Below are 144,179 nucleotides of genomic sequence, written 5' to 3'. Positions count from 1 at the left end.
TTGCAATTTATGGCGTGTGGGCTATTTGCACTCATGTGTGTTATATCGGTTTATTTCTGGTTAGGCACAATTGTTGCATTTGATACCCTGTTAAGAAGTTGGCATTGTTGGAGTAATGTAATTGTGAAAAGATAGATATTTTCCATAGCTTTTAAAAATCCTATGTATAGTCAAAAAGAGGTCTCATTTGTCAGTAAATATTGTGGTTTGTAATCTTATAGGGAACGTTGAATATCTATATAAGAACATTTCTCAGCAAGAGGTATAACATGGTATGTTGTGGATGTATCGCGGGTTGCACATTGTTGCTAATTGACTATATTTATATTGTCATTTGATTTTCTGAGCCTACTATTATAGAGTGCAGGAGTATTTTAGGTGTTCATATGTGTAAATAACATCCACAGGGAATGTAATTCGGTTTCATTTCAGCTGATAGTGTAAATACAAGTTGCAACCAGATGACCGATAATGAAAGGAAAAATGTATTTAGAAATATTTATTGGAATATTTACATAGATTCACTGGCTACTTCACAACATGGTCACCGACATAGTTGAGGCATTTTTGAAACAGTGCAGCTTCACTTCATATAGCAATGAAGATGCTACTATTGTGGGGTAGATTTTTATTTCGATGGTGGGGAATTTAGAACAACGGTCATGTAGTCTGTACATTTCTGTATTTGATTAGTAATCTGTGCTTTTCTGTTATGAAATTTATGCACATGTTAATTAGTGTATGAGTGAAGGGTGCTGTTTATGGGGTACTACATGTACTAAGAAACGTCTCATATGTTTTTCTTATGGCATATTGATTTGTATTTACAGGTAATAAAATCATTCCCAGTTAATCGTCAGAGTTGAACTACCGGGTGTACACCATGGTCTTTGTCAGAAGTACCTTTTCCCACAGATGACAATTGTTTGAGGTAGGTATGTTGTGTGTTATTAGTATTAGTAGTTCCTGTAACTTGTGCAATGTATTGCATTTTATGATGTGAGGGGTATTTGCACTCATTAGTGTTATATATGTATATTTCTGGGTAGGCACAATGACTGCTTGACTGACTACTTCACAACATAATCACCGACATTGTTGAGGCATTTCTGAAACTGTGCAGCTTCAGTTGCATGCATATCTCATAGGAGTCAGCCGCCAATATCCAGCACTACAATGTCCCTTAAGTTGGCACCTCAGCTTAATTGTGGAAATGTATTGCTGCAAAAAATAATTCATGCGATGGAACAGATGACGACCACTTGGGGCAAGTTTGCAGCTGTTGGGTTGGTGGTGGAAGACCTCCCATCTAAAATGATTCAGTATATTTCATGTGGTGTTGGCTGTATGGTTTCTTACAGTATCAAGTGTGTAAGATAAAAATTTACATTGCTTTTAATTGAGCCTCTGCATAGTTAACTAGTGGACACATTAGCTGCTTCAATTCAATCACTACAATATGAAGTGTGACATGTTACAATGTAGATGCATCCTGAGTTGCATATTGCTGGTAATGAACTAGTTTTAACCCAGAATTTGAGTTCAGGGTTCTTATTCTTTGTGTATATATCTGTTCAATTTTGCCTGTAGTTAACCTTTCTGACTATGGCATGATAAACTTTCTATCATTAAAAATACCTGCAAACTATTTACAAAGTCTCTCTTACTTTATACTCACAGGTTCATTTTTTTGTTAGTAGTTGCCCATAAGAAACTGACAGTTCTAAATTGGAAGTAGTTTATAACTGTTGATACGTTACAATAACATTTTATTGTTAAAGTCTGTGGTGTGAGGTACTTCCAACCTACTGGAAACAGATTACTTGTTGGTACCATATATGTTACTAAAAGGTGTGTGTTGTATTGTGAAAAAGCTTTCTTGCTCCTATAGTTAACACTTTGTGTTTTAATCAACTTTATTGCCAGACATCCAGCTATTAAGCACTACCAGATACATGGAAGAGAAGGTTTCTTTGTTCTTGTTATATAGTGGATTTATTATGTCAGTTGGTCAGTTATACAACTATGTTAGTGCACTGAGGGTAATGTACTCTGAATTTTGAGGAAGTACATACTACACAGTGCACACATTAAATGGGGCAGCTGAGTACATTTTGAAACAGATTTCAAATATGTCTTCAGTATTCCCAACAGTTCTGCCAAATTTCACTGTTTTTGTGACTTTAGATGTTGGTTTATGAACATAGTACAGACAATCAAGACTATATGTTATGTTATCAATTTTAAAATGTTTTCTGTGTTTCTTTATGTTTTCATTGAGATATGATGATTCCTCAGTTGGGAGAGTCATGATACTCAGTACCAATTTGTCTTGCTTTAGTGTGAATTCATATACAATTAGTTGCTAAGCAATAAGTTTAAAAACACAGAAATGAGGCTGTGAGAAAGAATTGTCATTCCAGTTTCTGTAGTGTGTATTGATGTGCACTGTTGTAACAAAAATTATATGCGGTAATGTGCAAAAATCAACTCCATTAGAACAGGCATTGGAGGAGCACTGGTAGCAACTGACTGCTGTCTCATCCTCAGTTTATAAGAACCACTAAAGATTAAATAAAGGTGAAAGTGGTGAGCAAACTGCTCCAATTGCAACTATCAAGTTGTTCTCAATAAAGTAGCTCCCTTTTTGCCTCTCAGTGGCTGATTGCAACTCATTTGCCAACAGTGCTGAACAGATGTGGGCAATCACAAATCCAGTTTGTGGCCATGGCCCACAATGCTAAACTTCGGTGACCTGGCAATAACTGGTGTTACCAGTGTGGGGAGGCCATTGGCACACTGTGGTGTGCAGTTGTATTCTATAATGCATGTAGCCAGGAGTGAATTCCTTGGGTTTGCAAGTTAGTGGACTGTTGTGTAATGCAGTTTTGCTCTGCAATCAGTACCCTTTATTTTATTATGTTAGCACTGCAGAATAATAAACCACGTAAAGAAATTACAATTGATGGTGATTTTGATGGCACAAGTATTGTGGTTTGTTTTTTATATTGATAAATATTACGGCCTTAAGGTTTGCAGCTGAATAATGGGCATTCCTACAAGTACAATGTCAGTACGAATTATTATGTACACTCTGTGTGTGTACTGAGGAAAGGCTAAGCACAAGTTACTTGTGAAACTAGTGCATTAGATCTTGTGCACCAGCAAAATTATATGTGTAATGCCAAAGGCCAATTGTTGGCACCAGATTTGGTGAACCTTACTCCATGAATTTTAAATACAGAGCTTGAAAGTCCTATCAATGCACAAGTTTTTCAAGGAATAGAAAACTGTGAGATACATAAGCCACTTATGATCATTTTAAAATATACTGCCTGCTTCAATGGGAATTATTGTATGAGTGTTGTGGAAAATGAGCAGCACTAAAGGAAAGTGACTTTGATATTCCTTTGTAAGTAATGAGATCATAACATCCTTCTCTTACACTAATGTTGAAAAAGGCATGGTAGGAATATGAGACTGACTGATAGTAAGTTAAGTTTAATACACAGTTGTTTTTTGAGATTGATGCAGCAAGAAGAATTGATATGAGAACTAAATAAGTTTACTATTTAAATTCTGTAATGAGGATGCTAATCTTTTGGGGTGATTGTTGTTTTAGTCGAGTGTATGTGTATGTTTCTGTATTTGCATTGTAATTTGTGGCTTTCTGTCATGAATGTAAAGCAAATGTTAATGAGTGTGTGAGTGAATGGTGCTGCTTTTGGGACATTACATGTAATAAGTAACTTATCATACGTTCTGCTAATTACACATTGATTTCTTTTTACAGTTAATGACATCATTTCCAGTGGATCATCAGAGTTGTAGAACTAGGTGGACACAATGGCCTATGTCAGAAGTACCTTTTCCCATAGACATCAATTGCTTGAGGAGGTATGTTGTGTGATATTAGTATTAGTAGTTCCTGTAACTTGCACAATGCATTGCATTTTATGGCGTTAGGTAGTATTTGCACTCATCAACATTATATCTCTTTATTTCTGGTTAGGCACAATTGTTGTCTTTGATAATCCTTTTGTGAGGTTAGCATTGTTGGAGTAATGTAGATGTGAAATGATAGGAATTTTCCATAGCTTTTAAAATTACTATGTGTAGTCAAAATTTGGTCCCATCTGTCTGTAAATGTGTTGTGCATATCCAAGAATAAATCATTTAAGTTTGTAATCTATTAGAGAACAGTGAGTATCTATATAATAACATTTCTTGGCAAGAAGTGTCACATGATATATTATGTATGTATCATGGGTTGCACATTGTTGCTAATGGACTATATTTATACTGTCATTTGATTTTATGAGCCTACTGTTACAGACTGCAGCAATAGTTTAGGTGTTCCTATGTGTAAATTACATCCATAGGGAATGTAATTCACATTTATTTCAGCTGACAGTGTAAATTCAAGTTTCAACCAGAAAGCAAGATATCATGATCGATGAAGAAAGGAAAAATGTATTTAGAAATATTTGTTGGAACATTTACATTGCTTGACTGACTACTTCACAACATAATCACCGACATTGTTGAGGCATTTCTGAAACAGTGCAGCTTCAGTTGCATGCACATCTCATAGGATTCAGCCGCCAATATCCAGCACCACAAAGTCCCTTAAGCTGGCACCTCAGCTTAATTGTGGAAATGTATTGCTGCAAAAAAAGAATTCTTGAGGTGGAAAAGATGACAGTCACTTGGGCCAAGTTCACAGCTGTAATGCTGCTGGTAGGAAATCACCCATCGAAAGTGATTCAGTAAATTCCATGTCGTGTTGGCTGTCCAGATTCTTCCAGTATCATGTGTTTAAGATAAGAATTTTCATATCTTTTAATCGAGCCTTTGCACAGTTAACTAGTGGACTGATTAACTGCTTCATTTCAACCACTACATTATGAAGTATGGCATGTTAGAATGTAGATGCTTCCTGAGTTGCATATTGTTGGTAATGAACTAGTTTTAAACCAAAATTTGATTTTAGTTCCTATAGTTAGTGAGGACAAGATTAGTATATGATTCAATGTGTATGAATTATTTCCATAGGGGATGAAATTCACTTTCACTTCAGCTGAAATTTGAAATACTTTTTTATAATGTCTGCACAGAGTCTGAGCCTTCTTATTCTTTGTGTATGTATCTGTGAAATTTTGCCTGTAGTTGACCATTCTGACTATGACAAGAAAAACTTTCTATCATTACAAATACCTGCAAACTATTTGCATAGTCTCGCTTACTTTATACTCACAGGTTCATTTTTTTGTTGGTAGTTGTGTATAAGAAACTGACAGTTCTAAATTGGAAGGAGGTTATAACTGTTGATATGTTACAAAAACATTTTATTGTGAAAGTGTGTGGTGTGATGTACTTTTGAGCTACTGGAAATAGCTTTGTTGTTGGTATCGTAAATGGTACCAAAAGGTCTGTCATGTATTGAGAAAGCTTTCACGTTCTTTTAGTTATTAAGTTAACACTTTGTGATTTACTCATCTTTATTGCCAGACATTTAGCCTATGGTATAATTATGCATTACTGCATATATGGACTAGTAGGTTTCTTTGTTCTTGTTATATCGTGGATTAACTTTGTCCGTTGTTCAGTTATACAACTATGTGAATGCACTGAGGGTAATGTACTCTGAATTTTGAGGAAGTACATACTAAACAGTGCAGATATTAAATGGGGCAGCTGAGTACATTTTGAAACAGATTTCAAATATGTTTTCAGTATTCCCAACATTTCTGCCACATTGAAATGGTTTTTGTGACTTTAGATGTTAGTTTAGTAACATACTGTAGACAATCAACACTGAATGTTATGTTATCAATTACAAAATGTTTTCTGTGCTTCTTTATGTTTTTGTTGACATCTTTTATGATGATTCCTCAGTTGGGGGAGTCGTGATACTCAGTAATAATTTGTCTTGCTTTAGTGTGGATTGATATACAATTAGTTGCTAAGCAATATGGCTAAAAACACTGAGACATGACTGTGTGAAAGAAATTGTCATTCCAGTTTATATAGCTTATATTGATGTGCATTGTTGTAACAAAAATTATATGTAGTAATGTGTAAAAAAAAAACCAGATTGAAGCAGGCATTGGATTACCACTGGTAGCAATTGAATTTTTTTTGATTCTATTTTTTATTACATCCTGCTGTTACGTCCTCAGTTTATATGCATCACTAAAGGTTAAACGAATGTTAATGTGGTGAGCAAACTGCTCCAATTGCAACTATCACGTTATGAGACTGCAGCCTTTATTTGTCGATGAAGTAGCTCCCTTCTTGTCTCTCAATGATTGATTGCAACCCATTTGCCAACAGTGCTGAACAGATGTGGACAATCACCAACCCATCTAGTGGCCAAGAACCACAATGCTAAACATGACTTGGCAAGAACTGGTGTTCCCATTATGGGAAGGCCATTGGCACACTGTGGTACTCTGTTGTATTCTATAATGCGTCTAGCCAGGAGTGAATTCCTTGGGTTTGCAAGTTACTGGACTGTGTTGTAAGGCAGTTTCACTCTGCAATCAGGAATGAGTACCCTTAATGCTATAATGTTAGGACTGCAGAATAGTAAACCATGTAACGAAAATACTATTGATGGTGATTTCAATGGCAGCAAGTGTTTTTGTGTGCTTTTTATATTGATAAATGTTACTGCCTTAAGGAATGCAGCTGAGTAATTGGCATTCCTGCAAGTACAATGTCAGTGCTGAATCTTATGTACACTCTGCATGTGTACTGTGCAAAGGCAAGGCATAAGTTACATGTGAAACCTGTGCATCACATCTTGTGCACATCTCACATACATCATCAGCAAAATTGTAAGTGTAATGTCAAAAGCCAATTGTTGGCACCATATTTGATGAGCCTTACCCCATGAATTTTAAATACAGAGCTTGGAACACTAATAATTCACAAGTTTTTTTAAGAGATAGAGAACTGTGAGATTCATAAACCACTTATGATCACTTTATATTGTATTGACTGCTTCAATCAAAACAATTGATTGAGAGTTGTGGAAAATGGGCAGCACTAAAAGAAGGTGGCTTTGTTATCCCTTTGTAAGTCCTGAAATCATAACACCCCTCTCTGACAATGATATTGAATAAGTCTTAGTAGGTAATGGGGACTTACTGTTATTTAAGTTAAGTTTGATACACAGTTGTTGTTTCAGAGTGATGTGACAAAAACAAATGGTATGAAAATTAAATAAGTTTTCTATTTAAATATAGCAATGAAGATGCTACTATTGTGGGGTAGATTTTTATTTCGATGGTGGGGAATTTAGAACAATGGTTATGTAGTCTGTACATTTCTGTATTTGATTAGTAATCTGTGCTTTTCTGTTATGAAATTTATGCACATGTTAATTAGTGTGTGAATGAAGGGTGCTGTTTATGGGGTAGTACATGTACTAAGAATCTTCCCATACATTTTTTTAATGGCACATTGATTTGTATTTACAGGTAATAAAACCATTCCCAGTTAATCGTCAGAGTTGAAGTACCGGGTGTACACCATGGTCTTTGTCAGAAGTACCTTTTGCCCACGGATGACAATTGTTTGAGGTAGGTATGTTGTGTGTTATTAGTATTAGTAGTTCCTGTAACTTGTGCAATGTATTGCATTTTATGATGTGAGGGGTATTTGCACTCATTAGTGTTATATATGTATATTTCTGGGTAGGCACAATGACTGCTTGACTGACTACTTCACAACATAATCACCGACATTGTTGAGGCATTTCTGAAACTGTGCAGCTTCAGTTGCATGCATACCTCGTAGGAGTCAGCCGCCAATATCCAGCACCACAATGTCCCTTAAGTTGGCACCTCAGCGTAATTGTGGAAATGTATTGCTGCAAAAAAAGAATTCTTCAGGTGGAAATGATGACAGTCACTTGGGCCAAGTTCACAGCTGTAATGCTGCTGGTTGGAAATCTCCCATCGAAAGTGATTCAGTAAATTCTGTGTCGTGTTGGCTGTCCAGATTCTTCCACTATCATGTGTTTAATATAAGAATTTTCATAACTTTCAATCGAGCCTTTGCACAGTTAACTAGTGGACTGATTAACTGCTTCATTTCAGCCACTACATTATGAAGTATGGCATGTTAGAATGTAGATGCATCCTGAGTTGCATATTGTTGGTAATGAACTAGTTTTAAACCAAAATTTGAGTTTAGTTCCTATAGTTAGTGAGGACAAGATTAGTATATGATTCAATGTGTATGAATTATTTCCATAGGGGATGAAATTCAATTTCACTTCAGCTGAAATTTGAAATACTTTTCTATAATGTCTACACAGAGTCTGAGCCTTCTTATTCTTTGTGTATGTAACTGTGAAATTTTGCCTGTAGTAGACCATTCTGACTATGACATGAAAAACTTTCTATCATTACAAATACCTGCAAACTATTTGCAAAGTCTCGCTTACGTTATACTCACAGGTTCATTTTTTTGTTGGTAGTTGTGTATAAGAAACTGACAGTTCTAAATTGGAAGGATGTTATAAATGTTGATATGTTACAAAAACATTTTATTGTGAAAGTGTGTGGTGTGAGGTACTTTTGAGCTACTGGAAATAGCTCTGTTGTTGGTATCGTAAATGGTACCAAAAGGTCTGTCATGTATTGTGAAAGCTTTCACGTTCTTTTAGTTATTAAGTTAACACTTTGTGTTTTACCCATCTTTATTGCCAGACATGTGGCCTATGGTATAATTATGCACTACTGCATATATGGACTAGTAGGTTTCTTTGTTCTTGTTATATCGTGGATTAACTTTGTCCATTGTTCAGTTATACAACTATGTGAATGCACTGAGGGTAATGTACTCTGAATTTTGAGGAAGTACATACTAAACAGTGCAGATATTAAATGGGGCAGCTGAGTACATTTTGAAACACACTTCAAATATGTTATCAGTATTCCCAACATTTCTGCCACATTGAAATGGTTTTTGTGACTTTAGATGTTAGTTTATTAACATACTGTAGACAATCAACACTGTATGTTATGTTATCAATTACAAAATGTTTTCTGTGCTTCTTTATGTTTTTGTTGACATCTTTTATGATGATTCCTCAGCTGGGGGAGTCGTGATACTCTGTACCAATTTGTCTTTCTTTAGTGTGGATTGATATACAATTAGTTGCTAAGCAATAAGGCTAAAAACACAGAAACATGACTGTGAGAAAGAAATTGTCATTCCAGTTTATATAGCTTTTATTGATGTGCACTGTTGTGACAAAAATTATATGTAGTAATGTGTAAAAACAAACTGGATTGAAACAGGCATTGGAGTACCACTGGTAGCAATTGAATTTTTTTTAATTTTATTTTTTATTACATCCAGCTGTTACATCCTCAGTTTATATGCATCACTAAAGGTTAAACGAATGTTAATTTGGTGAGCAAACTGCTCCAATTGCAAATATTACGTTATGAGACTGCAGCCTTTAGTTGTCGATGTAGTAGCTCCCTTCTTGTCTCTCAATGATTGATTGCAACCCATTTGCCAACAGTGCTGAACAGATGTGGACAATCACCAACCCATCTAGTGGCCAAGAACCACAATGCTAAACATTGGTGACTTGGCAAGAACTGGTGTTCCCATTACGGGAAGGCAATTGGCACACTGTGGTACTCTGTTGTATTCTATAATGCGTCTAGCCAGGAGTGAATTCCTTGGGTTTGCAAGTTACTGGACTGTGTTGTAAGGCAGTTTCACTCTGCAATCAGGAATGAGTACCCTTAATGCTATAATGTTAGGCCTGCAGAATAGTAAACCATGTAACGAAAATACTATTGATGGTGATTTCAATGGCAGCAAGTGTTTTTGTGTGTTTTTTATATTGATAAGTGTTACTGCCTTAAGGAATGTAGCTGAGTAATTGGCATTCCTGCAAGTACAATGTCTGTGCTGAATCTTATGTACACTCTGCATGTGTACTGTGCAAAGGCAAGGCATAAGTTACATGTGAAACCTGTGCATCAGATCTTGTGCACATCTCACGTACATCATCAGCAAAATTGTAAGTGTAATGTCAAAAGCTGATTGTTGGCACCATATTTGGTGAGCCTTACCCCATGAATTTTAAATACAGAGCTTGGAACGCTAATAATTCACAAGTTTTTTTAAGCGATAGAGAACTGTGCGATTCATAAACCACTTATGATCACTTTATATTGTATTGACTGCTTCAATCAAAACAATTGATTGAGAGTTGTGTCAAATGGGCAGCACTAAAAGAAGGTGGCTTTGTTATCCCTTTGTAAGTCCTGAAATCATAACACCCTTCTCTTACAATAATATTGAATAAGTCATAGTAGGTAATGGGGACTTACTATTATTTAAGTTAAGTTTGATACACAGTTGTTGTTTCAGAGTAATGTGACAAAAACAAATGGTATGAAAATTAAATAAGTTTTCTATTTAAATATAGCAATGAAGATGCTACTATTGTGGGGTAGATTTTTATTTCGATGGTGGGGAATTCAGAACAACGGTCATGTAGTCTGTACATTTCTGTATTTGATTAGTAATCTGTGCTTTTCTGTTATGAAATTTATGCACATGTTAATTAGTGTATGAGTGAAGGGTGCTGTTTATGGGGTAGTACATGTACTAAGAAACTTCTCATATGTTTTTCTTATGGCATATTGATTTGTATTTACAGGTAATAAAATCATTCCCAGTTAATCGTCAGAGTTGAAGTACCGGGTGTACACCATGGTCTTTGTCAGACGTACCTTTTCCCACGGATGACAATTGTTTGCGGTAGGTATGTTGTGTGTTATTAGTATTAGTATTTCCTGTAACTTGTGCGATGTATTGCATTTTATGATGTGAGGGGTATTTCCACTCATTAGTGTTGTAAATGTATATTTCTGGGTAGGCACAATGACTGCTTGACTGACTACTTCACAACATAATCACCGACATTGTTGAGGCATTTCTGAAACTGTGCAGCTTCAGTTGCATGCATATCTCATAGGAGTCAGCCGCCAATATCCAGCACCACAATGTCCCTTAAGTTGGCACCTCAGCTTAATTGTGGAAATGTATTGCTGCAAAAAAAGAATTCTTGAGGTGGAAAAGATGACAGTCACTTGGGCCAAGTTCACAGCTGTAATGCTGCTGGTTGGAAATCTCCCATCGAAAGTGATTCAGTAAATTCTGTGTCGTGTTGGCTGTCCAGATTCTTCCACTATCATGTGTTTAAGATAAGAATTTTCATAACTTTCAATCGAGCCTTTGCACAGTTAACTAGTGGACTGATTAACTGCTTCATTTCAACCACTACATTATGAAGTATGGCATGTTAGAATGTAGATGCATCCTGAGTTGCATATTGTTGGTAATGAACTAGTTTTAAACCAAAATTTGAGTTTAGTTCCTATAGTTAGTGAGGACAAGATTAGTATATGATTCAATGTGTATGAATTATTTCCATAGGGGATGAAATTCACTTTCACTTCAGCTGAAATTTGAAATACTTTTTTATAATGTCTACACAGAGTCTGAGCCTTCTTATTCTTTGTGTATGTAACTGTGAAATTTTGCCTGTAGTTGACCATTCTGACTATGACATGAAAAACTTTCTATCATTACAAATACCTGCAAACTATTTGCAAAGTCTCGCTTATGTTATACTCACAGGTTCATTTTTTTGTTGGTAGTTGTGTATAAGAAACTGACAGTTCTAAATTGGAAGGATGTTATAAATGTTGATATGTTACAAAAACATTTTATTGTGAAAGTGTGTGGTGCGAGGTACTTTTGAGCTACTGGAAATAGCTTTGTTGTTGGTATCGTAAATGGTACCAAAAGGTCTGTCATGTATTGAGAAAGCTTTCACGTTCTTTTAGTTATTAATTTAACACTTTGTGTTTTACTCATCTTTATTGCCAGACATTTAGCCTATGGTATAATTATGCACTACTGCATATATGGACTAGTAGGTTTCTTTGTTCTTGTTATATCGTGGATGAACATTGTCCGTTGTTCAGTTATACAACTATGTGAGTGCACTGAGGGTAATGTACTCTGAATTTTGAGGAAGTACATACTAAACAGTGCAGATATTAAATGGGGCAGCTGAGTACATTTTGAAACACATTTCAAATATGTTTTCAGTATTCCCAACATTTCTGCCACATTGAAATGGTTTTTGTGACTTTAGATGTTAGTTTATTAACATACTGTAGACAATCAACACTGTACGTTATGTTATCAATTACGAAATGTTTTCTGTGCTTCTTTATGTTTTTGTTGACATCTTTTAGGATGATTCCTCAGTTGGGGGAGTCGTGATACTTAGTACCAATTTGTCTTGCTTTAGTGTGGATTGATATACAATTAGTTGCTAAGCAATAAGGCTAAAAACACAGAAACATGACTGTGAGAAAGAAATTGTCATTCCAGTTTATATAGCTTTTATTGATGTGCACTGTTGTAACAAAAATTATATGTAGTAATGTGTAAAAACAAACTGGATTGAAACAGGCATTGGAGTACCACTGGTAGCAATTGAATTTTTTTAAATTTTATTTTTTATTACATCCTGCTGTTACATCCTCAGTTTATATGCATCACTAAAGGTTAAACGAATGTTAATGTGGTGAGCTAACTGCTCCAATTGCAACTATCACGTTATGAGACTGCAGCCTTTAGTTGTCGATGAAGTAGCTCCCTTCTTGTCTCTCAATGATTGATTGCAACCCATTTGCAAACAGTGCCGAACAGATGTGGACAATCACCAACCCATCTAGTGGCCAAGAACCACAATGCTAAACATTGGTGACTTGGCAAGAACTGGTGTTCCCATTGCGTGAAGGCCATTGGCACACTGTGGTACTCTGTTGTATTCTATAATGCGTCTAGCCAGGAGTGAATTCCTTGGGTTTGCAAGTTACTGGACTGTGTTGTAAGGAAGTTTCACTCTGCAATCAGCAATGAGTACCCTTAATGCAATTATGTTAGGACTGCAGAATAGTAAACCATGTAACGAAAATACTATTGATGGTGATTTCAAAGGCAGCAAGTGTTTTTGTGTGTTTTTTATATTGATAAATGTTACTGCCTTAAGGAATGTAGCTGAGTAATTGGCATTCCTGCAAGTACAATGTCAGTGCTGAATCTTATGTACACTCTGCGTGTGTACCGTGCAAAGGCAAGGCATAAGTTACATGTGAAACCTGTGCATCATATCTTGTGCACATCTCACGTACATCATCAGCAAAATTGTAAGTGTAATGTCAAAAGCCAATTGTTGGCACCAGATTTGCTGAACCTTACCCCATGATTTTAAGTACAGAGCTTGGAACGCTAATAATTCACAAGTTTTTTTAAGAGATAGAGAACTATGAGATTCATAAACCACTTATGATCACTTAATATTGTATTGACTGCTTCAATCAAAATAATTGATTGAGAGTTGTGGAAAATGGGCAGCACTAAACGAAGGTGGCTTTGTTATCCCTTTGTAAGTCCTGAAATCATAACACCCTTCTCTTACAATAATGTTGAATAAGTCATAGTAGGTAATGGGGACTTACTGTTATTTAAGTTAAGTTTGATACACAGTTGTTGTTTCAGAGTGATGTGACAAAAACAAATGGTATGAAAATTAAATAAGTTTTCTATTTAAATATAGCAATGAAGATGCTACTATTGTGGGGTAGATTTTTATTTCGATGGTGGGTAATTTTTGAACAATGGTCATGTAGTCTGTACATTTCTGTATTTGATTAGTAATCTGTGCTTTTCTGTTATGAAATTCATGCACATGTTAATTAGTGTGTGAATGAAGGGTGCTGTTTATGGGGTAGTACATGTACTAAGAATCTTCTCATACATTTTTTTAATGGCACATTGATTTGTATTTACAGGTAATAAAACCATTCCCAGTTAATCGTCAGAGTTGAAGTACCGGGTGTACACCATGGTCTTTGTCAGAAGTACCTTTTGCCCACGGATGACAATTGTTTGAGGTAGGTATGTTGTGTGTTATTAGTATTAGTAGTTCCTGTAACTTGTGCAATGTATTGCATTTTATGATGTGAGGGGTATTTGCACTCATTAGTGTTATATATGTATATTTCTGGGTAGGCACAATGTCTGCTTGACTGACTACTTCACAACATAATCACCGACATTGTTGAGGCATTTCTGAAACTGTGCAGCTTCAGTTGCATGCATACCTCGTAGGAGTCAGCCGCCAATATCCAGCACCACAATGTCCCTTAAGTTGGCACCTCAGCGTAATTGTGGAAATGTATTGCTGCAAAAAAAGAATTCTTCAGGTGGAAATGATGACAGTCACTTGGGCCAAGTTCACAGCTGTAATGCTGCTGGTTGGAAATCTCCCATCGAAAGTGATTCAGTAAATTCTGTGTCGTGTTGGCTGTCCAGATTCTTCCAGTATCATGTGTTTAAGATAAGAATTTTCATAACTTTTAATCGAGCCTTTGCACAGTTAACTAGTGGACTGATTAACTGCTTCATTTCAACCACTACATTATGAAGTATGGCATGTTAGAACGTAGATGCATCCTGAGTTGCATATTGTTGGTAATGAACTAGTTTTAAACCAAAATTTGAGTTAAGTTCCTATAGTTAGTGAGGACAAGATTAGTATATGATTCAATGTGTATGAATTATTTCCATAGGGGATGAAATTCACTTTCACTTCACCTGAAATTTGAAATACTTTTTTATAATGTCTACACAGAGTCTGAGTCTTCTTATTCTTTGTGTATGTATCTGTGAAATTTTGCCTGTAGTTGACCATTCTGACTATGACATGAAAAACTTTCTATCATTACAAATACCTGCAAACTATTTGTAAAGTCTTGCTTACGTTATACTCACAGGTTCATTTTTTTGTTGGTAGTTGTGTATAAGAAACTGACAGTTCTAAACTGGAAGGATGTTATAAATGTTGATATGTTACAAAAACATTTTATTGTGAAAGTGTGTGGTGTGAGGTACTTTTGAGCTACTGGAAATAGCTTTGTTGTTGGTATCGTAAATGGTACCAAAAGGTCTGTCATGTATTGTTATAGCTTTCACGTTCTTTTAGTTATTAAGTTAACACTTTGTGATTTACTCATCTTTATTGCCAGACATTTGGCCTATGGTATAATTATGCACTACTGCATATGTGGACTAGTAGGTTTCTTTGTTCTTGTTATATCGTGGATGAACATTGTCCGTTGTTCAGTTATACAACTATGTGAGTGCACTGAGGGTAATGTACTCTGAATTTTGAGGAAGTACATACTAAACAGTGCAGATATTAAATGGGGCAGCTGAGTACATTTTGAAACAGATTTCAAATATGTTTTCAGTATTCCCAACATTTCTGCCACATTGAAATGGTTTTTGTGACTTTAGATGTTAGTTTATTAACATACTGTAGACAATCAACACTGTATGTTATGTTATCAATTACAAAATGTTTTCTGTGCTTCTTTATGTTTTTGTTGACATCTTTTATGATGATTCTTCAGTTGGGAGAGTCGTGATACTTAGTACCAATTTGTCTTGCTTTAGTGTGGATTGATATACAATTAGTTGCTAAGCAATAAGGCTAAAAACACAGAAACATGACTGTGAGAAAGAAATTGTCATTCCAGTTTATATAGCTTTTATTGATGTGCACTATTGTAACAAAAATTATATGTAGTAATGTGTAAAAACAAACTGGATTGAAACAGGCATTGGAGTACCACTGGTAGCAATTGAATTTTTTTTAATTTTATTTTTTATTACATCCTGCTGTTACATCCTCAGTTTATATGCATCACTAAAGGTTAAACGAATGTTAATGTGGTGAGCTAACTGCTCCAATTGCAACTATCACGTTATGAGACTGCAGCCTTTAGTTGTCGATGAAGTAGCTCCCTTCTTGTCTCTCAATGATTGATTGCAACCCATTTGCAAACAGTGCTGAACAGATGTGGACAAGCACCAACCCATCTATTGGCCAAGAACCACAATGCTAAACATTGGTGACTTGGCAAGAACTGGTGTTCCCATTACGGGAAGGCCATTGGCACACTGTGGTACTCTGTTGTATTCTATAATGCGTCTAGCCAGGAGTGAATTCCTTGGGTTTGCAAGTTACTGGACTGTGTTGTAAGGCAGTTTCACTCTGCAATCAGGAATGAGTAATCTTAATGCTACTATGTTAGGACTGCAGAATAGCAAACCATGTAACGAAAATACTATTGATGGGGATTTCAATGGCAGCAAGTGTTTTTGTGTGTTTTTTATATTGATAAATGTTACTGCCTTAAGGAATGCAGCTGAGTAATTGGCATTCCTGCAAGTACAATGTCAGTGCTGAATCTTATGTGCACTCTGCGTGTGTACTGTGCAAAGGCAAGGCATAAGTTACATGTGAAACCTGTGCATCAGATCTTGTGCACATCTCACGTACATCATCAGCAAAATTGTAAGTGTAATGTCAAAAGCCAATTGTTGGCACCAGATTTGCTGAAACTTACCCCATGAATTTTAAATACAGAGCTTGGAAACGCTAATAATTCACAAGTTTTTTTTAAGAGATAGAGAACTGTGAGATTCATAAACCACTTATGATCACTTAATATTGTATTGACTGCTTCAATCAAAATAATTGATTGAGAGTTGTGGAAAATGGGCAGCACTAAAACAAGGTGGCTTTGTCATCCCTTTGTAAGTCCTGAAATCATAACACCCTTCTCTTACAATAATATTGAATAAGTCATAGTAGGTAATGGGGACTTACCGTTATTTAAGTTAAGTTTAATAAACAGTTGTTGTTGCAGAGTTATGTGACAAAAACAAATGGTATGAGAATTAAAAAAGTTTTCTATTTAAATATAGCATTGAAGATGCTACTATTGTGGGGTAGATTTTTATTTCGATGATGGGTAATTTTAGAACAACGGTCATGTAGTCTGTACATTTCTGTATTTGATTAGTAATCTGTGCTTTTCTGTTATGAAATTCATGCACATGTTAATTAGCGTGTGAATGAAGGGTGCCGTTTATGGGGTAGTACATGTACTAAGAATCTTCTCATACATTTTTTTAATGGCACATCGATTTGTATTTACAGGTAATAAAATCATTCCCAGTTAATCGTCAGAGTTGAAGTACCGGGTGTACACCATGGTCTTTGTCAGAAGTACCTTTTCCCACGGATGACAATTGTTTGAGGTAGGTATGTTGTGTGTTATTAGTATTAGTAGTTCCTGTAACTTGTGCAATGTATTGCATTTTATGATGTGAGGGGTATTTGCACTCATTAGTGTTATATATGTATATATCTGGGTAGGCACAATGACTGCTTGACTGACTACTTCACAACATAATCACCGACATTGTTGAGGCATTTCTGAAACTGTGCAGCTTCAGTTGCATGCATATCTCATAGGAGTCAGCCGCCAATATCCAGCACTACAATGTCACTTAAGTTGGCACCTCAGCTTAATTGTGGAAATGTATTGCTGCAAAAAATAATTCATGCGATGGAACAGATGACGACCACTTGGGGCAAGTTTGCAGCTGTTGGGTTGGTGGTGGAAGACCTCCCATCTAAAATGATTCAGTATATTTCATGTGGTGTTGGCTGTATGGTTTCTTACAGTATCAAGTGTGTAAGATAAAAATTTACATAGCTTTTAATTGAGCCTCTGCATAGTTAACTAGTGGACACATTAGCTGCTTCAATTCAATCACTACAATATGAAGTGTGACATGTTACAATGTAGATGCATCCTGAGTTGCATATTGCTGGTAATGAACTAGTTTTAACCCAGAATTTGAGTTCAGGGTTCTTATTCTTTGTGTATATATCTGTTCAATTTTGCCTGTAGTTAACCTTTCTGACTATGGCATGATAAACTTTCTATCATTAAAAATACCTGCAAACTATTTACAAAGTCTCTCTTACTTTATACTCACAGGTTCATTTTTTTGTTGGTAGTTGCCCATAAGAAACTGATAGTTCTAAATTGGAAGTAGTTTATAACTGTTGATACGTTACAATAACATTTTATTGTTAAAGTCTGTGGTGTGAGGTACTTCCAACCTACTGGAAACAGATTACTTGTTGGTACCATATATGTTACTAAAAGGTGTGTGTTGTATTGTGAAAAAGCTTTCTTGCTCCTATAGTTAACACTTTGTGTTTTAATCAACTTTATTGCCAGACATCCAGCTATTAAGCACTACCAGATACATGGAAGAGAAGGTTTCTTTGTTCTTGTTATATAGTGGATTTATTATGTCAGTTGGTCAGTTATACAACTATGTTAGTGCACTGAGGGTAATGTACTCTGAATTTTGAGGAAGTACATACTACACAGTGCACACATTAAATGGGGCAGCTGAGTACATTTTGAAACAGATTTCAAATATGTCTTCAGTATTCCCAACAGTTCTGCCAAATTTCACTGTTTTTGTGACTTTAGATGTTGGTTTATGAACATAGTACAGACAATCAAGACTATATGTTATGTTATCAATTTTAAAATGTTTTCTGTGTTTCTTTATGTTTTCATTGAGATATGATGATTCCTCAGTTGGGAGAGTCATGATACTCAGTACCAATTTGTCTTGCTTTAGTGTGAATTCATATACAATTAGTTGCTAAGCAATAAGTTTAAAAACACAGAAATGAGGCTGTGAGAAAGAATTGTCATTCCAGTTTCTGTAGTGTATATTGATGTGCACTGTTGTAACAAAAATTATATGCGGTAATGTGCAAAAATCAACTCCATTAGAACAGGCATTGGAGGAGCACTGGTAGCAACTGACTGCTGTCTCATCCTCAGTTTATAAGAACCACTAAAGATTAAATGAAGGTGAAAGTGGTGAGCAAACTGCTCCAATTGCAACTATCAAGTTGTTCTCAATAAAGTAGCTCCCTTTTTGCCTCTCAGTGGCTGATTGCAACTCATTTGCCAACAGTGCTGAACAGATGTGGGCAATCACAAATCCAGTTTGTGGCCATGGCCCACAATGCTAAACTTCGGTGACCTGGCAATAACTGGTGTTACCAGTGTGGGGAGGCCATTGGCACACTGTGGTGTGCAGTTGTATTCTATAATGCATGTAGCCAGGAGTGAATTCCTTGGGTTTGCAAGTTAGTGGACTGTTGTGTAATGCAGTTTTGCTCTGCAATCAGTACCCTTTATTTTATTATGTTAGCACTGCAGAATAATAAACCACGTAAAGAAATTACAATTGATGGTGATTTTGATGGCACAAGTATTGTGGTTTGTTTTTTATATTGATAAATATTACGGCCTTAAGGTTTGCAGCTGAATAATGGGCATTCCTACAAGTACAATGTCAGTACGAATTATTATGTACACTCTGTGTGTGTACTGAGGAAAGGCTAAGCACAAGTTACTTGTGAAACTAGTGCATTAGATCTTGTGCACCAGCAAAATTATATGTGTAATGCCAAAGGCCAATTGTTGGCACCAGATTTGGTGAACCTTACTCCATGAATTTTAAATACAGAGCTTGAAAGTCCTATCAATGCACAAGTTTTTCAAGGAATAGAAAACTGTGAGATACATAAGCCACTTATGATCATTTTAAAATATACTGCCTGCTTCAATGGGAATTATTGTATGAGTGTTGTGGAAAATGAGCAGCACTAAAGGAAAGTGACTTTGATATTCCTTTGTAAGTAATGAGATCATAACATCCTTCTCTTACACTAATGTTGAAAAAGGCATGGTAGGAATATGAGACTGACTGATAGTAAGTTAAGTTTAATACACAGTTGTTTTTTGAGATTGATGCAGCAAGAAGAATTGATATGAGAACTAAATAAGTTTACTATTTAAATTCTGTAATGAGGATGCTAATCTTTTGGGGTGATTGTTGTTTTAGTCGAGTGTATGTGTATGTTTCTGTATTTGCATTGTAATTTGTGGCTTTCTGTCATGAATGTAAAGCAAATGTTAATGAGTGTGTGAGTGAATGGTGCTGCTTTTGGGACATTACATGTAATAAGTAACTTATCATACGTTCTGCTAATTACACATTGATTTCTTTTTACAGTTAATGACATCATTTCCAGTGGATCATCAGAGTTGTAGAACTAGGTGGACACAATGGCCTATGTCAGAAGTACCTTTTCCCATAGACATCAATTGCTTGAGGAGGTATGTTGTGTGATATTAGTATTAGTAGTTCCTGTAACTTGCACAATGCATTGCATTTTATGGCGTTAGGTAGTATTTGCACTCATCAACATTATATCTCTTTATTTCTGGTTAGGCACAATTGTTGTCTTTGATAATCCTTTTGTGAGGTTAGCATTGTTGGAGTAATGTAGATGTGAAATGATAGGAATTTTCCATAGCTTTTAAAATTACTATGTGTAGTCAAAATTTGGTCCCATCTGTCTGTAAATGTGTTGTGCATATCCAAGAATAAATCATTTAAGTTTGTAATCTATTAGAGAACAGTGAGTATCTATATAATAACATTTCTTGGCAAGAAGTGTCACATGATATATTATGTATGTATCATGGGTTGCACATTGTTGCTAATGGACTATATTTATACTGTCATTTGATTTTATGAGCCTACTGTTACAGACTGCAGCAATAGTTTAGGTGTTCCTATGTGTAAATTACATCCATAGGGAATGTAATTCACATTTATTTCAGCTGACAGTGTAAATTCAAGTTTCAACCAGAAAGCAAGATATCATGATCGATGAAGAAAGGAAAAATGTATTTAGAAATATTTGTTGGAACATTTACATTGCTTGACTGACTACTTCACAACATAATCACCGACATTGTTGAGGCATTTCTGAAACAGTGCAGCTTCAGTTGCATGCACATCTCATAGGATTCAGCCGCCAATATCCAGCACCACAAAGTCCCTTAAGCTGGCACCTCAGCTTAATTGTGGAAATGTATTGCTGCAAAAAAAGAATTCTTGAGGTGGAAAAGATGACAGTCACTTGGGCCAAGTTCACAGCTGTAATGCTGCTGGTAGGAAATCTCCCATTGAAAGTGATTCAGTAAATTCCGTGTCGTGTTGGCTGTCCAGATTCTTCCAGTATCATGTGTTTAAGATAAGAATTTTCATATCTTTTAATCGAGCCTTTGCACAGTTAACTAGTGGACTGATTAACTGCTTCATTTCAACCACTACATTATGAAGTATGGCATGTTAGAATGTAGATGCTTCCTGAGTTGCATATTGTTGGTAATGAACTAGTTTTAAACCAAAATTTGATTTTAGTTCCTATAGTTAGTGAGGACAAGATTAGTATATGATTCAATGTGTATGAATTATTTCCATAGGGGATGAAATTCACTTTCTCTTCAGCTGAAATTTGAAATACTTTTTTATAATGTCTGCACAGAGTCTGAGCCTTCTTATTCTTTGTGTATGTATCTGTGAAATTTTGCCTGTAGTTGACCATTCTGACTATGACAAGAAAAACTTTCTATCATTACAAATACCTGCAAACTATTTGCATAGTCTCGCTTACTTTATACTCACAGGTTCATTTTTTTGTTGGTAGTTGTGTATAAGAAACTGACAGTTCTAAATTGGAAGGAGGTTATAACTGTTGATATGTTACAAAAACATTTTATTGTGAAAGTGTGTGGTGTGATGTACTTTTGAGCTACTGGAAATAGCTTTGTTGTTGGTATCGTAAATGGTACCAAAAGGTCTGTCATGTTTTGAGAAAGCTTTCACGTTCTTTTAGTTATTAAGTTAACACTTTGTGATTTACTCATCTTTATTGCCAGACATTTAGCCTATGGTATAATTATGCACTACAGCATATATGGACTAGTAGGTTTCTTTGTTCTTGTTATATCATGGATTAACTTTGTCCGTTGTTCAGTTATACAACTATGTGAATGCACTGAGGGTAATGTACTCTGAATTTTGAGGAAGTACATACTAAACAGTGCAGATATTAAATGGGGCAGCTGAGTACATTTTGAAACACATTTCAAATATGTTTTCAGTATTCCCAACATTTCTGCCACATTGAAATGGTTTTTGTGACTTTAGATGTTAGTTTAGTAACATACTGTAGACAATCAACACTGAATGTTATGTTATCAATTACGAAATGTTTTCTGTGCTTCTTTATGTTTTTGTTGACATCTTTTATGATGATTCCTCAGTTGGGGGAGTCGTGATACTCAGTAATAATTTGTCTTGCTTTAGTGTGGATTGATATACAATTAGTTGCTAAGCAATATGGCTAAAAACACAGAAACATGACTGTCTGAAAGAAATTGTCATTCCAGTTTATATAGCTTATATTGATGTGCACTGTTGTAACAAAAATTATATGTAGTAATGTGTAAAAACAAACTGGATTGAAACAGGCATTGGATTACCACTGGTAGCAATTGAATTTTTTTTAAATTATATTTTTTATTACATCCTGCTGTTACGTCCTCAGTTTATATGCATCACTAAAGGTTAAACGAATGTTAATGTGGTGAGCAAACTGCTCCAATTGCAACTATCACGTTATGAGACTGCAGCCTTTAGTTGTCGATGAAGTAGCTCCCTTCTTGGCTCTCAATGATTGATTGCAACCCATTTGCCAACAGTGCTGAACAGATGTGGACAATCACCAACCCATCTAGTGGCCAAGAACCACAATGCTAAACATTGGTGACTTGGCAAGAACTGGTGTTCCCATTATGGGAAGGCCATTGGCACACTGTGGTACTCTGTTGTATTCTATAATGCGTCTAGCCAGGAGTGAATTCCTTGGGTTTGCAAGTTACTGGACTGTGTTGTAAGGCAGTTTCACTCTGCAATCAGGAATGAGTACCCTTAATGCTATAATGTTAGGACTGCAGAATAGTAATCCATGTAACGAAAATACTATTGATGGTGATTTCAATGGCAGCAAGTGTTTTTGTGTGTGTTTTTATATTGATAAATGTTACTGCCTTAAGGAATGCAGCTGAGTAATTGGCATTCCTGCAAGTACAATGTCAGTGCTGAATCTTATGTACACTCTGCATGTGTACTGTGCAAAGGCAAGGCATAAGTTACATGTGAAACCTGTGCATCACATCTTGTGCACATCTCACGTACATCATCAGCAAAATTGTAAGTGTAATGTCAAAAGCCAATTGTTGGCACCATATTTGATGAGCCTTACCCCATGAATTTTAAATACAGAGCTTGGAACACTAATAATTCACAAGTTTTTGTAAGAGATAGAGAACTGTGAGATTCATAAACCACTTATGATCACTTAATATTGTATTGACTGCTTCAATCAAAACAATTGATTGAGAGTTGTGGAAAATGGGCAGCACTAAAAGAAGGTGGCTTTGTTATCCCTTTGTAAGTCCTGAAATCATAACACCCCTCTCTGACAATGATATTGAATAAGTCTTAGTAGGTAATGGGGACTTACTGTTATTTAAGTTAAGTTAGATACACAGTTGTTGTTTCAGAGTGATGTGACAAAAACAAATGGTATGAAAAATAAATAAGTTTTCTATTTAAATATAGCAATGAAGATGCTACTATTGTGGGGTAGATTTTTATTTCGATGGTGGATAATTTTAGAACAATGGTCATGTAGTCTGTACATTTCTGTATTTGATTAGTAATCTGTGCTTTTCTGTTATGAAATTCATGCTCATGTTAATTAGTGTGTGAATGAAGGGTGCTGTTTATGGGGTAGTACATGTACTAAGAATCTTCTCATACATTTTTTTAAAGGCACATTGATTTGTATTTACAGGTAATAAAATCATTCCCAGTTAATCGTCAGAGTTGAAATACCTGGTGTACACCATGGTCTTTGTCAGAAGTACCTTTTCCCAAGGATGACAATTGTTTGAGGTAGGTATGTTGTGTGTTATTAGTATTAGTAGTTCCTGTAACTTGTGCAATGTATTGCATTTTATGATGTGAGGGGTATTTGCACTCATTAGTGTTATATATGTATATTTCTGGGTAGGCACAATGACTGCTTGACTGACTACTTCACAACATAATCACCGACATTGTTGAGGCATATCTGAAACTGTGCAGCTTCAGTTGCATGCATATCTCATAGGAGTCAGCCGCCAATATCCAGCACCACAATGTCCCTTAAGTTGGCACCTCAGCTTAATTGTGGAAATGTATTGCTGCAAAAAAAGAATTCTTGAGGTGGAAAAGATGACAGTCACTTGGGCCAAGTTCACAGCTGTAATGCTGCTGGTTGGAAATCTCCCATCGAAAGTGATTCAGTAAATTCTGTGTCGTGTTGGCTGTCCAGATTCTTCCACTATCATGTGTTTAAGATAAGAATTTTCATAACTTTTAATCGAGCCTTTGCACAGTTAACTAGTGGACTGATTAACTGCTTCATTTCAACCACTACATTATGAAGTATGGCATGTTAGAATGTAGATGCATCCTGAGTAGCATATTGTTGGTAATGAACTAGTTTTAAACCAAAATTTGAGTTTAGTTCCTATAGTTAGTGAGGACAAGATTAGTATATGATTCAATGTGTATGAATTATTTCCATAGGGGATGAAATTCACTTTCACTTCAGCTGAAATTTGAAATACTTTTTTATAATGTCTACACAGAGTCTGAGCCTTCTTATTCTTTGTGTATGTATCTGTGAAATTTTGCCTGTAGTTGACCATTCTGACTATGACATGAAAAACTTTCTATCATTACAAATACCTGCAAACTATTTGCAAAGTCTCGCTTACGTTATACTCACAGGTTCATTTTTTTGTTGGTAGTTGTGTATAAGAAACTGACAGTTCTAAATTGGAAGAATGTTATAAATGTTGATATGTTACAAAAACATTTTATTGTGAAAGTGTGTGGTGTGAGGTACTTTTGAGCTACTGGAAATAGCTTTGTTGTTGGTATCGTAAATGGTACCAAAAGGTCTGTCATGTATTGAGAAAGCTTTCACGTTCTTTTAGTTATTAAGTTAACACTTTGTGATTTACTCATCTTTATTGCCAGACATTTAGCCTATGGTATAATTATGCACTACTGCATATATGGACTATTAGGTTTCTTTGTTCTTGTTATATCGTGGATTAACTTTGTCCATTGTTCAGTTATACAACTATGTGAATGCACTGAGGGTAATGTACTCTGAATTTTGAGGAAGTACATACTAAACAGTGCAGATATTAAATGGGGCAGCTGAGTACATTTTGAAACACATTTCAAATATGTTATCAGTATTCCCAACATTTCTGCCACATTGAAATGGTTTTTGTGACTTTAGATGTTAGTTTATTAACATACTGTAGACAATCAACACTGTATGTTATGTTATCAATTACAAAATGTTTTCTGTGCTTCTTTATGTTTTTGTTGACATCTTTTATGATGATTCCTCAGCTGGGGGAGTCGTGATACTCAGTACCAATTTGTCTTTCTTTAGTGTGGATTGATATACAATTAGTTGCTAAGCAATAAGGCTAAAAACACAGAAACATGACTGTGAGAAAGAAATTGTCATTCCAGTTTATATAGCTTTTATTGATGTGCACTGTTGTGACAAAAATTATATGTAGTAATGTGTAAAAACAAACTGGATTGAAACAGGCATTGGAGTACCACTGGTAGCAAATGAATTTTTTTTTAATTTTATTTTTTATTACATCCAGCTGTTACATCCTCAGTTTATATGCATCACTAAAGGTTAAACGAATGTTAATGTGGTGAGCAAACTGCTCCAATTGCAACTATCACTTTATGAGACTGCAGCCTTTAGTTGTCGATGAAGTAGCTCCCTTCTTGTCTCTCAATGATTGATTGCAACCAATTTGCCAACAGTGATGAACAGATGTGGACAATCACCAACCCTTCTTGGGGCCAAGAACCACAATGCTAAACATGACTTGGCAAGATTTGGTGTTCCCTTTATGGGAAGGCCATTGGCACACTGTGGTACTCTGTTGTATTCTATAATGCGTCTAGCCAGGAGTGAATTCCTTGGGTTTGCAAGTTACTGGGCTGTGTTGTAAGGCAGTTTCACTCTGCAATCAGGAATGAGTACCCTTAATGCTATTATGTTAGGACTGCAGAATAGTAAACCATGTAACGAAAATACTATTGATGGTGATTTCAATGGCAGCAAGTGTTTTTGTGTGTTTTTTATATTGATAAATGTTACTGCCTTATGGAATGCAGCTGAGTAATTGGCATTCCTGCAAGTACAATGTCAGTGCTGAATCTTATGTACACTCTGCGTGTGTACTGTGCAAAGGCAAGGCATACGTTACACGTGAAACCTGTGCATCATATCTTGTGCACATCTCGCGTACATCATCAGCAAAATTGTAAGTGTAATGTCAAAAGCCAATTGTTGGCACCAGATTTGCTGAACCTTACCCCATGAATTTTAAGTACAGAGCTTGGAACGCTAATAATTCACAAGTTTTTTTAAGAGATAGAGAACTGTGAGATTCATAAACCACTTATGATCACTTTATATTGTATTGACTGCTTCAATCAAAATAATTGATTGAGAGTTGTGGAAAATGGGCAGCACTAAACGAAGGTGGCTTTGTTATCCCTTTGTAAGTCCTGAAATCATAACACCCTTCTCTTACAATAATGTTGAATAAGTCATAGTAGGTAATGGGGACTTACTGTTATTTAAGTTAAGTTTGATACACAGTTGTTGTTTCAGAGTGATGTGGCAAATGCAAATGGTATGAAAATTAAATAAGTTTTCTATTTAAATATAGCAATGAAGATGCTACTATTGTGGGGTAGATTTTTATTTCGATGGTGGGGAATTTTAGAACAACGGTCATGTAGTCTGTACATTTCTGTATTTGATTAGTAATCTGTGCTTTTCTGTTATGAAATTTATGCACATGTTAAATAGTGTATGAGTGAAGGGTGCTGTTTATGGGGTAGTACATGTACTAAGAAACTTCTCATATGTTTTTCTTATAGCATATTGATTTGTATTTACAGGTAATAAAATTATCCCAGTTAACCGTCAGAGTTGAAGTACCGGGTGTACACCATGGATTTTGTCAGAAGTACCTTTTCCCAAGGATGACAATTGTTTGAGGTAGGTATGTTGTGTGTTATTAGTATTAGTAGTTCCTGTAACTTGTGCAATGTATTGCATTTTATGATGTGAGGGGTATTTGCACTCATTAGTGTTATATATGTATATTTCTGGGTAGGCACAATGACAGCTTGACTGACTACTTCACAACATAATCACCGACATTGTTGAGGCATTTCTGAAACTGTGCAGCTTCAGTTGCATGCATATCTCATAGGAGTCAGCCGCCAATATCCAGCACCACAATGTCCCTTAAGTTGGCACCTCAGCTTAATTGTGGAAATGTATTGCTGCAAAAAAAGAATTCTTGAGGTGGAAAAGATGACAGTCACTTGGGCCAAGTTCACAGCTGTAATGCTGCTGGTTGGAAATCTCCCATCGAAAGTGATTCAGTAAATTCTGTGTCGTGTTGGCTGTCCAGATTCTTCCACTATCATGTGTTTAAGATAAGAATTTTCATAACTTTTAATCGAGCCTTTGCACAGTTAACTAGTTGACTGATTAACTGCTTCATTTCAACCACTACATTATGAAGTATGGCATGTTAGAATGTAGATGCATCCTGAGTTGCATATTGTTGGTAATGAACTAGTTTTAAACCAAAATTTGAGTTTAGTTCCTATAGTTAGTGAGGACAAGATTAGTATATGATTCAATGTGTATGAATTATTTCCATAGGGGATGAAATTCACTTTCACTTCAGCTGAAATTTGAAATACTTTTTTATAATGTCTACACAGAGTCTGAGCCTTCTTATTCTTTGTGTATGTAACTGTGAAATTTTGCCTGTAGTTGACCATTCTGACTATGACATGAAAAACTTTCTATCATTACAAATACCTGCAAACTATTTGCAAAGTCTCGCTTACGTTATACTCACAGGTTCATTTTTTTGTTGGTAGTTGTGTATAAGAAACTGACAGTTCTAAATTGGAAGGATGTTATAAATGTTGATATGTTACAAAAACATTTTATTGTGAAAGTGTGTGGTGTGAGGTACTTTTGAGCTACTGGAAATAGCTCTGTTGTTGGTATCGTAAATGGTACCAAAAGGTCTGTCATGTATTGTGAAAGCTTTCACGTTCTTTTAGTTATTAAGTTAACACTTTGTGTTTTACTCATCTTTATTGCCAGACATTTAGCCTATGGTATAATTATGCACTACTGCATATATGGACTAGTAGGTTTCTTTGTTCTTGTTATATCGTGGATTAACTTTGTCCGTTGTTCAGTTATACAACTATGTGAATGCACTGAGGGTAATGTACTCTGAATTTTGAGGAAGTACATACTAAACAGTGCAGATATTAAATGGGGCAGCTGAGTACATTTTGAAACACATTTCAAATATGTTTTCAGTATTCCCAACATTTCTGCCACATTTAAATGGTTTTTGTGACTTTAGATGTTAGTTTATTAACATACTGTTGACAATCAACACTGTACGTTATGTTATCAATTACAAAATGTTTTCTGTGATTCTTTATGTTTTTGTTGACATCTTTTATGATGATTCCTCAGCTGGGGGAGTCGTGATACTTAGTACCAATTTGTCTTGCTTTAGTGTGGATTGATATACAATTAGTTGCTAAGCAATAAGGCTAAAAACACAGAAACATGACTGTGAGAAAGAAATTGTCATTCCAGTTTATATAGCTTTTATTGATGTGCACTGTTGTGACAAAAATTATATGTAGAAATGTGTAAAAACAAACTGGATTGAAACAGGCATTGGAGTACCACTGGTAGCAATTGAATTTTTTTTAATTTTATTTTTTATTACATCCAGCTGTTACATCCTCAGTTTATATGCATCACTAAAGGTTAAACGAATGTTAATGTGGTGAGCAAACTGCTCCAATTGCAACTATCACGTTATGAGACTGCAGCCTTTAGTTGTCGATGAAGTAGCTCCCTTCTTGGCTCTCAATGATTGATTGCAACCAATTTGCCAACAGTGATGAACACATGTGGACAATCACCAACCCTTCTTGTGGCCAAGAACCACAATGCTAAACATGACTTGGCAAGATTTGGTGTTCCCATTATGGGAAGGCCTTTGGCACACTGTGGTACTCTGTTGTATTCTATAATGCGTCTAGCCAGGAGTGAATTCCTTGGGTTTGCAAGTTACTGGACTGTGTTGTAAGACAGTTTCACTCTGCAATCAGGAATGAGTAACCTTAATGCTACTATGTTAGGACTGCAGAATAGCAAACCATGTAACGAAAATACTATTGATGGGGATTTCAATGGCAGCAAGTGTTTTTGTGTGTTTTTTATATTGATAAATGTTACTGCCTTATGGAATGCAGCTGAGTAATTGGCATTCCTGCAAGTACAATGTCTGTGCTGAATCTTATGTACACTCTGCGTGTGTACTGTGCAAAGGCAAGGCATAAGTTACATGTGAAACCTGTGCAACAGATCTTGTGCACATCTCACGTACATCATCAGCACAACTGTAAGTGTAATGTCAAAAGCCATTTGATGGCACCAGATTTGGTGAACCTTACCCCATGAATTTTAAATACAGAGCTTGGAAACGCTAATAATTCACAAGTTTTTTTAAGAGATAGAGAACTGTGAGATTCATAAACCACTTATGATCACTTTATATTGTATTGACTGCTTCAATCAAAATAATTGATTGAGAGTTGTGGAAAATGGTCAGCACTAAAAGAAAGTGGCTTTGTTATCCCTTTGTAAGTCCTGAAATTATAACACCTTTCTCTTACAATAATATTGAATAAGTCATAGTAAGTAATGGGCACATACCGTTATTTAAGTTAAGTTTGATACACAGTTGTTGTTTCAGAGTGATGTGACAAAAACAAATGGTATGAAAATTAAATAAGTTTTCTATTTAAATATAGCAATGAAGATGCTACTATTGTGGGGTAGATTTTTATTTCGATGGTGGGGAATTTTAGAACAACGGTCATGTAGTCTGTACATTTCTGTATTTGATTAGTAATTGTGCTTTTCTGTTATGAAATTTATGCACATGTTAAATAGTGTACGAGTGAAGTGTGCTCTTTATGGGGTAGTACATGTACTAAGAAACTTCTCATATGTTTTTCTTATAGCACATTGATTTGTATTTACAGGTAATAAAATCATTCCCAGTTAATCGTCAGAGTTGAAATACCAGGTGTACACCATGGTCTTTGTCAGAAGTACCTTTTCCCAAGGATGACAATTGTTTGAGGTTGGTATGTTGTGTGTTATTAGTATTAGTAGTTCCTGTAACTTGTGCAATGTATTGCATTTTATGATGTGAGGGGTATTTGCACTCATTAGTGCTATATATGTATATTTCTGGGTAGGCACAATGACTGCTTGACTGACTACTTCACAACATAATCACCGACATTGTTGAGGCATTTCTGAAACTGTGCAGCTTCAGTTGCATGCATATCTCATAGGAGTCAGCCGCCAATATCCAGCACCACAATGTCCCTTAAGTTGGCACCTCAGCCTAATTGTGGAAATGTATTGCTGCAAAAAAAGAATTCTTGAGTTGGAAAAGATGATAGTTAGTGAAGCCAAGTACACAGCTGCAATGCTACTGGTTGGAAATCTCCCATCGAAAGTGATTCAGTATATTCCGTGTCGTGTTGGCTGTCCAGATTCTTCCAGTATCATGTGTTTAAGATAAGAATTTTCATATCTTTTAATCGAGCTTTTGCACAGTTAACTAGTGGACTCATTAGCTGCTTCATTTCAACCACTACATAATGAAGTATGGCATGTTAGAACGTAGATGCATCCTGAGTTGCATATTGTTGGTAATGAACTAGTTTTAAACCAAAATTTTAGTTTAGTGCCTATAGTTAGTGAGGACAAGATTAGTATATGATTCAATGTGTATGAATTATTTCCATAGGGGATGAAATTCACTTTCACTTCAGCTGAAATTTGAAATACTTTTTTATAATGTCTACACAGAGTCTGAGCCTTCTTATTCTTTGTGTATGTAACTGTGAAATTTTGCCTGTAGTTGACCATTCTGACTATGACATGAAAAACTTTCTATCATTACAAATACCTGCAAACTATTTGCAAAGTCTCGCTTACGTTATACTCACAGGTTCATTTTTTTGTTGGTAGTTGTGTATAAGAAACTGACAGTTCTAAATTGGAAGGATGTTATAAATGTTGATATGTTACAAAAACATTTTATTGTGAAAGTGTGTGGTGTGAGGTACTTTTGAGCTACTGGAAATAGCTCTGTTGTTGGTATCGTAAATGGTACCAAAAGGTCTGTCATGTATTGTGAAAGCTTTCACGTTCTTTTAGTTATTAAGTTAACACTTTGTGTTTTACCCATCTTTATTGCCAGACATGTGGCCTATGGTATAATTATGCACTACTGCATATATGGACTAGTAGGTTTCTTTGTTCTTGTTATATCGTGGATTAACTTTGTCCATTGTTCAGTTATACAACTATGTGAATGCACTGAGGGTAATGTACTCTGAAATTTGAGGAAGTACATACTAAACAGTGCAGATATTAAATGGGGCAGCTGAGTACATTTTGAAACACACTTCAAATATGTTATCAGTATTCCCAACATTTCTGCCACATTGAAATGGTTTTTGTGACTTTAGATGTTAGTTTATTAACATACTGTAGACAATCAACACTGTATGTTATGTTATCAATTACAAAATGTTTTCTGTGCTTCTTTATGTTTTTGTTGACATCTTTTATGATGATTCCTCAGCTGGGGGAGTCGTGATACTCTGTACCAATTTGTCTTTCTTTAGTGTGGATTGATATACAATTAGTTGCTAAGCAATAAGGCTAAAAACACAGAAACATGACTGTGAGAAAGAAATTGTCATTCCAGTTTATATAGCTTTTATTGATGTGCACTGTTGTGACAAAAATTATATGTAGTAATGTGTAAAAACAAACTGGATTGAAACAGGCATTGGAGTACCACTGGTAGCAATTGAATTTTTTTTAATTTTATTTTTTATTACATCCAGCTGTTACATCCTCAGTTTATATGCATCACTAAAGGTTAAACGAATGTTAATTTGGTGAGCAAACTGCTCCAATTGCAAATATTACGTTATGAGACTGCAGCCTTTAGTTGTCGATGAAGTAGCTCCCTTCTTGTCTCTCAATGATTGATTGCAACCCATTTGCCAACAGTGCTGAACAGATGTGGACAATCACCAACCCATCTTGTGGCCAAGAACCACAATGCTAAACATTGGTGACTTGGCAAGAACTGGTGTTCCCATTACGGGAAGGCAATTGGCACACTGTGGTACTCTGTTGTATTCTATAATGCGTCTAGCCAGGAGTGAATTCCTTGGGTTTGCAAGTTACTGGACTGTGTTGTAAGGCAGTTTCACTCTGCAATCAGGAATGAGTAACCTTAATGCTACTATGTTAGGACTGCAGAATAGCAAACCATGTAACGAAAATACTATTGATGGGGATTTCAATGGCAGCAAGTGTTTTTGTGTGTTTTTTATATTGATAAATGTTACTGCCTTAAGGAATGCAGCTGAGTAATTGGCATTCCTGCAAGTACAATGTCTGTGCTGAATCTTATGTACACTCTGCGTGTGTACTGTGCAAAGGCAAGGCATAAGTTACATGTGAAACCTGTGCATCAGATCTTGTGCACATCTCACGTACATCATCAGCACAATTGTAAGTGTAATGTCAAAAGCCAATTGTTGGCACCAGATTTGGTGAACCTTACCCCATGAATTTTAAATACAGAGCTTGGAAATGCTAATAATTCACAAGTTTTTTTAAGAGATAGAGAACTGTGAGATTCATAAACCACTTATGATCACTTTATATTGTATTGACTGCTTCAATCAAAATAATTGATTGAGAGTTGTGGAAAATGGGCAGCACTAAAAGAAGGTGGCTTTGTTATCCCTTTGTAAGTCCTGAAATTATAACACCCTTCTCTTACAATAATATTGAATAAGTCATAGTAGGTAATGGGCACATACCGTTATTTAAGTTAAGTTTGATACACAGTTGTTGTTTCAGAGTGATGTGACAAAAACAAATGGTATGAAAATTAAATAAGTTTTCTATTTAAATATAGCAATGAAGATGCTACTATTGTGGGGTAGATTTTTATTTCGATGGTGGGGAATTTTAGAACAACGGTCATGTAGTCTGTACATTTCTGTATTTGATTAGTAATTGTGCTTTTCTGTTATGAAATTTATGCACATGTTAAATAGTGTATGAGTGAAGTGTGCTGTTTATGGGGTAGTACATGTACTAAGAAACTTCTCATATGTTTTTCTTATAGCACATTGATTTGTATTTACAGGTAATAAAATCATTCCCAGTTAATCGTCAGAGTTGAAGTACCGGGTGTACACCATGGTCTTTGTCAGAAGTACCTTTTCCCAAGGATGACAATTGTTTGAGGTAGGTATGTTGTGTGTTATTAGTATTAGTAGTTCCTGTAACTTGTGCAATGTATTGCATTTTATGATGTGAGGGTTATTTGCACTCATTAGTGTTATATATGTATATTTCTGGGTAGGCACAATGACTGCTTGACTGACTACTTCACAACATAATCACCGACATTGTTGAGGCATTTCTGAAACTGTGCAGCTTCAGTTGCATGCATATCTCATAGGAGTCAGCCGCCAATATCCAGCACCACAATGTCCCTTAAGTTGGCACCTCAGCTTAACTGTGGAAATGTATTGCTGCAAAAAAAGAATTCTTGAGTTGGAAAAGATGACAGTCACTTGGGCCAAGTTCACAGCTGTAATGCTGCTGGTTGGAAATCTCCCATCAAAAGTGATTCAGTAAATTCTGTGTCGTGTTGGCTGTCCAGATTCTTCCACTATCATGTGTTTAAGATAAGAATTTTCATAACTTTTAATCGAGCCTTTGCACAGTTAACTAGTGGACTGATTAACTGCTTCATTTCAACCACTACATTATGAAGTATGGCATGTTAGAATGTAGATGCATCCTGAGTTGCATATTGTTGGTAATAAACTAGTTTTAAACCAAAATTTGAGTTTAGTTCCTATAGTTAGTGAGGACAAGACCAGTATATGATTCAATGTGTATGAATTATTTCCATAGGGGATGAAATTCACTTTCACTTCAGCTGAAATTTGAAATACTTTTTTATAATGTCTACACAGAGTCTGAGCCTTCTTATTCTTTGTGTATGTATCTGTGAAATTTTGCCTGTAGTTGACCATTCTGACTATGACATGAAAAACTTTCTATCATTACAAATACCTGCAAACTATTTGCAAAGTCTCGCTTACGTTATACTCACAGGTTCATTTTTTTGTTGGTAGTTGTGTATAAGAAACTGACAGTTCTAAACTGGAAGGAGGTTATAAATGTTGATATGTTACGAAAACATTTTATTGTGAAAGTGTGTGGTGCGAGGTACTTTTGAGCTACTGGAAATAGCTTTGTTGTTGGTATCGTAAATGGTACCATAAGGTCTGTCATGTATTGTGATAGCTTTCACGTTCTTTTAGTTATTAAGTTAACACTTTGTGATTTACTCATCTTTATTGCCAGACATTTAGCCTATGGTATAATTATGCACTACTGCATATATGGACTAGTAGGTTTCTTTGTTCTTGTTATATCGTGGATTAACTTTGTCCGTTGTTCAGTTATACAACTATGTGAATGCACTGAGGGTAATGTACTCTGAATTTTGAGGAAGTACATACTAAACAGTGCAGATATTAAATGGGGCAGCTGAGTACATTTTGAAACACATTTCAAATATGTTATCAGTATTCCCAACATTTCTGCCACATTGAAATGGTTTTTGTGACTTTAGATGTTAGTTTATTAACATACTGTAGACAATCAACACTGTATGTTATGTTATCAATTACAAAATGTTTTCTGTGCTTCTTTATGTTTTTGTTGACATCTTTTATGATGATTCCTCAGCTGGGGGAGTCGTGATACTCAGTACCAATTTGTCTTTCTTTAGTGTGGATTGATATACAATTAGTTGCTAAGCAATAAGGCTAAAAACACAGAAACATGACTGTGAGAAAGAAATTGTCATTCCAGTTTATATAGCTTTTATTGATGTGCACTGTTGTGACAAAAATTATATGTAGAAATGTGTAAAAACAAACTGGATTGAAACAGGCATTGGAGTACCACTGGTAGCAATTGAATTTTTTTTAATTTTATTTTTTATTACATCCAGCTGTTACATCCTCAGTTTATATGCATCACTAAAGGTTAAACGAATGTTAATGTGGTGAGCAAACTGCTCCAATTGCAACTATCACGTTATGAGACTGCAGCCTTTAGTTGTCGACGAAGTAGCTCCCATCTTGGCTCTCAATGATTGATTGCAACCAATTTGCCAACAGTGATGAACACATGTGGACAATCACCAACCCTTCTTGTGGCCAAGAACCACAATGCTAAACATGACTTGGCAAGATTTGGTGTTCCCATTATGGGAAGGCCATTGGCACACTGTGGTACTCTGTTGTATTCTATAATGCGTCTAGCCAGGAGTGAATTCCTTGGGTTTGCAAGTTACTGGGCTGTGTTGTAAGGCAGTTTCACTCTGCAATCAGGAATGAGTACCCTTAATGCTATTATGTTAGGACTGCAGAATAGTAAACCATGTAACGAAAATACTATTGATGGTGATTTCAATGGCAGCAAGTGTTTTTGTGTGTTTTTTATACTGATAAATGTTACTGCCTTAAGGAATGCAGCTGAGTAATTGGCATTCCTGCAAGTACAATGTCAGTGCTGAATCTTATGTACACTCTGCGTGTGTACTGTGCAAAGGCAAGGCATACGTTACACGTGAAACCTGTGCGTCATATCTTGTGCACATCTCACGTACATCATCAGCAAAATTGTAAGTGTAATGTCAAAAGCCAATTGTTGGCACCAGATTTGCTGAACCTTACCCCATGAATTTTAAGTACAGAGCTTGGAACGCTAATAATTCACAAGTTTTTTTAAGAGATAGAGAACTGTGAGATTCATAAACCACTTATGATCACTTTATATTGTATTGACTGCTTCAATCAAAATAATTGATTGAGAGTTGTGGAAAATGGGCAGCACTAAACGAAGGTGGCTTTGTTATCCCTTTGTAAGTCCTGAAATCATAACACCCTTCTCTTACAATAATGTTGAATAAGTCATAGTAGGTAATGGGGACTTACTGTTATTTAAGTTAAGTTTGATACACAGTTGTTGTTTCAGAGTGATGTGGCAAAAACAAATGGTATGAAAATTAAATAAGTTTTCTATTTAAATATAGCAATGAAGATGCTACTATTGTGGGGTAGATTTTTATTTCGATGGTGGGGAATTTTAGAACAATGGTCATGTAGTCTGTACATTTCTGTATTTGATTAGTAATCTGTGCTTTTCGGTTATGAAATTCATGCACATGTTAATTAGTGTGTGAATGAAGGGTGCCGTTTATGGGGTAGTACATGTACTAAGAATCTTCTCATACATTTTTTTAATGGCACATTGATTTGTATTTACAGGTAATAAAATCATTCCCAGTTAATCGTCAGAGTTGAAGTACCGGGTGTACACCATGGTCTTTGTCAGAAGTACCTTTTCCCACGGATGACAATTGTTTGAGGTAGGTATGTTGTGTGTTATTAGTATTAGTAGTTCCTGTAACTTGTGCAATGCATTGCATTTTATGATGTGAGGGGTATTTGCACTCATTAGTGCTATATATGTATATTTCTGGGTAGGCACAATGACTGCTTGACTGACTACTTCACAACATAATCACCGACATTGTTGAGGCATTTCTGAAACTGTGCAGCTTCAGTTGCATGCATATCACATAGGAGTCAGCCGCCAATATCCAGCACCACAATGTCCCTTAAGTTGGCACCTCAGCTTAATTGTGGAAATGTATTGCTGCAAAAAAAGAATTCTTGAGGTGGAAAAGATGACAGTCACTTGGGCCAAGATCACAGCTGTAATGCTGCTGGTTGGAAATCTCCCATCGAAAGTGATTCAGTAAATTCTGTGTCGTGTTGGCTGTCCAGATTCTTCCAGTATCATGTGTTTAAGATAAGAATTTTCATAACTTTTAATCGAGCCTTTCCACAATTAACTAGTGGACTGATTAACTGCTTCATTTCAACCACTACATTATGAAGTATGGCATGTTAGAATGTAGATGCATCCTGAGTTGCATATTGTTGGTAATAAACTAATTTTTAACCAAAATTTGAGTTTTGTTCCTATAGTTAGTGAGGACAAGATCAGTATATGATTCAACGTGTATGAATTATTTCCATAGGGGATGAAATTCACTTTCACTTCAGCTGAAATTTGAAATACTTTTTTATAATGTCTACACAGAGTCTGAGCCTTCTTATTCTTTGTGTATGTAACTGTGAAATTTTGCCTGTAGTTGACCATTCTGACTATGACATGAAAAACTTTCTATCATTACAAATACCTGCAAACTATTTGCAAAGTCTCGCTTACGTTATACTCACAGGTTCATTTTTTTGTTGGTAGTTGTGTATAAGAAACTGACAGTTCTAAATTGGAAGGATGTTATAAATGTTGATATGTTACAAAAACATTTTATTGTGAAAGTGTGTGGTGTGAGGTACTTTTGAGCTACTGGAAATAGCTTTGTTGTTGGTATCGTAAATGGTACCAAAAGGTCTGTCATGTATTGAGAAAGCTTTCACGTTCTTTTAGTTATTAAGTTAACACTTTGTGTTTTACTCATCTTTATTGCCAGACATTTAGCCTATGGTATAATTATGCACTACTGCATATATGGACTAGTAGGTTTCTTTGTTCTTGTTATATCGTGGATTAACTTTGTCCGTTGTTCAGTTATACAACTATGTGAATGCACTGAGGGTAATGTACTCTGAATTTTGAGGAAGTACATACTAAACAGTGCAGATATTAAATGGGGCAGCTGAGTACATTTTGAAACACATTTCAAATATGTTATCAGTATTCCCAACATTTCTGCCACATTGAAATGGTTTTTGTGACTTTAGATGTTAGTTTATTAACATACTGTAGACAATCAACACTGTATGTTATGTTATCAATTACAAAATGTTTTCTGTGCTTCTTTATGTTTTTGTTGACATCTTTTATGATGATTCCTCAGCTGGGGGAGTCGTGATACTCAGTACCAATTTGTCTTTCTTTAGTGTGGATTGATATACAATTAGTTGCTAAGCAATAAGGCTAAAAACACAGAATCATGACTGTGAGAAAGAAATTGTCATTCCAGTTTATATAGCTTTTATTGATGTGCACTGTTGTGACAAAAATTATATGTAGTAATGTGTAAAAACAAACTGGATTGAAACAGGCATTGGAGTACCACTGGCAGCAATTGAATTTTTTTTATTTTATTTTTTATTACATCCACCTGTTACATCCTCAGTTTATATGCATCACTAAAGGTTAAACGAATGTTAATGTGGTGAGCAAACTAATCCAATTGCAACTATCACGTTATGAGACTGCAGCCTTTAGTTGTCGATGAAGTAGCTCCCTTCTTGTCTCTCAATGATTGATTGCAACCCATTTGCAAACAGTGCTGAACAGATGTGGACAATCACCAACCCATCTAGTGGCCAAGAACCACAATGCTAAACATTGGTGACTTGGCAAGAACTGGTGTTCCCATTACGGGAAGGCCATTGGCACACTGTGGTACTCTGTTGTATTCTATAATGCGTCTAGCCAGGAGTGAATTCCTTGGGTTTGCAAGTTACTGGACTGTGTTGTAAGGCAGTTTCACTCTGCAATCAGGAATGAGTACCCTTATTGCTATTATGTTAGGACTGCAGAATAGTAAACCATGTAACGAAAATACTATTGATGGTGATTTCAATGGCAGCAAGTGTTTTTGTGTGTTTTTTATATTGATAAATGTTACTGCCTTAAGGAATGCAGCTGAGTAATTGGCATTCCTGCAAGTACAATGTCAGTGCTGAATCTTATGTACACTCTGCGTGTGTACTGTGCAAAGGCAAGGCATACGTTACACGTGAAACCTGTGCATCATATATTGTGCACATCTCACGTACATCATCAGCAAAATTGTAAGTGTAATGTCAAAAGCCAATTGTTGGCACCAGATTTGCTGAACCTTACCCCATGAATTTTAAATACAGATCTTGGAACGCTAATAATTCACAAGTTTTTTTAAGAGATAGAGAACTGTGAGATTCATAAACCACTTATGATCACTTTATATTGTATTGACTGCTTCAATCAAAATAATTGATTGAGAGTTGTGGAAAATGGGCAGCACTAAAAGAAGGTGGCTTTGTTATCCCTTTGTAAGTCCTGAAATCATAACACCCTTCTCTTACAATAATGTTGAATAAGTCATAGTAGGTAATGGGGACTTACTGTTATTTAAGTTAAGTTTGATACACAGTTGTTGTTTCAGAGTGATGTGGCAAAAACAAATGGTATGAAAATTAAATAAGTTTTCTATTTAAATATAGCAATGAAGATGCTACTATTGTGGGGTAGATTTTTATTTCGATGGTGGGTGATTTTAGAACAATGGTCATGTAGTCTGTACATTTCTGTATTTGATTAGTAATCTGTGCTTTTCTGTTATGAAATTCATGCACATGTTAATTAGTGTGTGAATGAAGGGTGCCGTTTATGGGGTAGTACATGTACTAAGAATCTTCTCATACATTTTTTTAATGGCACATTGATTTGTATTTACAGGTAATAAAATCATTCCCAGTTAATCGTCAGAGTTGAAGTACCGGGTGTACACCATGGTCTTTGTCAGAAGTACCTTTTCCCACGGATGACAATTGTTTGAGGTAGGTATGTTGTGTTATTAGTATTAGTAGTTCCTGTAACTTGTGCAATGTATTGCATTTTATGATGTGAGGGGTATTTGCACTCATTAGTGCTATATATGTATATTTCTGGGTAGGCACAATGACTGCTTGACTGACAACTTCACAACATAATCACCGACATTGTTGAGGCATTTCTGAAACTGTGCAGCTTCAGTTGCATGCATATCTCATAGGAGTCAGCCGCCAATATCCAGCACCACAATGTCCCTTAAGTTGGCACCTCAGCTTAATTGTGGAAATGTATTGCTGCAAAAAAAGAATTCTTGAGGTGGAAAAGATGACAGTCACTTGGGCCAAGTTCACAGCTGTAATGCTGCTGGTTGGAAATCTCCCATCGAAAGTGATTCAGTAAATTCTGTGTCGTGTTGGCTGTCCAGATTCTTCCACTATCATGTGTTTAAGATAAGAATTTTCATAACTTTTAATCGAGCCTTTGCACAGTTAACTAGTGGACTGATTAACTGCTTCATTTCAACCACTACATTATGAAGTATGGCATGTTAGAATGTAGATGCATCCTGAGTTGCATATTGCTGGTAATGAACTAGTTTTAAATCATTATTTGTGTTTAGTGTCTATAGTTACTGACAACAAGGTTAGTTTATGAGTCCATGTGTATCATTTACTTCCATAAGGATTGAAATTCACATTCACTTCAGCTGAAAAATGAAATTCTTTTATACAGTGTCTACACAGAATCTGGGTTGTCTTATTATTTGGGCATGTATCTGTGAAGTATTGCCTGTAGTTAACCTTTCTGATGGTCACATGATACACTTTCAATTAATACAAATACCTTCAAACTATTTGCAAGGTCTCTCTTACTTTATATGCACCGCTTCAATTTTATTGTTGGTTGTTGCCCATAAGAAACTCACAGATCTAAATTGGAAGGAGGTTATAACTGTTGATATATTAGACTAACATTTTATTGTGAAAGTCCGTGGTGTGAGATACTTTGAAGATGCTAGAAATAGATTACTTGTTGGCATCATATATGTTACCAAAAGGTGTCTTGCATTGTGAAAAGCTTTAATGTTGTTATATCTCTTGACTTAACACTTTGGGTCTTACTCAACTTATTGCAAGATGTCTAGCTTATGGTGCATTACTGCATATATATGGACTAGGAGGTTTCTTTGTTCTTGGTATATAGTGGATTAATTTTGTCAGTTGGTCAGTTATACAACTCTGTGAATGCACCGAGTGTAATGTAAACCCAATTTTATGGAAGTACATACTATACAGTGCAGACATTAAATGGGGCAGCTGAGTACATTTTGAAGTAAATGTCAAAAATCTTTTCAATATTTCCAACGAATCTGCCACATTGCACTGGTTTTTGTGACTTTAGTTGTTGGTTTATGAACATACTGTAAACACTCTGCATTGTATGTTGTGTTATCAGTTGTGTAGTGTTTCCTGTGCTTCTTATGTTTTTGTTGAGATCTTATATGATGATTTCTCAGTTGGGGGAGTCAGGATACACAGATCTCATTTGTCTTGTTTTAGTGTATAATCATATACAATTAGTTGCTATGGAATAAGTTTAAAAACACAGAAATATGACTGTGAGAAAAAAGTCGTCATTCCATTTCCTATTGCCTTTATTGCTGTTCACTGATGTAACATAAGTGGTATGCTGTGCTTAAAAAAATAATATAAAATAAAATAAAAATAAAAAAAACAGCCCTTGGAAGGCCACTGGTACCAACTGACTTCTGCAGCATCCTGAGTTTATAAGCATCATAACAGATGAAACATAGGTGTAAGTGGTGAGCAAACTGCTTCAAAAGTAGCTATCAAGTTATGAGATCATACCCTTTAGTTCCCAATGAAGTAGCCCCCTTCTTGCATTTTTTTTTTTTATCGATAAAAGAAATGTTACTGCCTTAAAGACTGCATCTGAGTAATTGGCATTCCTACAAGTACAATGTTAATTTTGAATCTCATGTACACTATGTTCTTGCAGTGCGAAAATTCATGCCACAAGTTACATTTGATACTAGTGCATCAGATCTTGTGCATGTCTCAAGTACTTTATCTGCAAAATTACATGTGTGATGCCAAAGGCCAACTGTTGGCAGCAGACTTGAAGCATTTTACCCAATGAATTGTAAATAGAGAGCTTGAAAACCCTAACAACACACAACTTTTGCATGGAATAGAAAACTGTGAGATTGACAAATCACTTATGATCATTTTAAACTGTGTTGCCTGCTTCAGTGGGAAATATTGTTTGAGAGTTATGGAAAATTGGCAGCACTAAAAAAATGTGACTTTGTTATGCCTTTGTAAATCTTGAGATCATAACATCTTTCTCTTTCACTAAAGTTGAATAAGGCATGTTAGGTATATGAAACTAACCATTCGTAAATTTGATATACAGTTGTTATTTGAGACTGATTTAGGAAAAAGAAGTGATATGAGAATTAAATAAGTTAACTATTTAAATCTAGTAGTCAGGATTCTAATCTTTTGTGGTAGATTGTCATTTTGAAGGATGGTAACTTTAGAGCCACTCTTATGTAGTGTGCTCTGTGTATGTAGAAACATACAACATATTTGCATATTTAATTTTTGTTTTTCTGCCAATAAAGTATTGCATAATGTTAATAAGTGCATCATGGAGGGTGCTGGTTATGGGATAGTACATATACTAAGAAAATTCTGTTATGTTCCACTGTGGCAAATTGATCTGTATTTACAGGTAATGACATCATTTCAAGCAGATCATCAGATTTGTAGTACTAGGAGCTCACCATGGTCTTTGTTAGAAGTACCTTTTCCCACAGATGTCAGTTGTTTGAGGTAGGAATGTTGTGTGATAGCAGCATTAGTAGTTCTGCAACGTGTGCAATGCATTGCATTTTATGCCATGAAGGGTATTTTCATTTACCAGTGTTATATCTATATTTTTCTCCTCAGTATATTGTCGTCTTTGACACTGCCCTTCAGAAGTTGGCATTATTGCAGCAATGTAAATCTGAAAAGATAGGAATTTTCCATAGCTTTTAAAATTCCTATGTGTAACTAAGAAGTGGTGTCATTTGTCAGGAAGATGTGTTGTTCATATCGAAGAGTAAATGGTTTCGCTTTGTAATCTTATAGAGAACAGTGAGTAGCTAAGTAAAAACACTTGCAATAAGATGTGCCACATGGTGTGTTTTAAATGTTGCAATTGTTGCACATTGTTTCTAAAGGACTAGTTTAATACTGTCTTTTGATTTTGTGAGCCTACTGTTACAGAGTGCAGGAATATTTTAGGTGTTCCTATGTGTAAATTACTTCCACAGTGAATGTAAGTCACTTTCATTTCAGCTGATAGTGTAAATGTAAGTTGCAACCAGAAAGCAACTTTTGATTACCGATAAAGAAAGGAAAAATATATTTCGATATATTTATCGGAATATTTACATTGATATGCTGGCTACTTCACAACATAGTCACATACATTAATGAGGCATTATTGAAACAGTGCACCTTGAGTTGCATGCACGTCTCATAGGAGTCAGCCACCAACAACCAGCACCACAAAGTCCCTTCAGTTGGCACCTCAGCTTCATTGTGGAAATGTATTGCTGCCAAAAAAGGAATATAGAGCATGGAACAGATGACAGTCACTTGGGTCAAGTTCATAACTGTAGGGCTGGTAGTTCTAGTTCTCCTATTGAAACTGATTCAGTAAATTTCATGTGGCATTGCTTGTACGTTGTCTTACAGTATCATGTGAGTAAGATAAGAATTTTCATAGATATTAATTTTGGCTTGGCACATGTAACTAGTGGACTCATTAACTGCTTCATTTCAATCACTGCAACATGAAATTTGAAATATTGCAATCTAAATTTGTACTTGGTTTCATATTGGTAGTCGTGAACAAGTTTTAATCTATTATTTGTGGTAAGTGCCTAAAGATGTTTACTTTATGAGTCCATGTGTAACAATTACTTCGGTAGGGGATGAAATTAAATTTCAATTCAACTGAAAGTTGAAACACTTCTTTATAGTGTGCACAGATTGTGGGCCTTCTTATTGTTTGGGCAATATCTGTTTACAGGAACGACGTCCTCATAATTCATCGTAACTGTTGTGGTACTAAGTGCGTAAGATATGCATTGTGAAGAGTTATTTTCTGCATATAAGTAATAATTTGAGGTAGGTATATTGTGTGAATCAGGTGGTTTTAACAGATAGTATAACATGTGAAATAACTTGAATTTTATATCATGAATATTATGTGTACAGATCAATGATAGCCAAGCAGAATTCCCAGTGGTCCATATTAAAGCCTTGTACAGTGGTCATGAAAAGCAGTCTTCTTGGACTATAGTGTGATTGAAAAAGTACATTATTTTTATATTGAGGTAAGTGATTTATTGTTCGTAGTTTTGAATCCAATGATTGATGCTCTGGGTTGTGTGTTATACATTTCGGGAGTTCAAGTGTAGCACTGTTAGTAATGCAGGAATGAAAATAATAATAAATCATAAGTGCTGTATTTGAGTGTCTGATTGTCAAGAATAGTACATGCATTACACATTTGCACACAATGTGAATGAGATTGGGCTATTTCATAGATTTCATCATGGCTATGTATAGTAGGAATGTGGACTCTTTGGTCAGGAAGAGGTGTCTTAATATTATCCATTACATATTTCTACTCTGTGCACTCTCCCCAATTCTTATTCAAGTGATGAGGGTAAGGATATATGGTAATACCAGTTAATACACTTCTGTTTTAACAAAGGAAATGCAATGTGACAAAGCTTTGACAGCTATGTTATCTGTTACTCTGGTTTTGATACTACATTTGTTGCTTGATTATGATTACTTTTTATGCTTTCGGTATTGCACTTCTTAAAATAGGAACATAGTTGAAGTAGAGGCTTCTTGTTGCATTCTTAACAAAGCCGAAGAAATTGTTTCCGTTTGTCTTCTTTTCCCTTTGTGGGTGCTGAAACTGATGCAGTGATTTGTTGATTTTTCATTCATGATGAGTAATTAAATGTAGCAGTTGCTGTGCCAAAAGAACCCAAAATTCACAAACCCAATCATCCCGGCCGTCCCATTGTAACTGGTTACCAAGCCCCCACAGAACGCATCTCTGCCTACGTAGATCAACACCTTCAACCCATTACATGCAGTCTCCCATCCTTCATCAAAGACACCAACCACTTTCTCGAACGCTTGGAATCCCTACCCAGTCTGTTACCCCCGGAAACCATCCTTGTAACCATTGATGCCACTTCCTTATACACAAATATTCCGCATGTCCAGGGCCTCGCTGCGATGGAGCACTTCCTTTCACGCCGATCACCTGCTGCCCTACCTAAAACCTCTTTCCTCATTACCTTAGCCAGCTTCATCCTGACCCACAACTTCTTCACTTTTTAAGGCCAGACATACCAACAATTAAAGGGAACAGCCATGGGTACCAGGATGGCTCCCTCGTACGCCAACCTATTCATGGGTCACTTAGAGGAAGCCTTCTTGGTTACCCAGGCCTGCCAACCCAAAGTTTGGTACAGATTTATTGATGACATTTTCATGATCTGGACTCACAGTGAAGAAGAACTCCAGAATTTCCTCTCCAACCTCAACTCCTTTGGTTCCATCAGATTCACCTGGTCCTACTCTAAATCCCATGCCCACTTTCCTTGACGTTGACCTCCACCTGTCCAATGGCCAGCTTCACACGTCCGTCCACATCAAACCCACCAACAAGCAACAGTACCTCCATTATGACAGCTGCCACCCATTCCACATCAAACGGTCCCTTCCCTACAGCCTAGGTCTTCGTGGCAAACGAATCTGCTCCAGTCCGGAATCCTTGAACCATTACACCAACAACCTGAAAACAGCTTTTGCATCCCGTAACTACCCTCCCAACCTGGTACAGAGCCACTTCCTCATCTCCTCAAACCCGGAACCGTCCACAGAAGAACCCCAAAAGTGCCCCACCTATGACAGGATACTTTCCGGGACTGGATCAGATTCTGAATGTGGCTCTCCAGCAGGGATACGACTTCCTCAAATCCTGCCCTGAAAAGAGATCCATCCTTCATGAAATCCTCCCCACTCCACCAAGAGTGTCTTTCCGCCGTCCACCTAACCTTCGTAACCTCTTAGTTCATCCCTATGAAATCCCCAAACCACCTTCCCTACCCTCTGGCTCCTACCCCTGTAACCGCCCCCGGTGTAAAACCTGTCCCATGCACCCTCCCACCACCACCTATTCCAGTCCTGTAACCCGGAAGGTGTACACGATCAAAGGCAGAGCCACATGTGAAAGCACCCACGTGATTTACCAACTGACCTGCCTACACTGTGAAGCGTTCTATGTGGGAATGACCAGCAACAAACTGTCCATTCGCATGAATGGACACAGGCAGAAAGTGTTTGTTGGTAATGAGGATCACCCTGTGGCTAAACATGCCTTGGTGCACGGCCAGCACATCTTGGCACAGTGTTACACCGTCCGGGTTATCTGGATACTTCCCACTAACACCAACCTGTCAGAACTCCGGAGATGGGAACTTGCCCTTCAGCATATCCTCTCTTCTCGCTATCCGCCAGGCCTCAATCTCCGCTAATTTCTAATTTCAATCTGCCGCCGCTCATACCTCACCTGTCTTTCAACATCATCTTTGCCTCTGTACTTCCATCCCGAGGCCCAAACTCTTTGCCTTTACAACTGTCTGCTTGTGTCTGTGTATATGCGGATGGATATGTGTGTGTGTGCGAGTGTATACCTATCCTTTTTTCCCCCAAGGTAAGTCTTTCCACTCCCGGGATTGGAATGACTCCTTACCCTCTCCCTTAAAACCCAAATCCTTTCGTCTTTCCCTCTCCTTCCCTCTTTCCTGACGAGGCAAACGTTGGTTGCGAAAGCTAGAATTTTGTGTGTATGTTTGTGTTTGTTTGTGTGTCTATCGACCTGCCAGCGCTTTTGTTTGGTAAGTCTCATCATCTTTCTTTTTAAATATATTTTTCCCACGTGGAATGTTTCCCTCTATATATTTTGTGTGTGTGTGTGTGTAACAAACAGTAGTGCTCCCTCCAAGTTGACATGGCAATCATCCATTCCACATGTATGGTCAATCTTCTCATCGGCTCATTTCCCAACATGTAACTTAAAGCTTTCACAAAATACAGCAACAATATGCAAAGTCCAAAAGTGACTACTCTGTACTTGTGTGCTGTACCTTCAAAAACAGGATGGTGGTATAGTTTCTGCTTTGCATGGTTAATGGGACCTGCCAAAACCCAGCAGACAGATCCACATTTGTTAATAATTTTACATTGTTGGAACCTAGGATTAGTTTATCGATATTTTATTGTATTTATCCTACTAGCACATAGAACCAAACACACTGACTTGTCCTTATTCTTGACAACTACTACTGAGTTGCAATATTCATGTCTGCATTATTCAACAATTCCCCATTCCAACATATGCTGTAGCTCTATTCTAACTGCATTTCTGCCTGTTAATGTTGTTGGATATGGCCTGATAATAATGGATTAATGTTGTTTCAACCTGAGTGAGTATCCAGAGTCTGTCACCTTCTATGGTGTTCTGAGAATATATCTCTGTTTCTAATTAATAATTGGCATAATTCTGTCTTCAAAATGTCAGAAATACCCTTAGTATTATTTTCTTTATCTCCTCCTAAAAATCCATTTCATCCATTAAACACTGTGCCAAATGCAAACCATACCCACTAAATTATCAATGAGTGGACTTTTAAATTTTATCATTTTTCTCCCCTCAGCAGTGTTAAGTTCCAACACATGATCCTTAAAGTTTACATATGCCTCATATTTAATCAAAAATTCAATCTTGAACACCAGATGTATACTTAAATTTGGGACAATCAAAAATGTATGGCTAAATAATTCTCCACCAATAATTACATTTAGTATCACCACCTTACTCATTGGCTTATTATATTTCCCTGTGGTATTTTTAATTCTCATTCCGTGACTGGAAAGTCGACAGTTTTCTGTTTTTCAATGTGTTCATAAAAACTCTCTGCCACCCCACATGTAGAACTTCCAGTGTCCACCAAAACAGTTTCACAATGCCATTCCACTTCAGTAGTTATTATTGGCTGTACTTTTTCAAAAAACTCATGCTTCAGTTCAGTTCCAGCTGACAGGTGCTCCTCTGTCTCATGTCTGTCTTTAGTCACAGTACAAATGTGATCTTCACTAGAAAGTTCTATATCTTCATCCCCTGCAAATATTACTTCAAAAGCTGTAAATTTTAAACTTCCTACACTCAACCTCCTAGGTTCCTGATATCCCTGTATTTCTCTTCCTCCCATGTCTCTGATATTAACTGCTGGTGAAACTTTGCAAATTACTCCAGTCATCGGCATCATAATCAAACTTCTCCTTCCCCAACCATTCAGTATTTAAATCACTGTCATCTACACACATCAAAACAAGTTTTGCATCACTCCAGTTCTCAGAACTCCTGAAGATAGACGTTGACTATGGATACTGTATCACAGACACAGACCCTTTGACTGTTCAGTGATGTCACTAAACCCACCGAAAGATGTAAACAACAATGCATGAGCAGCGCCTATTAGACGGAGGGGGTCTGCCAGCCGACCAGTTCGAATTATTCCACGAAGAAGGAGGTACACGGGTCGTGTTGTCTGTAGTTCAACCATGCCTAGATGGTCAATACCACAGTTCGATCGCGTCCAAATTGTTACTTCGAGCCAGGAAGGGCTCTCAACAAGAAAAGTGTCCAGGCGTTTTGGAGTGAACCAAAGCGATGTTGTTTGGACATGGAGGAGATACAGAGAAACAGGAACTGTCGATGACATGACTCACTCAGGCCGCCCAAGGGCTACTACTGCAGTAGATGACTGCTACCTATGGATTATGGCTCGGAAGAACCCTGACAGCAGCATCACCATAATGAATAATGCTTTTCGTGCAGCCACAGGACATCGTGTTACCACTCAAACTGTGTGCAATAGGCTGTATGATGTGCAACTTCACTCCCAACGTCCATGGCGAGGCCCATCTTTGCCACCACGACACCATGCAGTGCGGTACAGAAGGGCCCAACAACATGCTGAATGAACCGCTCAGGATTGTCATCACGTTCTCTTCACCGATGAGTGTCGCATATGCCATCAACCAGACAATCTTCAGAGACAAGTTTGGAGGCAGCCTGGTCAGGCTGACAACTTAGACACACTGTCCGGCGAATGCAGCAGGGTGGAGGTTCAATGATGTTTTGGGGTAGCATTATGTGGGGCAGACGTACTCCACTGGTGGTAATGGAAGGCGCCATAATGGCTGTATGATAGGTGATTGCCATCATCCGACTTACAGTGCAACCATATTGGCGAGGCATTCGTCTTCATGGACTAAAATTCGTGGCCCCATCGTGCACATCTTGTGAATGACTTCCCTCAGGATAACAACATCGCTCGATTCGAGTGGCCTGCATGTTCTCCAGACATGAACCCTATCAAATATGCCTGGGATAGATTGAAAAGGACTGTTTATGTATTATCTGACCCACCAGCCACTCTAAGGGATCTACGCCAAAATGCTGTTGGGGAGTGGGACACTCTGGACCAACAGTGCCTTGATGAACCTGTGGATAGTACGCCACAATGAATACAGGCATGCATCAATGCAAGAGGATGTGCTACTGGGTATTAGAGGTACCTGTGGGTACAGCAATATGGACAACCATCTCTGAAGGTCTTACTGTATGGTGGTACAACATGCAGTGAGTAGTTTTCATGGGCAATAAAAATGTCGGAAATGATGTTTAAGTTGATCTCTATTACAATTTTCTGTATAGGTTCCGGAACTCTCGGAACCGAGGTGAAGCAAAACTTTTTTTGATGTGTGTATAACCATTTGTTGTTCAGCATTAGGAATAAGGAACGTTTTAATTTCATCCTCACCACAACCACTAATTAAACCATTACATTCTGGATCATCATTGCATATGCTGCCTTTTCCTGTCATGAACACACATTTTTCCTCCACTAAGTCCAACTCTTTATCCTCATTGAATATTTTTAATTGAGGTTTTATACTCATGATTCCCTTTATTTAATTCCCTAATTTTCCTAGCATAATCATGCTTGCTTAGCCCCCAATCCTCAGGTGCCCACTTCTGAAACCACTAGACCCCTGCTACTCAGTCATCTGTACCAAAATTGCTTTCCCTTTTACTCTCCCAAGCTTTCATAAGTAAATGTGCCTGCTTCACTTCTTCATTCTCACAATTTGCCACAAAAATTATGTCACTGGATTCTGTAGAGCTACTCACAGCATCAATCACATTATCCTCTGCAGCCCTTCTGCACACGGTAACTGCTATCAATAAAAATGGACCTTCCTCCACATCTCCATTCATAATAACGTTAGAAACAGATACTGAAATACTCTTTTCTGATGAAGCAACCATGTGTTGTGAAAACTTGATATTTGTGGGTGTGTTTGTGTGTTTTTTATTGTGTCTATCTACCAGCGCTTACCACATTTGGCAAGTCACAGCATCTCTTTTTTTAATATATTTTTCCCATGTTGACTGTTTTATATATAAAAATAAGTCCACTTATTATGTGTACAAGGCCATGACGATAAAAACTACGAAAATTCGTATCTTGCACATCCGATAATGCAAGACACCATACAGGTAACACCACAAGAAATTTATTTAATCTGTTTGGATCTGATATCTTCGACCACCTGCCATACGGTTCTGAACCTTGTGCAACTGACTGTCATCTCATCCTTTTCATGAACTGTTTTTGGCAGCAATCCACAATGAAGTTGAGTTGCCAACTGAAGCCACTTTGTGGCATTGGATGTCAGCACATCGAATCTATGTCATAAGCCAAACAGCTAATTGTGTAGTGTTATGAAAAAAGCCTCATCAATGATTTTGACAATCTTAGAAAATAGACTGTATTTTCACTATCAGCTAAAATGAATGTCAATTACATTCCCGTTGTTGTTGTTGTTGTGGTCTTCAGTCCTAAGACTGGTTTGATGCAGCTCTCCATGCTACTCTATCCTGTACAACCTTCTTCATCTCCCAGTACCTACTGTAGCCTACATCCTTCTGAACCTGCATAGTGTATTCATCTCGTGGTCTGCCTCTACGATTTTTACCCTCCACACTGCCCTCAAATACTAAATTGGTGATCCCTTGATGCCTCAGAACATGTCCTATCCACTGATCCATTCTTCTAGTCAAGTTGTGCCACAAACTTCTCTTCTCCCCAATTCTATTCAATACCTCCTCGTTACTTGCATGATCTACCTATCTAATTTTTAGCATTCTTCTGTAGCATCACATTTCGAAAAGTTTCTATTCTCTTCTCGTCTAAACTATTTATCGTCCATGTTTCACATCCATACACGGCTACACTCCATACAAATACTTTCAGAAATGACTTCCTGACACTTAAATCAATACTCGATGTTAACAAATTTCTCTTCTTCAGAAACAATTATCTTGCCATTGCCAGTCTACATTTTATATCCTCTCTACTTCGACCATCATCAGTTATTTTGCTCCCCAAATAGCAAAACTCCTTAACTACTTTAAGTGTCTCATTTCCTAATCTAATTCCCTCAGCATCAAATGATTTAATTCAACTACATTCCATTATCCACGTTTTGCTTTTGTTGATGTTCATCTTATACCCTCCTTTCAAGACAGTGTCCATTCCGTTCAACTGCTCTTCCAAGTCCTTTGCTGTCTCTGACAGAATTACAATGTCATCGACGAACCTCAAAGTTTTTATTTCTTCTCCATGGATTTTAATACCTACTCCGAATTTTTCTTTTGTTTCCTTCACTGCTTGCTCAATATACAGATTGAATAGCATCGGGGAGAGGCTACAACCCTGTCTCACTCCCTTCCAAACCACTGCTTCCCTTTCTTGTCCCTGAACTCTTATAACTGCCATCTGGTTTCTTTACAAATTGTAAATAGCCTTTCGCTCCCTGTATTTTACCCCTGCCACCTTCAGAATTTGAAAGAGAGTATTCCAGTCAACATTGTCAAAAGCTTTCTCTAAGTCTACAAATGCTAGAAATGTAGGTTTGCCTTTCCTTAATCTTTCTTCTAAGATAAGTCGTAGGGTCAGGATTGCCTCATGTGTTCCAACATTTCTACAGATTCCAAACTAATCTTCCCCGAGGTCGGCTTCTACCAGTTTTTCCATTTGTCTGTAAAGAATTTGCATTAGTATTTTGCAGCTGTGACTTATTAAACTGATAATTCAGTAATTTTCACATTTATATTCATCTTGAAGTCTGAGGTAATTTCACCTGTCTCATACATCTTGCTCACCAGATGGTAGAGTTTTGTCAGGTCTGGCTCTCCCAAGGCTGTCAGTAATTCTAATGGAACGTTGTCTACTCCCGGGGCCTTTTTTCGACTTAGATCTTTCAGTGCTCTGTCAAACTCCTCACGCAGTATCGTATCTCCCATTTCATCTTCATCTACATCCTCTTCCATTTCCATAATATTTTCCTCAAGAACATCGTCCCTGTATAGACCCTCCATATCCTCCTTCCACCTTTCTGCTTTCCCTTCTTTGCGTATGACTGGGTTTCCATCTGAGCTGTTGATATTCATGCAAGTGGTTCTCTTTTCTCCAAAGGTCTCTTTAATTTTCCTGTAGGCAGTATCTATCTTACCACTCGTGACATAAGCCTCTACATCCTTACATTTGTCCTCTTGCCATGCCTGCTTAGCCATTTTGCACTTTCTGTCAATCTCATTTTTGAGACGTTTGTATTCCTTTTCGCCTGCTTCATTTACTGCATTTTTGTATTTTCTCCTTTCATCAATTAAATTCAGTATCTCTTCTGTTACCCAAGGATTTATACTAGCTACCCATTCTTCTTCTACTGTATTTCTTTCCCCCATTCCTGTCAATTGTTCCCTTATGCTCTCCCTGAAACTCTGTACAACCTCTGGTTCTTTCAGTTTATCCAGGTCCCATCTCCTTAAATTCCCACCTTTTTGCAGTTTCTTCAGTTTTAATCTACAGTTCGTAACCAATAGATTGTGGTCAGAGTCCACATCTGCGCCTGGAAATGTATTAAAATTTAAAATCTGGTTCCTAAATCTCTGTCTTACCATTATATATAATATATCTGAAACATAGTATCTCCAGGGTTCTTCCATGTATACAACCTTCTTTCATGATTCTTAAACCAAGTGTTAGTTATGATTAAGTTATGCTCTGTGCAAAATTCTCTCAGGTGGCTTCCTCTTTCATTTCTTAGCCCCAATCTATATTCACCTACTATGGTTCCTTCTCTCCCTTTTCCTACTCTTGGATTCCAGTCACCCATGACTATTAAATTTTCGTCTCCTTTCAGTACCTGAGTAATTTCTTTTATCTCAGCATACGTTTCATCAATTTCTTCATCATCTGCAGAGCTAGTTGGCATATAAACTTGTGCTACTGTAGTACGTGTGGGCTTCGTGTCTATCGTGGCCACAATAATGTGTTCACTATGCTGTTGTAGTAGCTTACCCGCACTCATATTTTTTTAATTCATTATTAAACCTACTCCTGCATTACCCCTATTGGATTTTGTATTTATAACCCTGTATTCACCTGACCAAAAGTCTTGTTCCTCCTGCCACTGAACTTCACTAATTCTCACTATATTTAACTTTAACCTATCCATTTCCCTTTTTAAATTTTTTAACCTACCTGTCTGATTAAGGGATCTGACATTCCATGCTCCAATAAGTAGAACACCAGTTTTCTTTCTCCTGATAACGACGTGCTCTTGAGTAGTCCCTGCCCGGAGATCCGAATGGGGGACTATTTTACCTCTGGGCTATTTTACCCAAGCATGCCCTTGGGAAAAATTGCGGCTGTAGTCTCCGCTTGCTTTCAGCTGTTCGCAGTACCACAACAGCAAGGCCATTTTGGTTAGTGTTACAGGGCCAGACTGTTGCCCCTACATCTACTGAAAAGGCTGCTGCCCCTCTTCAGGAACCACACGTTCGTCTGGCCTCTCAACAGATACCCCTCCGTTCTGGTTGCACCTACAGTATGGCTATCAGTGTCGTTGAGGCACGCAAGCCTCCCCACCAATGGCAAGGTCCATGGTTCATGGGTGGGTACATTCCCTGTGAATGTAATTATACATACAAACACATATAATATTCCCGTACTCTGTAACAGTAGGACATAAAATCAATGATGAATACAACTAGTCCATTTACAGCAGACCATGTGACACTTCTATTTGCAAAAGTTCTTTTATAGCTACGCAGTGTTCTCCACCAGATTACACAGCAAATAGAGTTATTCTTGGATATGCACTACACATCTAACTAACGAATGACACCTCATTTCAGCTACACAAAGAAATTTTAAAATATATGCAAAATTTCCTTCTCTTCACATCTACATTTCAAGGTATCAATTGTAACTGACCAGAAACATACAGATATATTTCTCGTAAGTGCAGTATTTTTCATCTCAAAAACTGCAATGCACTTCACAACTAACGGAAACTACTAATATCACATGACTCTCATGATATATCTACCTCAAACAGTGCCTTCTATAGGAACAGGTACTTTTGACTAAGGATCTGGTGTGTACCTTATACTACACATATGATGACCTATTGGGAATGACGTCATTAACTGTAAACAGAAATCAATTTACAATTACCAAATCCTATGAGAAAGTTCTTACTGCATGTCCTATCCTACAAGAAGCTCTCTTCACTCACACACTAAATAAATTATCTTTTACTGTCATGACAGGAAAACACAATTTACTATAGAAACAGAGAACCCTACACAGCATGGACACTATAGGAATAGTACTAAAATTGCCTCTTACATTAAAATGATCATCCACTGAAAGAAATCATCTTCTTCAATAACTACATTTTAAAAGAGAACATATTTAATTCTCAATCACATCACTTTTGCAGAAGATGCTGTCATTTATTATCTAGTAAACTCACAGATGATCTAAACAAATCCCAAAACAACATAGAAAAGATGTAATTTACACATATGAATGCCTAAAATACTGCTGCCCTCCATGATAGTAGGCTCATCACAGCAAATGATTGTATAAAATTAGTTCATTAGCAACAATGTGAAACTCTGGATTCATGTACAGCATACTGTGGGACATTTCTTGTTGCAAATGTTCTTTTATAGTTAGTCAGTGTTGCATATAAGAGTACAAAGCACATGGATTAATTCCTGGAAATGTGTGAGATATCTTACTCACATATGACACCACATTTCAACTACAGAAAATAATTTTAAAAGCTATGGAACACACCTATCTTTTCAGCTGCACATTGCTCCAAGAATGCCTCATTCTGATTGTTGTGATTGGGGACTGTTGAGCACTTTTGGCAGATGGGGTGCATCCGGCCCTTGAATGTCATGTTGGTCAGCTACTACATTGAGAACGATAGGCGCCAGTCTCATAACCTGAGAGAGGCTGTGAGAGCTGTGTGCTGAACACATGCTCCCACATTTTCACACTTTGTGACGCATATGGGCTGAAGGTGACAAAGAAGTCAGTAGGTACCACTCGGTCCCCAAGACTCAACTGAATGTTGTTTAGCCTTTATACACAAGAGGACATCACCTTTATCACATGACTGTGCTTCAATCCGAGCTATACATGTTAGATTGACGATTTTTTTCTCTCCATGTCACATTTTGTGTTTGTAACCTTATTGCACAGCATCTCAGTGTATATGACTTTTCACTGCAAAAATACAAATGAGTAATGAGCAACATGACTCCTCAAACTGAGCAAACATCACTTAAGACCTCTTACAAAAAGAAACACAATGAAAAGAAGCGTAAGTGACATTTTGGAATTGATAGCATAATATACACTGTGGATGGTTTACCACATTTTAATAAACCAAAAATTAACATCACAAAATTCACAGCATTGAGGCTGGACTGTTGGGAATACTGAGAATGTCTTAAAAAAAAAAAACTGCACTAAAAACAAGAATGAAAAGGCCTCCTACTCCACACACACAGAACTGCATAACATAGCACAAACTATATGTCTGTGAAAACAACTGAGTAAGTCAAAAGGTATTAACTTAGTAGCTATAACAAGGTGAAAGCTTTACTCAATACAAATCACAACTTTGGATAACATTTATGATACCAACAAATAATCTTTTTCTAGCAGCTTAAAACAACCTCACACCAATGGCTTTCACAACAAAATTTTATTCTAACATATTACCAGATACAGCCCCCTGAAAATTTTTTGATGTTAGTTTCTATGCGCAAGTACCAATAGCAAAACTTAAATCATGGACATAAGGTAACTGATACTTTCCAAACCATTTGATGGTATTTGTGTTAACTGGAAGTTTATCATGTGGCAGTCATGAAGTTTAACTAGAGGCAATACTTCACAGATCAATACCTACACAATAAAAACACCAAAAATCTGTGTGGACACGGTAAGAAACTATTTCAGAGATACTGAATTTAACTGATGAAAGGAGAAAATACAAAAATGCAGTAAGTGAAGCAGGCAAAAAGGAATACAAACGTCTCAAAAATGAGATCGACAGGAAGTGCAAAATGGCTAAGCAGGGATGGCTAGAGGACAAATGTAAGGACGTAGAGTCTTATCTCACGAGGGGTAAGATAGATACTGCCTACAGGAAAATTAAAGAGACCTTTGGAGAAAAGAGAACCACTTGCATGAATATCAAGAGCTCAGATGGAAACCCAGTTATAAGCAAAGAAGGGAAAGCATAAAGGTGGAAGGAGTATATGGAGGGTCTATACAGGGGCGATGTGCTTGAGGACAATTTTATGGAAATGGAAGTGGAGGTAGATGAAGATGAAATGGGAGATATGATACTGCGTGAGGAGTTTGACAGAGCACTGAAAGACCTAAGTCGAAACAAGGCCCCGGGAGTAGACAACATTCCATTAGAACTACTGACAGCCTTGGGAGAGCGAGTACTGACAAAACTCTACCATCTGGTGAGCAAGATGTATGAGACAGACGAAATACCCTCAGACTTCAAGAGGAGTATAGTAATTCCAATCCCAAAGAAAGCAGGTGTTGACAGATGTGAAAATTACTGAACTATCAGTTTAATAAGTCACAGGTGCAAAATAATAACGCGAATTCTTTAGAGACGAATGGAAAAACTGGTACAAGCCGACCTCGGGGAAGATCGGTTTGGATTCCATAGAAATGTTGGAACACGTGAGGCAATCCTGACACTACAACTTGATTAAGGAAAGGCAAACCTATGTTTCTAGCATTTGTAGACTTAGAGAAAGCTTTTGACATTGTTGACTGGAATATTCTCTTTCAAATTCTGAAGGTGGCAGGGGTAAAATACAGGGAGCATAAGGCTATTTATAATTTGTACAAAAAGCAGATGGTAGTTATAAGAGTCGAGGGACATGAAAGGAAAGCAGTGGTTCGGAAGGGAGTGAGATGGGGTTGTAGCCTCTCCCCAATGCTATTCAATCTGTATATTGAAGAAGCAGTAAAGGAAACAAAAGAAAAATTCGGAGTAGTTATTAAAATCCATGGAGAAGAAATAAAAACTTTGAGGTTTGCCAATGACATTGTAATTCTGTCAGAGACAGCAAAGGACTTGGAAGAGCAGTTGAATGGAATGGACAGTGTCTTGAAAGGAGGATATAAGATGAACATCAACAAAATCAAAATGAGGATAATGGAATGTAGTTGAAATAAATCATTTGATGCTGACGGAATTAGATTAGGAAATGAGACACTTAAAGTAGTAAATGAGTTTTGCTATTTGGGGAGCAAAATAACTGATGATGGTCGAAGTAGAGAGGATATAAAATGTAGACTGGCAATGGCAAGATAAGTGTTTCTGAAGAAGAGAAATTTGTTAACATCGAGTATTGCTTTAAGTGTCAGGAAGTCATTTCTGAAAGTATTTCTATGGAGTGTAGCCATGTGTTGAAGTGAAATGAGGATGATATATAGTTTAGACAAGAAGAAATGTGGTGCTACAGAAGAATGCTGAAGATAATTGGTAGATCACGTAACTAATGAGGAGGTATTGAATAGAATTGGGGAGAAGACGAGATTGTGGCACAACTTGACTAGAAGAAGGGATTGGTAGGTAGGACATGTTCTGAGGCATCAAGGGATCACCAATTTAGTATTGGAGGGCAGCGTGGCGGGTAAAAATCGTAGAGGGAGACCAAGAGATGAATACACTAAGCAGATTCAGAAGGATGTAGGCTGCAGTAGGTACTGGGAGACGAAGATGGTTGCACAGGATAGAGTAGCATTGAGAGCTGCATCAAACCAGTCTTAGGACTGAATACCACAACAACAACAACAATGGGAATGTAATTGACATTCAGTTTAGCTGATAGTGAACATACAGTCTATTTTCTAAGATTGTCACAAATATTGATGAGGCTTTTTTCATGACACTAGACAATTAGTTGTTTGGCTCATCACATAGAATTGATCTACTAACATCCAATGCCACAAAGTGGCTTCAGTCAGCAACTCAACTTCATTGTGGAAACAGTTCATGAAAAGGAAGTGATGACAGTCAGATGCACCATGTTCGGAACCGTATGGCAGGTGTTGAAGATATTAGATCCAAACAGATTAAGTAAATTTCTTGTGGTGTTACCTGTATGGTGTCTTGCATTTCACAACCCATGGTTGCTTCATCAGGAAAGAGGGACGGAGAGGGAAAGACGAAAGGATGAGGGTGAAAGAAACATTCAACATGGGAAAAATATATTAAAAAAAGAGATGCTGTGACTTACCAAATGGGAAAGCGCTGGTAGATAGACACAATAAAAAACACACAAACAAACCCACAAATATCAAGCTTTCGCAAGCCATGGTTGCTTCATCAGGAAAGAGGGAAGGCGAGGGAAAGACAAAAGGATGTGGGTTTTAAGGGAGAGGGTAAGGAGTCATTCCAGTCCCAGGAGCGGAAAGACTAACCATAAGGGGAAAAAGGGACAGGTATACACTCGTGCGCACACACACATATCCATCCGCACATATACAGACACAAGCAGACATACATCTGCTTGTGTCTGTATATGTGCGGATGATATATATAATAGAGGGAAACATTTCACATGGGAAAAATATATCTAAAAACAAAGATGCTGTAACTTACCAAACGAAAGCATTGGTATGTTGACAGAGACAACAACAAACACAAACACACACACAAATTTCAAGCTTTTGCAACCCATGGTTGCTTCATCAGGAAAGAGGGAAGAGGAGGGAAACATGAAAGGATGTGGGTTTTAAGGGAGAGGGAAAGGAGTCATTCCAGTCCCAGGAACGGAAAGTCTTTCTGCTCCCGGGACTGGAATGACTCCTTACCCTCTCCCTTAAAACCCACATCCTTTTGTGTATCCCTCTCCTTCCCTCTTTCCTGTTTTTGCTGTACAATATGGCACAGAATAATTAGTAGCTGTAAATGAACAATGGTAAAATCAACTAAAGAACACCTCAAGGAAGTGTGAAAAACAACATTATCTGAAACAAGCAGTTTAACTTCATCATTGCAATCACTATAAAAAAAGTGTGAATTGTTAACATGTAGATATATGCTGAGTTCATTATTCTTGCTAGTGAAGATGTTTCATAAGATTGTTTGTCCTTCAGTTCATAATGTTAGAAAGAGCAAGATCGTTTTAAAGGTCCATATGTATATAATACTTCCATAGGCAATGAAATTCACTTCCATTTCAGCTGGAAGTTGAAATAGTTTCCAACAGTGTCCCCACAGTTCTTAGTGTTCCTATTTTGTTGGTGTGGATCTGTGAAGTTTCACTTCTAATTATAGTTCCTGACTACCACTTGATTAATTTTTGAATAACACAAATATGATCACATTGTTTGCAAAGTCTCTTTTGTCTTATGTCCATGTTTTGAAATTCACTGTTATGTTATGAAAAGTTGTGATTTGTAGTGTGTAATGCTTTCATCTTGTTATACCTACTGAGTTAAAACTTTGTCGCTTACTCAGATTTATTGCCAGACATCTAGCTTGTGGTACAATTATGCACTACTGTCTATGTGGGGTAGGAGGTTTTGCGTTGTTGGTTTTTTGTGTAGTTATTATGTCAGTGGCAAATGATAGAAGTGTGATAATGCGCTGAGAGCAATGTACTCCAGAAGATAAGGATGTATGTATTTTACAGCACAGACATTAAATGGGGCAGCTGAGTACATTTTGAACCTGATTTTAAAGATGTTCTCAGTATTCCCAACAGTCCAGCCTCAATGCACTGGTTTTTGTGAAGCTAATTTTTGGTTTTAAAACGTGTGATAAACAATCTACATTGTATATTATGCTATCAATTCCAAAATGTTTCCTGTGCTTCTTTACACTTATATAAGATATCATAGATGACAATAGCTCAGTTGGAGGAGTCATGATGTTCAAATACTGTTTTGTCTTATTGCAGTGAAAAGTCATACACTCTGAGCTGCTGTGCTGCAAGTTTACAATCACAGAAAAGTGACTGGGAGACAAATATTTGTCATTCCAACTTGTATAGATTGGATTGAATAGCACTCGTATGTTAAAACAGATGTCCTATTGTGTATAAAAGCTAAACTCCATGGAAACGGTCTGTTAGGCCTGACTGATCTCTTCAGCGAATAAGCATCACAAGGTGCAAAAAAGTGGCTACATGTGTTCAGCACACTGCTCTCCAAGCTGCTCTGAGGTTACAAGACTGGAGTGTATATTTCACAATGCAGTAGCTAATCTATGTGCATTTGATGGTTTGGGCATACCTGATTTTCCAAATGGGCTCAGCTGACCACAGCCATCAGAATTCAGCATTGTTGGTGCAATGTAGATATGAAAAGATAGGTACATTCCATAGTTATTAACATACTTTTCAGTAGTTGAAATGTGGACTCATTTGTCAGTAAGGTTTGTTGTAATTATCCATGAATTAAACCTTTTGCTTTGTAATCTTGTAGAGATCACAGTGTAGCTAGAAAATAGAATTTGCATCAAGAAGAGTATCACAGAATGCTGTGTTGATCCACCCTGAATTGCACATTGTTGCTACTGGATAGTTTTATACAGTCATTTCCTGTGATGAGCATTCCTTTTGCAGAGTGCGGCAGTATTTTTGGCGTCACGTGGGATTAGCCGAGCGGTCTAAGACACTGCAGTCATGGCCTGTGCGGCTGGTCCCAGCGGAGGTTCAAGTCCTCCCTCAGGCATGGATGTGTGTGATTGTCCTTAGGATGACTTAGGTTAAGTAGTGTGTAAGCTTGGGGTCTGATGACCTTAGCAGTTATGTCCCATAAGATTTCACACACATCTGAACACTATTTTTGGCATTCACATGTATAAATTACATATTTTAAAAACTGATTTGTGATTTGTTTAGGTCTTATCTGTTTAGTAGATGATAAATGACAGCATCATTTGCAAAAGTGATGTGATTGAAAATTAATTATGTTTACTATTAGAATGTAGTCTTTAATAAAGGTCATTTTTTGGGTAGATGGTCATTTTAATGGAAGTGGGAATTTGGGGGTCATTCCTATAATATTTGAGCAATGTATGTTTCTCTGTTTGCATAGTAAATAGTTCATTTGTTTCATGAGAGTAATAGATATTTTATTAAGTCTGTGAGATCTTCTTGTAGTATAGGAAATGGAGTAAGAACTTTCTCATATGATTTGGTAATTGTACATTGATTTCTGTTTACAGGTTATGATGTCATTCCCAACAGATCCTCATGTTTGTACTGTAATGTAGACACCAGGGCCTTTTTTCAAAAGTACCTCTTCCTATAGAAGGCAGTTATTTGAGGTAGGTATGTTATGAGAGTCATGTGATATTAGTATTGTCTGTTACTTGTGAAGTGCACTGCAGTTTTTGTGATGAAGAATACTGCACTTTCAAGAAATATATGTGTAGTTTTCTGGTCAGTTACAATTGATGTCTTGAAATGTAGATGTGAAGAGATGGAAATTTTGCATAGGTTTTAAATTTTTTTGTGTAGCTGAAATGAGGTGTCATTTTTAGTTAGAATTGCATTGTGTATCCAAGAATAACTCCATTTGCTGTGTAATCTTGTGGAGAACACTACATAGCTATAAAAAAACTTTTGCAAGTAGAAGTGTCAGATGGTATGTTGTAAATGGACTAGTTTTATGTAGTCATTAATTTTATGTACCTACTGCTACAGAGTGAGGGAATATTTTAGGTGTTTGTCCATATACAGGGAATGTAATGCACATTCATTTTAGCTGATAGTGGAAATGGAACTTGTATCAAGAAAGGTTTTTTGCATGACTGATAAAGAGGGAAAAATATAAGAGGCGTGTTTTTTAAGAAAGTAATGTTTTGAAATTAAAAAAAAAAAGACGTGCTAAGATATTTCAATAATTTTATTTTTGCATGAAAGCTTGTACTTTAATCTACTTTTCTGCATAATTTCTTTCAATATTGGTGCATTTGTCATAACGTTGTACCTGTTTTTGAATACCATCCTCATAGAAGTCTGCCACCTAACTTGTTAACCACTGCATCACCACTGTTTTGACTTTGTCATTGTCTTGAGGACGCTGAACGCCCAGGTGTTTCTACAAGTGCAGGAACAGATGGTAGTCACTGGGTGCAAGATTGGCGTGTACAGAGAATGATCTAGAGTTTCCCATTGAAAAGATGTGATGAGATCTTTGGTCTGATTTGCCACATGCGGACGGACATTGTCTTGCAACAAAACGATGCCCTTGCTCAACTTCCATGGACTTTTGCTTTGATTCTGGTGTGAGGTAGGCCACTCATGTGTCATCACCCCTAACAATTTGGCTTAAGAAAGCATCGCTGTTGTTTTGGTAACGCTCAAGGAAAGTCAATGCACTGTCTAAACATTTTGTTTCGTGGACATACATCAACATTTTCAGTACCCAACGTGTGCACAATTTTCGGTACATCAAGTGCTCGGTCACAATGCCATACAAAACACTACAAGAACATTAGGAAGCTCATCCTGTGAGGAAGAAATTGTAAATCATCTGTTTTCTTTCACCTTATTGACCACGTACTGCACCAAACTGTCATTAACAACCTTTGGACACCCACTCCGTTGTTCATCATGCAGATTTGTGGGGCCATCTTTAAATGCTGTCACCCACTTTCTTATGATTTCATCAATCATAAAGTATTCTCCATAAACTGCACAGATCTCATGATGAACATAAATCACATTTAGGACTTTTGCACTAAGAAATCTTATAACAGCCTGTACTTCACTGTCAGTGGGACTCACGATTATCAGAGGCATCTTAAACACTCAGTACACAGTGTAAACAAGGAAGAATCTATCTGTAAAGGCATCAGTGCATAGATTAAAGTAAAGGCTTTCATGTAAAAATAAAATTATTGAGATATCTTAGCACGTCTTTGTCTGTCTATTTCCTAACATTGTCACCTACGTTGTTGAGGCTTTTTTCATAACTTTACACAATTAGTTGTGTGGCTCATGACAGAGGAGTGATCTTCTAACATCCAATGCCACTAAGTGTCTTCAGCCAGCACCTCACTTTCATTGTGTAAATGAATTGCTGCCAAAACCAGTTCATGAAATGGAAGAGATGACAGTCAGATGCACCATGTTGGGAGCTGTAGGGCCAGTGTTTAAAGATATCGGATCCAAACAGATTAAGTAAAATTTGTGTGGTGTTTTTGCTTTACAATATGGTACAGAATATTTAGTAGCTGTATATGAACAATTGTAAAATCAGCTAAAGAACACCTCGAGGAAGTGTGAAAAACAACATTATCTGAAATAAGCAGTTTAACTTCATTAAAGCAATCACTATAACAAAAAGTGTGATATGTTAAGATCTAGATGTATGCTGAGTTCCTTATTGTTGCTAATGAAGTTATTTTGTAAGATCATTTATCTTTCAGCGCATAATGTTAGAAAGGGCAAGATCGTTTTAAGGGTCTATATGTATACATTATTTCCATAGGGAAAGAAATTCACTTTTATTTCAGCTGGAAGTTGTAATAGTTTCCAACAGTATCCCCACAATTCTTAGTGTTCCTATTTTGTTGGTGTGGATCTGTGAAGTTTCACCTCCAATTAAAATTCCTGTCTACCACTTGATTAATTTTCGATTAATGCAAATATGATCACATTGTTTGCAAAGTCTCTCTTGCCTTATGTCCATGTTTTGAGATTCACTGTTGCTAGTTAAGCATGAAAAACTCACAGCACAAAATTTTTTGTGGGTTGTAGCTGTTGACATGTTAGAATAAAATTTAATAGTGAATGTCTTTGGTGTGCTGCACACTAAAATAAAGTCACACAATCTTTGCACATTTTAAAACCAGGAGCATGGTCTTCTGCTTTTGATGCGTGGCTTTTTGCTGGCAATGACCTAAAATTAAGGCCAGTCTTGTCAGTGTTATAAATTTGTTGGGGGGAATACTTTCCCTGTCTTATCATTTTTTCAAACTCGCCCAAGTATTCCTTTGCTGCGTCACTATCAGAAGAAAGCTTCTCTCCAGTAATTGTTAGCTGACGGATTCCATGACATTTTTTGAATCTGTCCAACCAACCCATATTCGCACTAAAAGACTCTTCACCATTCATTAACATGTTCAGGTAAATAGCCTTCTCCTGAACCAGTGCTCTACTCAAAGGAATTCCCCTTTCTCTTTCCTGCATAAATAAAGGAAAAGAGCTTCATCCTCTTTACCGAACTGGGACTGTTTCATAGTCTGCCAGATTTCTACTGTTTTTGCTGAAGACATTACACAGGACTGTTCAAGCTTACTCAGTTCTTCTTGCAATCACAAATGGTTGCTTTACCAACATCCATTTCTGTTGCCAGTTTAGATACATTCACACTATTGTCTATCCACATAAAACTATTCATTTTTTCTTTGAGAGTTAACGTTGTGTGTTTCCATTTACTCATGATGAAAATACTGTACACAACTACACCTGAACAAATACAATACAACTGTTAAACATGCCAGCGATTGATAACTAACATAACCAAGCACTTTGTGAGCCAACTGGCAGTGCACTGACCTCAGGCACTACAAAGGTCTCAACAATGCACAACAACAAGGGCATGGAGTGAGGGTGAGCCATTGCTCCCACACTTGTTCCACTTTGTTACCAAGGTGTACCCACTTACTTCTTTGGTGTACTTCAAGCAACATCCAGTCCCAGTTACTTTGGATTAACGGGACTCTACTGTAATATGTATTAGGAAGATATTTCATTTTCTTATATATATTGAGTTATTACTTTGTCTCTTACTCAGATACAATTAGCTTATGATATAATTATCCACTTATGTGTGCAGTAGGGGACTTCTTTAGTCTTGGTTTTAGTGGTGTTATTTTGTCAGTTGGACATTGATACAACTGTGGGAGGCTCTGAGAGCTGTGTATGCCAGAAGATCAGGAAGTACATTTTCCACAGGGCAGAGATTAAATGGAGCAGCTGAGTACATTCTGAAACAGATTTTAAAGATATTCTCAGTATTCCCAATGGTGCAACCTCATTGTACTGGTTTATTGAATGTAATTTTTTTGTTTTTGAATGTCCTGAAAATAATCTGCAATGTATTTTGTGTTACCAATTATGAAATGATTCATGTGTTTCTTTTGTATTCCCAAGAGATGTAATAATATGATTGCTCAGTTGAAGGAGTCATGATGCTCAATACTGATTTGTCTTATTGTAGTGGAATGTCATTTTAGAACAAATACCTTCAAAATGTTTACAAATCTCTCTTACTTTATACTCACAGGTACAGTTTTGTTGTTGGTATGTACCTATAAGAAACTTACAGTTCTAAATTGAAGGGTAGTTATAAAGTTGATATGTTAGTATAACATTTTATTGTGGTGTGAGGCACTTTGAGACAGGTTGACATCATATATATTATCAAAAGGTGTGATTTGTATTGTGAAAAGCTTTCATGCTCTTCTAGCTATTGACTTAATACTTTGTGTCTTACTTAATTTTGTTGCCGGACATCTAGCTTATGGTATAATTCTGCATTTCTGCATATGAGCTGTACCAAGTTTTTTTTATTCTTGTTATTTAGTGGAGCTACTTTGGCAGTTGACAAGTTATACAACCCTGTGAATACACTGAGGGTAATGTAATTTTCTTCAAATGCTTAGCTTCTACATTTAATGTCTGTACTGTGAAGTATGTACTGCCTTAAAATTTGGATGGGGTAATGTACTCTGAATTTTAAGGAAGTACGTACTTCACAGCGCAGACATTAAATGGAGAAGCTAAGCATATTTAGAAGGAAATATCAAAAACGTTTTCAGCATTGGTGTATATATGATGATTGCTCAGTTGGAGGAGTCATGATACTCATACTGATTTGTCTTGTTGTCTTATAGAGTTACATACAATTAGTTGCTATGCAGTAAGGTTAAAAACAAATGCCAAGTTCACAGCTGTAGTGCAGGTGGTTGAAGTTCTCCCATCAAAACTGATTCACTAAATTTCATGTGGCATTGGCTGTACAGTGTCTTGAGTATCCTGTGGATGAGATAAGAATTTTCGTAGCCTTTAATCGTGGCTTTTCACTGTTAAGTAGTAGACTCATTAACTGCTTCATTTCTATCACTACAACATGAAGTATGACGTGTTCAATATACATGCAGCCTGTGTTGCATATTGCTGGTAATGAACTATTTTTAAACCATTATTTGTGTTCAGTGCCTAAAGTTACTGAGGACAAGGTTAATTTATGAGTCGATGTGTAGCTGTTACTTCCATAGGGCGATAAAATTCACATCAACCTCAGGAGTCCATGTGTGAAAGTGTGTGATGTGAGGTACTTTTGAGCTGCTGGAAATAGCTTTCTTGTTGGTATCATATATGTTACCAAAAGGTGTGTATTGTATTGTGGAAAGCTTTGGTGTTCTTATAGCTATTGACTTAATGCTTTGTGTCTTACTCAACTTTATTGCGATACATCTAGCTTAGGGTATAATTATACGCTACTGCTTATACGGAATAGGAGGTTTCTTTGTTCTTGTTGTATAATGTATTAATTTTGTCTGTTGGTCAGATATACAACTTTGTGAATGCACTGAGGATTATGTACTTTGAATTTTAAGGAAGTACATTAAAAACAGTGCAGATATTAAATGGGGTAACTGTGTACATTTTGGAGCATATTTCAAATATGTTTCCAGTATCCCCAACAGTTCCGCTATATTGCATTGGTTTCTGTGTCTTTAGTTGTTGGTTTATGAACATACTGTAAACTGTCTATGTTCTATGTTATGTTACCAGTTACAAAATGTTTCCTGTTTTTGCAATTATCAGTGTTATATCTGTATATTTCTGGTCTGTCACAATTGTAGTCTTTGATACTGCTCTTGAGAAGTTGGGAATGTATATGTGAAAAGATAGGAAATGCCCATAGCTTTTGAAATTATAAGATGTAGTCAAAAACTGGTCTCATTTATCAGTATATAAGCCCAAGTGCCTCCCCGAGCGAGCTGCTAAATTGCGCCCCCCGCCCCCCCCCCCCCCTTTTTATGCAAAACGTTTGTGGAATTTTATTTGGCTAGTCTCAAAGCTGTTAATATGTGATTGTATGTAAACTGTCATGTTGACAGCTACATTCAGCATGACGGTATAGATGTAAACATAACTCCAAGCACTGAGAATAGCCACACTGCGAAAAAAATCTATGTAGATCTGGGAAATAGAAACAAAAATTGCCACTGGTTGGTGACATTCTCTACAGATTTGTAGAAAACAGTTGCTGGGCACTAGCTCTAAAGTGGAATCAAACCTCATTGAATAAATCAAGCTAATTTTTATAAGCCTTGTGAATTTACTCAATTGTCCAAATGCGTATGAAATCTTATGGGGCTTAACTGCTAAGGTCATCACTCCCTAAGCCTACACACTACTTATCCTATATTATCCTGAGGACAAATACACACACCCATGCCCGAGGGAAGACTCAAATCTCTGCCAGGGCCAGCCACACAGTCCATGACTGCAGTGCCTTAGACCGCTCGGCTAATCTTGCGTGGCTTGAACTTACAGTTAACGTAAATAAACATTTTTCATTGGTTGTGAACTTATAATGTATTCAACTGAAAACACAATATATTTACAATTTAACGATAATTTGGTTTGAACAATAATATTTATGATAACTATTTAATGTTGAACAAAATAATAAACAACACAGTAAATAACCAAGACACTGATCATAATATAAAAATTTAAAAAAATACTAGACAAATCGAACCTTCCTAGCTTTTGCTTGTGCAAACTCTTTCACATGATCTGTGTAATGTAAGTCCTCCACAAGCTCATTCTCAATCGATATTGTTGCAAGATCATTCAAAAGAATTTTTTCATCATTGATCAGAGGTATGTCTTTATCAATTTCAGTTTTGAGAAACTCCTCTTTCCACTCGCAACTGTCACTGAGAGTGTTAGGGGAATTCTCAGAGCAATGTTAACATTCGGGCAAAAATTATGTCTTCCCATAAGCTTCAGAATCTCTTTTGGACCTATTCCAGGTTTCAACAGAGCACTTTTAGTTCATCTCTCAATTCCAGTGCATCAATGTCACTTGACTCATGATCTTGCAAAATCTCTGCAAGGGTTCTACACTTTGTGTCCAGGCTGTCAGGAGGTGTATTGTTCAGCTCGTCAATGTCGTAGAGATAATCAAAATAATCACAATGAACTTTCAGTTGACTGAATCTCTCATCCAAAGATGTGATTACTATATCTAAAAGATAATAGTAGATTTCAATCTTATTTCGTTTTGTTTGGTCATCTTTTGTCTCATCCCTTCCTTCATACGTAAAGTGTATTGGCTTCTTACTTCATCACCAGGAAACACTTATCCATGGTAATGTCAGATCTTCTAGCTGTAATTCTTTTGCCAATTTCTTGGAATCCATCAAGAAACACACAAACTTTTCTTCTGTTCTGCAGGTCTCATTTTATGCTTTCGTATTTCAAGCATTTCCACGGTCTCAGAAACATTTATGTCAATGGTCTGGAGGGTCTTACCGACTGCACTGATGTGAAGCACAATGTCATATCAGATTACCAGAGATGTGAGAAAGGTGTAATTTTTTATTTGATTCACAAGTAATGTTGTTTCGTGAGCAGTCATGCCATTGAATTTTTCTGATATCTGAGCCAGTGCATCAAAAACGTCTCCAATTTGAAACCTCAGCAGAGTAAGGTCATCGATGCTACTTTCCCACCTAGTATCACTCAGTGGCTTCAGCGACAGGTTAGGCAGATACTTCTTCAAGACATCCCAATGTCAAACGGAGGACGAGAAGAAGACATACAAGCTTTTCACTGTCGAAAACATAGAAACAGCATATTTAGAAGGCTAGCATCATCGTTTACATCAGGATCCAATGAGTGACTCTTACATGGTACATAAAATGATCTCTTGTTCATATCTGAAATTCATTTCTGGAGATCAAACTTCTTTCTTGCCCTCTCATATTACACAATAGGATTTTTTTATCTTCCAAGAACTTGAGTACGACCTGCATCAAAGTGGAGCATAAAGAATCAGGCACTGGAAGAAATCCCAGGAAATGCTCCCAAATTTCGACATCATATACCCTGTGGAGTCTTGTCTCCTGGACGAAACGTACCACAACTGTCATCTGCTCAACTTTTGAAATATCTTGTGTGCAGTCCAGAATTATACTGTAATACTTTGCAGATTTCATCATTAATAGAATGTTGTTGGTTATAGATGATCTAATAAGATGAATTATTTGATTCTTTGTTTCTTTTCCAAGATAATGATGACCCTTGTTCTCACCTTGCTTTGTTCTGTGCAGGTGCTCCATTATCACAGTGTCGAACTTTCTGAATAATTCAACAAGTTTCAAGAAGTTTCTGTTGTCAGGCTGAAAGAGTGTACCTGTACTTCCTCTCAAAGGCAGACAGTGCTGACCGAGGAAATGAATTATTGCTATTAAATGCTCAGGAACATTTTTCCAATGTTTGCTTTCAGTATTCAGAAGCCTTTAATGATGGGCATCGACAGTTAATGACTTTTTCAGTCCCTCGGAAAACACGATCCACTTTTTATGTGAATTCAAATGCTCGGTAGACTTCCTTTGACTTTCGAGATATGATGTAAGGTGCCACCAGTAGCTTATACTGTTCTTTGCAATTTTTACTGTAGATGACGAAAAAAGCTTGCAACAACAAAAAAGCTTGCTCTTTGAGTACACCAACCAATGTCTATCTGCTTCTTCTAAATTCTTCAAAGAATAGCTGTAGTGCACAGGGCTGAAACTCTGGTTGTCCGCGTTTTTAGGATGTTCTTCAGTTTCCTTGATGCGCTCAGGGGACCTCGCATGACCAAAGTCATTCGAATGCAGTCGGTAATAATTTCCAGCCATCATCCGGGATATGAGTCAATTGTGTCTTTCAGTTTAGGCTCACCTTAAATCCCTTTTCCGGTGGTGAGTACCTTGGCTGATGTTCGTCTGGTATTTTCCGAATCGGGTTGCCTAATTTCAGTTCTGCCTGATGTTTCAATCTTGAAGCTTTCATGACAAAGTAGGTCTTGAGTCCAGACGAGGTCTGTTGAACATGTTGTGGGTGGCCCACCGTCAGCATTGCTACTGTATACGGTGGTTGCAGTACTGTGTTTGTCAACTTTCTGGTCATGTCTGGAAGATAAAGATGTAGCTGCAGTACCTCCACTAGGATCTGTACTTTCAAGATCTATTTTTCCACCTTCACTGCTGCTAGGTCATTCTCTCTTTGGCTTGAAATATTGTTGTAGTGCATCCTTTTGCTTCTTATTGTCATCTTCCTTCATCACCCGTCTTTTCCTATATTCACTGCCAGGCAGTCTTTTTTTACTGTAAGACATGTTTCGATCCAGCCTGCAAAGAATGATTACATGAAACTGACTGTTGCTGTCGGTGTACTAACTTTGTTTGCAACACACTTCACAGACAATTTCCTGATATTCCACTGCACATAAATGGAAAATTATATTACTGTTAAGGAGATGAAGTCATAGGAATTGAGCCACGTGAAATTTAATTTCATGATAAATTTCACTACAGATGCAGGTGAAACAGTCAAAGAGTGGGATGGAAGACAATGGAGAGAGGAAGAATAAGTAGATGGAGTAGCATAATAATGCCACAAATACACAGCCGACCAGCGACGGGTACTAATGCTAGTCAAAGTATATTAATTCACAGGACTGCGGTTGTTCTGTTCAAAGAACTGACACTCAAGATCTGTCATAATTTCCATGTACCATTTCTTTTGTGTCTGATTATGGAATATGGGGTAACAAATTAGTCATCGCCGTATCACTTCACTTTTCTTCGATTTATATTTACTCTAGCTATTGGGACGATGTATGCTTATTTGCCAACTTGCCAATTTTTGAAGTAACAGATCATAAGAAAAATAAATTTTCCTATTCTGCATTCTTGAAGGAGAAAAATTCTAACTTATGGGTAATGTGCATGTACAATTCTAATTGTATGTTATATGAAAAGTACTTGCCTATTACATCCCAAGTTGCAAGAAATTCGGACGTACCAATTCTTCTGTTCTTACGAAATGCAATGAAGGAGCTTCTGACCAATTGACTCCCTCGGCCATCTACTGAAACGAATTCTGTAGTTTTAGTTGTAGAGAATGCAACAATACCTATTGCCTGGAAAGGTGAAGTGGTGATTTGGCAGCGCCAGGAACTAGGTCACGTGACAAGGTACAGCGAGGCTACGGTTAAACTAGCGCTCAAGAAGAAGAAGCAAGAAGCTCACAGTAGGTATTGACAGAAGGTATGGATAAATGTGTTGTCAGGCAGCAATTTGTATGGCATTATGGACAATAGAAAGAAGTATGAAATTTGAGAAAACTGCACAACTTTTTTCAAACAGAAACGAGCTTCAAAGCCAGCAAGGAAATGGTTAGAAGCAATGTTCTGTCTATGGATTTTCGTTTTAGAAAGTGTCCAAATTAACGTTTTGTTTTGTGCGAATGAGAAGGCATTGTTGCTAAAAGACCAGACTTTGTCAGGTTTTCATTAGAATCAAAGTGACCATTAGTTTACTAAGATGAAACGTGGATTGACATGCATTGTACAGTAAATAAATGTTTGCAAAGTAATAGTGCGTGAGTAGTATTCTCAAACAAAAGTGCCGGTCAGAGTTTAATTGTTGTTCATGTAGGTGGAGACAGGTGTTTCATGGCTCAAAAACCAAAACGTCTGACTATCACTCAGAAACGGATAGCAAAAACTTCCAAAAATTCGTCAAAACCCAACTTACGCCAGGCTTATTAGCAATGTCTTTATCCCTTGTAATTACTCGCAGAGTATTTACCCATTCGGAATACTTCTAGCCATTGTAGGTGTTTGACTTGTTTTACTGTAGTAAGGTTCAACCATTTTCTCCATAATGCAAGAAGAATAAGACACTCAGAAACTGCCATTGTAGGGCTTAACAAAATTGCTTCAGACATGTAACCACAGTATCGAACATTGTATTCGAATTTCCAAATTAGATTTCGTCTTCTGCAAAATTAGTTGTGAGTAAACGCACAGCGCGTAACAGGCTGGCAGCACTCCACTCATAAGAATACTGGCTTGTACGCCAGACTGCTTTCCCCTCTCTGTTCCTCCAGCGAAAACATGACAGTGCTGCCACAGTGGCGAGGGAGAAATTATCCCTCCTCCCTCCCCTTGTTCAACAGGGGCAGCCGGCAGGTAGTCAAAGTGCCATACTACAGTTCCCACCAAGGTTTGGTTTTGAATCCCCTGTTGGGCATGAATGTTGAGTTTGTCCTTTAAAAAAAGGGGGGTGGGTGGGTGGCATATTTGTTGCTATCCTGAAAGTGCCGCCCCGTGGGTCGCACTTTTCACACATGCCTTGTGCCGGCCCTGGCTGTGCAATCCAAGAATAAATCCTTTTGCTTTGTAATTTTATAGAGAACAGTGTGTGTCTATACAAGAACATTTGAAACAAGACGTGGCATATCGTATGTTGAAGATGTATCGTGGGTTGCACATTGATGCTAATGTACTATATTTGTACTGTTGAGCCTACTGTTACTGAGTGCAGAGATAGTTTAGATGTTCATATGAGTAAATTACATCAATTGGGAATGTAATTCACTTTCATTTCAGTTGATAGTGTAAATACAAGTTGTAACCAGAAAGCAAGTTTTGACAACTGATATAGAAAGAATAAATGTATTTAGAAATATTTATTGGAATATTTACATTTTTTGACTGGCTACTTCCCAACATACTCATTGACATTGTTGGCGCATTTTTGAAACAATCCACTTTCAGTTGCCTCCACATCTCATAGGAGTCATCCACCAACATCCTGGACACAAACTTCCTTCAGTTGGTCCCTCAGCTTCAGTGTGCAAATGTGTTGCTGCCAAAAAAGAAATCATGAGATGGAATAGATGACAGTGACTTCGGCCAAGTTCACAACTGTAGGGATGGTGGTTTAAGTTCTCCCTTCGAAACTAATTCAGTAAGTTTTGTTTCGCATTGACTGTATGGGGTCTTGCAGTATCCTGTGAGTAAGATAAGAATTTTCATAGCTTTTAATTGTGGCTCTGCCCGGTTAACTAGTGGACTCATTAATTGCTTCATTTCAATCATTACAACATGAAGTGTGACATGTTACAATTTAGATGCATCCTGAGTTGCATATTGCTGGTAATGAACTAGTTTTAAACCATTATTTGTGTTTAGTGCCTTACTTCCATAAGGGATGAAATTCACATTCACTTCAGCTGAAAATTGAAATTCTTTTATACAGTGTCTACACAGAGTCTGGGTTTTCTTATTCTTTGGGTATGTATCTGTGAAGTATTGCCTGTAGTCAACCGTATGATGATCACACGATACACTTTCAGTTAATACAAATACCTTCAAACTATTTGCAAGTTCTCTCTTACTTCATACGCACCGCTTCAGTTTTGTTGTTGGTTGTTGCCCGTAAGAAACTCACAGATCTAAATAACTGTTGATATGTTAGAATAACATTTTATTGTGAAAGTCCGTGGTGTGAGATACTTTGAAGATGCTAGAAATAGATTAATTGTTGGCATCAAGTATGTTACCAAAAGGTGTGTTGCATTGTGATAAGCTTTAATGTTCTTATATCTCTTGACTTAACACTTTGGGTCTTACTCAACTAATTGCAAGATATCTAGCTTATGGTGCATTACTGCATATATGGACTATGAGGTTTCTTTGTTCTTGCTATATAGTGGATTAATTTTGTCAGTTGGACAGTTATACAACTCTGTGAATGCACCGAGTGTAATGTAATCCTAATTTTACCGAAGTACATACTACACAGTGCAGACATTAAATGGGGCAGCTGAGTACATTTTGAAGCAAATGTCAAAAATCTTTTCAATATTTCCAACGAATCTGCCACATTGCTCTGGTTTTTGTGACTTAAGTTGTTGGTTTATGAACATACTGTAAACAATCTGCTTTGTATGGTGTGTTATCAGTTGTGTAATGTTTCCTGTGCTTCTTATGCTTTTGTTGAGATCTTATATGATGATTTCTCAGTTTGGGGAGTCATGATACACAGATCTTATTTGTCTTGTTTTAGTGTATAATCATATACAATTAGTTGCTACGGAATAAGTTTAAAAACACAGAAATGTGACTGTGAGAAAAAAGTCGGCATTCCATTTGCTATAGCTTTTATTGCTGTTCACTGATGTAACATAAGTGGTATGCTGTGTTCAAAAAAAAAAAAAAAACTCTATTGAAACAGCCCTTGGAAGGCCACTGGTACCAACTGACTTCTGAGATATCCTAAGTTTATAAGCATCATGAAAGATGAAACGTAGGTGTAAGTGGTGAGCAAACTGCTTTGAAAGTAGCTATCAAGTTATGAGACCAGAATCTTTAGTTTCCAATGAAGTAGCCCCCTTCTTGCATTTTTGTTTGTTTTTTTATTGATAAAAGAAATGTTAGTGCCTTAAAGACTACATCTGAGTAATTGGCATTCCTACAAGTACAATGTTAGTTTTGAATCTCATGTACACTATGTTCTTGCACTGCGAAAATTCATGCCACAAGTTACATTTGATACTAGTGCATCAGATCTTGTGCATGTCTCAAGTACTTCATCTGCAAAATTACATGTGTAATGCCAAAGGCCAACTGTTGGCAGCAGACTTGGAGCATTTTACCCAATGAATTGTAAATAGAGAGCTTGAAAACCCTAACAACGCACAACTTTTGCATGGAATAGAAAACTGGGAGATTGACAAATCACTTATGATCATTTTAAACTGTGTTGCCTGCTTCAGTGGGAAATATTGTCTGAGAGTTATGGAAAATTGGCAGCACTAAAAAAATGTGACTTTGTTATGCCTTTGTAAATCTTGAGATCATAACATCCTTCTCTTACACTAAAGTTGAATAAGGCATGTTAGGTATATGAAACTAACCATTCGTAAATTTGATATACAGTTGTTATTTGAGACTGATTTAGGAAAAAGAAGTGATATGAGAATTAAATAAGTTAACTATTTAAATCTAGTAGTCAGGATTCTAATCTTTTGTGGTAGATTGTCATTTTGAAGGATGGTAACTTTAGAGCCACTCTTATGTAGTGTGCTCTGTGTATGTAGAAACATACAACATATTTGCATATTTAATTTTTGTTTTTCTGCCAATAAAGTATTGCATAATGTTAATAAGTGCATCATGGAGGGTGCTGGTTATGGGATAGTACATATACTAAGAAAATTCTGTTATGTTCCACTGTGGCACATTGATCTGTATTTACAGGTAATGACATCATTTCAAGCAGATCATCAGATTTGTAGTACTAGGAGCTCACCATGGTCTTTGTTAGAAGTACCTTTTCCCACAGATGTCAGTTGTTTGAGGTAGGAATGTTGTGTGATAGCAGCACTAGTAGTTCTGCAACGTGTGCAATGCATTGCATTTTATGCCATGAAGGGTATTTGCATTTACCAGCGTTATATCTATATTTTTCTCCTCAGTATATTGTCGTCTTTGACACTGCCCTTCAGAAGTTGGCATTATTGCTGCAATGTAAATCTGAAAAGATAGGAATTTTCCATAGCTTTAAAATTCCTACGTGTAACTAAGAAGTGGTGTCATTTGTCAGGAAGATGTGTTGTTCATATCGAAGAGTAAATGGTTTCGCTTTGTAATCTTATAGAGAACAGTGAGTAGCTAAGTAAAAACACTTGCAATAAGATTTGCCACATGGTGTGTTTTAAATGTTGCAATTGTTGCACATTGTTTCTAATGGACTAGTTTAATACTGTCTTTTGATTTTGTGAGCCTACTGTTACAGAGTGCAGGAATATTTTAGGTGTTCCTATGTGTAAATTACTTCCACAGTGAATGTAAGTCACTTTCATTTCAGCTGATAGTGTAAATGTAAGTTGCAACCAGAAAGCAACTTTTGTTTACCGATAAAGAAGGGAAAAATATATTTCGATATATTTATCGGAATATTTACATTGATACGCTGGCTACTTCACAACATAGTCACATACATTAATGAGGCATTATTGAAACAGTGCACCTTGAGTTGCATGCACGTCTCATAGGAGTCAGCCACCAACATCCAGCACCACAAAGTCCCTTCAGTTGGCACCTCCGCTTCATTGTGGAAATGTATTGCTGCCAAAAAAGGAATATAGAGCATGGAACAGATGACAGTCACTTGGGTCAAGTTCATAACTGTAGGGCTGGTAGTTCTAGTTCTCCTATTGAAACTGATTCAGTAAATTTCATGTGGCATTGGTTGTATGTTGTCTTACAGTATCATGTGAGTAAGATAAGAATTTTCATAGATATTAATTGTGGCTTTGCACATGTAACTAGTGGACTCATTAACTGCTTCATTTCAATCACTGCAACATGAAATTTGAAATATTGCAATCTAAATTTGTATTTGGTTTCATATTGCTAGTCGTGAACATGTTTTAATCTATTATTTGTGGTAAGTGCCTAAAGATGTTTACTTTATGAGTCCATGTGTAACAATTACTTCAGTAGGGGATGAAATTAAATCTCACTTCAACTGAAAGTTGAAACACTTCTTTATAGTGTGCACAGATTGTGGGCCTTCTTATTGTTTGGGTAATATCTGTTTACAGGAACGACGTCCTCATAATTCATCGTAACTGTTGTAGTACTAAGTGCGTAAGATATGCATTGTGAAGACTTATTTTCTGCATATAAGTAATAATTTGAGGTAGGTATATTGTGTGAATCAGGTGGTTTTAACAGATAGTATAACATGTGAAATAACTTGAATTTTATATCATGAATATTATGTGTACAGATCAATGATACCCAAGCAGAATTCCCAGTGGTCCATATTAAAGCCTTGTACAGTGGTCATGAAAAGCAGTCTTCTTGGACTATAGTGTGATTGAAAAATTACATTATTTTTATATTGAGGTAAGTGATTTATTGTTCTTAGTTTTGAATCCAATGATTGATGCTCTGGGTTGTGTGTTATACATTTCGGGAGTTCAAGTGTAGCACTGTTAGTAATGCAGGAATGAAAATAATAATAAATCATAAGTGCTGTATTTGAATGTCTGATTATCAAGAATAGTACATGCATTACACATTTGCACACAATGTGAATGAGATTGGGATATTACATAGATTTCATCATGGCTATGTATAGTAGGAATGTGGACTCTTTGGTCAGGAAGAGGTGTCTTAATATTTATCCATTACAAATTTCTACTCTGTGCACTCTCCCCAATTCTTATTCAAGTGATGAGGGTAAGGATATATGGTAATACCAGTTAATACACTTCTGTTTTGACAAAGGAAATGCAATGTGACAACGCTTTGACAGCTATGTTATCTGTTACTCTGGTTTTGATACTACATTTGTTGCTTGATTATGATTACTTTTTATGCTTTCTGTATTGCACTTCTTAAAATAGGAACATAGTTGAAGTAGAGGCTTCTTTTTGCATTCTTAACAAAGCCGAAACTGTTTCCATTCGTCTTCTTTTCTCTTTGTGGGTGCTGAAACTGATGCAGTGATTTGTTGATTTTTCATTCATGATGAGTAATTAAATGTATCTTCTCTTTTAGAATGTACCGAGTGTCAGACGATGGTGGTTTTCCTCTTTCCTCAGAATCTGTATTTCTCACCTGACCGGATAGCTGTCTGTATAGGTTTTTTGTAAAGGAAATGTGAGTCTGCAGTTGTTCTCGGCATTAATTTCTGTTTATTGAGTAGAGAATATAATTCTTCATTATAGCAACTTCAATGAGCCATAGGAATAATTTTTGCATCACATGTAGTGCTTTCTTGTAAACCATGGCAACCACAGTAGCAATCAGCTCTGTCCACTCCACCGATCAACTCCAGGGGTTCCAAAACAACAGTGTTTTTAGTAACTGCACAGGCTCTTTGTTAGTTTCGGCAGTGATGAAATGAGTCTGACGATGAAAAAAGTATCCAATATAGTCAGCAACCATTTGTGAAGGAAAGAAAGATACACAATTAGCATCTCAGTTTGATAGGTTGAATACTCATATTCATCAAGTTTTGTCTAGTTCAAATAACATGGAGAAACCTTTTGCAAAAGTCACAGCTGTACCTATTAGATGAAATTCCATTTTGGGCAATTCCCAAGCTAGTTGAGGGCAGGCGCAGAAGCTGACAATAGAAATGTGGTAACCAAGACCATCTGTACAAACAAGCAATTGCTGTGCCAAAAGAACCACTGATGGGGTGCTAAAGGTAAATCAGGATGAATAAGAATTTCTGTAGGTGTCTTTTCATAGCATGGATTGTGAGGTGAAACATAATCGTCTTATTATTCACATTCTTAAGCACCCCTGTATGCTCTTTTGGATTGTAGCACTTGAATAGATTTCTTCCTTGGATAATACTGTGCTCTGATCTGCTACCACATTTATTTTGATGGTGGAAAGTTCTTTGCTTCTACTGTAAGTATACTCAGTAAAGTTCATCACCTTGCTCTGTTTGATACGCTGAAGACTCTGAGGTATTGTAGATGTAACTAAATGCTGCACGAAGCATCGTAGAAAGAAACAGATATGAGATGAAATATCCTTGGAAAATGCACTTGACTCTAGCCAGTCTTGTGTAAAATATTTTTCTAACTCCGCCTTCAAATCATTTCCAATATTGCTGTCAAGAAAAGCCTTCAATTCTTCTAATGCGACATCTCTCCGCAAGTGAGACATTATGTGTATTGCATGTGTTGTGCCATCCTGTATCTTTTCTTTTCTATACATATGTGTTGTATTCACAAATTGTCAAACAAAATTGTCAGTGAAGAACAGTTGGAAATATACAAAATAGGCTTTTGGTAGAACAGGCTGAGGAAAGATAAAACCTTTTATAGGACAGAAAAAGGAATCTTCTACTGATTACAATGGCCATCATGAGAAACTTCACAGGTATTTTCCAGAGTGTATGTCTTTTCATTCCTGTCCACTCCACCACTAGATTCTGATCCATTGGAATTCAAATCAGTGCACACAGGACATGTTTATTATCTGTCACTTTCATCACTAAATTTTCCTTCATCCTCAATGCCTTTGCAAAGCTACCTGACCAAATCATCTGCTGTTTTGTCCGAACAAGAGACAGACAGCGCAAAAGCACCACAGGCACAAGTATGCAAGCTGGTGGCACTGGGATAGACTCACTACATGCAGACGTTTTTACAGTGCAACGAGCAGTGCTGAGGATGAAGGTATCAATTGCACCTCAACTAATTGCCGGCTGAGTAGAGTACAGCAGCTAATGGATGATAATGGACAGAAGGCCACTCGAAAGATAGAAGAGCAGCTGTTACACTTGGTTAAAGATTATTGTCCAGGGCTAACTCAGTCAGGGAAAGTCTTTTAGTGAACTGTTAGAAGTGTACAGATGGTTGCTGTAAGTTGTGTCTGGTATGTGCTTTGAAGATATTGATGATTAATTTCACTCAGTCATTAAGGGACTTTTTTGGAATTTTTTGATTTATATTACAAATAGTGTGGCAGGCTTCAGTATTCAGTTAGTCACCAGGATAAATAACACTTTAACACGTTTGTGTGACTTTGTTCCTAATTTGTTCAAGTGTTGTAGAGCCTTATGTATCCTATCCTGTTACCTGACCCTGGTACATAGCTGTTCAGTAGTGGCAGAGAAAAATTGTCTTAGCCATGTACAGTACCAGAAGCTGTTTGACAAACCCTCAAGCTCGGACTACCATACCGACAGTGGCTACTCGGCATCCACATCAGTGACAACAAGGGCTTTCAAAAACCAGTGATGAGGCTATACAAAATGTTCATCATGCATCTATTTTCCACCGATCGATACTGTACTATAAACATATGAGCACAATATTTTCATACTAAGTGCTGCCATGCACCACACGAATTCCATTAGTGGTGCAGATTGGAAGCATCATACTGGAAAAATGTCAGATATTTTCTGACATGGCAACCATAGTGGAAAATTGTAATGTCAGACATTGTTCAACAGTGCATCAGAAAGGATCAAAGGTATCAGGATAACATCTTCCGTCTTCATGAATTTGTGAGGGACACTGAGTTGCTGTAAAAGCAGATTTGATGAAAGAACTAAATAGAGATCAAAAGTAGTGTGGCACAAACTTCAAAAATGATGTGATATGAAACGAGATAGTAAAATATATAGTTTTATTTAGATTTACAGTTTGTGATCCACTTATGTCTTGAGATGCAAAGTCTTACTAATTCAGTAGTTTCATTCTTCCATTTGACTGCATGAACACAAAACACCTGGATACTGAAATATTTTGGATGGTAATAGATTTAAATTGCAGGCTTTGGGAGCGAAATTCACTTTTGTACGAGCTGAAAGTTGTTGTGCATTAGTGTAGAGTCTGCATGGACTCTAGTTAATTTTTCTGTCTATAGCAGCATAAGCCTTGCAGTTATCACAAATATTGTAGAATTGTGCTACTGGACAATGATAGGATACATTTTCTTAAAATACATGATATGTATAGTGCAAGGCTTATATCAGGGTAGATGTGCTGTGGTAATACATAGAATCTTATATTTATTGATTGTCAGACCTCTTGTTGATGGTAACATTATGTACTATTGCAAATGTGGAAGAGCATTGTTTCTTGGTCTTGTTTCTAAAATAACTATTGTTTAAATAGGCCAATGATGTAAGTGTTTAAGTGCGCTGACACCGGTGTAATCCAGACGATATGGACATACATTCATACCAGCACACATATTAAAGGGAGCTGCTGTGTGCACATTGAAACATATTTTGATGTTGTCCTCAGCATTCCCAACAGTCCAGCCATAATGCATATGTGTTTATAAATATAGTTTCTTAACTACTACTATCCTGTATTTTGCAAGTACTGTATGGATGTGAGCAATTATGAAACATGTCCAGTGTTTTTTATATGTTGTAAGAGGTCTTACACACTTTTAGATCAATATCAGTCACATGTACTATGATTGATCTGTTGTGGTGTGGTGGAAAATAAGACCTCTATAGATTGAGATACTGTGTAGTAAGATTTCAAACACAAAAACATGAATGAAATATCAAATATTCAGATTTCAGTATCCGGATGCATTTGTGTAAAAACTGTAATGGACTGTGGTGTACAATTGATGACATTAATGCATGTAGACTGCAGTTTATAATTTGAGTTTGCAGATTACAGCCTGGCTTTGCAATCAAGTGTGGCAGTCTTATGTTGACTATGTTAGTAGCTCCACATCACATACCTTGCAAAGAATAAGTAGTTGAATCTTAGGTCAGTGAGAGTAATTATTTTTGGGGTTGTTTTTGACTTGTGTGATACTGAAATTGACAATTACAAGGAATGTGATTCTCTATTTGATGTTTCTACTTGTTGAAAGTTAGTTGTCTACATGATGTGCATGTTCTGCTTATACAGAGGAAAGGCAAGGTGTGAGTTACACCCTTAAACTTTGGTTTAGACTGTGTGCAATTCTCAATTACTTTATCAGAAAACCTGCATGTGTAATTACAGAGGCCAATTGTTGCCTTATTATTACAAGGTTTGCTTGTGGTGTCAGTTGAATACCGAGCTAGTAATTGATCGAGTGATGTGCATGTGAGGTGCTATCTATATACACACAGTTTGTTGGATATTCAACATCCTGTGAATTTGAAAAACTTGTGAATTTAGTGTTGTTGTACTAAACTATGATACGTAGCTATAATTTTACATCTATGTAACAAAAAAGAAAGGTATAAGAGTTACATTTGCTTGTTATTATTATATAGTTTTTCCTACAGATGCCATAGTTTGCATAATGTTCTCCATTAACCAAGCTCTCATAAAAACTATTCGCTTTATATCTGACAGAGGTATATCAATGATGCAGTCATTCTAAGATAGGGAACACTCCATTATAGAACTATGTTTAACATTGAGCTCATATGTGCAAATTTTTGTAAGAGCTCAGTGGCACACTGTGGCATACAGTTGAATTCTTACCACATCTAGCCAGGAGTGAATTCCTTGGGTTTGCAAGTTAGTGGACTGTTGTGTAATCAAGTTTGGCTCTGCATCAAGACTGAGTACCTTTATTTTATTATGTTAGTACTAGAGAATAGTACACCATGTAAAGAAAATACTATTGATGGTGTTTTCAATGGCTGCAAATATTTTTGTTTGATTTGTATATTGAGTAAAGAAATGTTACTGTCGTAACTACTGCAACTGAATAATTGGCATTCCCACAAGGACAAAGACAGTTACGAATGTCATGTACACTGTCTGTTTGCACTGTGGAAAAGCAAATCATAAGTTACATGTGAAACTAGTGCATCAGATCTTATGCTCATCTGATCTACTTCAACATCAAAATTATATTTGTAATACCGAAGGCCAGTTGTTGGCAGCAGATTTGAAGCATGTTACCCAATGAATTTTACAAACAGATCTTGTAAGTCCTAAGATTGGACAAATTATTCATGGAAAAGAAAACTGTGATATTCACAAATCACTTATGATCATTTTATATTTCATTGTCTGCGTCAATCGAAATTATTGTTTGAGAGTTGTGGAAAATGAGCAGCACTAAAAGAAAGTGACTTTATTATCCCTTTGTAACTCCTCAGATCATAACATCCTTCTCTTACACTAATGTTGAATAAGGCATGGTAGGAATATGGGACTGACTGTTATTAAGTTAAGTTTATTACACGGTTGTTAAGTAAGATTGATACAGCAAGAAGAATTGATATGAGGATTAAATAAGTTTCCTATTTAAATACAGTAATGGAGGTTGCTACTGTTTTGGGGTAGATTTTCATAATTGATGGAGGGTAATTTCAGAGTCACTGTCGTGTAGTCTTTACTCTGTATATTTCTGTATTTGATTAGTAATCTGTGCTTTTCTTTTATGAAAGTTATGCACATGTTAACTAGTGTGTGAGGGAAGTGTGCTGTTCCAGGGATAGTATATGTACCAAGAAAAATCTCATATGTTTTATTAATGGCACATTGATTTGTATTTACAGGTAATAACATCATTCCCAGTTGATCGTCAGAGTTGAAGTACCAGGTGTACATCATGGTCTTTGTCAGAAGTACTTTTCCCATGGACGACAAATGTTTGAGGTAGGTATGTTGTGTGATATTAGTATTAGTAGTTGCTGTAACTTGTGCAAAGCATTGCATTTTATGATGTGAGGGGAATTTGCACTCGCCAGTGTTACATCTGTATATTTTTGGTTAGGCACATTTGTTGCCTTTGATACTGCTCTTGAGAACTTGGCATCGTTGGAGCAACGTAGATGTGAAAAAATAGTAATGTTCCATTGCTTTTAAAATTCCTATGTGTAGTCAGAAAGAAGTCTCATTTGTCAGTAATTGAGTTTTGCATATGCAAGATTAAAATGTTTTGTTTTGTAATCTTGTTGAGAACATGGATATGCATGTAAGAACATTCTCAACAAGAAGTGTCGCATGGCTTGTTGTGGATGTAACATAGGTTGCGCCTTGTTGCTAATGGACTACATTTATGATACCATTTTATTTTCTGAGCCTACTGTTATAGAGTGCAGGAATATTTTAGGTGTTAATATGTGTAAATTACATCCATAGGGAATGTACTTCACTTTCATTTCTGTTTATAGTGTAAATACAAGTTGCAACTAGAAAGCAAATTTTCTGACCTATAAAGAAAGGAAAAATGTATTTAAAAATATTTACAAATGTCTGCTTGTGTCTGTGTATATGCGGATGGATATGTGTGTGCGTGCGAGTGTATACCTATCCTTTTTTCCCCCTAAGGTAAGTCTTTCCGCTCCCGGGATTGGAATGACTCCTTACCCTCTCCCTTAAAACCCATATCCTTTTGTCTTTTCCTCTCCTTCCCTCTTTCCTGACGAGGCAACCGTTGGTTGCGAAAGCTAGAATTTTTTGTGTGTATGTTTGTGTGTCTAACGACCTGCCAGCGCTTTTGTTTGGTAAGTCTCAAAATCTTTCTTTTTAAATATATTGAAATACTTACATTGATTGAGTGGCTACTTCACAACATAGTCACCAACATTGTTGAGACATTTTTGAAACAGTGCACCTTCAGTTGCATGCTCATCTCATAGCAGCCAGCCGCCAACATCCAACACCACAACATTGTTTCAGTTGGCACCTCATCTTCATTGTCGAGATGTACTGCAGTAAAAAGGAATTCATGAGATGGCACAGATGACAGCCACTCAGGCCAAGTTCACAGCTGTAGTGCAGGTGGTTGAGCTTCTCCCATCCAAACTGATTCGGTAAATTTCATGTGGCATTGGCTTTGCGGTGTCCTGAGAATCGTGTGTACAAGATACGAATTTTTGTAGCCTTTAATTGTGGCTTTGCACAGTTATCTAGTGGACTCAATAACTGCCTCTTTACAATCAGTACACAATGAGGTAAATCATTTTACAATATAGATGCATCCTGAGTCGAATATTGCTGGTAATGAACTAGTTTTAAACCATAATTTGTGTTCAGTGCCTAAAGTTACTGAGGACAAGGTTAATTTATGAGTCGATGTGTAGCTGTTACTTCCATAGGGCGATAAAATTCACATTAACCTCAGGAGAAATTTGAAATTCATTTTTGTAGTGTTTACACAGAATATGGGCCTTCTTATTTTTTGGGTATGTATCTGTTAAGTATTGCCTGCAGTTAACCTTTCTGACTATCACATGATACACTTTGAATTAATACAAATACCTTGAAACTGTTGCAAAATTCTCTGTTACTTTGTACTCGCAGCTTCAGTTTTGATGTTATTGGTTGCCATAAGGAACTCACAGTTCTAAATTGTTGATATGATAGAATAACATTTTTTTCTGAAAGTGTGTGGTGTGAGGTACTTTTGAGCTACTGGACATAGATTTCTTGTTGGTATCATATATGTTACCAAAACGTGTGTATTGTATTGTGAAAAGCTGTGGTGTTCTTATAGCTATTGACTTAACACTTTGTGTCTTACTAAACTTTATTGCCAGACATCTAGCTGATGGTATAATTATGCACAAGTGCATATATGGACAGGGGTGTTTCTTTGTTCTTGTTATATAGTGTATTAGTTTTGTCAGTTGGTCAGATATACAACTTTGCAAATGCACTGAAGGTAATGTACTCCGAATTTTAAGGTAGTGCATGAAACACAGTGCAGACATTAAATGGGGCAACTGAGTACATTTTGAAGCATATTTCAAATATATTATCAGTATTCCCAACAGTTCTGTCATATAGCACTTGGTTTTGGGACTTTAATTGTTGGTTTATGAACATAGTATAAACAGTCTACATTTTGTTTTATATTATCAATTGTAAATCATTTCCTGTGCTTCTTTATGTCTTTGGTGAGACCTTATATGATGATTGCTCAGTTGTAGGAGTCATGATTTTCAGTATTAATTTTTTTTGTTTTAATGTAGAGTCATATACAGTTAGTTGCTAAGCAATAAGGTAAAAACACAGATATGTGACTGTGAGAAAGAAATTGTTATTCAAATTTCTATAGTTTCTTAATGATGTGAACTGTTGTAAAAAATGATATGCAATAATGTACAAAACCCATACTCCATTGAAACAGTCTTTGGAGGATCACTGGTATCAACTGACTGCTGCATCATTCTCAGTTTATATTTCTCGGTAAAGGTGAAATGTAGGAGTAAGTGGTGAGCAAACTGCTTCCCCACCAGGTATCAAGTTATGAAACCAGAGCATGTAGTTCTAATTGAAGTACATCCCTTCATTCATCTCGATGGCAGGGTGCAACCCATTGGCCAACAGTGCTGAACAGATGTGGGCAGTCACCCATCCAAGTAGTGGCCAAGGTCCACAATGCTAAACATTGGTGACCTGGCAAGAACTCGTGTTCCCAATGTGGTAAGGCCATTGGCACACTGTGGTATGCAGTTGAATTCTTACCACATCTAGCCAGGAGTGAATTCCTTGGGTTTGCAAGTTAGTGGACTGTTGTGTAATCAAGTTTGGCTCTGCATCAAGAATGAGTACTTTTTATTTTATTATGTTACTACTAGAGAATAGTACACCATGTAAAGAAAATACTATTGATGGTGTTTTCAATGGCTGCAAGTATTTTTGTTTGATTTGTATATTGAGTAAAGAAATGTTACTGTCGTAACTACTGCAACTGGATAATTGGCATTCCCACAAGGACAAAGACAGTTATGAATGTCATGTACACTGTCTGTTTGCACTGTGGAAAAGCAAAGCATAAGTTACATGTGAAACTAGTGCATCAGATCTTAGGCTCATCTGATCTACTTCAACATCAAAATTATATTTGTAATACCAAAGGCCAGTTGTTGGCAGCAGATTTGAAGCATGTTACCCAATGAATTTTACAAACAGATCTTGTAAGTCCTAAGATTGGACAAATTATTCATGGAAAAGAAAACTGTGATATTCACAAATCACTTATGATCATTTTATATTTTATTGTCTGCTTCAATCGAAATTATTGTTTGAGAGTTGTGGAAAATGAGCAGCACTAAAAGAAGTGACTTTATTATCCCTTTGTAACTCCTCAGATCATAACATCCTTCTCTTACACTAATGTTGAATAAGGCATGGTAGGAATATGGGACTGACTGTTATTAAGTTAAGTGTATTACACAGTTGTTAAGTAAGATTGATACAGCAAGAAGAATTGATATGAGAATTAAATAAGTTTCCTGTTTAAATACAGTAATGGAGGTTGCTACTGTTTTGGGGTAGATTTTCATAATTGATGGAGGGTAATTTCAGAGCCAGTGTCATGTAGTCTGTACTCTGTATATTTCTGTATTTGATTAGTAATCTGTGCTTTCCTTTTATGAAAGTTATGCACATGTTAACTAGTGTGTGAGGGAAGTGTGCTGTTCCAGGGATAGTATATGTACCAAGAAAAATCTCATAAGTTTTGTTAATAGCACATTGATTTGTATTTACAGGTAATAACATCATTCCCAGTTGATCGTCAGAGTTGAAGTACCAGGTGTACATCATGGTCTTTGTCAGAAGTACCTTTTCCCATGGACGACAAATGTTTGAGGTAGGTATGTTGTGTGATATTAGTATTAGTAGTTGCTGTAACTTGTGCAAAGCATTGCATTTTATGATGTGAGGGGAATTTGCACTTGCCAGTGTTATATCTGTATATTTTTGGTTAGGCACAATTGTTGCCTTTGATACTGCTCTTGAGAAGTTGGCATCGTTGGAGCAACGTAGATGTGAAAAAATAGTAATGTTCCATAGCTTTTAAAATTCCTATGTGTAGCCAGAAAGAAGTCTCATTTGTCAGTAATAGAGTTTTGCATATGCAAGATTAAATTGTTTTGTTTTGTAATCTTATTGAGAACATGGATATACATGTAAGAACATTCGCAACAAGAAGTGTCGCATGGCTTGTTGTGGATGTAACATAGGTTACTCCTTGTTGCTAATGGACTATATTTATGATACCATTTTATTTTCTGAGCCTACTGTTACAGAGTGCAGGAATATTTTAGGTGTTAATATGTGTAAATTATATCCATAGGGAATGTACTTCACTTTCATTTCAGCTGATAGTGTAAATACAAGTTGCAACCAGAAAGCAAGTTTTATCACCTATAAAGAAAGGAAAAATGTATTTAAAAATATTTATTGAAATACTGACATTGATTGAGTGGCTACTTCACAACATAGTCACCAACATTGTTGAGACATTTTTGAGACAGTGCACCTTCAGTTGCATGCTCATCTCATAGCAGCCAGCTGCCAACATCCAACACACAACGTTGTTTCAGTTGGCACCTCATCTTCATTGTCGAGATGTACTGCACTAAAAAGAATTCATGAGATGGTACAGATGACAGCCACTCAGGCCAAGTTCACAGCTGTAGTGCCGGTGGTTGAGCTTCTCCCATCCAAAATGGTTCGGTAAATTTCATGTGGCATTGGCTTTGCGGTGTCCTGAGAATCGTGTGTACAAGATAAGAATTTTTGTAGCCTTTAATTGTGGCTTTGCACAGTTATCTAGTGGACTCAATAACTGCTTCTTTACAATCAGTACACAATGATTTAAATCATGTTACAATATAGATGCATCCTGAGTCAAATATTGCTGGTAATGAACTAGTTTTAAACCATTATTTGTGTTCAGTGCCTAAAGTTACTGAGGACAAGGTTAATTTATGAGTCGATGTGTAGCTGTTACTTCCATAGGGCGATAAAATTCACATTAACCTCAGGAGAAATTTGAAATTCATTTTTATAGTGTTTACACAGAATATGGGCCTTCTTATTTTTTGGTATGTATCTGTTAAGTATTGCCTGCAGTTAACCTTTCTGACTATCACATGATACACTTTGAATTAATACAAATACCTTGAAACTGTTGCAAAATTCTCTGTTACTTTGTACTCGCAGCTTCAGTTTTGATGTTATTGGTTGCCATAAGGAACTCACAGTTCTAAATTGTTGATATGATAGAATAACATTTTTTTCTGAAAGTGTGTGGTGTGAGGTACTTTTGAGCTACTGGACATAGATTTCTTGTTGGTATCATATATGTTACCAAAACGTGTGTATTGTATTGTGAAAAGCTGTGGTGTTCTTATAGCTATTGACTTAACACTTTGTGTCTTACTAAACTTTATTGCCAGACATCTAGCTGATGGTATAATTATGCACAAGTGCATATATGGACAGGGGTGTTTCTTTGTTCTTGTTATATAGTGTATTAGTTTTGTCAGTTGGTCAGATATACAACTTTGCAAATGCACTGAAGGTAATGTACTCCTGATTTTAAGGTAGTGCATGAAACACAGTGCAGACATTAAATGGGACAACTGAGTACATTTTGAAGCATATTTCAAATATGTTATCAGTATTCCCAACAGTTCTGTCATATAGCACTTGGTTTTGGGACTTTAATTGTTGGTTTATGAACATAGTATAAACAGTCTACATTTTGTTTTATATTATCAATTGTAAATCATTTCCTGTGCTTCTTTATGTCTTTGGTGAGATCTTATATGATGATTGCTCAGTTGTAGGAGTCATGATTTTCAGTATTAATTTTTTTTGTTTTAATGTAGAGTCATATACAGTTAGTTGCTAAGCAATAAGGTAAAAACACAGATATGTGACTGTGAGAAAGAAATTGTTATTCAAATTTCTATAGTTTCTTAATGATGTGAACTGTTGTAAAAAATGATATGCAATAATGTACAAAACCCATACTCCATTGAAACAGTCTTTGGAGGATCACTGGTATCAACTGACTGCTGTATCATTCTCAGTTTATATTTCTCGGTAAAGGTGAAATGTAGGAGTAAGTGGTGAGCAAACGGCTTCCCCACCAGGTATCAAGTTATGAAACCAGAGCATGTAGTTCTAATTGAAGTACATCCCTTCATTCATCTTGATGGCAGGGTGCAACCCATTGGCCAACAGTGCTGAACAGATGTGGGCAGTCACCCATCCAAGTAGTGGCCAAGGTCCACAATGCTAAACATTGGTGACCTGGCAAGAACTCGTGTTCCCAATGTGGTAAGGCCATTGGCACACTGTGGTATGCAGTTGAATTCTTACCACATCTAGCCAGGAGTGAATTCCTTGGGTTTGCAAGTTAGTGGACTGTTGTGTAATCAAGTTTGGCTCTGCATCAAGAATGAGTACTTTTTATTTTATTATGTTACTACTAGAGAATAGTACACCATGTAAAGAAAATACTATTGATGGTGTTTTCAATGGCTGCAAGTATTTTTGTTTGATTTGTATATTGAGTAAAGAAATGTTACTGTCGTAACTACTGCAACTGGATAATTGGCATTCCCACAAGGACAAAGACAGTTATGAATGTCATGTACACTGTCTGTTTGCACTGTGGAAAAGCAAAGCATAAGTTACATGTGAAACTAGTGCATCAGATCTTAGGCTCATCTGATCTACTTCAACATCAAAATTATATTTGTAATACCAAAGGCCAGTTGTTGGCAGCAGATTTGAAGCATGTTACCCAATGAATTTTACAAACAGATCTTGTAAGTCCTAAGATTGGACAAATTATTCATGGAAAAGAAAACTGTGATATTCACAAATCACTTATGATCATTTTATATTTTATTGTCTGCTTCAATCGAAATTATTGTTTGAGAGTTGTGGAAAATGAGCAGCACTAAAAGAGAGTGACTTTATTATCCCTTTGTAACTCCTCAGATCATAACATCCTTCTCTTACACTAATGTTGAATAAGGCATGGTAGGAATATGGGACTGACTGTTATTAAGTTAAGTTTATTACACGGTTGTTAAGTACGATTGATACAGCAAGAAGAATTGATATGAGAATTAAATAAGTTTCCTATTTAAATACAGTAATGGAGGTTGCTACTGTTTTGGGGTAGATTTTCATAATTGATGGAGGGTAATTTCAGAGCCAGTGTCATGTAGTCTGTACTCTGTATATTTCTGTATTTGATTAGTAATCTGTGCTTTCCTTTTATGAAAGTTATGCACATGTTAACTAGTGTGTGAGGGAAGTGTGCTGTTCCAGGGATAGTATATGTACCAAGAAAAATCTCATAAGTTTTGTTAATGGCACATTGATTTGTATTTACAGGTAATAACATCATTCCCAGTTGATCGTCAGAGTTGAAGAACCAGGTGTACATCATGGTCTTTGTCAGAAGTACCTTTTCCCATGGACGACAAATGTTTGAGGTAGGTATGTTGTGTGATATTAGTATTAGTAGTTGCTGGAACTTGTGCAAGGCATTGCATTTTATGATGTGAGGGGAATTTGCACTCGCCAGTGTTATATCTGTATATTTTTGGTTAGGCATAATTGTTGCCTTTGATACTGCTCTTGAGAAGTTGGCATCGTTGGAGAAACATAGATGTGAAAAAATAGTAATGTTCCATAGCTTTTAAAATTCCTATGTGTAGCCAGAAAGAAGTCTCATTTGTCAGTAATAGACTTTTGCATATGCAAGATTAAATTGTTTTGTTTTGTAATCTTATTGAGAACATGAATATGCATGTAAGAACATTCGCAACAAGAAGTGTCGCATGGCTTGTTGTGGATGTAACATAGGTTACTCCTTGTTGCTAATGGACTATATTTATGATACCATTTTATTTTCTGAGCCTAAGGTTACAGAGTGCAGGAATATTTTAGGTGTTAATATGTGTAAATTACATCCATAGGGAATGTACTTCACTTTCATTTCAGCTGATAGTGTAAATACAAGTTGCAACCAGAAAGCAAGTTTTATCACCTATAAAGAAAGGAAAAATGTATTTAAAAATATTTATTGAAATACTTACATTGATTGAGTGGCTACTTCACAACATAGTCACCAACATTGTTGAGACATTTTTGAGACAGTGCACCTTCAGTTGCATGCTCATCTCATAGCAGCCAGCTGCCAACATCCAACACCACAACGTTGTTTCAGTTGGCACCTCATCTTCATTGTTGAGATGTACTGCACTAAAAAGAATTCATGAGATGGTACAGATGACAGCCACTCAGGCCAAGTTCACAGCTGTAGTGCCGGTGGTTGAGCTTCTCCCATCCTAAATGATTCGGTAAATTTCATGTGGCATTGGCTTTGCGGTGTCCAGAGAATCGTGTGTGTACAAGATAAGAATTTTTGTAGCCTTTAATTGTGGCTTTGCACAGTTATCTAGTGGACTCAATAACTGCTTCTTTACAATCAGTACACAATGAGGAAAATCATGTTACAATATAGATGCATCCTGAGTCGAATATTGCTGGTAATGAACTTGTTTTAAACCATTATTTGTGTTCAGTGCCTAAAGTTACTGAGGACGAGGTTAATTTATGAGTCGATGTGTAGCTGTTACTTCCATAGGGCGATAAAATTCACATTAACCTCAGGAGAAATTTGAAATTCATTTTTATAGTGTTTACACAGAATATGGGCCTTCTTATTTTTTGGGTATGTATCTGTTAAGTATTGCCTGCAGTTAACCTTTCTGACTATCACATGATACACTTTGAATTAATACAAATACCTTGAAACTGTTGCAAAATTCTCTGTTACTTTGTACTCGCAGCTTCAGTTTTGATGTTATTGGTTGCCATAAGGAACTCACAGTTCTAAGCTGTTGATATGATAGAATAACATTTTTTACTGAAAGTGTGTGGTGTGAGGTACTTTTGAGCTACTGGACATAAATTTCTTGTTGTTATCATATATGTTACCAAAACGTGTGTATTGTATTGTGAAAAGCTGTGGTGTTCTTATAGCTATTGACTTAACACTTTGTGTCTTACTAAACTTTATTGCCAGACATCTAGCTGATGGTATAATTATGCACAAGTGCATATATGGACAGGGGTGTTTCTTTGTTCTTGTTATATAGTGTATTAGTTTTGTCAGTTGGTCAGATATACAACTTTGCAAATGCACTGAAGGTAATGTACTCCGAATTTTAAGGTAGTGCATGAAACACAGTGCAGACATTAAATGGGACAACTGAGTACATTTTGAAGCATATTTCAAATATGTTATCAGTATTCCCAACAGTTCTGTCATATTGCACTTGGTTTTGGGACTTTAATTGTTGGTTTATGAACATAGTATAAACAGTCTACATTTTGTTTTATATTATCAATTGTAAATCATTTCCTGTGCTTCTTTATGTCTTTGGTGAGACCTTATATGATGATTGCTCAGTTGTAGGAGTCATGATTTTCAGTATTAATTTTTTTTGTTTTAATGTAGAGTCATATACAGTTAGTTGCTAAGCAATAAGGTAAAAACACAGATATGTGACTGTGAGAAAGAAATTGTTATTCAAATTTCTATAGTTTCTTAATGATGTGAACTGTTGTAAAAAATGATATGCAATAATGTACAAAACCCATACTCCATTGAAACAGTCTTTGGAGGATCACTGGTATCAACTGACTGCTGTATCATTCTCAGTTTATATTTCTCGGTAAAGGTGAAATGTAGGAGTAAGTGGTGAGCAAACTGCTTCCCCACCAGGTATCAAGTTATGAAACCAGAGCATGTAGTTCTAATTGAAGTACATCCCTTCATTCATCTTGATGGCAGGGTGCAACCCATTGGCCAACAGTGCTGAACAGATGTGGGCAGTCACCCATCCAAGTAGTGGCCAAGGTCCACAATGCTAAACATTGGTGACCTGGCAAGAACTCGTGTTCCCAATGTGGTAAGGCCATTGGCACACTGTGGTATGCAGTTGAATTCTTACCACATCTAGCCAGGAGTGAATTCCTTGGGTTTGCAAGTTAGTGGACTGTTGTGTAATCAAGTTTGGCTCTGCATCAAGAATGAGTACTTTTTATTTTATTATGTTACTACTAGAGAATAGTACACCATGTAAAGAAAATACTATTGATGGTGTTTTCAATGGCTGCAAGTATTTTTGTTTGATTTGTATAGTGAGTAAAGAAATGTTACTGTCGTAACTACTGCAACTGGATAATTGGCATTCCCACAAGGACAAAGACAGTTATGAATGTCATGTACACTGTCTGTTTGCACTGTGGAAAAGCAAAGCATAAGTTACATGTGAAACTAGTGCATCAGATCTTAGGCTCATCTGATCTACTTCAACATCAAAATTATATTTGTAATACCAAAGGCCAGTTGTTGGCAGCAGATTTGAAGCATGTTACACAATGAATTTTACAAACAGATCTTGTAAGTCCTAAGATTGGACAAATTATTCATGGAAAAGAAAACTGTGATATTCACAAATCACTTATGATCATTTTATATTTTATTGTCTGCTTCAATCGAAATTATTGTTTGAGAGTTGTGGAAAATGAGCAGCACTAAAAGAAAGTGACTTTATTATGCCTTTGTAACTCCTCAGATCATAACATCCTTCTCTTACACTAATGTTGAATAAGGCATGGTAGGAATATGGGACTGACTGTTATTAAGTTAAGTTTATTACACGGTTGTTAAGTAAGATTGATACAGCAAGAAGAATTGATATGAGAATTAAATAAGTTTCCTATTTAAATACAGTAATGGAGGTTGCTACTGTTTTGGGGTAGATTTTCATAATTGATGGAGGGTAATTTCAGAGCCAGTGTCATGTAGTCTGTACTCTGTATATTTCTGTATTTGATTAGTAATCTGTGCTTTCCTTTTATGAAAGTTATGCACATGTTAACTAGTGTGTGAGGGAAGTGTGCTGTTCCAGGGATAGTATATGTACCAAGAAAAATCTCATAAGTTTTGTTAATGGCACATTGATTTGTATTTACAGGTAATAACATCATTCCCAGTTGATCGTCAGAGTTGAAGAACCAGGTGTACATCATGGTCTTTGTCAGAAGTACCTTTTCCCATGGACGACAAATGTTTGAGGTAGGTATGTTGTGTGATATTAGTATTAGTAGTTGCTGTAACTTGTGCAAAGCATTGCATTTTATGATGTGAGGGGAATTTGCACTCGCCAGTGTTATATCTGTATATTTTTGGTTAGGCACAATTGTTGCCTTTGATACTGCTCTTGAGAAGTTGGCATCGTTGGAGCAACGTAGATGTGAAAAAATAGTAATGTTCCATGGCTTTTAAAATTCCTATGTGTAGCCAGAAAGAAGTCTCATTTGTCAGTAATAGAGTTTTGCATATGCAAGATTAAATTGTTTTGTTTTGTAATCTTATTGAGAACATGGATATGCATGTAAGAACATTCGCAACAAGAAGTGTCGCATGGCTTGTTGTGGATGTAACATAGGTTACTCCTTGTTGCTAATGGACTATATTTATGATACCATTTTATTTTCTGAGCCTACTGTTACAGAGTGCAGGAATATTTTAGGTGTTAATATGTGTAAATTATATCCATAGGGAATGTACTTCACTTTCATTTCAGCTGATAGTGTAAATACAAGTTGCAACCAGAAAGCAAGTTTTATCACCTATAAAGAAAGGAAAAATGTATTTAAAAATATTTATTGAAATACTTACATTGATTGAGTGGCTACTTCACAACATAGTCACCAACATTGTTGAGACATTTTTGAAACAGTGCACCTTCAGTTGCATGCTCATCTCGTAGCAGCCAGCTGCCAACATCCAACATACAACATTGTTTCAGTTGGCACCTCATCTTCATTGTTGAGATGTATTGCACTAAAAAGAATTCTTGAGATGGTACAGATGACAGCCACTCAGGCCAAGTTCACAGCTGTAGTGCCGGTGGTTGAGCTTCTCCCATCGAAAATGATTCGGTAAATTTCATGTGGCATTGGCTTTGCGGTGTCCTGAGAATCGTGTGTACAAGATACGAATTTTTGTAGCCTTTAATTGTGGCTTTGCACAGTTATCTAGTGGACTCAATAACTGCTTCTTTACAATCAGTACACAATGAGGTAAATCATGTTACAATATAGATGCATCCTGAGTCGAATATTGCTGGTAATGAACTAGTTTTAAACCATTATTTGTGTTCAGTGCCTAAAGTTCCTGAGGACAAGCTTAATTTATGAGTCGATGTGTAGCTGTTACTTCCATAGGGCGATAAAATTCACATCAACCTCAGGAGAAATTTGAAATTCATTTTTATAGTGTTTACACAGAATATGGGCCTTCTTATTTTTTGGGTATGTATCTGCTAAGTATTGCCTGCAGTTAACCTTTCTGACTATCACATGTTACACTTTGAATTAATACAAATACCCTGAAAGTGTTGCAAAATTCTCTGTTACTTTGTACTCGCAGCTTCAGTTTTGATGTTATTGGTTGCCATAAGGAACTCACAGTTCTAAATTGTTGATATGATAGAATAACATTTTTTTCTGAAAGTGTGTGGTGTGAGGTACTTTTGAGCTACTGGACATAGATTTCTTGTTGGTATCATATATGTTACCAAAACGTGTGTATTGTATTGTGAAAAGCTGTGGTGTTCTTATAGCTATTGACTTAACACTTTGTGTCTTACTAAACTTTATTGCCAGACATCTAGCTGATGGTATAATTATGCACAAGTGCATATATGGACAGGGGTGTTTCTTTGTTCTTGTTATATAGTGTATTAGTTTTGTCAGTTGGTCAGATATACAACTTTGCAAATGCACTGAAGGTAATGTACTCCGAATTTTAAGGTAGTGCATGAAACACAGTGCAGACATTAAATGGGGCAACTGAGTACATTTTGAAGCATATTTCAAATATGTTATCAGTATTCCCAACAGTTCTGTCATATTGCACTTGGTTTTGGGACTTTAATTGTTGGTTTATGAACATAGTATAAACAGTCTACATTTTGTTTTATATTATCAATTGTAAATCATTTCCTGTGCTTCTTTATGTCTTTGGTGAGATCTTATATGATGATTGCTCAGTTGTAGGAGTCATGATTTTCAGTATTAATTTTTTTTGTTTTAATGTAGAGTCATATACAGTTAGTTGCTAAGCAATAAGGTAAAAACACAGATATGTGACTGTGAGAAAGAAATTGTTATTCAAATTTCTATAGTTTCTTAATGATGTGAACTGTTGTAAAAAATGATATGCAATAATGTACAAAACCCATACTCCATTGAAACAGTCTTTGGAGGATCACTGGTATCAACTGACTGCTGTATCATTCTCAGTTTATATTTCTCAGTAAAGGTGAAATGTAGGAGTAAGTGGTGAACAAACTGCTTCCCCACCAGGTATCAAGTTATGAAACCAGAGCATGTAGTTCTAATTGAAGTACATCCCTTCATTCATCTCGATGGCAGGGTGCAACCCATTGGCCAACAGTGCTGAACAGATGTGGGCAGTCACCCATCCAAGTAGTGGCCAAGGTCCACAATGCTAAACATTGGTGACCTGGCAAGAACTCGTGTTCCCAATGTGGTAAGGCCATTGGCACACTGTGGTATGCAGTTGAATTCTTACCACATCTAGCCAGGAGTGAATTCCTTGGGTTTGCAAGTTAGTGGACTGTTGTGTAATCAAGTTTGGCTCTGCATCAAGAATGAGTACTTTTTATTTTATTATGTTACTACTAGAGAATAGTACACCATGTAAAGAAAATACTATTGATGGTGTTTTCAATGGCTGCAAGTAGTTTTGTTTGATTTGTATATTGAGTAAAGAAATGTTACTGTCGTAACTACTGCAACTGGATAATTGGCATTCCCACAAGGACAAAGACAGTTATGAATGTCATGTACACTGTCTGTTTGCACTGTGGAAAAGCAAAGCATAAGTTACATGTGAAACTAGTGCATCAGATCTTAGGCTCATCTGATCTACTTCAACATCAAAATTATATTTGTAATACCAAAGGCCAGTTGTTGGCAGCAGATTTGAAGCATGTTACCCAATGAATTTTACAAACAGATCTTGTAAGTCCTAAGATTGGACAAATTATTCATGGAAAAGAAAACTGTGATATTCACAAATCACTTATGATCATTTTATATTTTATTGTCTGCTTCAATCGAAATTATTGTTTGAGAGTTGTGGAAAATGAGCAGCACTAAAAGAAAGTGACTTTATTATCCCTTTGTAACTCCTCAGATCATAACATCCTTCTCTTACACTAATGTTGAATAAGGCATGGTAGGAATATGGGACTGACTGTTATTAAGTTAAGTTTATTACACGGTTGTTAAGTAAGATTGATACAGCAAGAAGAATTGATATGAGAATTAAATAAGTTTCCTATTTAAATACAGTAATGGAGGTTGCTACTGTTTTGGGGTAGATTTTCATAATTGATGGAGGGTAATTTCAGAGCCAGTGTCATGTAGTCTGTACTCTGTATATTTCTGTATTTGATTAGTAATCTGTGCTTTCCTTTTATGAAAGTTATGCACATGTTAACTAGTGTGTGAGGGAAGTGTGCTGTTCCAGGGATAGTATATGTACCAAGAAAAATCTCATAAGTTTTGTTAATGGCACATTGATTTGTATTTACAGGTAATAACATCATTCCCAGTTGATCGTCAGAGGTGAAGTACCAAGTGTACATCATGGTCTTTGTCAGAAGTACCTTTTCTCATGGACGACAAATGTTTGAGGTAGGTATGTTGTGTGATATTAGTATTAGTAGTTGCTGTAACTTGTGCAAAGCATTGCATTTTATGATGTGAGGGGAATTTGCACTCGCCAGTGTTATATCTGTATATTTTTGGTTAGGCACAATTGTTGTCTTTGATACTGCTCTTGAGAAGTTGGCATCGTTGGAGCAACGTAGATGTGAAAAAATAGTAATGTTCCATAGCTTTTAAAATTCCTATGTGTAGCCAGAAAGAAGTCTCATTTGTCAGTAATAGACTTTTGCATATGCAAGATTAAATTGTTTTGTTTTGTAATCTTATTGAGAACATGGATATGCATGTAAGAACATTCGCAACAAGAAGTGTCGCATGGCTTGTTGTGGATGTAACATAGGTTACTCCTTGTTGCTAATGGACTATATTTATGACACCATTTTATTTTCTGAGCCTAAAGTTACAGAGTGCAGGAATATTTTAGGTGTTATTATGTGTAAATTACATCCATAGGGAATGTACTTCACTTTCATTTCAGCTGATAGTGTAAATACAAGTTGCAACCAGAAAGCAAGTTTTATCACCTATAAAGAAAGGAAAAATGTATTTAAAAATATTTATTGGAATACTTACATTGATTGAGTGGCTACTTCACAACATAGTCACCAACATTGTTGAGACATTTTTGAGACAGTGCACCTTCAGTTGCATGCTCATCTCATAGCAGCCAGCTGCCAACATCCAACACCACAACGTTGTTTCAGTTGGCACCTCATCTTCATTGTTGAGATGTACTGCACTAAAAAGAATTCATGAGATGGTACAGATGACAGCCACTCAGGCCAAGTTCACAGCTGTAGTGCCGGTGGTTGAGCTTCTCCCATCCTAAATGATTCGGTAAATTTCATGTGGCATTGGCTTTGCGGTGTCCTGAGAATCGTGTGTGTACAAGATAAGAATTTTTGTAGCCTTTAATTGTGGCTTTGCACAGTTATCTAGTGGACTCAATAACTGCTTCTTTACAATCAGTACACAATGAGGTAAATCATGTTACAATATAGATGCATCCTGAGTCGAATATTGCTGGTAATGAACTAGTTTTAAACCATTATTTGTGTTCAGTGCCTAAAGTTACTGAGGACAAGCTTAATTTATGAGTCGATGTGTAGCTGTTACTTCCATAGGGCGATAAAATTCACATCAACCTCAGGAGAAATACGAAATTCATTTTTATAGTGTTTACACAGAATATGGGCCTTCTTATTTTTTGGGTATGTATCTGCTAAGTATTGCCTGCAGTTAACCTTTCTGACTATCACATGATACACTTTGAATTAATACAAATACCTTGAAACTGTTGCAAAATTCTCTGTTACTTTGTACTTGCAGCTTCAGTTTTGATGTTATTGGTTGCCATAAGGAACTCACAGTTCTAAATTGTTGATATGATAGAATAACATTTTTTTCTGAAAGAGTGTGGTGTGAGGTACTTTTGAGCTACTGGACATAGATTTCTTGTTGGTATCATATATGTTACCAAAACATGTGTATTGTGTTGTAAAAAGCTGTGGTGTTCTTATAGCTATTGACTTAACACTTTGTGTCTTACTAAACTTTATTGCCAGACATCTAGCTGATGGTATAATTATGCACAAGTGCATATATGGACAGGGGTGTTTCTTTGTTCTTGTTATAGAGTGTATTAGTTTTGTCAGTTGGTCAGATATACAACTTTGCAAATGCACTGAAGGTAATGTACTCCGAATTTTAAGGTAGTGCATGAAACACAGTGCAGACATTACATGGGGCAACTGAGTACATTTTGAAGCATATTTCAAATATGTTATCAGTATTCCCAACAGTTCTGTCATATTGCACTTGGTTTTGGGACTTTAATTGTTGGTTTATGAACATAGTATAAACAGTCTACATTTTGTTTTATATTATCAATTGTAAATCATTTCCTGTGCTTCTTTATGTCTTTGGTGAGATCTTATATGATGATTGCTCAGTTGTAGGAGTCATGATTTTCAGTATTAATTTTTTTTGTTTTAATGTAGAGTCATATACAGTTAGTTGCTAAGCAATAAGGTAAAAACACAGATATGTGACTGTGAGAAAGAAATTGTTATTCAAATTTCTATAGTTTCTTAATGATGTGAACTGTTGTAAAAAATGATATGCAATAATGTACAAAACCCATACTCCATTAAAACAGTCTTTGGAGGATCACTGGTATCAACTGACTGCTGTATCATTCTCAGTTTATATTTCTCGGTAAAGGTGAAATGTAGGAGTAAGTGGTGAGCAAACTGCTTCCCCACCAGGTATCAAGTTATGAAACCAGAGCATGTAGTTCTAATTGAAGTACATCCCTTCATTCATCTTGATGGCAGGGTGCAACCCATTGGCCAACAGTGCTGAACAGATGTGGGCAGTCACCCATCCAAGTAGTGGCCAAGGTCCACAATGCTAAACATTGGTGACCTGGCAAGAACTCGTGTTCCCAATGTGGTAAGGCCATTGGCACACTGTGGTATGCAGTTGAATTCTTACCACATCTAGCCAGGAGTGAATTCCTTGGGTTTGCAAGTTAGTGGACTGTTGTGTAATCAAGTTTGGCTCTGCATCAAGAATGAGTACTTTTTATTTTATTATGTTACTACTAGAGAATAGTACACCATGTAAAGAAAATACTATTGATGGTGTTTTCAATGGCTGCAAGTATTTTTGTTTGATTTGTATATTGAGTAAAGAAATGTTACTGTCGTAACTACTGCAACTGGATAATTGGCATTCCCACAAGGACAAAGACAGTTATGAATGTCATGTACACTGTCTGTTTGCACTGTGGAAAAGCAAAGCATAAGTTACATGTGAAACTAGTGCATCAGATCTTAGGCTCATCTGATCTACTTCAACATCAAAATTATATTTGTAATACCAAAGGCCAGTTGTTGGCAGCAGATTTGAAGCATGTTACCCAATGAATTTTACAAACAGATCTTGTAAGTCCTAAGATTGGACAAATTATTCATGGAAAAGAAAACTGTGATATTCACAAATCACTTATGATCATTTTATATTTTATTGTCTGCTTCAATCGAAATTATTGTTTGAGAGTTGTGGAAAATGAGCAGCACTAAAAGAAAGTGACTTTATTATCCCTTTGTAACTCCTCAGATCATAACATCCTTCTCTTACACTAATGTTGAATAAGGCATGGTAGGAATATGGGACTGACTGTTATTAAGTTAAGTTTATTACACGGTTGTTAAGTAAGATTGATACAGCAAGAAGAATTGATATGAGGATTAAATAAGATTCCTATTTAAATACAGTAATGGAGGTTGCTACTGTTTTGGGGTAGATTTTCATAATTGATGGAGGGTAATTTCAGAGCCAGTGTCATGTAGTCTGTACTCTGTATATTTCTGTATTTGATTAGTAATCTGTGCTTTCCTTTTATGAAAGTTATGCACATGTTAACTAGTGTGTGAGGGAAGTGTGCTGTTCCAGGGATAGTATATGTACCAAGAAAAATCTCATAAGTTTTGTTAATGGCACATTGATTTGTATTTACAGGTAATAACATCATTCCCAGTTGATCGTCAGAGTTGAAGAACCAGGTGTACATCATGGTCTTTGTCAGAAGTACCTTTTCCCATGGACGACAAATGTTTGAGGTAGGTATGTTGTGTGATATTAGTATTAGTAGTTGATGTAACTTGTGCAAAGCATTGCATTTTATGATGTGAGGGGAATTTGCACTCGCCAGTGTTATATCTGTATATTTTTGGTTAGGCACAATTGTTGCCTTTGATACTGCTCTTGAGAAGTTGGCATCGTTGGAGCAACGTAGATGTGAAAAAATAGTAATGTTCCATGGCTTTTAAAATTCCTATGTGTAGCCAGAAAGAAGTCTCATTTGTCAGTAATAGAGTTTTGCATATGCAAGATTAAATTGTTTTGTTTTGTAATCTTATTGAGAACATGGATATGCATGTAAGAACATTCGCAACAAGAAGTGTCGCATGGCTTGTTGTGGATGTAACATAGGTTACTCCTTGTTGCTAATGGACTATATTTATGATACCATTTTATTTTCTGAGCCTACTGTTACAGAGTGCAGGAATATTTTAGGTGTTAATATGTGTAAATTATATCCATAGGGAATGTACTTCATTTTCATTTCAGTTGATAGTGTAAATACAAGTTGCAACCAGAAAGCAAGTTTTATCACCTATAAAGAAAGGAAAAATGTATTTAAAAATATTTATTGAAATACTTACATTGATTGAGTGGCTACTTCACAACATAGTCACCAACATTGTTGAGACATTTTTGAAACAGTGCACCTTCAGTTGCATGCTCATCTCGTAGCAGCCAGCTGCCAACATCCAACATACAACGTTGTTTCAGTTGGCACCTCATCTTCATTGTCGAGATGTATTGCACTAAAAAGAATTCATGAGATGGTACAGATGACAGCCACACAGGCCAAGTTCACAGCTGTAGTGCCGGTGGTTGAGCTTCTCCCATCGAAAATGATTCGGTAAATTTCATGTGGCATTGGCTTTGCGGTGTCCTGAGAATCGTGTGTACAAGATAAGAATTTTTGTAGCCTTTAATTGTGGCTTTGCACAGTTATCTAGTGGACTCAATAACTGCTTCTTTACAATCAGTACACAATGAGGTAAATCATGTTACAATATAGATGCATCCTGAGTCGAATATTGCTGGTAATGAACTAGTTTTAAACCATTATTTGTGTTCAGTGCCTAAAGTTACTGAGGACAAGGTTAATTTATGAGTCAAGTGTAGCTGTTACTTCCATAGGGCGATAAAATTCACATTAACCTCAGGAGAAATTTGAAATTCATTTTTATAGTGTTTACACAGAATATGGGCCTTCTTATTTTTTGGGTATGTATCTGCTAAGTATTGCCTGCAGTTAACCTTTCTGACTATCACATGATACACTTTGAATTAATACAAATACCTTGAAACTGTTGCAAAATTCTCTGTTACTTTGTACTCGCAGCTTCAGTTTTGATGTTATTGGTTGCCATAAGGAACTCACAGTTCTAAATTGTTGATATGATAGAATAACATTTTTTTCTGAAAGTGTGTGGTGTGAGGTACTTTTGAGCTACTGGACATAGATTTCTTGTTGGTATCATATATGTTACCAAAACGTGTGTATTGTATTGTGAAAAGCTGTGGTGTTCTTATAGCTATTGACTTAACACTTTGTGTCTTACTAAACTTCATTGCCAGACATCTAGCTGATGGTATAATTATGCACAAGTGCATATATGGACAGGGGTGTTTCTTTGTTCTTGTTATATAGTGTATTAGTTTTGTCAGTTGGTCAGATATACAACTTTGCAAATGCACTGAAGGTAATGTACTCCGAATTTTAAGGTAGTGCATGAAACACAGTGCAGACATTAAATGTGGCAACTGAGTACATTTTGAAGCATATTTCAAATATGTTATCAGTATTCCCAACAGTTCTGTCGTATTGCACTTGGTTTTGGGACTTTAATTGTTGGTTTATGGACGTACTATAAACAGTCTACATTTTGTTTTATATTATCAATTGTAAATCATTTCCTGTGCTTCTTTATGTCTTTGGTGAGATCTTATATGATGATTGCTCAGTTGTAGGAGTCATGATTTTCAGTATTAATTTTTTTTGTTTTAATGTAGAGTCATATACAGTTAGTTGCTAAGCAATAAGGTAAAAACACAGATATGTGACTATGAGAAAGAAATTGTTATTCAAATTTCTATAGTTTCTTAATGATGTGAACTGTTGTAAAAAATGATATGCAATAATGTACAAAACCCATACTCCATTGAAACAGTCTTTGGAGGATCACTGGTATCAACTGACTGCTGTATCATTCTCAGTTTATATTTCTCGGTAAAGGTGAAATGTAGGAGTAAGTGGTGAGTAAACTGCTTCCCCACCAGGTATCAAGTTATGAAACCAGAGCATGTAGTTCTAATTGAAGTACATCCCTTCATTCATCTCGATGGCAGGGTGCAACCCATTGGCCAACAGTGCTGAACAGATGTGGGCAGTCACCCATCCAAGTAGTGGCCAAGGTCCACAATGCTAAACATTGGTGACCTGGCAAGAACTCGTGTTCCCAATGTGGTAAGGCCATTGGCACACTGTGGTATGCAGTTGAATTCTTACCACATCTAGCCAGGAGTGAATTCCTTGGGTTTGCAAGTTAGTGGACTGTTGTGTAATCAAGTTTGGCTCTGCATCAAGAATGAGTACTTTTTATTTTATTATGTTACTACTAGAGAATAGTACACCATGTAAAGAAAATACTATTGATGGTGTTTTCAATGGCTGCAAGTATTTTTGTTTGATTTGTATAGTGAGTAAAGAAATGTTACTGTCGTAACTACTGCAACTGGATAATTGGCATTCCCACAAGGACAAAGACAGTTATGAATGTCATGTACACTGTCTGTTTGCACTGTGGAAAAGCAAAGCATAAGTTACATGTGAAACTAGTGCATCAGATCTTAGGCTCATCTGATCTACTTCAACATCAAAATTATATTTGTAATACCAAAGGCCAGTTGTTGGCAGCAGATTTGAAGCATGTTACCCAATGAATTTTACAAACAGATCTTGTAAGTCCTAAGATTGGACAAATTATTCATGGAAAAGAAAACTGTGATATTCACAAATCACTTACGATCATTTTATATTTTATTGTCTGCTTCAATCGAAATTATTGTTTGAGAGTTGTGGAAAATGAGCAGCACTAAAAGAAAGTGACTTTATTATCCCTTTGTAACTCCTCAGATCATAACATCCTTCTCTTACACTAATGTTGAATAAGGCATGGTAGGAATATGGGACTGACTGTTATTAAGTTAAGTTTATTACACGGTTGTTAAGTAAGATTGATACAGCAAGAAGAATTGATATGAGAATTAAATAAGTTTCCTATTTAAATACAGTAATGGAGGTTGCTACTGTTTTGGGGTAGATTTTCATAATTGATGGAGGGTAATTTCAGAGCCAGTGTCATGTAGTCTGTACTCTGTATATTTCTGTATTTGATTAGTAATCTTTGCATTCCTTTTATGAAAGTTATGCACATGTTAACTAGTGTGTGAGGGAAGTGTGCTGTTCCAGGGATAGTATATGTACCAAGAAAAATCTCATAAGTTTTGTTAATGGCACATTGATTTGTATTTACAGGTAATAACATCATTCCCAGTTGATCGTCAGAGTTGAAGAACCAGGTGTACATCATGGTCTTTGTCAGAAGTACCTTTTCCCATGGACGACAAATGTTTGAGGTAGGTATGTTGTGTGATATTAGTATTAGTAGTTGCTGTAACTTGTGCAAAGCATTGCATTTTATGATGTGAGGGGAATTTGCACTCGCCAGTGTTATATCTGTATATTTTTGGTTAGGCACAATTGTTGCCTTTGATACTGCTCTTGAGAAGTTGGCATCGTTGGAGCAACGTAGATGTGAAAAAATAGTAATGTTCCATGGCTTTTAAAATTCCTATGTGTAGCCAGAAAGAAGTCTCATTTGTCAGTAATAGAGTTTTGCATATGCAAGATTAAATTGTTTTGTTTTGTAATCTTATTGAGAACATGGATATGCATGTAAGAACATTCGCAACAAGAAGTGTCGCATGGCTTGTTGTGGATGTAACATAGGTTACTCCTTGTTGCTAATGGACTATATTTATGATACCATTTTATTTTCTGAGCCTACTGTTACAGAGTGCAGGAATATTTTAGGTGTTAATATGTGTAAATTATATCCATAGGGAATGTACTTCACTTTCATTTCAGCTGATAGTGTAAATACAAGTTGCAACCAGAAAGCAAGTTTTATGACCTATAAAGAAAGGAAAAATGTATTTAAAAATATTTATTGGAATACTTACATTGATTGAGTGGCTACTTCACAACATAGTCACCAACATTGTTGAGACATTTTTGAAACAGTGCACCTTCAGTTGCATGCTCATCTCGTAGCAGCCAGCTGCCAACATCCAACATACAACGTTGTTTCAGTTGGCACCTCATCTTCATTGTCGAGATGTATTGCACTAAAAAGAATTCATGAGATGGTACAGATGACAGCCACTCAGGCCAAGTTCACAGCTGTAGTGCCGGTGGTTGAGCTTCTCCCATCCAAAATGATTCGGTAAATTTCATGTGGCATTGGCTTTGCGGTGTCCTGAGAATCGTGTGTACAAGATAAGAATTTTTGTAGCCTTTAATTGTGGCTTTGCACAGTTATCTAGTGGACTCAATAACTGCTTCTTTACAATCAGTACACAATGAGGTAAATCATGTTACAATATAGATGCATCCTGAGTCGAATATTGCTGGTAATGAACTAGTTTTAAACCATTATTTGTGTTCAGTGCCTAAAGTTACTGAGGACAAGGTTAATTTATGAGTCGATGTGTAGCTGTTACTTCCATAGGGCGATAAAATTCACATCAACCTCAGGAGAAATTTGAAATTCATTTTATAGTGTTTACACAGAATATGGGCCTTCTTATTTTTTGGGTATGTATCTGCTAAGTATTGCCTGCAGTTAACCTTTCTGACTATCACATGATACACTTTGAATTAATACAAATACCTTGAAACTGTTGCAAAATTCTCTGTTACTTTGTACTCGCAGCTTCAGTTTTGATGTTATTGGTTGCCATAAGGAACTCACAGTTCTAAATTGTTGATATGATAGAATAACATTTTTTTCTGAAAGTGTGTGGTGTGAGGTACTTTTGAGCTACTGGACATAGATTTCTTGTTGGTATCATATATGTTACCAAAACGTGTGTATTGTATTGTGAAAAGCTGTGGTGTTCTTATAGCTATTGACTTAACACTTTGTGTCTTACTAAACTTCATTGCCAGACATCTAGCTGATGGTATAATTATGCACAAGTGCATATATGGACAGGGGTGTTTCTTTGTTCTTGTTATATAGTGTATTAGTTTTGTCAGTTGGTCAGATATACAACTTTGCAAATGCACTGAAGGTAATGTACTCCGAATTTTAAGGTAGTGCATGAAACACAGTGCAGACATTAAATGTGGCAACTGAGTACATTTTGAAGCATATTTCAAATATGTTATCAGTATTCCCAACAGTTCTGTCGTATTGCACTTGGTTTTGGGACTTTAATTGTTGGTTTATGGACGTACTATAAACAGTCTACATTTTGTTTTATATTATCAATTGTAAATCATTTCCTGTGCTTCTTTATGTCTTTGGTGAGATCTTATATGATGATTGCTCAGTTGTAGGAGTCATGATTTTCAGTATTAATTTTTTTTGTTTTAATGTAGAGTCATATACAGTTAGTTGCTAAGCAATAAGGTAAAAACACAGATATGTGACTATGAGAAAGAAATTGTTATTCAAATTTCTATAGTTTCTTAATGATGTGAACTGTTGTAAAAAATGATATGCAATAATGTACAAAACCCATACTCCATTGAAACAGTCTTTGGAGGATCACTGGTATCAACTGACTGCTGTATCATTCTCAGTTTATATTTCTCGGTAAAGGTGAAATGTAGGAGTAAGTGGTGAGCAAACTGCTTCCCCACCAGGTATCAAGTTATGAAACCAGAGCATGTAGTTCTAATTGAAGTACATCCCTTCATTCATCTCGATGGCAGGGTGCAACCCATTGGCCAACAGTGCTGAACAGATGTGGGCAGTCACCCATCCAAGTAGTGGCCAAGGTCCACAATGCTAAACATTGGTGACCTGGCAAGAACTCGTGTTCCCAATGTGGTAAGGCCATTGGCACACTGTGGTATGCAGTTGAATTCTTACCACATCTAGCCAGGAGTGAATTCCTTGGGTTTGCAAGTTAGTGGACTGTTGTGTAATCAAGTTTGGCTCTGCATCAAGAATGAGTACTTTTTATTTTATTATGTTACTACTAGAGAATAGTACACCATGTAAAGAAAATACTATTGATGGTGTTTTCAATGGCTGCAAGTATTTTTGTTTGATTTGTATAATGAGTAAAGAAATGTTACTGTCGTAACTACTGCAACTGGATAATTGGCATTCCCACAAGGACAAAGACAGTTATGAATGTCATGTACACTGTCTGTTTGCACTGTGGAAAAGCAAAGCATAAGTTACATGTGAAACTAGTGCATCAGATCTTAGGCTCATCTGATCTACTTCAACATCAAAATTATATTTGTAATACCAAAGGCCAGTTGTTGGCAGCAGATTTGAAGCATGTTACCCAATGAATTTTACAAACAGATCTTGTAAGTCCTAAGATTGGACAAATTATTCATGGAAAAGAAAACTGTGATATTCACAAATCACTTATGATCATTTTATATTTTATTGTCTGCTTCAATCGAAATTATTGTTTGAGAGTTGTGGAAAATGAGCAGCACTAAAAGAAAGTGACTTTATTATGCCTTTGTAACTCCTCAGATCATAACATCCTTCTCTTACACTAATGTTGAATAAGGCATGGTAGGAATATGGGACTGACTGTTATTAAGTTAAGTTTATTACACGGTTGTTAAGTAAGATTGATACAGCAAGAAGAATTGATATGAGAATTAAATAAGTTTCCTATTTAAATACAGTAATGGAGGTTGCTACTGTTTTGGGGTAGATTTTCATAATTGATGGAGGGTAATTTCAGAGCCAGTGTCATGTAGTCTGTACTCTGTATATTTCTGTATTTGATTAGTAATCTGTGCTTTCCTTTTATGAAAGTTATGCACATGTTAACTAGTGTGTGAGGGAAGTGTGCTGTTCCAGGGATAGTATATGTACCAAGAAAAATCTCATAAGTTTTGTTAATGGCACATTGATTTGTATTTACAGGTAATAACATCATTCCCGGTTGATCGTCAGAGTTGAAGTACCAGGTGTACATCATGGTCTTTGTCAGAAGTACCTTTTCCCATGGACGACAAATGTTTGAGGTAGGTATGTTGTGTGATATTAGTATTAGTAGTTGCTGTAACTTGTGCAAAGCATTGCATTTTATGATGTGAGGGGAATTTGCACTCGCCAGTGTTATATCTGTATATTTTTGGTTAGGCACAATTGTTGCCTTTGATACTGCTCTTGAGAAGTTGGCATCGTTGGAGCAACGTAGATGTGAAAAAATAGTAATGTTCCATAGCTTTTAAAATTCCTATGTGTAGCCAGAAAGAAGTCTCATTTGTCAGTAATAGAGTTTTGCATATGCAAGATTAAATTGTTTTGTTTTGTAATCTTATTGAGAACATGGATATGCATGTAAGAACATTCGCAACAAGAAGTGTCGCATGGCTTGTTGTGGATGTAACATAGGTTACTCCTTGTTGCTAATGGACTATATTTATGATACCATTTTATTTTCTGAGCGTACTGTTACAGAGTGCAGGAATATTTTAGGTGTTAATATGTGTAAATTACATTCATACGGAATGTACTTCACTTTCATTTCAGCTGATAGTGTAAATACAAGTTGCAACCAGAAAGCAAGTTTTATGACCTATAAAGAAAGGAAAAATGTATTTAAAAATATTTATTGAAATACTTACATTGATTGAGTGGCTACTTCACAACATAGTCACCAACATTGTTGAGACATTTTTGAAACAGTGCACCTTCAGTTGCATGCTCATCTCATAGCAGCCAGCTGCCAACATCCAACACCACAACGTTGTTTCAGTTGGCACCTCATCTTCATTGTCGAGATGTACTGCACTAAAAAGAATTCATGAGATGGTACAGATGACAGCCACTCAGGCCAAGTTCACAGCTGTAGTGCCGGTGGTTGAGCTTCTCCCATCCAAAATGATTCGGTAAATTTCGTGTGGCATTGGCTTTGCGGTGTCCTGAGAATCGTGTGTGTACAAGATAAGAATTTTTGTAGCCTTTGATTGTGGCTTTGCACAGTTATCTAGTGGACTCAATAACTGCTTCTTTACAATCAGTACACAATGAGGTAAATCATGTTACGATATAGATGCATCCTGAGTCGAATATTGCTGGTAATGAACTAGTTTTAAACCATTATTTGTGTTCAGTGCCTAAAGTTACTGAGGACAAGGTTAATTTATGAGTCGATGTGTAGCTGTTACTTCCATAGGGCGATAAAATTCACATCAACCTCAGGAGAAATTTGAAATTCATTTTTATAGTGTTTACACAGAATATGGGCCTTCTTATTTTTTGGGTATGTATCTGCTAAGTATTGCCTGCAGTTAACCTTTCTGACTATCACATGATACACTTTGAATTAATACAAATACCTTGAAACTGTTGCAAAATTCTCTGTTACTTTGTACTCGCAGCTTCAGTTTTGATGTTATTGGTTGCCATAAGGAACTCACAGTCCTAAATTGTTGATATGATAGAATAACATTTTTTACTGAAAGTGTGTGGTGTGAGGTACTTTTGAGCTACTGGACATAGATTTCTTGTTGGTATCATATATGTTACCAAAACGTGTGTATTGTATTGTGAAAAGCTGTGGTGTTCTTATAGCTATTGACTTAACACTTTGTGTCTTACTAAACTTTATTGCCAGACATCTAGCTGATGGTATAATTATGCACAAGTGCATATATGGACAGGGGTGTTTCTTTGTTCTTGTTATATAGTGTATTAGTTTTGTCAGTTGGTCAGATATACAACTTTGCAAATGCACTGAAGGTAATGTACTCCGAATTTTAAGGTAGTGCATGAAACACAGTGCAGACATTAAATGGGGCAACTGAGTACATTTTGAAGCATATTTCAAATATGTTATCAGTATTCCCAACAGTTCTGTCATATAGCACTTGGTTTTGGGACTTTAATTGTTGGTTTATGAACATACTATAAACAGTCTACATTTTGTGTTATATTATCAATTGTAAATCATTTCCTGTGCTTCTTTATGTCTTTGGTGAGACCTTATATGATGATTGCTCAGTTGTAGGAGTCATGATTTTCAGTATTAATTTTTTTTGTTTTAATGTAGAGTCATATACAGTTAGTTGCAAAGCAATAAGGTAAAAACACAGATATGTGACTGTGAGAAAGAAATTGTTATTCAAATTTCTATAGTTTCTTAATGATGTAAACTGTTGTAAAAAATGATATGCAATAATGTACAAAACCCATACTCCATTGAAACAGTCTTTGGAGGATCACTGGTATCAACTGACTGCTGTATCATTCTCAGTTTATATTTCTCGGTAAAGGTGAAATGTAGGAGTAAGTGGTGAGCAAACTGCTTCCCCACCAGGTATCAAGTTATGAAACCAGAGCATGTAGTTCTAATTGAAGTACATCCCTTCATTCATCTCGATGGCAGGGTGCAACCCATTGGCCAACAGTGCTGAACAGATGTGGGCAGTCACCCATCCAAGTAGTGGCCAAGGTCCACAATGCTAAACATTGGTGACCTGGTAAGAACTCGTGTTCCCAATGTGGTAAGGCCATTGGCACACTGTGGTATGCAGTTGAATTCTTACCACATCTAGCCAGGAGTGAATTCCTTGGGTTTGCAAGTTAGTGGACTGTTGTGTAATCAAGTTTGGCTCTGCATCAAGAATGAGTACTTTTTATTTTATTATGTTACTACTAGAGAATAGTACACCATGTAAAGAAAATACTATTGATGGTGTTTTCAATGGCTGCAAGTATTTTTGTTTGATTTGTATATTGAGTAAAGAAATGTTACTGTCGTAACTACTGCAACTGGATAATTGGCATTCCCACAAGGACAAAGACAGTTATGAATGTCATGTACACTGTCTGTTTGCACTGTGGAAAAGCAAAGCATAAGTTACATGTGAAACTAGTGCATCAGATCTTAGGCTCATCTGATCTACTTCAACATCAAAATTATATTTGTAATACCAAAGGCCAGTTGTTGGCAGCAGATTTGAAGCATGTTACCCAATGAATTTTACAAACAGATCTTGTAAGTCCTAAGATTGGACAAATTATTCATGGAAAAAAAAACTGTGATATTCACAAATCACTTATGATCATTTTATATTTTATTGTCTGCTTCAATCGAAATTATTGTTTGAGAGTTGTGGAAAATGAGCAGCACTAAAAGAAAGTGACTTTATTATCCCTTTGTAACTCCTCAGATCATAACATCCTTCTCTTACACTAATGTTGAATAAGGCATGGTAGGAATATGGGACTGACTGTTATTAAGTTAAGTTTATTACACGGTTGTTAAGTAAGATTGATACAGCAAGAAGAATTGATATGAGAATTAAATAAGTTTCCTATTTAAATACAGTAATGGTGGTTGCTACTGTTTTGGGGTAGATTTTCATAATTGATGGAGGGTAATTTCAGAGCCAGTGTCATGTAGTCTGTACTCTGTATATTTCTGTATTTGATTAGTAATCTGTGCTTTCCTTTTATGAAAGTTATGCACATGTTAACTAGTGTGTGAGGGAAGTGTGCTGTTCCAGGGATAGTATATGTACCAAGAAAAATCTCATAAGTTTTGTTAATGGCACATTGATTTGTATTTACAGGTAATAACATCATTCCCAGTTGATCGTCAGAGTTGAAGAACCAGGTGTACATCATGGTCTTTGTCAGAAGTACCTTTTCCCATGGACGACAAATGTTTGAGGTAGGTATGTTGTGTGATATTAGTATTAGTAGTTGCTGTAACTTGTGCAAAGCATTGCATTTTATGATGTGAGGGGAATTTGCACTCGCCAGTGTTATATCTGTATATTTTTGGTTAGGCACAATTGTTGCCTTTGATACTGCTCTTGAGAAGTTGGCATCATTGGAGCAACGTAGATGTGAAAAAATAGTAATGTTCCATGGCTTTTAAAATTCCTATGTGTAGCCAGAAAGAAGTCTCATTTGTCAGTAATAGAGTTTTGCATATGCAAGATTAAATTGTTTTGTTTTGTAATCTTATTGAGAACATGGATATGCATGTAAGAACATTCGCAACAAGAAGTGTCGCATGGCTTGTTGTGGATGTAACATAGGTTACTCCTTGTTGCTAATGGACTATATTTATGATACCATTTTATTTTCTGAGCCTACTGTTACAGAGTGCAGGAATATTTTAGGTGTTAATATGTGTAAATTACATCCATAGGGAATGTACTTCACTTTCATTTCAGCTGATAGTGTAAATACAAGTTGCAACCAGAAAGCAAGTTTTATGACCTATAAAGAAAGGAAAAATGTATTTAAAAATATTTATTGAAATACTTACATTGATTGAGTGGCTACTTCACAACATAGTCACCAACATTGTTGAGACATTTTTGAAACAGTGCACCTTCAGTTGCATGCTCATCTCATAGCAGCCAGCTGCCAACATCCAACATACAACGTTGTTTCAGTTGGCACCTCATCTTCATTGTCGAGAGGTATTGCACTAAAAAGAATTCATGAGATGGTACAGATGACAGCCACTCAGGCCAAGTTCACAGCTGTAGTGCCGGTGGTTGAGCTTCTCCCATCGAAAATGATTCGGTAAATTTCATGTGGCATTGGCTTTGCGGTGTCCTGAGAATCGTGTGTACAAGATAAGAATTTTTGTAGCCTTTAATTGTGGCTTTGCACAGTTATCTAGTGGACTCAATAACTGCTTCTTTACAATCAGTACACAATGAGGTAAATCATGTTACAATATAGATGCATCCTGAGTCGAATGTTGCTGGTAATGAACTAGTTTTAAACCATTATTTGTGTTCAGTGCCTAAAGTTACTGAGGACAAGGTTAATTTATGAGTCGATGTGTAGCTGTTACTTCCATAGGGCGATAAAATTCACATCAACCTCAGGAGAAATTTGAAATTCATTTTTATAGTGTTTACACAGAATATGGGCCTTCTTATTTTTTGGGTATGTATCTGCTAAGTATTGCCTGCAGTTAACCTTTCTGACTATCACATGATACACTTTGAATTAATACAAATACCTTGAAACTGTTGCAAAATTCTCTGTTACTTTGTACTCGCAGCTTCAGTTTTGATGTTATTGGTTGCCATAAGGAACTCACAGTCCTAAATTGTTGATATGATAGAATAACATTTTTTACTGAAAGTGTGTGGTGTGAGGTACTTTTGAGCTACTGGACATAGATTTCTTGTTGGTATCATATATGTTACCAAAACGTGTGTATTGTATTGTGAAAAGCTGTGGTGTTCTTATAGCTATTGACTTAACACTTTGTGTCTTACTAAACTTTATTGCCAGACATCTAGCTGATGGTATAATTATGCACAAGTGCATATATGGACAGGGGTGTTTCTTTGTTCTTGTTATATAGTGTATTAGTTTTGTCAGTTGGTCAGATATACAACTTTGCAAATGCACTGAAGGTAATGTACTCCGAATTTTAAGGTAGTGCATGAAACACAGTGCAGACATTAAATGGGGCAACTGAGTACATTTTGAAGCATATTTCAAATATGTTATCAGTATTCCCAACAGTTCTGTCATATAGCACTTGGTTTTGGGACTTTAATTGTTGGTTTATGAACATACTATAAACAGTCTACATTTTGTTTTATATTATCAATTGTAAATCATTTCCTGTGCTTCTTTATGTCTTTGGTGAGACATTATATGATGATTGCTCAGTTGTAGGAGTCATGATTTTCAGTATTAATTTTTTTTGTTTTAATGTAGAGTCATATACAGTTAGTTGCTAAGCAATAAGGTAAAAACACAGATATGTGACTGTGAGAAAGAAATTGTTATTCAAATTTCTATAGTTTCTTAATGATGTGAACTGTTGTAAAAAATGATATGCAATAATGTACAAAACCCATACTCCATTGAAACAGTCTTTGGAGGATCACTGGTATCAACTGACTGCTGTATCATTCTCAGTTTATATTTCTCGGTAAAGGTGAAATGTAGGAGTAAGTGGTGAGCAAACTGCTTCCCCACCAGGTATCAAGTTATGAAACCAGAGCATGTAGTTCTAATTGAAGTACATCCCTTCATTCATCTCGATGGCAGGGTGCAACCCATTGGCCAACAGTGCTGAACAGATGTGGGCAGTCACCCATCCAAGTAGTGGCCAAGGTCCACAATGCTAAACATTGGTGACCTGGTAAGAACTCGTGTTCCCAATGTGGTAAGGCCATTGGCACACTGTGGTATGCAGTTGAATTCTTACCACATCTAGCCAGGAGTGAATTCCTTGGGTTTGCAAGTTAGTGGACTGTTGTGTAATCAAGTTTGGCTCTGCATCAAGAATGAGTACTTTTTATTTTATTATGTTACTACTAGAGAATAGTACACCATGTAAAGAAAATACTATTGATGGTGTTTTCAATGGCTGCAAGTATTTTTGTTTGATTTGTATATTGAGTAAAGAAATGTTACTGTCGTAACTACTGCAACTGGATAATTGGCATTCCCACAAGGACAAAGACAGTTATGAATGTCATGTACACTGTCTGTTTGCACTGTGGAAAAGCAAAGCATAAGTTACATGTGAAACTAGTGCATCAGATCTTAGGCTCATCTGATCTACTTCAACATCAAAATTATATTTGTAATACCAAAGGCCAGTTGTTGGCAGCAGATTTGAAGCATGTTACCCAATGAATTTTACAAACAGATCTTGTAAGTCCTAAGATTGGACAAATTATTCATGGAAAAGAAAACTGTGATATTCACAAATCACTTATGATCATTTTATATTTGATTGTCTGCTTCAATCGAAATTATTGTTTGAGAGTTGTGGAAAATGAGCAGCACTAAAAGAAAGTGACTTTATTATGCCTTTGTAACTCCTCAGATCATAACATCCTTCTCTTACACTAATGTTGAATAAGGCATGGTAGGAATATGGGACTGACTGTTATTAAGTTAAGTTTATTACACGGTTGTTAAGTAAGATTGATACAGCAAGAAGAATTGATATGAGAATTAAATAAGTTTCCTATTTAAATACAGTAATGGAGGTTGCTACTGTTTTGGGGTAGATTTTCATAATTGATGGAGGGTAATTTCAGAGCCACTGTCATGTAGTCTGTACTCTGTATATTTCTGTATTTGTGAAGTAATCTGTGCTTTCCTTTTATGAAAGTTATGCACATGTTAACTAGAGTGTGAGGGAAGTGTGCTGTTCCAGGGATAGTATATGTACCAAGAAAAATCTCATAAGTTTTGTTAATGGCACATTGATTTGTATTTACAGGTAATAACATCATTCCAGGTGATCGTCAGAGTTGAAGAACCAGGTGTACATCATGGTCTTTGTCAGAAGTACCTTTTCCCATGGACGACAAATGTTTGAGGTAGGTATGTTGTGTGATATTAGTATTAGTAGTTGCTGTAACTTGTGCAAAGCATTGCATTTTATGATGTGAGGGGAATTTGCACTCGCCAGTGTTATATCTGTATATTTTTGGTTAGGCACAATTGTTGCCTTTGATACTGCTCTTGAGAAGTTGGCATCGTTGGAGCAACGTAGATTTTAAAAAAATAGTAATGTTCCATAGCTTTTAAAATTCCTATGTGTAGCCAGAAAGAAGTCTCATTTGTCAGTAATAGAGTTTTGCATATGCAAGATTAAATTGTTTTGTTTTGTAATCTTATTGAGAACATGGATATGCATGTAAGAACATTCGCAACAAGAAGTGTCGCATGGCTTGTTGTGGATGTAACATAGGTTACTCCTTGTTGCTAATGGACTATATTTATGATACCATTTTATTTTCTGAGCCTACTGTTACAGGGTGCAGGAATATTTTAGGTGCTAATATTTGTAAATTACATCCATAGGGAATGTACTTCACTTTCATTTCAGCTGATAGTGTAAATACAAGTTGCAACCAGAAAGCAAGTTTTATCACCTATAAAGAAAGGAAAAATGTATTTAAAAATATTTATTGGAATACTTACATTGATTGAGTGGCTACTTCACAACATAGTCACCAACATTGTTGAGACATTTTTGAAACAGTGCACCTTCAGTTGCATGCTCATCTCATAGCAGCCAGCTGCCAACATCCTACATACAACGTTGTTTCAGTTGGCACCTCATCTTCATTGTCGAGATGTATTGCACTAAAAAGAATTCATGAGATGGTACAGATGACAGCCACTCAGGCCAAGTTCACAGCTGTAGTGCCAGTGGTTGAGCTTCTCCCATCCAAAATGATTCGGTAAATTTCATGTGGCATTGGCTTTGCGGTGTCCTGAGAATCGTGTGTACAAGATAAGAATTTTTGTAGCCTTTAATTGTGGCTTTGCACAGTTATCTAGTGGACTCAATAACTGCTTCTTTACAATCAGTACACAATGAGGTAAATCATGTTACAATATAGATGCATCCTGAGTCGAATGTTGCTGGTAATGAACTAGTTTTAAACCATTATTTGTGTTCAGTGCCTAAAGTTACTGAGGACAAGGTTAATTTATGAGTCGATGTGTAGCTGTTACTTCCATAGGGCGATAAAATTCACATCAACCTCAGGAGAAATTTGAAATTCATTTTTATAGTGTTTACACAGAATATGGGCCTTCTTATTTTTTGGGTATGTACCTGCTAAGTATTGCCTGCAGTTAACCTTTCTGACTATCACATGATACACTTTGAATTAATACAAATACCTTGAAACTGTTGCAAAATTCTCTGTTACTTTGTACTCACAGCTTCAGTTTTGATGTTATTGGTTGCCATAAGGAACTCACAGTCCTAAATTGTTGATATGATAGAATAACATTTTTTACTGAAAGTGTGTGGTGTGAGGTACTTTTGAGCTACTGGACATAGATTTCTTGTTGGTATCATATATGTTACCAAAACGTGTGTATTGTATTGTGAAAAGCTGTGGTGTTCTTATAGCTATTGACTTAACACTTTGTGTCTTACTAAACTTTATTGCCAGACATCTAGCTGATGGTATAATTATGCACAAGTGCATATATGGACAGGGGTGTTTCTTTGTTCTTGTTATATAGTGTATTAGTTTTGTCAGTTGGTCAGATATACAACTTTGCAAATGCACTGAAGGTAATGTACTCCGAATTTTAAGGTAGTGCATGAAACACAGTGCAGACATTAAATGGGGCAACTGAGTACATTTTGAAGCATATTTCAAATATGTTATCAGTATTCCCAACAGTTCTGTCATATAGCACTTGGTTTTGGGACTTTAATTGTTGGTTTATGAACATACTATAAACAGTCTACATTTTGTTTTATATTATCAATTGTAAATCATTTCCTGTGCTTCTTTATGTCTTTGGTGAGACATTATATGATGATTGCTCAGTTGTAGGAGTCATGATTTTCAGTATTAATTTTTTTTTTGATTTAATGTAGAGTCATATACAGTTAGTTGCTAAGCAATAAGGTAAAAACACAGATATGTGACTGTGAGAAAGAAATTGTTATTCAAATTTCTATAGTTTCTTAATGATGTGAACTGTTGTAAAAAATGATATGCAATAATGTACAAAACCCATACTCCATTGAAACAGTCTTTGGAGGATCACTGGTATCAACTGACTGCTGTATCATTCTCAGTTTATATTTCTCGGTAAAGGTGAAATGTAGGAGTAAGTGGTGAGCAAACTGCTTCCCCACCAGGTATCAAGTTATGAAACCAGAGCATGTAGTTCTAATTGAAGTACGTCCCTTCATTCATCTCGATGGCAGGGTGCAACCCATTGGCCAACAGTGCTGAACAGATGTGGGCAGTCACCCATCCAAGTAGTGGCCAAGGTCCACAATGCTAAACATTGGTGACCTGGTAAGAACTCGTGTTCCCAATGTGGTAAGGCCATTGGCACACTGTGGTATGCAGTTGAATTCTTACCACATCTAGCCAGGAGTGAATTCCTTGGGTTTGCAAGTTAGTGGACTGTTGTGTAATCAAGTTTGGCTCTGCATCAAGAATGAGTACTTTTTATTTTATTATGTTACTGCTAGAGAATAGTACACCATGTAAAGAAAATACTATTGATGGTGTTTTCAATGGCTGCAAGTATTTTTGTTAGATTTGTATTTTGAGTAAAGAAATGTTACTGTCGTAACAACTGCAACTGGATAATTGGCATTCCCACAAGGACAAAGACAGTTATGAATGTCATGTACACTGTCTGTTTGCACTGTGGAAAAGCAAAGCATAAGTTACATGTGAAACTAGTGCATCAGATCTTAGGCTCATCTGATCTACTTCAACATCAAAATTATATTTGTAATACCAAAGGCCAGTTGTTGGCAGCAGATTTGAAGCATGTTACCCAATGAATTTTACAAACAGATCTTGTAAGTCCTAAGATTGGACAAATTATTCATGGAAAAGAAAACTGTGATATTCACAAATCACTTATGATCATTTTATATTTTATTGTCTGCTTCAATCGAAATTATTGTTTGAGAGTTGTGGAAAATGAGCAGCACTAAAAGTAAGTGACTTTATTATCCCTTTGTAACTCCTCAGATCATAACATCCTTCTCTTACACTAATGTTGAATAAGGCATGGTAGGAATATGGGACTGACTGTTATTAAGTTAAGTTTATTACACGGTTGTTAAGTAAGATTGATACAGCAAGAAGAATTGATATGAGAATTAAATAAGTTTCCTATTTAAATACAGTAATGGAGGTTGCTACTGTTTTGGGGTAGATCTTCATAATTGATGGAGGGTAATTTCAGAGCCACTGTCATGTAGTCTGTACTCTGTATATTTCTGTATTTGATTAGTAATCTGTGCTTTCCTTTTATGAAAGTTATGCACATGTTAACTAGTGTGTGAGGGAAGTGTGCTGTTCCAGGGATAGTATATGTACCAAGAAAAATCTCATAAGTTTTGTTAATGGCACATTGATTTGTATTTACAGGTAATAACATCATTCCAGGTGATCGTCAGAGTTGAAGAACCAGGTGTACATCATGGTCTTTGTCAGAAGTACCTTTTCCCATGGACGACAAATGTTTGAGGTAGGTATGTTGTGTGATATTAGTATTAGTAGTTGCTGTAACTTGTGCAAAGCATTGCATTTTATGATGTGAGGGGAATTTGCACTCGCCAGTGTTATATCTGTATATTTTTGGTTAGGCACAATTGTTGCCTTTGATACTGCTCTTGAGAAGTTGGCATCGTTGGAGCAACGTAGATGTGAAAAAATAGTAATGTTCCATGGCTTTTAAAATTCCTATGTGTAGCCAGAAAGAAGTCTCATTTGTCAGTAATAGAGTTTTGCATATGCAAGATTAAATTGTTTTGTTTTGTAATCTTATTGAGAACATGGATATGCATGTAAGAACATTCGCAACAAGAAGTGTCGCATGGCTTGTTGTGGATGTAACATAGGTTACTCCTTGTTGCTAATGGACTATATTTATGATACCATTTTATTTTCTGAGCCTACTGTTACAGAGTGCAGGAATATTTTAGGTGTTAATATTTGTAAATTACATCCATTGGGAATGTACTTCACTTTCATTTCAGCTGATAGTATAAATACAAGTTGCAACCAGAAAGCAAGTTTTATGACCTATAAAGAAAGGAAAAATGTATTTAAAAATATTTATTGAAATACTTACATTGATTGAGTGGCTACTTCACAACATAGTCACCAACATTGTTGAGACATTTTTGAAACAGTGCACCTTCAGTTGCATGCTCATCTCATAGCAGCCAGCTGCCAACATCCAACATACAACGTTGTTTCAGTTGGCACCTCATCTTCATTGTCGAGAGGTATTGCACTAAAAAGAATTCATGAGATGGTACAGATGACAGCCACTCAGGCCAAGTTCACAGCTGTAGTGCCGGTGGTTGAGCTTCTCCCATCGAAAATGATTCGGTAAATTTCATGTGGCATTGGCTTTGCGGTGTCCTGAGAATCGTGTGTACAAGATAAGAATTTTTGTAGCCTTTAATTGTGGCTTTGCACAGTTATCTAGTGGACTCAATAACTGCTTCTTTACAATCAGTACACAATGAGGTAAATCATGTTACAATATAGATGCATCCTGAGTCGAATGTTGCTGGTAATGAACTAGTTTTAAACCATTATTTGTGTTCAGTGCCTAAAGTTACTGAGGACAAGGTTAATTTATGAGTCGATGTGTAGCTGTTACTTCCATAGGGCGATAAAATTCACATCAACCTCAGGAGAAATACGAAATTCATTTTTATAGTGTTTACACAGAATATGGGCCTTCTTATTTTTTGGGTATGTATCTGCTAAGTATTGCCTGCAGTTAACCTTTCTGACTATCACATGATACACTTTGAATTAATACAAATACCTTGAAACTGTTGCAAAATTCTCTGTTACTTTGTACTCGCAGCTTCAGTTTTGATGTTATTGGTTGCCATAAGGAACTCACAGTCCTAAATTGTTGATATGATAGAATAACATTTTTTACTGAAAGTGTGTGGTGTGAGGTACTTTTGAGCTACTGGACATAGATTTCTTGTTGGTATCATATATGTTACCAAAACGTGTGTATTGTATTGTGAAAAGCTGTGGTGTTCTTATAGCTATTGACTTAACACTTTGTGTCTTACTAAACTTTATTGCCAGACATCTAGCTGATGGTATAATTATGCACAAGTGCATATATGGACAGGGGTGTTTCTTTGTTCTTGTTATATAGTGTATTAGTTTTGTCAGTTGGTCAGATATACAACTTTGCAAATGCACTGAAGGTAATGTACTCCGAATTTTAAGGTAGTGCATGAAACACAGTGCAGACATTAAATGGGGCAACTGAGTACATTTTGAAGCATATTTCAAATATGTTATCAGTATTCCCAACAGTTCTGTCATATAGCACTTGGTTTTGGGACTTTAATTGTTGGTTTATGAACATACTATAAACAGTCTACATTTTGTTTTATATTATCAATTGTAAATCATTTCCTGTGCTTCTTTATGTCTTTGGTGAGACATTATATGATGATTGCTCAGTTGTAGGAGTCATGATTTTCAGTATTAATTTTTTTTGTTTTAATGTAGAGTCATATACAGTTAGTTGCTAAGCAATAAGGTAAAAACACAGATATGTGACTGTGAGAAAGAAATTGTTATTCAAATTTCTATAGTTTCTTAATGATGTGAACTGTTGTAAAAAATGATATGCAATAATGTACAAAACCCATACTCCATTGAAACAGTCTTTGGAGGATCACTGGTATCAACTGACTGCTGTATCATTCTCAGTTTATATTTCTCGGTAAAGGTGAAATGTAGGAGTAAGTGGTGAGCAAACTGCTTCCCCACCAGGTATCAAGTTATGAAACCAGAGCATGTAGTTCTAATTGAAGTACATCCCTTCATTCATCTCGATGGCAGGGTGCAACCCATTGGCCAACAGTGCTGAACAGATGTGGGCAGTCACCCATCCAAGTAGTGGCCAAGGTCCACAATGCTAAACATTGGTGACCTGGTAAGAACTCGTGTTCCCAATGTGGTAAGGCCATTGGCACACTGTGGTATGCAGTTGAATTCTTACCACATCTAGCCAGGAGTGAATTCCTTGGGTTTGCAAGTTAGTGGACTGTTGTGTAATCAAGTTTGGCTCTGCATCAAGAATGAGTACTTTTTATTTTATTATGTTACTACTAGAGAATAGTACACCATGTAAAGAAAATACTATTGATGGTGTTTTCAATGGCTGCAAGTATTTTTGTTTGATTTGTATATTGAGTAAAGAAATGTTACTGTCGTAACTACTGCAACTGGATAATTGGCATTCCCACAAGGACAAAGACAGTTATGAATGTCATGTACACTGTCTGTTTGCACTGTGGAAAAGCAAAGCATAAGTTACATGTGAAACTAGTGCATCAGATCTTAGGCTCATCTGATCTACTTCAACATCAAAATTATATTTGTAATACCAAAGGCCAGTTGTTGGCAGCAGATTTGAAGCATGTTACCCAATGAATTTTACAAACAGATCTTGTAAGTCCTAAGATTGGACAAATTATTCATGGAAAAGAAAACTGTGATATTCACAAATCACTTATGATCATTTTATATTTTATTGTCTGCTTCAATCGAAATTATTGTTTGAGAGTTGTGGAAAATGAGCAGCACTAAAAGTAAGTGACTTTATTATCCCTTTGTAACTCCTCAGATCATAACATCCTTCTCTTACACTAATGTTGAATAAGGCATGGTAGGAATATGGGACTGACTGTTATTAAGTTAAGTTTATTACACGGTTGTTAAGTAAGATTGATACAGCAAGAAGAATTGATATGAGAATTAAATAAGTTTCCTATTTAAATACAGTAATGGAGGTTGCTACTGTTTTGGGGTAGATTTTCATAATTGATGGAGGGTAATTTCAGAGCCAGTGTCATGTAGTCTGTACTCTGTATATTTCTGTATTTGATTAGTAATCTGTGCTTTCCTTTTATGAAAGTTATGCACATGTTAACTAGTGTGTGAGGGAAGTGTGCTGTTCCAGGGATAGTATATGTACCAAGAAAAATCTCATAAGTTTTGTTAATGGCACATTGATTTGTATTTACAGGTAATAACATCATTCCAGGTGATCGTCAGAGTTGAAGAACCAGGTGTACATCATGGTCTTTGTCAGAAGTACCTTTTCCCATGGACGACAAATGTTTGAGGTAGGTATGTTGTGTGATATTAGTATTAGTAGTTGCTGTAACTTGTGCAAAGCATTGCATTTTATGATGTGAGGGGAATTTGCACTCGCCAGTGTTATATCTGTATATTTTTGGTTAGGCACAATTGTTGCCTTTGATACTGCTCTTGAGAAGTTGGCATCGTTGGAGCAACGTAGATGTGAAAAAATAGTAATGTTCCATGGCTTTTAAAATTCCTATGTGTAGCCAGAAAGAAGTCTCATTTGTCAGTAATAGAGTTTTGCATATGCAAGATTAAATTGTTTTGTTTTGTAATCTTATTGAGAACATGGATATGCATGTAAGAACATTCGCAACAAGAAGTGTCGCATGGCTTGTTGTGGATGTAACATAGGTTACTCCTTGTTGCTAATGGACTATATTTATGATACCATTTTATTTTCTGAGCCTACTGTTACAGAGTGCAGGAATATTTTAGGTGTTAATATTTGTAAATTACATCCATTGGGAATGTACTTCACTTTCATTTCAGCTGATAGTATAAATACAAGTTGCAACCAGAAAGCAAGTTTTATGACCTATAAAGAAAGGAAAAATGTATTTAAAAATATTTATTGAAATACTTACATTGATTGAGTGGCTACTTCACAACATAGTCACCAACATTGTTGAGACATTTTTGAAACAGTGCACCTTCAGTTGCATGCTCATCTCATAGCAGCCAGCTGCCAACATCCAACATACAACGTTGTTTCAGTTGGCACCTCATCTTCATTGTCGAGAGGTATTGCACTAAAAAGAATTCATGAGATGGTACAGATGACAGCCACTCAGGCCAAGTTCACAGCTGTAGTGCCGGTGGTTGAGCTTCTCCCATCGAAAATGATTCGGTAAATTTCATGTGGCATTGGCTTTGCGGTGTCCTGAGAATCGTGTGTACAAGATAAGAATTTTTGTAGCCTTTAATTGTGGCTTTGCACAGTTATCTAGTGGACTCAATAACTGCTTCTTTACAATCAGTACACAATGAGGTAAATCATGTTACAATATAGATGCATCCTGAGTCGAATGTTGCTGGTAATGAACTAGTTTTAAACCATTATTTGTGTTCAGTGCCTAAAGTTACTGAGGACAAGGTTAATTTATGAGTCGATGTGTAGCTGTTACTTCCATAGGGCGATAAAATTCACATCAACCTCAGGAGAAATACGAAATTCATTTTTATAGTGTTTACACAGAATATGGGCCTTCTTATTTTTTGGGTATGTATCTGCTAAGTATTGCCTGCAGTTAACCTTTCTGACTATCACATGATACACTTTGAATTAATACAAATACCTTGAAACTGTTGCAAAATTCTCTGTTACTTTGTACTCGCAGCTTCAGTTTTGATGTTATTGGTTGCCATAAGGAACTCACAGTCCTAAATTGTTGATATGATAGAATAACATTTTTTACTGAAAGTGTGTGGTGTGAGGTACTTTTGAGCTACTGGACATAGATTTCTTGTTGGTATCATATATGTTACCAAAACGTGTGTATTGTATTGTGAAAAGCTGTGGTGTTCTTATAGCTATTGACTTAACACTTTGTGTCTTACTAAACTTTATTGCCAGACATCTAGCTGATGGTATAATTATGCACAAGTGCATATATGGACAGGGGTGTTTCTTTGTTCTTGTTATATAGTGTATTAGTTTTGTCAGTTGGTCAGATATACAACTTTGCAAATGCACTGAAGGTAATGTACTCCGAATTTTAAGGTAGTGCATGAAACACAGTGCAGACATTAAATGGGGCAACTGAGTACATTTTGAAGCATATTTCAAATATGTTATCAGTATTCCCAACAGTTCTGTCATATAGCACTTGGTTTTGGGACTTTAATTGTTGGTTTATGAACATACTATAAACAGTCTACATTTTGTTTTATATTATCAATTGTAAATCATTTCCTGTGCTTCTTTATGTCTTTGGTGAGACATTATATGATGATTGCTCAGTTGTAGGAGTCATGATTTTCAGTATTAATTTTTTTTGTTTTAATGTAGAGTCATATACAGTTAGTTGCTAAGCAATAAGGTAAAAACACAGATATGTGACTGTGAGAAAGAAATTGTTATTCAAATTTCTATAGTTTCTTAATGATGTGAACTGTTGTAAAAAATGATATGCAATAATGTACAAAACCCATACTCCATTGAAACAGTCTTTGGAGGATCACTGGTATCAACTGACTGCTGTATCATTCTCAGTTTATATTTCTCGGTAAAGGTGAAATGTAGGAGTAAGTGGTGAGCAAACTGCTTCCCCACCAGGTATCAAGTTATGAAACCAGAGCATGTAGTTCTAATTGAAGTACATCCCTTCATTCATCTCGATGGCAGGGTGCAACCCATTGGCCAACAGTGCTGAACAGATGTGGGCAGTCACCCATCCAAGTAGTGGCCAAGGTCCACAATGCTAAACATTGGTGACCTGGTAAGAACTCGTGTTCCCAATGTGGTAAGGCCATTGGCACACTGTGGTATGCAGTTGAATTCTTACCACATCTAGCCAGGAGTGAATTCCTTGGGTTTGCAAGTTAGTGGACTGTTGTGTAATCAAGTTTGGCTCTGCATCAAGAATGAGTACTTTTTATTTTATTATGTTACTACTAGAGAATAGTACACCATGTAAAGAAAATACTATTGATGGTGTTTTCAATGGCTGCAAGTATTTTTGTTTGATTTGTATATTGAGTAAAGAAATGTTACTGTCGTAACTACTGCAACTGGATAATTGGCATTCCCACAAGGACAAAGACAGTTATGAATGTCATGTACACTGTCTGTTTGCACTGTGGAAAAGCAAAGCATAAGTTACATGTGAAACTAGTGCATCAGATCTTAGGCTCATCTGATCTACTTCAACATCAAAATTATATTTGTAATACCAAAGGCCAGTTGTTGGCAGCAGATTTGAAGCATGTTACCCAATGAATTTTACAAACAGATCTTGTAAGTCCTAAGATTGGACAAATTATTCATGGAAAAGAAAACTGTGATATTCACAAATCACTTATGATCATTTTATATTTTATTGTCTGCTTCAATCGAAATTATTGTTTGAGAGTTGTGGAAAATGAGCAGCACTAAAAGTAAGTGACTTTATTATCCCTTTGTAACTCCTCAGATCATAACATCCTTCTCTTACACTAATGTTGAATAAGGCATGGTAGGAATATGGGACTGACTGTTATTAAGTTAAGTTTATTACACGGTTGTTAAGTAAGATTGATACAGCAAGAAGAATTGATATGAGAATTAAATAAGTTTCCTATTTAAATACAGTAATGGAGGTTGCTACTGTTTTGGGGTAGATTTTCATAATTGATGGAGGGTAATTTCAGAGCCAGTGTCATGTAGTCTGTACTCTGTATATTTCTGTATTTGATTAGTAATCTGTGCTTTCCTTTTATGAAAGTTATGCACATGTTAACTAGTGTGTGAGGGAAGTGTGCTGTTCCAGGGATAGTATATGTACCAAGAAAAATCTCATAAGTTTTGTTAATGGCACATTGATTTGTATTTACAGGTAATAACATCATTCCAGGTGATCGTCAGGGTTGAAGAACCAGGTGTACATCATGGTCTTTGTCAGAAGTACCTTTTCCCATGGACGACAAATGTTTGAGGTAGGTATGTTGTGTGATATTAGTATTAGTAGTTGCTGTAACTTGTGCAAAGCATTGCATTTTATGATGTGAGGGGAATTTGCACTCGCCAGTGTTATATCTGTATATTTTTGGTTAGGCACAATTGTTGCCTTTGATACTGCTCTTGAGAAGTTGGCATCGTTGGAGCAACGTAGATGTGAAAAAATAGTAATGTTCCATGGCTTTTAAAATTCCTATGTGTAGCCAGAAAGAAGTCTCATTTGTCAGTAATAGAGTTTTGCATATGCAAGATTAAATTGTTTTGTTTTGTAATCTTATTGAGAACATGGATATGCATGTAAGAACATTCGCAACAAGAAGTGTCGCATGGCTTGTTGTGGATGTAACATAGGTTACTCCTTGTTGCTAATGGACTATATTTATGATACCATTTTATTTTCTGAGCCTACTGTTACAGAGTGCAGGAATATTTTAGGTGTTAATATTTGTAAATTACATCCATAGGGAATGTACTTCACTTTCATTTCAGCTGATAGTGTAAATACAAGTTGCAACCAGAAAGCAAGTTTTATCACCTATAAAGAAAGGAAAAATGTATTTAAAAATATTTATTGAAATACTTACATTGATTGAGTGGCTACTTCACAACATAGTCACCAACATTGTTGAGACATTTTTGAAACAGTGCACCTTCAGTTGCATGCTCATCTCATAGCAGCCAGCTGCCAACATCCAACATACAACGTTGTTTCAGTTGGCACCTCATCTTCATTGTCGAGAGGTATTGCACTAAAAAGAATTCATGAGATGGTACAGATGACAGCCACTCAGGCCAAGTTCACAGCTGTAGTGCCGGTGGTTGAGCTTCTCCCATCGAAAATGATTCGGTAAATTTCATGTGGCATTGGCTTTGCGGTGTCCTGAGAATCGTGTGTACAAGATAAGAATTTTTGTAGCCTTTAATTGTGGCTTTGCACAGTTATCTAGTGGACTCAATAACTGCTTCTTTACAATCAGTACACAATGAGGTAAATCATGTTACAATATAGATGCATCCTGAGTCGAATGTTGCTGGTAATGAACTAGTTTTAAACCATTATTTGTGTTCAGTGCCTAAAGTTACTGAGGACAAGGTTAATTTATGAGTCGATGTGTAGCTGTTACTTCCATAGGGCGATAAAATTCACATCAACCTCAGGAGAAATTTGAAATTCATTTTTATAGTGTTTACACAGAATATGGGCCTTCTTATTTTTTGGGTATGTATCTGCTAAGTATTGCCTGCAGTTAACCTTTCTGACTATCACATGATACACTTTGAATTAATACAAATACCTTGAAACTGTTGCAAAATTCTCTGTTACTTTGTACTCGCAGCTTCAGTTTTGATGTTATTGGTTGCCATAAGGAACTCACAGTCCTAAATTGTTGATATGATAGAATAACATTTTTTACTGAAAGTGTGTGGTGTGAGGTACTTTTGAGCTACTGGACATAGATTTCTTGTTGGTATCATATATGTTACCAAAACGTGTGTATTGTATTGTGAAAAGCTGTGGTGTTCTTATAGCTATTGACTTAACACTTTGTGTCTTACTAAACTTTATTGCCAGACATCTAGCTGATGGTATAATTATGCACAAGTGCATATATGGACAGGGGTGTTTCTTTGTTCTTGTTATATAGTGTATTAGTTTTGTCAGTTGGTCAGATATACAACTTTGCAAATGCACTGAAGGTAATGTACTCCGAATTTTAAGGTAGTGCATGAAACACAGTGCAGACATTAAATGGGGCAACTGAGTACATTTTGAAGCATATTTCAAATATGTTATCAGTATTCCCAACAGTTCTGTCATATAGCACTTGGTTTTGGGACTTTAATTGTTGGTTTATGAACATACTATAAACAGTCTACATTTTGTTTTATATTATCAATTGTAAATCATTTCCTGTGCTTCTTTATGTCTTTGGTGAGACATTATATGATGATTGCTCAGTTGTAGGAGTCATGATTTTCAGTATTAATTTTTTTTGTTTTAATGTAGAGTCATATACAGTTAGTTGCTAAGCAATAAGGTAAAAACACAGATATGTGACTGTGAGAAAGAAATTGTTATTCAAATTTCTATAGTTTCTTAATGATGTGAACTGTTGTAAAAAATGATATGCAATAATGTACAAAACCCATACTCCATTGAAACAGTCTTTGGAGGATCACTGGTATCAACTGACTGCTGTATCATTCTCAGTTTATATTTCTCGGTAAAGGTGAAATGTAGGAGTAAGTGGTGAGCAAACTGCTTCCCCACCAGGTATCAAGTTATGAAACCAGAGCATGTAGTTCTAATTGAAGTACGTCCCTTCATTCATCTCGATGGCAGGGTGCAACCCATTGGCCAACAGTGCTGAACAGATGTGGGCAGTCACCCATCCAAGTAGTGGCCAAGGTCCACAATGCTAAACATTGGTGACCTGGTAAGAACTCGTGTTCCCAATGTGGTAAGGCCATTGGCACACTGTGGTATGCAGTTGAATTCTTACCACATCTAGCCAGGAGTGAATTCCTTGGGTTTGCAAGTTAGTGGACTGTTGTGTAATCAAGTTTGGCTCTGCATCAAGAATGAGTACTTTTTATTTTATTATGTTACTACTAGAGAATAGTACACCATGTAAAGAAAATACTATTGATGGTGTTTTCAATGGCTGCAAGTATTTTTGTTTGATTTGTATATTGAGTAAAGAAATGTTACTGTCGTAACTACTGCAACTGGATAATTGGCATTCCCACAAGGACAAAGACAGTTATGAATGTCATGTACACTGTCTGTTTGCACTGTGGAAAAGCAAAGCATAAGTTACATGTGAAACTAGTGCATCAGATCTTAGGCTCATCTGATCTACTTCAACATCAAAATTATATTTGTAATACCAAAGGCCAGTTGTTGGCAGCAGATTTGAAGCATGTTACCCAATGAATTTTACAAACAGATCTTGTAAGTCCTAAGATTGGACAAATTATTCATGGAAAAGAAAACTGTGATATTCACAAATCACTTATGATCATTTTATATTTTATTGTCTGCTTCAATCGAAATTATTGTTTGAGAGTTGTGGAAAATGAGCAGCACTAAAAGTAAGTGACTTTATTATCCCTTTGTAACTCCTCAGATCATAACATCCTTCTCTTACACTAATGTTGAATAAGGCATGGTAGGAATATGGGACTGACTGTTATTAAGTTAAGTTTATTACACGGTTGTTAAGTAAGATTGATACAGCAAGAAGAATTGATATGAGAATTAAATAAGTTTCCTATTTAAATACAGTAATGGAGGTTGCTACTGTTTTGGGGTAGATTTTCATAATTGATGGAGGGTAATTTCAGAGCCAGTGTCATGTAGTCTGTACTCTGTATATTTCTGTATTTGATTAGTAATCTGTGCTTTCCTTTTATGAAAGTTATGCACATGTTAACTAGTGTGTGAGGGAAGTGTGCTGTTCCAGGGATAGTATATGTACCAAGAAAAATCTCATAAGTTTTGTTAATGGCACATTGATTTGTATTTACAGGTAATAACATCATTCCAGGTGATCGTCAGGGTTGAAGAACCAGGTGTACATCATGGTCTTTGTCAGAAGTACCTTTTCCCATGGACGACAAATGTTTGAGGTAGGTATGTTGTGTGATATTAGTATTAGTAGTTGCTGTAACTTGTGCAAAGCATTGCATTTTATGATGTGAGGGGAATTTGCACTCGCCAGTCTTATATCTGTATATTTTTGGTTAGGCACAATTGTTGCCTTTGATACTGCTCTTGAGAAGTTGGCATCGTTGGAGCAACGTAGATGTGAAAAAATAGTAATGTTCCATGGCTTTTAAAATTTATATGTGTAGCCAGAAAGAAGTCTCATTTGTCAGTAATAGAGTTTTGCATATGCAAGATTAAATTGTTTTGTTTTGTAATCTTATTGAGAACATGGATATGCATGTAAGAACATTCGCAACAAGAAGTGTCGCATGGCTTGTTGTGGATGTAACATAGGTTACTCCTTGTTGCTAATGGACTATATTTATGATACCATTTTATTTTCTGAGCCTACTGTTACAGGGTGCAGGAATATTTTAGGTGTTAATATTTGTAAATTACATCCATAGGGAATGTACTTCACTTTCATTTCAGCTGATAGTGTAAATACAAGTTGCAACCAGAAAGCAAGTTTTATCACCTATAAAGAAAGGAAAAATGTATTTAAAAATATTTATTGGAATACTTACATTGATTGAGTGGCTACTTCACAACATAGTCACCAACATTGTTGAGACATTTTTGAAACAGTGCACCTTCAGTTGCATGCTCATCTCATAGCAGCCAGCTGCCAACATCCTACATACAACGTTGTTTCAGTTGGCACCTCATCTTCATTGTCGAGATGTATTGCACTAAAAAGAATTCATGAGATGGTACAGATGACAGCCACTCAGGCCAAGTTCACAGCTGTAGTGCCGGTGGTTGAGCTTCTCCCATCCAAAATGATTCGGTAAATTTCATGTGGCATTGGCTTTGCGGTGTCCTGAGAATCGTGTGTACAAGATAAGAATTTTTGTAGCCTTTAATTGTGGCTTTGCACAGTTATCTAGTGGACTCAATAACTGCTTCTTTACAATCAGTACACAATGAGGTAAATCATGTTACAATATAGATGCATCCTGAGTCGAATATTGCTGGTAATGAACTAGTTTTAAACCATTATTTGTGTTCAGTGCCTAAAGTTACTGAGGACAAGGTTAATTTATGAGTCGATGTGTAGCTGTTACTTCCATAGGGCGATAAAATTCACATCAACCTCAGGAGAAATTTGAAATTCATTTTTATAGTGTTTACACAGAATATGGGCCTTCTTATTTTTTGGGTATGTATCTGCTAAGTATTGCCTGCAGTTAACCTTTCTGACTATCACATGATACACTTTGAATTAATACAAATACCTTGAAACTGTTGCAAAATTCTCTGTTACTTTGTACTCGCAGCTTCAGTTTTGATGTTATTGGTTGCCATAAGGAACTCACAGTCCTAAATTGTTGATATGATAGAATAACATTTTTTACTGAAAGTGTGTGGTGTGAGGTACTTTTGAGCTACTGGACATAGATTTCTTGTTGGTATCATATATGTTACCAAAACGTGTGTATTGTATTGTGAAAAGCTGTGGTGTTCTTATAGCTATTGACTTAACATTTTGTGTCTTACTAAACTTTATTGCCAGACTTCTAGCTGATGGTATAATTATGCACAAGTGCATATATGGACAGGGGTGTTTCTTTGTTCTTGTTATATAGTGTATTAGTTTTGTCAGTTGGTCAGATATACAACTTTGCAAATGCACTGAAGGTAATGTACTCCGAATTTTAAGGTAGTGCATGAAACACAGTGCAGACATTAAATGGGGCAACTGAGTACATTTTGAAGCATATTTCAAATATGTTATCAGTATTCCCAACAGTTCTGTCATATAGCACTTGGTTTTGGGACTTTAATTGTTGGTTTATGAACATACTATAAACAGTCTACATTTTGTTTTATATTATCAATTGTAAATCATTTCCTGTGCTTCTTTATGTCTTTGGTGAGACATTATATGATGATTGCTCAGTTGTAGGAGTCATGATTTTCAGTATTAATTTTTTTTGTTTTAATGTAGAGTCATATACAGTTAGTTGCTAAGCAATAAGGTAAAAACACAGATATGTGACTGTGAGAAAGAAATTGTTATTCAAATTTCTATAGTTTCTTAATGATGTGAACTGTTGTAAAAAATGATATGCAATAATGTACAAAACCCATACTCCATTGAAACAGTCTTTGGAGGATCACTGGTATCAACTGACTGCTGTATCATTCTCAGTTTATATTTCTCGGTAAAGGTGAAATGTAGGAGTAAGTGGTGAGCAAACTGCTTCCCCACCAGGTATCAAGTTATGAAACCAGAGCATGTAGTTCTAATTGAAGTACGTCCCTTCATTCATCTCGATGGCAGGGTGCAACCCATTGGCCAACAGTGCTGAACAGATGTGGGCAGTCACCCATCCAAGTAGTGGCCAAGGTCCACAATGCTAAACATTGGTGACCTGGTAAGAACTCGTGTTCCCAATGTGGTAAGGCCATTGGCACACTGTGGTATGCAGTTGAATTCTTACCACATCTAGCCAGGAGTGAATTCCTTGGGTTTGCAAGTTAGTGGACTGTTGTGTAATCAAGTTTGGCTCTGCATCAAGAATGAGTACTTTTTATTTTATTATGTTACTACTAGAGAATAGTACACCATGTAAAGAAAATACTATTGATGGTGTTTTCAATGGCTGCAAGTATTTTTGTTTGATTTGTATTTTGAGTAAAGAAATGTTACTGTCGTAACAACTGCAACTGGATAATTGGCATTCCCACAAGGACAAAGACAGTTATGAATGTCATGTACACTGTCTGTTTGCACTGTGGAAAAGCAAAGCATAAGTTACATGTGAAACTAGTGCATCAGATCTTAGGCTCATCTGATCTACTTCAACATCAAAATTATATTTGTAATACCAAAGGCCAGTTGTTGCCAGCAGATTTGAAGCATGTTACCCAATGAATTTTACAAACAGATCTTGTAAGTCCTAAGATTGGACAAATTATTCATGGAAAAGAAAACTGTGATATTCACAAATCACTTATGATCATTTTATATTTTATTGTCTGCTTCAATCGAAATTATTGTTTGAGAGTTGTGGAAAATGAGCAGCACTAAAAGTAAGTGACTTTATTATCCCTTTGTAACTCCTCAGATCATAACATCCTTCTCTTACACTAATGTTGAATAAGGCATGGTAGGAATATGGGACTGACTGTTATTAAGTTAAGTTTATTACACGGTTGTTAAGTAAGATTGATACAGCAAGAAGAATTGATATGAGAATTAAATAAGTTTCCTATTTAAATACAGTAATGGAGGTTGCTACTGTTTTGGGGTAGATTTTCATAATTGATGGAGGGTAATTTCAGAGCCACTGTCATGTAGTCTGTACTCTGTATATTACTGTATTTGATTAGTAATCTGTGCTTTCCTTTTATGAAAGTTATGCACATGTTAACTAGTGTGTGAGGGAAGTGTGCTGTTCCAGGGATAGTATATGTACCAAGAAAAATCTCATAAGTTTTGTTAATGGCACATTGATTTGTATTTACAGGTAATAACATCATTCCAGGTGATCGTCAGAGTTGAAGAACCAGGTGTACATCATGGTCTTTGTCAGAAGTACCTTTTCCCATGGACGACAAATGTTTGAGGTAGGTATGTTGTGTGATATTAGTATTAGTAGTTGCTGTAACTTGTGCAAAGCATTGCATTTTATGATGTGAGGGGAATTTGCACTCGCCAGTGTTATATCTGTATATTTTTGGTTAGGCACAATTGTTGCCTTTGATACTGCTCTTGAGAAGTTGGCATCGTTGGAGCAACGTAGATTTTAAAAAAATAGTAATGTTCCATAGCTTTTATAATTCCTATGTGTAGCCAGAAAGAAGTCTCATTTGTCAGTAATAGAGTTTTGCATATGCAAGATTAAATTGTTTTGTTTTGTAATCTTATTGAGAACATGGATATGCATGTAAGAACATTCGCAACAAGAAATGTCGCATGGCTTGTTGTGGATGTAACATAGGTTACTCCTTGTTGCTAATGGACTATATTTATGATACCATTTTATTTTCTGAGCCTACTGTTACAGGGTGCAGGAATATTTTAGGTGTTAATATTTGTAAATTACATCCATAGGGAATGTACTTCACTTTCATTTCAGCTGATAGTGTAAATACAAGTTGCAACCAGAAAGCAAGTTTTATCACCTATAAAGAAAGGAAAAATGTATTTAAAAATATTTATTGGAATACTTACATTGATTGAGTGGCTACTTCACAACATAGTCACCAACATTGTTGAGACATTTTTGAAACAGTGCACCTTCAGTTGCATGCTCATCTCATAGCAGCCAGCTGCCAACATCCTACATACAACGTTGTTTCAGTTGGCACCTCATCTTCATTGTCGAGATGTATTGCACTAAAAAGAATTCATGAGATGGTACAGATGACAGCCACTCAGGCCAAGTTCACAGCTGTAGTGCCGGTGGTTGAGCTTCTCCCATCCAAAATGATTCGGTAAATTTCATGTGGCATTGGCTTTGCGGTGTCCTGAGAATCGTGTGTACAAGATAAGAATTTTTGTAGCCTTTAATTGTGGCTTTGCACAGTTATCTAGTGGACTCAATAACTGCTTCTTTACAATCAGTACACAATGAGGTAAATCATATTACAATATAGATGCATCCTGAGTCGAATATTGCTGGTAATGAACTAGTTTTAAACCATTATTTGTGTTCAGTGCCTAAAGTTACTGAGGACAAGGTTAATTTATGAGTCGATGTGTAGCTGTTACTTCCATAGGGCGATAAAATTCACATCAACCTCAGGAGAAATTTGAAATTCATTTTTATAGTGTTTACACAGAATATGGGCCTTCTTATTTTTTGGGTATGTATCTGCTAAGTATTGCCTGCAGTTAACCTTTCTGACTATCACATGATACACTTTGAATTAATACAAATACCTTGAAACTGTTGCAAAATTCTCTGTTACTTTGTACTCGCAGCTTCAGTTTTGATGTTATTGGTTGCCATAAGGAACTCACAGTCCTAAATTGTTGATATGATAGAATAACATTTTTTACTGAAAGTGTGTGGTGTGAGGTACTTTTGAGCTACTGGACATAGATTTCTTGTTGGTATCATATATGTTACCAAAACGTGTGTATTGTATTGTGAAAAGCTGTGGTGTTCTTATAGCTATTGACTTAACACTTTGTGTCTTACTAAACTTTATTGCCAGACATCTAGCTGATGGTATAATTATGCACAAGTGCATATATGGACAGGGGTGTTTCTTTGTTCTTGTTATATGGTGTATTAGTTTTGTCAGTTGGTCAGATATACAACTTTGCAAATGCACTGAAGGTAATGTACTCCGAATTTTAAGGTAGTGCATGAAACACAGTGCAGACATTAAATGGGGCAACTGAGTACATTTTGAAGCATATTTCAAATATGTTATCAGTATTCCCAACAGTTCTGTCATATAGCACTTGGTTTTGGGACTTTAATTGTTGGTTTATGAACATACTATAAACAGTCTACATTTTGCTTTATATTATCAATTGTAAATCATTTCCTGTGCTTCTTTATGTCTTTGGTGAGACATTATATGATGATTGCTCAGTTGTAGGAGTCATGATTTTCAGTATTAATTTTTATTGTTTTAATGTAGAGTCATATACAGTTAGTTGCTAAGCAATAAGGTAAAAACACAGATATGTGACTGTGAGAAAGAAATTGTTATTCAAATTTCTATAGTTTCTTAATGATGTGAACTGTTGTAAAAAATGATATGCAATAATGTACAAAACCCATACTCCATTGAAACAGTCTTTGGAGGATCACTGGTATCAACTGACTGCTGTATCATTCTCAGTTTATATTTCTCGGTAAAGGTGAAATGTAGGAGTAAGTGGTGAGCAAACTGCTTCCCCACCAGGTATCAAGTTATGAAACCAGAGCATGTAGTTCTAATTGAAGTACGTCCCTTCATTCATCTCGATGGCAGGGTGCAACCCATTGGCCAACAGTGCTGAACAGATGTGGGCAGTCACCCATCCAAGTAGTGGCCAAGGTCCACAATGCTAAACATTGGTGACCTGGTAAGAACTCGTGTTCCCAATGTGGTAAGGCCATTGGCACACTGTGGTATGCAGTTGAATTCTTACCACATCTAGCCAGGAGTGAATTCCTTGGGTTTGCAAGTTAGTGGACTGTTGTGTAATCAAGTTTGGCTCTGCATCAAGAATGAGTACTTTTTATTTTATTATGTTACTACTAGAGAATAGTACACCATGTAAAGAAAATACTATTGATGGTGTTTTCAATGGCTGCAAGTATTTTTGTTTGATTTGTATTTTGAGTAAAGAAATGTTACTGTCGTAACAACTGCAACTGGATAATTGGCATTCCCACAAGGACAAAGACAGTTATGAATGTCATGTACACTGTCTGTTTGCACTGTGGAAAAGCAAAGCATAAGTTACATGTGAAACTAGTGCATCAGATCTTAGGCTCATCTGATCTACTTCAACATCAAAATTATATTTGTAATACCAAAGGCCAGTTGTTGCCAGCAGATTTGAAGCATGTTACCCAATGAATTTTACAAACAGATCTTGTAAGTCCTAAGATTGGACAAATTATTCATGGAAAAGAAAACTGTGATATTCACAAATCACTTATGATCATTTTATATTTTATTGTCTGCTTCAATCGAAATTATTGTTTGAGAGTTGTGGAAAATGAGCAGCACTAAAAGAAAGTGACTTTATTATGCCTTTGTAACTCCTCAGATCATAACATCCTTCTCTTACACTAATGTTGAATAAGGCATGGTAGGAATATGGGACTGACTGTTATTAAGTTAAGTTTATTACACGGTTGTTAAGTAAGATTGATACAGCAAGAAGAATTGATATGAGAATTAAATAAGTTTCCTATTTAAATACAGTAATGGAGGTTGCTACTGTTTTGGGGTAGATTTTCATAATTGATGGAGGGTAATTTCAGAGCCACTGTCATGTAGTCTGTACTCTGTATATTTCAGTATTTGATTAGTAATCTGTGCTTTCCTTTTATGAAAGTTATGCACATGTTAACTAGTGTGTGAGGGAAGTGTGCTGTTCCAGGGATAGTATATGTACCAAGAAAAATCTCATAAGTTTTGTTAATGGCACATTGATTTGTATTTACAGGTAATAACATCATTCCAGGTGATCGTCAGAGTTGAAGAACCAGGTGTACATCATGGTCTTTGTCAGAAGTACCTTTTCCCATGGACGACAAATGTTTGAGGTAGGTATGTTGTGTGATATTAGTATTAGTAGTTGCTGTAACTTGTGCAAAGCATTGCATTTTATGATGTGAGGGGAATTTGCACTCGCCAGTGTTATATCTGTATATTTTTGGTTAGGCACAATTGTTGCCTTTGATACTGCTCTTGAGAAGTTGGCATCGTTGGAGCAACGTAGAATTTAAAAAAATAGTAATGTTCCATAGCTTTTAAAATTCCTATGTGTAGCCAGAAAGAAGTCTCATTTGTCAGTAATAGAGTTTTGCATATGCAAGATTAAATTGTTTTGTTTTGTAATCTTATTGAGAACATGGATATGCATGTAAGAACATTCGCAACAAGAAGTGTCGCATGGCTTGTTGTGGATGTAACATAGGTTACTCCTTGTTGCTAATGGACTATATTTATGATACCATTTTATTTTCTGAGCCTACTGTTACAGAGTGCAGGAATATTTTAGGTGTTAATATTTGTAAATTACATCCATAGGGAATGTACTTCACTTTCATTTGAGCTGATAGTGTAAATACAAGTTGCAACCAGAAAGCAAGTTTTATGACCTATAAAGAAAGGAAAAATGTATTTAAAAATATTTATTGAAATACTTACATTGACTGAGTGGCTACTTCACAACATAGTCACCAACATTGTTGAGACAATTTTGAAACAGTGCACCTTCAGTTGCATGCTCATCTCATAGCAGCCAGCTGCCAACATCCAACACCACAACGTTGTTTCAGTTGGCACCTCATCTTCATTGTCGAGATGTATTGCACTAAAAAGAATTCATGAGATGGTACATATGACAGCCACTCAGGCCAAGTTCACAGCTGTAGTGCCGGTGGTTGATCTTCTCCCATCCTAAATGGTTCGGTAAATTTCATGTGGCATTGGCTTTGTGGTGTCCTGAGAATCATGTGTACAAGATAAGAATTTTTGTAGCCTTTAATTGTGGCTTTGCACAGTTATCTAGTGGACTCAATAACTGCTTCTTTACAATCAGTACACAATGAGGTAAATCATGTTACAATATAGATGCATCCTGAGTCGAATATTGCTGGTAATGAACTAGTTTTACACCATTATTTGTGTTCAGTGCCTAAAGTTACTGAGGACAAGCTTAATTTATGAGTCGATGTGTAGCTGTTACTTCCATAGGGCGATAAAATTCACATTAACCTCAGGAGAAATTTGAAATTTATTTTTATAGTGTTTACACAGAATATGGGCCTTCTTATTTTTTGGGTATGTATCTGCTAAGTATTGCCTGCAGTTAACCTTTCTGACTATCACATGATACACTTTGAATTAATACAAATACCCTGAAACTGTTGCAAAATTCTCTGTTACTTTGTACTCGCAGCTTCAGTTTTGATGTTATTGGTTGCCATAAGGAACTCACAATTCTAAATTGTTGATATGATAGAATAACATTTTTTTCTGAAAGTGTGTGGTGTGAGGTACTTTTGAGCTACTGGACATAGATTTCTTGTTGGTATCATATATGTTACCAAAACGTGTGTATTGTATTGTGAAAAGCTGTGGTGTTCTTATAGCTATTGACTTAACACTTTGTGTCTTACTAAACTTTATTGCCAGACATCTAGCTGATGGTATAATTATGCACAAGTGCATATATGGACAGGGGTGTTTCTTTGTTCTTGTTATATAGTGTATTAGTTTTGTCAGTTGGTCAGATATACAACTTTGCAAATGCACTGAAGGTAATGTACTCCGAATTTTAAGGTAGTGCATGAAACACAGTGCAGACATTAAATGGGGCAACTGAGTACATTTTGAAGCATATTTCAAATATGTTATCAGTATTCCCAACAGTTCTGTCATATAGCACTTGGTTTTGGGACTTTAATTGTTGGTTTATGAACATAGTATAAACAGTCTACATTTTGTTTTATATTATCAATTTTAATCATTTCCTGTGCTTCTTTATGTCTTTGGTGAGATCTTATATGATGATTGCTCAGTTGTAGGAGTCATGATTTTCAGTATTAATATTTTTTGTTTTAATGTAGAGTCATATACAGTTAGTTGCTAAGCAATAAGGTAAAACACACATATGTGACTGTGAGAAAGAAATTGTTATTCAAATTTCTATAGTTTCTTAATGATGTGAACTGTTGTAAAAAATGATATGCAATAATGTACAAAACCCATACTCCATTGAAACAGTCTTTGGAGGATCACTGGTATCAACTGACTGCTGTATAATTCTCAGTTTATATTTCTCGGTAAAGGTGAAATGTAGGAGTAAGTGGTGAGCAAACTGCTTCCCCACCAGGTATCAAGTTATGAAACCAGAGCATGTAGTTCTAATTGAAGTACATCCCTTCATTCATCTCGATGGCAGGGTGCAACCCATTGGCCAACAGTGCTGAACAGATGTGGGCAGTCACCCATCCAAGTAGTGGCCAAGGTCCACAATGCTAAACATTGGTGACCTGGCAAGAACTCGTGTTCCCAATGTGGTAAGGCCATTGGCACACTGTGGTATGCAGTTGAATTCTTACCACATCTAGCCAGGAGTGAATTCCTTGGGTTTGCAAGTTAGTGGACTGTTGTGTAATCAAGTTTGGCTCTGCATCAAGAATGAGTACTTTTTATTTTATTATGTTACTACTAGAGAATAGTACACCATGTAAAGAAAATACTATTGATGGTGTTTTCAATGGCTGCAAGTATTTTTGTTTGATTTGTATATTGAGTAAAGAAATGTTACTGTCGTAACTACTGCAACTGGATAATTGGCATTCCCACAAGGACAAAGACAGTTATGAATGTCATGTACACTGTCTGTTTGCACTGTGGAAAAGCAAAGCATAAGTTACATGTGAAACTAGTGCATCAGATCTTAGGCTCATCTGATCTACTTCAACATCAAAATTATATTTGTAATACCAAAGGCCAGTTGTTGGCAGCAGATTTGAAGCATGTTACCCAATGAATTTTACAAACAGATCTTGTAAGTCCTAAGATTGGACAAATTATTCATGGAAAAGAAAACTGTGATATTCACAAATCACTTATGATCATTTTATATTTTATTGTCTGCTTCAATCGAAATTATTGTTTGAGAGTTGTGGAAAATGAGCAGCACTAAAAGAGAGTGACTTTATTATCCCTTTGTAACTCCTCAGATCATAACATCCTTCTCTTACACTAATGTTGAATAAGGCATGGTAGGAATATGGGACTGACTGTTATTAAGTTAAGTTTATTACACGGTTGTTAAGTAAGATTGATACAGCAAGAAGAATTGATATGAGAATTAAATAAGTTTCCTATTTAAATACAGTAATGGAGGTTGCTACTGTTTTGGGGTAGATTTTCATAATTGATGGAGGGTAATTGCAGAGCCACTGTCATGTAGTCTGTACTCTGTATATTTCTGTATTTGATTAGTAATCTGTGCTTTCCTTTTATGAAAGTTATGCACATGTTAACTAGTGTGTGAGGGAAGTGTGCTGTTCCAGGGATAGTATATGTACCAAGAAAAATCTCATAAGTTTTGTTAATGGCACATTGATTTGTATTTACAGGTAATAACATCATTCCCAGTTGATCGTCAGAGTTGAAGTACCAGGTGTACATCATGGTCTTTGTCAGAAGTACCTTTTCCCATGGACGACAAATGTTTGAGGTAGGTATGTTGTGTGATATTAGTATTAGTAGTTGCTGTAACTTGTGCAAGGCATTGCATTTTATGATGTGAGGGGAATTTGCACTCGCCAGTCTTATATCTGTATATTTTTGGTTAGGCACAATTGTTGCCTTTGATACTGCTCTTGAGAAGTTGGCATCATTGGAGCAACGTAGATGTGAAAAACTAGTAATGTTCCATAGCTTTTAAAATTCCTATGTGTAGCCAGAAAGAAGTCTCATTTGTCAGTAATAGAGTTTTGCATATGCAAGATTAAATTGTTTTGTTTTGTAATCTTATTGAGAACATGGATATGCATGTAAGAACATTCGCAACAAGAAGTGTCGCATGGCTTGTTGTGGATGTAACATAGGTTACTCCTTGTTGCTAATGGACTATATTTATGATACCATTTTATTTTCTGAGCGTACTGTTACAGAGTGCAGGAATATTTTAGGTGTTAATATGTGTAAATTACATTCATAGGGAATGTACTTCACTTTCATTTGAGCTGATAGTGTAAATACAAGTTGCAACCAGAAAGCAAGTTTTATGACCTATAAAGAAAGGAAAAATGTATTTAAAAATATTTATTGAAATACTTACATTGATTGAGTGGCTACTTCACAACATAGTCACCAACATTGTTGAGACATTTTTGAAACAGTGCACGTTCAGTTGCATGCTCATCTCATAGCAGCCAGCTGCCAACATCCAACACCACAACGTTGTTTCAGTTGGCACCTCATCTTCATTGTCGAGATGTATTGCACTAAAAAGAATTCATGAGATGGTACATATGACAGCCACTCAGGCCAAGTTCACAGCTGTAGTGCCGGTGGTTGATCTTCTCCCATCCAAAATGGTTCGGTAAATTTCATGTGGCATTGGCTTTGTGGTGTCCTGAGAATCGTGTGTACAAGATAAGAATTTTTGTAGCCTTTAATTGTGGCTTTGCACAGTTATCTAGTGGACTCAATAACTGCTTCTTTACAATCAGTACACAATGAGGTAAATCATGTTACAATATAGATGCATCCTGAGTCGAATATTGCTGGTAATGAACTAGTTTTACACCATTATTTGTGTTCAGTGCCTAAAGTTACTGAGGACAAGCTTAATTTATGAGTTGATGTGTAGCTGTTACTTCCATAGGGCGATAAAATTCACATTAACCTCTGGAGAAATTTGAAATTTATTTTTATAGTGTTTACACAGAATATGGGCCTTCTTATTTTTTGGGTATGTATCTGTTAAGTATTGCCTGCAGTTAACCTTAGTGACTATCACATGATACACTTTGAATTAATACAAATACCTTGAAACTGTTGCAAAATTCTCTGTTACTTTGTACTCGCAGCTTCAGTTTTGATGTTATTGGTTGCCATAAGGAACTCACAATTCTAAATTGTTGATATGATGGAATAACATTTTTTTCTGAAAGTGTGTGGTGTGAGGTACTTTTGAGCTACTGGACATAGATTTCTTGTTGGTATCATATATGTTACCAAAACGTGTGTATTGTATTGTGAAAAGCTGTGGTGTTCTTATAGCTATTGACTTAACACTTTGTGTCTTACTAAACTTTATTGCCAGACATCTAGCTGATGGTATAATTATGCACAA

Source organism: Schistocerca cancellata, chromosome 4 (genome assembly GCF_023864275.1).
Source record: "Schistocerca cancellata isolate TAMUIC-IGC-003103 chromosome 4, iqSchCanc2.1, whole genome shotgun sequence".
NCBI lineage: Eukaryota > Metazoa > Arthropoda > Insecta > Orthoptera > Acrididae > Schistocerca > Schistocerca cancellata.
The sequence above is the reverse complement of the archived record's forward strand: the minus strand, read 5'-3'. Positions refer to the sequence as shown.